Source organism: Mustela nivalis (assembly GCF_964662115.1).
Source record: "Mustela nivalis genome assembly, chromosome: 6".
Lineage (NCBI taxonomy): Eukaryota > Metazoa > Chordata > Mammalia > Carnivora > Mustelidae > Mustela > Mustela nivalis.
In genome coordinates, this window is record NC_139025.1 from 145,421,445 (window position 1) to 145,565,623 (window position 144,179).

A 144,179-nucleotide genomic window follows, 5' to 3' on the forward strand; every position below is an offset into this window, starting at 1 on the left:
AGCAGGAAGCCCGACGTGGGGCTCCATCCCAGGACCCTGGGATCATGACCTGAACCGAAGGCAGAGGCTTTAATCTGCTGAGCCACTCAGGTGCCCCAAGAGACTCTTAACTATAGAGAATGAACTGAGGGTTTCTGGAGGGGAGGTTAGTTGGAGGGGGTAGGGTAAATGAGTGATGGGCATTAGGGAGGGCACTTGTTATGATGAGCACTGAGTGTTATATGTAAGTGAAGGATTACTCAATTCTAAACCTGAAACCAATATTACACTATCTGTTAACTAACTAGAATTCAAATAAAAACTTGAAACAAATAAATAAATGGTAAGTAAATGAATTCATAGACATTCTTAGTCTCTAGGAAAAATGACCACAACTCAGGTGCTTCTCTGGTAAGTCAGTGTCTAACTTCTGCATACATCTGGAAAATCTACCCACAAGTTCTGAAGGAGGACCTTCCACTGGAGAGGGGTCCCCACCTCCTCCAGCTGCCTTGGCCCTGGACTTAAACCCTGGTTCTTCCCTTTGTCTTCTGAGAAATGAACACAAACATGGATCTGTTTTTAAAAACATCACCAAAGCTTGAAGGATTTATATTAAAGAAAATGAAACCCTAAAAGTGGTCCTGAGGTTTCACTTCCTCAAAGTGTGTCACCTCCAGGTCTCTGAGTTCCTGCCTCCAGCTCCCTCCCCTCCCCAGAGCAGTCTTTTTGCTAAGCCCCAGGCCTGTCCCCGGATTGTAAGTCCCCTCCTTCCACAATTGAATCAATCTGGTGTTATCACCTCAGTTCTGGAGCACCCCACACACCCCCCATGCCTGGCCAGGCCAGAGCTATTGTCAAAACGGTCTTTGGAAGGGGATCTCCTACCTTTGGTGAAATTCTCCTGTTAAGCTATTGCACCAGGAGACCCACATCCCAATCATAGCATTTGCTTCTGAGTTGTCAAGCACTCCCCGTTTCAGAACACTTACATGGGGACTTGTGTCAGCATCCTGGAAAACAGCCAATGAAATGGCTTTTCCCAACACCAGGCAGAGCCTGCCCCAAAGAATAACCACAACTTCTTCCCCCAAACCACTAGAAATGACTATTCGAGGTTTTGGCTTCTAGCTCTCTTAGTCCCAATCAAGATATTGGGGTTCAGTGTCAGGGACCCTGGTTTTGCAGGTCTCTTTGCCCATAAACTTGGATCAAGGTGATATTCTAAGACATTAAGGGACAGCGGGCTGGTCCAGAAAGACTCAGCTTATAGGGGCAGTAGGATTGCCCAGGGAGGCGTGGCTGGCACAGAAACGGCATGGTCTCTGTCCCCTGATGCTTAGAGGGGGGGAATCAGAGCATGTCCCCGTGCAGAACTGAGTAGGGAAGAAGGGAGGGTCCCAGAGTCAGTCCTAGGTGGTCATTACCCTTCCCACCCCTTCTCCTCACTCTGCAAATACAGGACAAAATCAGGGCTCACCGTGTCAGGTCCTAGAGATAGGGCTTTTCTGGGGGCAGGGGTAGCTGGGGCTATGCCTCTCTCCTCGGAGGAGTGGAGGGGATCTTGGAGGATCTGTCTGTGGGTCTGCCTGCCCAGGAAGAGGGGCAAGGAAACGGACTGGGGGTGAAGCTAGCAATTATGACACTGGAATTACCTGAATTCCCAAGCCATCAGCTTTCACTTTGTTCCAAACGCTGTGTGAAGGATTGCACACAAATGTTCTCATCCCATTCTTATAGGTAGCTGTGAGTTACTAAACAGAGAAATGAGTGACTCCACGAGACCCAGATCACACTGCTAGGTTGAGTCATGGTGAGACTTGACGTCTGGATGCCTTGATTCTGAAACCTGCCCTCTCAAGGGTTCTCACCACTCTCCCTTAGTGGGTGGAGAGAGAGGGCTCTCAAGAGGGTTTTTAAAAACTCACACCTGAGAGGAGGAGGCAGATAAATAAAAACGCCTTCACGGCAACAGCAGCTACAGTCTCAACATCCTGGGTCATTGGGAGGACCCCAGGAGTCTATGGGCACCCATCCTGAGCATCTGCTGTGTGTTGTGTTGGATGAATGAAGGTACTGGCTGTAAAGGTTCCAAGTTCCTTAGGGCTCACCCCATAAATGACCAGCTCTGAGGAAGGCCAGCTCCGTCTGCACAGGGACATCCTTTCCAGAACGACCCCACTGCCCATTATAGTTTACAACCTAGGTCGGAGGGAAAGAGTCCCCAGTTGTCCCCACCATGGCCCCAGGCAGCCCTGTCTCCCCTCCTTTTAGGCTTCTAAAGATGGTAGAAAACAGACCGTACCCCCACTTTCTGCTCGTGACCAGTTAGAGGGGGTCGTCCTATTTTTAAGAGATGTTAAGGTTTTGTTCTGTTGTTGTCACTTAATAATCCCTGTCTTTGCTGTCCCTACTCCACCACAAACCACAACAAGTCACCTCAAACTAAACAAAATCAGTGGGGCCCCATAGGCAACTCTGTACTAAGGGAGTCCAGAACCCCAGGCAGCGAGTGTGTTCATGGACACACGGAAGGTAGAAGCTGGAAGCGGGGTGACTACCCCTAGCCGCACCGACCCCACCCTGGGGCTGGGAAGAGCAAAATCATTCCTGGACCTTCTGCCAGGCATAGCAGCAGTGGAGAGCTGGCCTGAAGGGCATTGAGGAAAGGGACAAAGGAAACACCAGCCGATGTCTGAGTTGACAGTTGATGCTAAAAACCAGATTGCACCCCCCACACCTATGCTGTGACACCACAGAAGTCCTCAGGATTTGGGCACAGGCACAGGGAGGTGAGGACATTCTGAACCGAGTCAGAGTTGTGGAGTGATGGCTCGAAATAGAAATAAACCCGAGTTATAGACAGATAGGCAAGTCTCGTTACTTGCACACTGATTGGGAGGGGGCCATGTTGCAAGATTTAAAGGCTCTTTCTTCAGGAAGCAGAACTCCAGCCTTTTTTACAGACTGGATGTCTGAGGAATAACAGGGGGCCGGTCCTGAGTTAGGGGAGGGGGACACAGACTTGTATGGGTAGAGGCAGAGTGGGAATGGGGAGGGAGCGCTTGGTGGTGGTGGTGGGAAGGGAAATTTCGTGTTTTTATCCCAGGGCAGGGGTGAGGACACAGAGGCCAACGTCTCCGCATAATGTAGATTATCCAGGACATGGCTGCCGTAACGATTTTCTTGTAGAATCGGGATAAATCTCCAAGCCCGGCCAGTCAGGCCCCTTCCTGGGCCGCCAGCTCTGCTCTGCACCTCCTGGTCCACATGGCTTCTTTGCTTTCACAACTGGGCCCCTGGAATTCGCTTTCATTGGCACTTGCTGGGCCAGCCACTAACAGCTTCTCAGTGAATGCTCTGATGGGTGTGCTCTGTGACAAGGGAATCTGAAATAAATTTGCTAAGCCTCAGTCAAAATGAGGAAAGAGAAAGCACCAGAAAGAAAGAAAGGATAAAAGAAAGGAAGGGAGGGAGGAAGTCAGTCCATGATTTTCCAGCAAAGGAAATCCACGCTTTATTCTTCTAGAATGCATTCTTTTAGAATGGATACCGGAGAGCTAAATCTGTCTTTTACTTTCTTTATACCTTTTACTTCCATCTTGAAAACACCAGAAGACATAGGACAGGTGCAGCAGTTTCCATGACCTGCTTCCTATCAAGTAATGAGCAAGGCAGGATCGCCTTGTACATGCCGTGTGGCCTGCCACGGAGGGAAGGCTGCTCCTGATCAAAGGGTTCTACTAACACTCTCTCTTGGAAATGATTCAGGCGGGAACTCCCTTGAACTCCACTTTTTGTGATCGTCTAGGATGGTGTAGTTTGCTTAATGTGTGCAATTATGAAAATGGCTCTTGTTAACAGTAAGCCTGGCTGGTTTCCACAACAATTCTGTTTCCTTGCAAGAAGCCAGGAGATGTGTCCATGGCTGGTCTATCAGGATCCTTACAGCTAGAAGGTGAAAAAAAATGGGTCTAAAATGATTTCCAGCAGTGGTGCTTGGAACCTTTACAATCCTTAGAATCTTCAGAGTTTGTCCTTAAGAGGAGAAGGAAGGCAGGAAGCCCCTCACTCACCTCTTTCCAAATGGAGGGATTCTCTTTGCTGATTTGATTGGGAGGGAAAAGATCTGCGTTGCTGAAATAGGTTTGAAAGTCATGTGGCTAGGACAGCCCTGAGTGGACCATAAAGCACAAAGTCTTCACTCCACAGGGAAAGATGGAGTGTGAGGTTTTTGGTTAACTTTGGCCTTAATCCGAAGTGTCCTGATCTGAGTCACATAATATTGTTGAGGAAGCCAGTCCCATGGGTGGGGAATGATGCCATGGAAGTGATGTGCCTTCTTCTGCTGGTTCTTTTTTGACTCAGGGTCATGACTAGATAGAGTAGCCCTGGTTTGAGCCAGCTGGTACTTTAAGCAGGCTGGGCCGTCCCACTGAAAGAAACAGCAGCTTGGGGGGTGGTGGGTGCTCATAGGGGCAGCCAACCCACCTTTTCCTGTTTGATCCCAGCATAGGCTTTGGGGGCAGGAACACCAGTGTTCTTGGTCGGCCATTCATTGAGTGACTGTGGCCACTAACACTTTGAACAGCTTCTTCATCTGAAAAGTGGGGAGGACAGAGCTTACATTGTGAAGTTATTGTAAAATGCAATCAGATCATTCACATGTAATGTGCAGCATACTTTCTGGCACAAATTAGAGTCCCAATGAACCATCATCATCATCATCATCATCATCTCAAGAGTGGATGCCCTGTTGTTCATTGCCTGAGTGGTGGGGGGGCTGCAGTGAGCCCTTGGGGGATGTGAAATGTGACACATGGGAGCACGGTCCAGTTATTCAAGGATGAACTCCAAATTTTGTCTTGCTACTTCAGGAAGGGCAAGTTCTGCCCACTGGTCCCTTGATGGTAAGTGGCACTTGGACATTTGTTGGAGAGGCACGAACAAGATGACTCTATTAGGCATTTTTTTTTTAAATAAAACTGAGGTAAGGGGCACCTGGGTGGCTCAGTGGATTAAAGCCTCTGCCTTCGGCTCAGATCATGATCCCTGGGTCCTGGGATTGAGCCCCATATCGGCTCTCTGCTCAGTGGGGAGCCTGCTTCCCCCTTTCTCTTTGCCTGCCTCTCTGCCTACTTGTGATCTCTGTCAAATAAATAAATAAAATCTTTTAAAAAATTGAGGTAAAATTGGTATACAAGGTTCTATAAATTTCAGGTAGATGACATTATAATTTGATATCAGTATCCTACAGAGCGATCGCTCCTAAGAGGCTAGTTACTGTCCATACCCATAGCATTGGCACTCTGCACTTGTTTTACAAGCCCCCTCCCTTCTCCAACCCTCACGTCCCCCACTCCCACTGGTAACCACCAATCTGTTTTCTGTATCCACTGTATGAATGTTTTGGATATTAACCCCTTGTCAGATGTATGACTTGCGAAAATGTTCGCCCATTCAGTAGACTGCCTTTTCATTTTGACGATGGCTTTTATCCCCCCCAACTACACAAGAGATTTTTGTTTGGTAGAGCCCCATTTGTTTATTTTTGCTTTTATTTTCTTTCTGATTGGAGTCAGAGCTACAAAAATATCACCAATACAATAATGTTGAGGAGATTACTACCTATGTTTTCTTCTAGGAATTTTATGGTTTCAGGTCTTATATTCAAGTCTTTAATACAATTTTGACTCCATTTTTGTGTATATTATGAGATAGTGACCTAGTTTCACTCCTTTGCAGATAGGTATCCAGTTTTCCAAACACCATTTATTGAAAAGACTGTCCTTTCTCACTGGACAGCTATATGTAGAAGAATGAAAATCGACCATTCTCTTACACCGTACAAAAAGATAAACTCAAAATGGATAAAAGATCTCAACATGAGACAGGAATCCATTAGAATCCTAGAGGAGAATATAGGCAGTAACCTCTTCAATATCAGCCACAGCAACTTCTTTCAAGATATGTCTCCAAAGGCAAAGGAAACAAAAGCAAAAATGAACTTATGGGACTTCATCAAAATCGAAAGCTTCTGCACAGCAAAGGAAACAGTCGACAAAATAAAGAGGCAACCCATGGAATGGGAGAAAATATTTGCAAATGACAGTACAGACAAAAGGTTGATATCCATGATCTATAAAGAACTCCTCAAACTCAACACACATAAAACAGACAATCATATTAAAAATGGGCAGAAGATATGAACAGACACTTCTCCAATGAAGACATACAAATGGCTATCAGACACATGAAAAAATGTTCATCATCACTAGCAATTAAAGCCACACTGAGATACCACCTCACACCAGTTAGAATGGCCAAAATTAGCAAGACAGGAAATAACATGTGTTGGAGGGGATGTGGAGAAAGGGGAACCCTCTTACACTGTTGGTGGGAATGCAAGTTGGTGCAGCCACTTTGGAAAACAATGTGGAGATTCCTCAAGAAATTAAAAACAGAGCTTCCCTATGACCCTGCAACTGCACTACTGGGTATTTACCCCAAAGATACAGATGTAGTGAAAAGAAGGGCCATCTGTACCCCAATGTTTATAGCAGCAATGGCCACGGTCACCAAACTATGGAAAGAACCAAGATGCCCTTCAACGGACAAATGGATAAGGAAGATGGGGTCCATATACACTATGGAGTATTATCCCTCCATCAGAAAGGATGAATACTCAACTTTTGTAGCAACATGGACGGGACTGGAAGAGATTATGCTGAGTGAACTAAGTCAAGCAGAGAGAGTAAATTATCATATGGTTTCACTTATTTGTGGAGCATAACAAATAGATGGAGGACAAGGGGAGATGGAGAGGAGAAGGGAGTTGAGGGAAATTGGAAGGGGAGGTAAACTATGAGAGACTATGGACTCTGAAAAACAATCTGAGGGTTCTGAAGGGGCGGGGGGTGGGAGGCTGGGGGAACCAGGTGGTGGGTATCGGAGAGGGCACGTATTGCATGGAGCACTCGGTGTGGTGCAAAACCAATGAATATTGTTACACTAAAAATAAATTTAAAAAATTAAAAAAAAAAGACTGTCCTTTCTCCATTGTGTATTCTTGGGTCTTTGTCATAAATGAATTGTCCATTTACATGTGGGTTTAATTTTGGGGTCTTAATTTTGTTCTATCATTCTGTGTGTGTTTTGATTGTCATAGTTTTGTAATATTGTTTGAATCAGGAAGTATGATACCTCCAACTCTGTTCTTCTTTCTTAAGATTGCCTTAGCTCTTTGGGTTCTTTTATGGTTCCATGCAAATTTTAGAATTATTTGTTCTAGTTCTATGAAAAAAAATGTCATTGGAGTTTTGATGGAAATTACATTGAAACTGTATATTTCTTTGGGTAGTATGAACATTTTAACAGTAGTAATTCTTCCAATCCATGAGTATGAAATATCTTTCCATTTACTTGTGTCATCTTCAATTTCTTTCTCAGTGTTTTATAGTTTCAATGTAGATATCTTTCACCCTCTTTGTTAGATTTATTCCTAGGTATTTTATTCATTTTGATGGAATTGTAAATGGGATTATTTTTATAATTTCTCTTTATGATAATTTGTTATTAATGTACAAAAACACAACAGATTTCTGTATGTTGATTTGGTATCATGTTAATTTACTGAATTCATTTATTAGTTCTAACAGTTATTTTGATGGAGTCTCTGGGTTTTCTAGATATAATATGTCATGGGCAAATAGTGAGTTTTACTTCTTCCTTTATGATTTAGAAGATTTTTTTTTTCTTATTTCTATTTCTTTGTCTTGCCTAATTGCTGTGGCTAGGACTTCCAATACTGCATTGAGTGACAGTAGCAAGAGTGGGCATTCTTCTCTTGCTCTGATTTTAGAGGATGATCTTGAATGTCATATTAGCTCTGTGTTCATTATATATGGCCTTTATTATGTTTAGCTATGGTCCCTCTATAGGTTCCCTCAACAAAATGGGTACCTGGTTGAGAGTTTTTATCCTAAATGGATGTTGAATTTTGTCAAATGCTTTTTCTGCATCTATTGAAATGATTATGTGATTTTTATCCTACACCATTTTGTGGTGTACCATGTTGATTGATTTGCAGATGTTGTGCATTTTCTTGTTGTAAATTGGTGTCATTTCTTTTCAGTTTAGAGAAATCCCTTTAACATTTCTTATAAGGCTGGTTTAATGGTAATGAACCCCTTTAGCTTTTGCTTATTCGGAAAACTTAATAACCTCTCCTTCAATTCTGAATGATAATCTTCTTGGGTAGAGAATTCTTCATTGGAAGCTTTTACCTTTCAGTACACTCTCTTCTGGCCTACAAAGATTCTGCCTAGGGGCGGCTGGCTGCTCAGGCCATGATCCTGGGGTCCTGGGATCAAGCCCCTTGTTGGGCTCCCTGATCAGTAGGGAGTCTGCTTCTCCCTCTTCTTCTGCTCTGCCCCCCTCACCCTGCTTGTGCTCACTCTCTCTCTCCCTCCTGCTCTATCTCTGAAATAAATAAATAAAATCTTAAAAAAAAAGTCTGTTGATAGCTTTATGTAGTTTCCCTTGTATGTGATAAGTTGTTTTTTTCCTTCCTGCATTTAAGATTCTCTCTTTATCTTTAATTTTTACTCATTCAATTATATAGTGTCTTGGTGTGGCTCTCTTTACATTCCTCTTATATAGGACTCTCTGTGCTTCCCAAACCTGTATGTCTGTTTCCTTCTTCAAATTAGGAAAGTTTTCAGCCGTTTTTCTCGAATAAGCTTTCTGGTCCCTTCTCTCTCTCTTTTCTCCTTCTGGGATCCCTGAAGTGTAATGTTCTTTCATTTGATGTCATCTCAAAGTCCCCTTGAATTCTCTTCATTTTTAAAAATTCTTTTTTCTCTTTGTTTCTCTGTCTGGAGTTCTATTGCTTTGTCTTCCAACTTGCTGACCCAGTCTTAGGCTTCATCCAGTCTGCTGTTGAACCCTTTTAGGGTATTTGTCAGTTTAGTTACTATATTCTTCAGCTTCGTAACTTTTGTTTGGAACTTTCTTATATTTTATATCTCTTTATTGATGGTTATACTCTGTTAATTCTTCTCCCAAGTTCAGTGAGCATCTTTATAGCCATTATTTTGAGCCTTTTTCAGGTAGATTGCATATGTCCATTTTATTAATGTATTTTTCTGTTGTTTTGTCTTGGTCTTTCATTTGGAACATATTCCTATGTATCCTCATTTTGCCTTTCTGCATTTGTTTCTATGTGTTAGGCATATCAACTACCTTTCCCAGTCTTGAAGGAATGGTCTTGTGTAGAAGATGTCATATGGAGCCCAGAAGCACAATCACCTTTGACTACCAGAGCATCGCTCAAGGGATGTCCCCTATGTAGGCTGCATATGCCATCTGTCTGTGGCATAGGGGCCATGTCTATGGCATAGAGGTAGGCAAGACTGGCACCTGGCTTGACTGTAATGTGCAGTTGTGCTATGGTGTAGGGGCAGGCAGGGCTAGTGGCTGGCCCATCTGCGACCTGCTGTTGTGCTGCAGAGGTGGATAGTGTTCTCAGCTGGGTAAGCCCAACAGCTCTAGCATGTTAGAGAAATAGTTTCAAAATGGTGCCTACCATTGCCAACATTAGCAAAATAGAATGAGGTTGTAAATATGGTGTCCACCAATGTCTCTGTCCCTGGAGGAAGTCTGAATAGTTTCCTTCCTCTTTGGCAGGTGGTTTAAGGCTAATAAGTGGGTCTTTTTCACATACAGTGAACTAATGCCTAGAACTTTTGTTGAGTCCTAGGGTGAAAGAGTCTGTGCGCGAACCCTTGAAGACTGGTTTCTCTGTTCCCTACAGTTCTATGGTTTTCCTAGACATAATCCACAGTGTTTTTCAAAGCCTGGCATTTAGGGGGCCTGTTTCTCTGGTGAAGGATATAAAGGTTGAGTTACCTGATGTGGAACATAAACCTCTCCTCCTCAGGATGAAGTTCTGTGTTTTTGAGACCCCTCCCAATTGTGGATTGCCATGTTTGGGATGTGGTTTTTAAGTTTTTGTCTTTTTGGTGTGGTAGTGTCTTTATCTCCTACCTCTCTTAATACTGTCCTTTTTGGCCTTTGTTGTAGATGTTCTGTTCATTCAGTTTTCTGGTGTTTTTCAGAGGAAATTATTCCATATATAGTTGTTCATTAATTGTATCCATGGGAAAAAGTGAGTTCAGGGGGCCCCTGGGTGGCTCAGTGGGTTAAGCCTCTGCCTTCAGCTCAGGTCATGATCTCAGGGTCCTGGGATTGAGCCCCGCATCGGGCTCTCTGCTCAGCAGGGAGCCTGCTTCCCTCACCCCTCCTCTTTCTGCCTGTCTCTCTGCCTACTTCTGATCTCTGTCTATTGAATAAATAAATAAAATCCTAAAAAAAAAAGTGAGTTCAGGATTTTCCTACACTGCTGTCTTGAACTCAACTCCCCATTAGGCAGCTTTTAAAAGAGCATCTTTTGAATTGTCTCTCCCAACCTGGTCTTGGGGAGTTGAAACAGGATCAGCTGTGCCCAGTGTTGTGAACTTCATCAAATCTGGCCTATTATAGAAGCCAAAATGCTTAGTAGATTTCCTGGGGGGAAACAGCACAAAATAACAGAGAGTGGCTTGAGAGAAGATAAAAAAGGGATTTATTCCTTCGAGGAGAACATTGAACATTCAGTCCAAACACCCCCGTAACTAATTCATTACTTTACACCAAGCAGACATCTTTTAAATTAGGCGGAATACAAATGAGTCTTGTTTTGTGCCATTAATTTCAATGGCTTTACACAATATTTGAATCACTGGGTTTTCTTCTCCTTTGGAGGCAGACCAAATCAGGCTGAATCTACTCACATTAAAAGCCATTCATGGGACCCAGCCAGCCCCATCTTGCAGATGGAATGCCATATGTTTTGGCTTGCCCCCTCATATGGAACAGTAATATGCAATCCAAGAATAGAATGCACTATTTCTCCATGTCTGCATTGCCGGTCACCTCTAACCCGTAAGCACTTTCTATTCTGGACAGAGGTAGACAAGTTCATCTGGAAAAGATTCTGAAAGATGCTGAGAGTTTGAAGAGATGGTTTTTGTTTTCTTTGGCCCCTTCTAGACTCAAGACCTCAAATGAAATCAGTTAGAAGAGTTTAGTGCATCCGTAACATGGCACTTGGAAGTATTCCATTTTTACTTTTCTAGGAACATGTTAGACCTTTTAACTCGAAAGCATAACATTTGACTTTTTGTTAAGGTCTGGAGTATCTATAAATAATGAGTTAAATTGTTCTGGGATCGAAAAATGGAAAAGCAGAAGTAGAAAGGTAAATATGGCATATGAATCATATTTATGATTAGAATAAACTTTGAGTGTTTGGAAAGACTTGACAGGAGAAACAGAGAAAAGGTAGTAAGAGGGTAAGGGCTCATTTTTCTGTTTACCTAGGTTGAGGTTGTTGAAAGAACATTGAGTAAGAAGTCTGGTCTTTTCTTTGCTGTTGACTAACTGTGTGACTGGGAGCAAGTGCTAGGATTATGTTCTTCACCTATAAAGTAAGAGGACTAGGGAAACTTGGGTTGCTCAGTTGATTAAGTGTCTGCTTTCAGCTCAGGTCATGATCCCAGGATCCTGGGATCGAGCCCCACATCAGGCTTCCTCCTCAGCAGGAAGTCTGCTTCTCCCTCTCCCTCTGCTCCTCCCCCCGTCCCCTGCTCATTCTCTCTCTCTCAAATAAATAAAAATCTTTATAATAAAAAAAAAAACAGAATAAGGGAATTAGGTAGAATTGGCAATGGCAAGTAGATTTCATCTCTCATGCTCTTGCACTGCTGGGTATTGGATGAGGCTGGTCTTAGTGTGCACACTGGTGAGACCAATCAGATATTTGCTGTGGGCCTGGGATCTGAGAATGAGCATGGTCACCTTTTATTTGGTTCAGAATTGAATGTCTCTAAGGTCCTTTTCAGCAGTAAAATTTTGTAGCTATGTAACTATGATTCAGTTTGTTCCACAATTGACCTTAAGAAGACTTGGCACCATTTGGAAACCTCTCAGTGACTGAAGAAGTGTTCTTGAGCTTCAAACCATTCTCTAACATGTGGAGTGCCTACATACAAAGCCCTATGTCCATCCACCCATTGCTGTGAAGCTTTATTCCTGATCTAGGGAACAGTTCTAACAACAGACTGATGTCATGGAAACACAGATGCAGCTAATCTCGAATTCTGATTTTAATGAGATTGTAAATGAAAAGCAAAGGGCAGATACTGGAATCTTATTGTTTTCCAGATCACCAAGGTGTCGCCCGCATCTTCTTGCAGCTCTTTAGGTTTCAGTCAGGCATAATCATGGCCCTCAAATTACCAAATATCTATTTTCTGGGTTGTTAGAGATTGAAGTTTGAGATAGCTAGGCCTTTGAGATTGCTTGACCCTACCGGATGGGCTTTCAGACAAGGTACCTGAACCATTACTTGCATCAGTGTATTAAAATGCAACTTTCTGTCTCTCTTCCTCTCTCACTTTTTTCTTTAAAGATTTATTTATTTGTCTGAGAGAGAGAGAGCATGAGTGGAGGAAGGTCATTGGGAGAGACAGAATCTCAAGTAGACTCCCAGCTGAGCAAGGAGCCTGATGTGGGGATCAATCTCTCAATCCCGAGATTATGACTTGAGCTGATACTAAGAGTTGGATACTCAACCAACTGAGCCACCCAGGTGCCCCTGCCTCTCTTTTAGCTGAGATGCCACAGGCTAAGAACAAAACAAAAGCATCCATGTACTCTTTCTTTCCAAAGCCAGGAGCTATATATCCATGTAGGACTTGCAAAGGGGCTGACCTAAAACCAGGTCCTGATCCTTAGCCCATTACCCATCTCAAGGGTATAGAATTATTGAAAGTGGCAATTGCAAAGAGACAATATTTTAAGGGAGAGTTGTTGGTATATGATGTGACCTGCCCCATACCCTAATCCACATACATCAGGAGAGAGTAGGCAGAAGTGAGAGCAGCTTCTGGAGGACCACCTGGAAAGCTATTCTTCCCTGGAATTGAGGGACACAGTGGACTGTGCCCTGATCGACATCAGAGTTGTGGATTATGGAATTAAGATTAAGTTATAGGTTGAGGCACCAGAGCTGGGAGGATAGGGGCTGTTGGGAGGCAATGTTATGGATTTTCCATGAGTCCAATGGATGTGAAGAGGAGATTTGGTCTGGAGACTTTGCCCAGGAGCTACCATTGGAAGGATGATGGACCAGATGTCTGGTCATTCTAGAGTCCTTATATTTTAGCACTGCAAACCAAAACAGCATTTGAAAACTCATGCTTGTGTGTGTGTATGTATGTGTATGTGTATGTGTATGTGTATGTGTATGTGTATGTGTATGTGTATGTGTGTATGTGTGACTTTGTGTTAGTCATGAGAGACTATACTTATGCTTTTTTTAAAATTTGAAGATCTAATTAGCTTTATTAAGCAATTTATGAATTGGGCAGTATCCCATTTAGCAAATAGAGGGGAGCTCCTTTAGACTTATGTCTGGAAACAATCTCCAGCGCTCAGTGACTTAACACAACATACTCCATGAGATTGCTTTAGAACTTTGCTCCACACTCAGGGACCTGGGTTGATGAAGGGTCCATCATTCTCTAGTTGCTTCATCTGGGTCCTGTTGTCTCTCTGGGCACCCTAGGACAGGAATAGGTAGCCAGATGGTTGCGTGTGTGCTGGTTCTTGTATGTCTTATTCCAAAAGTAGTATGCCACTTCTGCCTATAGTCAACTGGCCAGATCTAGTTAGAGTTAGGTTCTGCCTCACTGCAAGTGGGTTGGAAAATGTGGCAGAGCAGATGGAATTCATTTTGACCATCTCTGCCTTTGCCACAAGCTTTTTGACTATGGGCTCCAGTGTATAGTGATCGGACTTGAGCTGGTCAGATTCCCAAAGAAGTCCTTCTAATCTCTTATTTATAGAGTGAATCCTTGTAGCTAATGCTCTGGGAGGAGAAAGAAGGCTAAAATGGGATGTGTATATTGGCGGAACCTCAGCATTTAATATGCATAGAGTCACTTAATACCTCTGTGCCTGGTATCCACAGTTCTTTGGATTTATTCTCTCCAGTGTTAGGTATGTGAGGAGCCATCACCCAGTTTCCCCAGAGGGGAGATGAAATCAGAGGGTTTAATCACTTCCTTAATATCTCTTAACCAGTTTTCCTGTTTTTAGCTGCATCTTCACCCCCACATTCATGGGCACCTGGTGCCACCTTTTCTGCTGCCAGCTTACAACATAGTTCACTCAGTTCCCATCCCATTCTTCCATCTGCTTTTCATTTTCCAAAATTTCTCTTTTTTTTTCTTCCATTATTTATGTGCCAGAAGATTTGTATCCTTTTTGAAAAATCATTTTAATAGGGCTTATAAACTAAGTTGAAGTACATGGGTGCTTTCAGTGCCCATCTTTAGGCAGAAGACCTATTCTCACAATCCTTATAAAACTCAATTTCTTTTTTTTAAAATATTTTTTCATTTATCATTTATTTGACAGACAGAGATCACAAGCAGGCAGAGAGGCAGCAGAGAGAGAGAAAGGAGGAAGCAGGCACCCCGCTGAGCAGAGAGCCCGATATGGGGCTCGATCCCAGGACCCTGGGACCACGACCCGAGCCGAAGGCAGAGGCCTTAACCCACCGAGCCACCCAGGTGCCCCAAACTCACTTTCTTGATACAAGATAACACCTACAGCCTTACATACATCTTACCATTTCAAGTTGTTTTCATTGGAACCTGGGGCACCTCTGTCCTACTCCCATTCAGGAAGCAGAACAGGGCCCTTTACTCGTCCTGTCTTCCTTCTCTTTAGTGAGGATGATAGGTAGGTGTCTTAGCTTTGGAGCATTTTTGTAGATGACCAGCTGTAGTGATTTCAAAGAAGCTTGGTAGAGCACAACTGAATGTGGAGAGGGAGTTTTCTATTTTACCACCTGGAACACAAATTCGCTTACTGCATATGCCCTCAAGCCCTGAAACTGTTGTGATGAGACTCTGGTATCATAAACCTTCAGGGTGTGAAGAGAAGCATATTGTGGCTTTATGATGGACTTTTTCAACTTGGAAGAGGCACAGCATCTCTTAATGTTTTAAGAGTTTATTTGATGGTTTATTGAAAGCCTGATGAGAGCCCACTTTGTTCTCTTTATAGGGAGTTATAAAAGACCTTATTTCCAGAAACGCATTGTAATTTATGTTTCTTTTTTTTTTCCTTGGGAGAATACGGCAGAATGAAAGGAGGTTTCCAGGGGATGTCTGTGGAACACAGGCATACTATATTGAAGGTAGAGCCTGGAATAGGCTCTCACAGGCCTTATTTTGTCTCCAGTAGAAGTGGGTGATTGTTTATGCTTTCCAAATGGAGGACAAACACATGCTTTGTGCTTGGGATTTGGCCTCTCAGGCCTGATCTAGTGTTTAAAAAAATTTTTTTTTGAATATTTTATTTATTTGACAGAGAGACACAGTGAACAGCGAGAGAGGGAACAGTAGCAGGGGAAGTGGGAGAGGGAGAAGCAGGCTTCCTGCTGAGCAAGGAGCCTGATGCGAGGTTTGATCCCAAGACCCTGGGATCATGACCTGAGCTGAAGGCAGTGGCTTAATGGCTGAGCCACCCAGGTGCCGCTGATCTAGCATTTAGAAGATGGTTGGGACTCCGTTAACTCTGCTTTTAAACATACTCTGGGCTCAGCCCCTATATACAGATTTGCATGTGAACATTTGATATGATCTGGTCCCCTGGTATACAGCTCAGGCCCTTCTGAGTTAAGCTCTGGTAGCAGCTGCCCTGTGTTAAGCACAGGAAACATGGGCTGGAATTATGAACTATCTAGGCCAGATTCCCATCTCTGCCACAGGCAGGAGGAAAAGTTTGATTCGAATCTAGTCTATGACTTAGTGTTTTCCTGGGAATCCTTATTGTAATTCCATAACGGAAGTCCCATTGTTTTAAAAATTCTCTTTCATGACTGGCAGGGACAATGCCTGAGTCAAAAGCAGACAAGACTCCTCTTTGTCTCCCAGGTCTTGAGAACAGCTAGACCCCCACATTGTGCATGCTGTTTTTCAAATTAATTGCTTGGTTACCAATCAATCAATCGATTGATTAATTTTAAGTAAACTCCACACCCAGTGTGGCACCCAGTGTGGGGGTTGAACTCATGACTCTGAGATCAAGACCTGAGCTGAGACCAAGAGTTGGATGCTTAACTGACTGAGCCACCCAGGTTCCCCATGCATGCTGTTTTTAAATAGGCTGAGTTCAAAGTCACCATCTGTTGCAGACAGAAGTGTAGCTCGTGTCTCCCTTTGGGAATGAAAGCAGGGATGAGCCCTGCTGGCACCTGCGTTGTTGGGTGTGAGGTCGTAAGCACCAGCTACATGCCACCACTTAGCCATATGTCTTTGTGTATTGATCTCACCTCGCTCCCTCTTTAGTCTTTTCACCAGTCTTAATGACTATCACGTCAGCTTATTATCTTAAATATTTTGGAAAATGTGCGGCGTTGTAGAGTGGACTTCTCTTCTGTCCTCTACCCTTACCTCCTGATATGATTCCGGGTAGATTGTCTTATTAGTTTCCCCTTCCTTTTTAACCAAAGGAAGCAAGCTGTGAGGTGCCCCACTATTTGCCATGCCCCATTTATTCCTGCCATCTTCCTCTTCCTCTTAGAGGTGGGGGAGCTCAGATTTAGGACCTTGTCACATATCCTTCATGCTCACAGCAGGGTAAGAGTAATGCCCTCATTTAGGATAAGACATCCTGTTTTCTTGAGATTCTGGTGAGCGCGGTGGGATCCCAACTGATGACATCATTAGGTGCTGAGGCTGTTTCTCATACGTAGGTCTTTTTTTTTTTTTTTTTCTTAAATCCAGGTATGAAGAAAAAGTGCAAGAGCCTGCTCACCCATGGAGCTGCCACGACGTTCATCCTTGGCTCCTTCCTTCTATCCACTTGACTTCCACTGATGAGAAGCAAGAGGCTTCCATCTTCCCTGAGAAAGATCACGAGAACACAAATGTCTGCCTCAATGGCCTGCATGGTTACAGGCACTCCTGGGAAGCTGAGGCATATCCTTGAGGACTGGGCCAGTGACTGGTATTACAGTGAGAAGAGCTGCAGACAGACTAAGGAGGCTGTTCATAGAAGGGGGACACTGAGGTCTTACCAACCACACCCTGGAAGAAGGTGAAGTAGAAAAAGGATGAGGGCATGAGGGGGGACTTGGAAACAAGCTGCCACTGCATGTCTTGGGCATTTTGGGTGAGCACCTGCCTGTCCATTCACCCCTGGCATGGTGGACCTAGTGCATTGCTGGGTCCCAGTGTGTCTCTGCCATGCCAGGAGGAAAAGGACAGAGCAAGGGTCTCATGCATCCAGGTAACCTCACCTAGGGGTGGTCTTTCGACCTGCCTGGACAGGTGGCAGCAGGGTTTATTCTCTTGGTGGCTTTTGTAAATTGGTGGGATCTGCAGCAGTGTGGCAGTCAACTACCTTGGACACTTTGCCCTCTGGAGTCAAAGCGGTGGGCCTTGACTTCCTTATCCATAAAATGGGGACAATACTATTGACCTCAGAGGGCAAAGTGCCCAAGGTAGAGGAAGTCAGCTCCCTGAACCTTCATCTCCTGTCCCTCGCTGCTGCTGAGGAGGGTAGAACCATCCCAGAGGGGATAGTCAAGAGAGTCAACATTCAACTATCAAAATCCTACTCATTCCTCAAGGCTCAGCTCTTCTATCATCTCCTCTGTGAAGTCTTCTCTGAATCCTCCCAGTGACTTGGGCTGGTGTTTCCCTTTTATTTCATTCTGCCATTGGTGGTGCATAATTGTTCCTCCCATCAGACCTGAGCTTCCAGGGGCAGGGACCGTGTCTCCCACAGTGCCTGAGGCAGAGCTAGTCCATTGCCAGCTCTCAGTGTGTCTGATACTGAACGAAGAGCTAGAAGCAGTCATGCTCTCTTTGTCCTGGTCCCGTTGGTGAGCCCAATGGTAGGGGATGTGTACTGTGTAGGTGGGCTATTACCCTACGACCTCTGAGCTGGAGGGTCACCAAGCATTGAGCGTATGGGGAAGAAGGGACCAGAGTGTCCCAGCCCTCACTCCCCTTGTGGTTCCTGAGTCTGTAGAAGAAAGGAGAGTCATCCTCACAGGCACATGGTCTCAGTCCTTTGGGCATGTTTCAAAATTCCACTGCTCCTCTGGAGTGAAAGGCATCAAAGGGAGAACAGACAAGCAGGAGAGGAAGGAGCTGACCTGGGTGGGCTGGAGACTTAGCAGCAAGGGGAACACTGACCAATGGTAAGAATTCAAATGCCTCCTCTTCCGGGAGCCACCCCTCCTGGGGTCCTTCTCCTTGGTGTGCCCTCCCGAAAACAGAGTTCCTCATTCTTTTCTCTCTCCCCTCCCTGGGCAATCTGCTGCTTCCCCTTACACCTGCCCTTACAGCGCTGTGCCCTATGTCTGTCCACCTTCTGCCACTCCCGTCACCAGACTGCGAGCCCTTCAGGAGTGAGGACAGGCTGCTCATGTGCCATGGTGGTTTGTTTGTTTCTTTTTTTTCCAACAGATTTTATTTACTTAATTGAGAGAGAGCACACGAAAAAGAGGGAGAAGCAGGCTCCTTACTGAGCAGGGAGCTTGATGTTGGGCTCAATCCTGGGATCCTGAGATTATGACCTGAGCCAAAGGCAGATGCTTAACCAACTGAGCCACCCAGGTGCCCCCCCACAGTGTTTCTTAAGTGGGTGAAGAGATGAATGAGTAAGGGGGGGCACGCATGCATGATTGAGCTCAGAAAGCTGCGTGGATTAGGTAGGGAGAGATTCCCAGAAGACATTCTCCCTCTGAGTGAGATCCCAGCTCTGCCATACTGGCCATCTGACAAGCGGTGGGTCTTGACGTCCTTATCCATAAAATGGGGATAATACTATTGACCCCAGAGGGCAAAATGCCCAAGGTAGGGCAGGCACACGATAGACACTCAACCAATGGCAGGTCCCAAGACTACCTGAGTCAGGGTCTTGTTGCAGGGACAATAAGCCACTTAGGAAAAGGCCTCTTCTGGCGGGCAATGGGGAGGGAGTCTAGGGGTGCTACTGGCCCTCAAAACCCCTAGTTATCTGCTGCTCTACTACGATCCCAGCTGTGACTCTCAGGGAGAGGAATGATGAGGAATGCACCTCTTTTTTTCAGGAATGAATACAAGGCTGGGAGCCCCTCTGCTGAGTAGATGGAAAGAAGCAGTTTCAGGAAACTGGGAAGCATTCGGTCTCTCAACAGATATTCATTCCTTATTAGGCACCTACTGCATGCCAGGCCCTGCCACTCACTTCTGCAACAGGTACGCAGCCAGGATGAGCCATAACTCATCAGGGACTGGTCTTTGCCCACTTGGCCTGAGCCACCCGGAGAAGGCAGCGAGTTGTCACGTGCGGCTGGCCTTCCAGAGGCGAAGGACTCAAGGCGCCTGGTCAGGCCTAATCACAGGAGCACCCGAGCAGGCAACTTCTCAGTTTGCCGATGGGGAGACAGAGATGGGAGGCGAAGTGGCTGGACCCAGGTTGCTCAGATAGGATGCGGTGGAGGAAAAGTTGGGACATGGGTCCTCCGGGGTCCCTCGGTTTCCTCCGTGCCCTCAGGGAGGCCTTGAGGCCCCTTCTCTGCTGTAACCCAGCCTCGTGTGACTGCGTGGTTTTGAGGCAGGCGGTTGGAGCAAGGGGCTTGACGAGGACAGCTGGTGACCCCTGGGAGAGTTCGCAGGAAAACTCCATGACCTTGCCCACACTCTCTCCATTCTGTGCCTGCTCTTAACCCATTCCCTTCCGTCCTCTGCTCGCTGTTACTTCTCCTTTCCAGGTTGGCCTCTGCCAGAGGGCGCTTCCACGTTTTCCTAGCAGCCTGTGGCTTGGCTGTCCCCCTTCTCATCCCCAGACACTGGGCCAAGTGGCCCAGCATGTGCAGAGGGTCATGTCCAGTCCCGGCTTCCTCGCCAAGTTCAAAAGGCAGCAGCTGCAGCCTCTTGGCAGCTGAGCCTGTCACCATCCCTGCACGAATGAGCGTTTCCACTCGGTGGGCCTGGTGGCGGCAGCTGGGGGTGAGGAGGGGCCGGGGGGCTGGGTCTGCATGGGCTGGGCCCCCATGGGAAGTGGCCATGTTACTGGGCAACAAGGCAAATGCAGCCCCCCCGGGGGGGTGGTGCCTACGGCGATCAAGGTGAAGTTGAGGGGCTTCCTGTACCACTTTGGAAAGTGTGGGCTTCAGTTCAAATCCCAGCTCCTCCATTGCCTAGCTCTTTGACCTTGGGCAAGTTAATAAACCCTTTGAGACTTACTTTCCGCATCTGCAAAGTGGGGATGATCATAACATCCACCCGCAGGGACCTCTGTGAGGATGAATGAGTCCAACCATGTAAAGCACTCAGTGAGTGTTCAGGGAACAAGCCTGCCTTTTTGGGTCCTCTGCCGCTCCCTCTGTCCCTGGCCCATCTCCCACTCTCCACTGTGCCTCACAGTCACTCTTCAAGGCAATCATTTCTAGTGACCACTCTTGGCTGATTGCCCTAAGATGCCTCTTCTGCTTCTTATGCCTCTCGATGCTTCCACAATTGAATTTACAATCTGTACTCACATGAGCTGGACATCTGCTCTGGGTCAAGGCTGTGTCCATGTCCATGGAAAACAATGGGGGAAAGCCAGCCACTTCTCCAGGCCTGGCTACCATGAACACACCAGTGAGACAAAGCTCTGGTGTCCTGCCCTTTGGTCCAGAGGCTCAAACTGCCCTCTTATCTGGAGGGTCTGGGAGCAGGAGATGATGGGTTAAATAGTTACAAACTCAGAGGGGTCCTGGCCAGTTAGCACAGACTCCGGTCATGGTGTCGGAGCACGGCACTCTTGGGGAGTCAGGGGCCTCAGCGCAGTAGCTCTGAACTGACTGGCAAGGAAGTATTTTTTTTTTTTAAAGATTTTATTTATTCATTTGACAGAGAGAAATCACAAGTAGATGGAGAGGCAGGCAGAGAGAGGAGGAAGCAGGCTCCCTGCTGAGCAGAGAGCCCGATGCGGGACTCGATCCCAGGACCCTGAGATCATGACCTGAGCCGAAGGCAGCGGCTTAACCCACTGAGCCACCCAGGCGCCCCGGCAAGGAAGTATTTTTAACAATTGACATTGTCACTCGAGTGTGTCCAGGGTCCATAGCAGCTCCGCCCATGGGAAGGGCCAATGACAGCAGCAGCCGGCGACCAGTCTGGATGGAAGGAGAACCAGTCTAGTCTGTTGTCCCTGTGCCCCCTGTATGCGAGCTCACCCTCTGACCAGATAGTAGAGGTTTGGGGGCTCGGTGCTAGGTGTTGGCTTTGGCATCAAGCCACCCACTCAGGACCTTTGACATCTTGAGCAAATTTTGAGCCTCTGAGAACCTGAGTGATCCGATCTATAAAATGCAGGCAATAAAACCCACAGGGCCATTGTAAGGATAAGTGTTCTAGTAAACACAGGGCCCAGAATGCAGGACCGAGCAGAGCACACGGGAGCAGCCCTGCCCCTCTTCAGGAGGGGTTCTTTCCATTAGATAGGAGTCCTCCCCACTCTGGAGGTCAGTGGGGTGCTTATCTCCCTTAAAGCACCCAGGCCCATACTTTCATTCAGGCAACAGGCGTTTATTAAGCACTGCTATGTGCCACACACAGTTCTAGCGGCTGGGGGTGCTTCAGCGAACCTGCCAGGCAGGGCCCAGTCCTCCCACAGCTTATATTTTGGAAAGAGAGACAGGAAGTGCCAGGCCTTTCCTCCTGCTGCAAGCACACAGAAAAAGCACAAATCCTGGAGGTGACGGACCCATCAGCAGCAACAACAGAACCCATCAGACAACATAGAGCCAAGCTCCAAATCAAAGGAGGAAAATTCCAGAAGCTGTAAACAAAGGAATGACCTCCAGCCTGAGGCCTGAGTGAAGCTGCCGTGGAAGGAAGAAGGGCGGGGATTCTGGAGCTGGGTCTGGGTCAGCCGGTCCCAGCTGGGGCTGCACATCCACCCTCCTAGGGGCTTCTAGATGCCCAGGCCACGTCTCAAACCAATTGCATCAGAGTCCCAAGGGGCAGGTCCAGGTACCAGTGGGTCTGAGACTCCCCCAGTGCCTGCTGTGGGGAGGGGCTGGGAATCTAACGGCTGCTCAGACCAGGCATGAGCCAGGATCCCAAGTAGGACAGGAGTCGTGAAGTTCTCTGAGTAGGTGAAAAGGGCACTGGATAAACTATACCCACGCGCTCACAGGGTAAAAGGCTGGCCATCTACCTGGGGCTGAAGGGGACAGTGTCACTTGGGAGAATTTAAAACTAGTCTGTGCCTCCTAAGAGTTCCAGGGAAGTGGTCACATTGCCAGCCCATTGCCAGAGCCCAGGACCAATGCATTGATTGTAACCTACTGCCCAGGACACAAGATACTGCTTTAAGAAATGAGTTCCTACTGAACATTCTAGAAGGGCAGGCAGACAATAAACAGTGGAGCAAACATGTCATTGTTTCTCAATCCTGGCTGTGCACCAGAATGAGATTTTTTTAAAAGATTTTATTTATTTTGGGGGCGCCTGGGTGGCTCAGTAGGTTAAAGCCTCCACCTTTGGCTCAGGTCAGGATCTCAGGGTCCTGGGATAGAGCCCTGCATTGGGCTCTCTGCTTGGCAGGGAGCCTGCTTCCCCCTCTCTCTCTCTGGCCGATGCTCTGCCTACTTGTGATCTCTCTCTGTCAAATAAATAAATAAAATATTTTTAAAAGATTTTGTTTATTTATTTGACAGACAGAGATCACAAGTAGGCAGAGAGGCAGGCAGAGACAAAGGGGAAAGCAGACTCCCTGCTGAGCAGAGAGCCCAATGTGGGGCTCCGTCCCAGGACCCTAGGATCATGACCTGAGCCAAAGGCAGAAGCTTTAACCCACTGAACCACTCAGGCGCCCTTAGAAGGAGATTTTAAAAAGTGCTGATGTCCCTGATCAGTTTCCAGGGATCTAGATTAAACTTACCCAGAGTGTGGCCTGGGCATCAGAATCTTTCCTGAAATTTCTCAGGGCTGAGAACTACAAAACAACTGAGATGATTCAGATGGTTTATATAGGCTAGCTAGCAGGATATAGGAAAGATAATAAAGAGTAATTAGTTCAGGGGCACCAGGGATGGACTTCCCAGAGGTGACATGCAATATGAAACTTGAAAGATGAGCAGAAGGCAGCTTGCAAGGACCAGGGGAAGCAGCTCTCCAGGCAGAGGGAAGAACACGTGCAAAGGCCCTGAGATTTGAATGAGGCTAAAAAGTTTTAGGGGAAACAAACCAGCCGGTGTGGCTGGAATGTAGTGAACCAGAGGGGAGGCATTTTCAAGACCGCGTAAGTCATGGAATTTTGCAGGCTTGCAGACATAAGCATTTTCTCCCAAGAGCAAAGGAAAGCCACTAACATGTTTCTCGGCGGGGCAGTGACATGGGGAGAATCCTGTAAAGTCACAGCTGTATGCGCTTGATCTGCTTTACGTCCCAGAACCTCCTCCCGGCCCAGCTTCTCTCTCTCCCTCGTTCTTTATTTGCATTATTCCCAGTGACTCCGTGGGGGAGGTAGGTAGGTGTCCTATCCGTGTTACAGGTGAGACAGCACCAACATAGACCGGCTTCCTTCGTGCGAGGCTGCTCCCGAGGGCAGGCTTCTGGATCATCTGGCGCCTGTCCCAGGGCTCCTGGGGGGAGACGGGTTGCCGCGCAGTACCAGCAACCACAGTTGTCACTACAGTGAGTTACATTCTTGCCACCCCTGGTTGGAAGGGAGACGCACAATGCTGGGTCTCCTTGAGCAAAACAGCTTGCCCCCGAGTGGTCTCCTTTGCAGCACCCAACTTCCACGAAGAGCGAATTGTTCTGATTGTTAGTTGTTCCTTCATAGACTATGACAACCTCATTTTAGGAAATGAAGGTGCTTTGAACCAAATCGAAAAGCCAAATCCGAGGTGCCTCACCTTAGTGTTTCGCAGTGGGATTCCCCACTGGTGAGTCCATGCAGGCTCTGGGCAGCTGCCCCACTGCTTGGCTGTGGGCTCTCATTTTCTATTAATTCCCCAAGGACTGGCTGCTCGCAGCTATTGCTGGGTCAGTTGTGGAGAAACCTCTTTAATATTAGAATATGCCGTCATGGTTGGAGCATATGGGTCTTTCTGACACAGCCCTTGGAACCCCAGGAGACCCATGGCACACCCCGGGTTCTAGGGAGGGGAAGGATGTTGGGAGGAAAACTGAGAAGGGCCACAAGTGACCTTTAGTGATCTCGCTGGGTGGTTTCGCGGGGCTGTGGTTGTACACAACTGGGATGATTCTGGAAACAGGATGACGCTGGGCTGGATGGCTTGATGCACAGTTTGTGGAAACTGGTTCCACCACCTGGATCACTAAGGCGAGATATGAAACTCCTACCCTCACCATGAAGCCCAAGGGCAACAAACACATTGCTTCTATGTAGTAACCATGGAAACCCTGGTACAGACCCCTGGTGTTTTTGCTTCCTGTAGAGATGGCACCGAGTGCTCCCCAACTCCTCCCTTTCCGCCGTCCCACTACTTTATCCCAGTAGGGGCTTAGGTTCCCAGGAAGAAGTCTCTCAGCTCACCAGGCTCCTGGTGGATGCCAAAGGGAAGAGCCCTGGGGAAGGAAAGCAGAAGGTTGGGAATGAAGACAGGAAGGAATGATGACATGCAGCAGTGCTGGTGAGAGACAGGCAGGCTAGGGCAGGCTGTTGATGTCACTGGGAATGCTATTAAGGGCATTCATGAGGCAGCACGCACGTCTGGAGTCCCATCTGACCGGCATCAACAAATGTCTCTGTTCCATTCATTCTGGAAGGGGAGCTTTAATTAGGCATGAAGAGATTTATCAAACAGCAGCCCCTTGGAGCTGTTGGTCTCTTTGCCATCTGGACGGATGGCTTCGTACCCTGTGACAACAGCAGTGGGAATGATTTATGAGGTCCCACAGCCCCACCCCCTGGGCCTGGTAAAACCTGAATGGCTTTTGTCCTCTCCCAAAAGGAGAGAGATTTTGCCTTTGTTGATGGGCACACAAGCTAGGGTTCATGTTGAGGTATGTTTGACTCTTTGAAGGTGATCCCAGACCCATGGCAGCCAAGACTGTGCTTGAGGTCGGTTTCCAGTGTGCAGTGAACCAGCCACAGGGATTAATAGAAGAGACCATGGAGTGGGGATAAGACTGGGGTGCAAATTCTGCCAGTGAACTATGGGGCTTCCGCAGTTTTTTTGGCCTCGATTTTATGACCCATCCAATAAGAATACGATTTCTACATCTGCCCACCACATGTGATTTTTTTTTTTTTTTGGAGAGTTTTATGACATTACAGATGCAAAATGACTTCATTAATTAAATAGCCCTCCACAAGCATTAAGGATTTAATCCAACAAACATTTATTGAGCAACTGCTGTGTGCTTTGCACCACTCCTGGTGCTGTAATGGACACAGATGATTAAAACACAGTCCCTGCCCTTGGCGAGCTTACAATCTAAGAACGGTCATAGGACAAGTGCACAATAACTATAATACAAGGCAGAATATGGTAAGTGCCATGAGAAAGGTACAAATAAAGTGCTACGGTGGTTCAGCGGAGGGAGAGATCCCAGTGGTTGGTAGATCAGGGAGGGCTTCATGGAAGATGTGGTTTCTGCACCGGCCTTGAAAGGAACAGAAGAGAGGGTCCCAGGAGATGAGAACAGCAAGACCAAAGGCACAGAGACAGGAAAACCAGGCACCCCTTCCAGCAATGACGATTCTCGATGGACCAGTGCAGGGAATAAAGAAGGAACAGGTCCTTATCTGGTGATCTGTAATAATGTCAGGGTGGTGACTTGTACCTTGTTTCGTGGGCCAGGGGAACTTTTAAAGGCTTCTGAATGGCTGGAGATAAGAATCACGATGCATCTGCAGGATGGGTGGCGGTGTGCAAGCATGCGCAGAGGGAAATGGGGGTGCAGGGAGGGGGAAGAGAGCGCTGCTAAAATTGTGCAAGCAAGGGAGAAGCCAGGGCAGCGCTGGTTGGAAGGGTGACAAGGGAATCCATGGAGAAGAGTCAAAGATGACTTTAGGGTCTCAGACTTGGGTGGTTGAGAGGCTCACGGGGCTTCTAGCAAGAAGAGGGGGGGGGATCGTGGAGGAAGGGGAAGCAGAGATGATAAGCTTGGCTTCGAGGTATGGAGTCTATGATGCCCCTGGAGCAGGGGGGGTGGGCACACAACGGAAGGCACCAATGTAGGGAGTGTCTGTGCAGTGGGGCAAGGTGGGAGGTGGGAAATAATGGCCTGACCCATCTCGGGTCCTTTTTAGAACAAGGGAAGGGTGGTAATAAATAAATCATAAATACATAAATAAATAAATACATAAATAAATGATGAAGAGACGTTGGGAAGGGAGAAGAAACACCGGGAGTACATGGTATCGTAGGCACGGAGGGGACGGGTGTCCTGCAGGGGTCGCTGTGGATCCCAGTGATGTGGGGAGCTCGGTGGTGATGAGGGGTCTTCCCATGAGGCAACATGGAGGGTGCTGAATCTCCCGTCCCCGGAGCATGGAGAACAGGCAGGTCGTGGGAGACGGCACTGCAAGCACTGGAGACCCCTTCCTGGGGCTGCTGGCAGGGAAGGGGAGGGAGGGAAGAGGATGCTGGAGCCTGGATGGGTGGGAGAGTGTGTGCTGGTGGAAGTGAGGACAGAGGTGGCAGAGGCGTGGCTGGGGTGTGTAGGAAAATGTCACTGCCCAGAGGACGGATGTCATGTCCTCAGAAATGCGCGGAAGGAGAGGCGTGTGGAGGAAAGGGATCAGGAGATCTGGGGGAGAGATGGTGTTTCTGGTGGCTTCCTCTCTTCAGCCAAGGAGGCAGCCGATGGAGGGGGTGGTCATTTGGGGGCTTGGCCAGCATGCAGGTCTCGGAGGCTCCAGGGTGGGTGAGGGTGGGGTGATTGGGGACGGCTTAACAGTCAACAAGAGGTGACCAAAGGGTCTTCTGCTCCCAGGATGGCTGTGACCACTGCAGTTACAAGGCGGTGGACCAGGGTGGCGGGGACAGGGTGCAGGCTGGGACTCCTTGGGGCCACCCAGGCTAGCTGGCTTGTGCATTTAGCTGCTCTCAACAGGCAGAGGGGACGGGCTGCCTCCTGACTGTGTGCCCCGGTGGAGGAGCAAGAGGAGGTGGGGGAAGCCCAGGTCCTGGAGCTCCTGCCATCAGGTGGCTGGTGCACTTGGGCAGTGCAAGACCTGTGACTTGGGGAACAGAGGGGTGCAGAGGGTCCTGGCTTCCCAGGGCAGGTTGTCAGGACTCCTTCTACTTCAACAGCCACTGGTGTCCGTTTAAGGAACCTAGACCAATATAGGACAGAAGGAAAACCAGCTCTTCCACGGAGCTCTGGCCTTAAACTGCCCCACAGGGTGGACTGGTGGCTGGTACACGAAGCGTGGGGCCAATCTAGGACCTGACGTCCCAGCTCCCCTCAGGACTCACCCCTGGAACGTTCTGAAGTCCAAAGCCCCTGTTAATCCACCGAGGCCCAGGAAATTCTACCTGCTCCCCAGGGCACTCCCAGCTTCAGACATTAAATGTCTTCCAGGGCCTTTGAGATCCTCCCGATGAAAGGTTCTGGAGAAGCGTAAAATATGATACTAATTATTTCCACTTCTTGCGAGGAAGTCCAAACCACGCAGTTCCCACAGAGACTGTTAGGGCTGTTGCTTTTTAAATATTCATTTTATAACGCAAATCCCAAATCTCAGACTTGAAGCATCCATGGCAAGGACAACAAGAGAAGAAACAGAGAAGCAGGGTGGCGGTTGCAGCCATGGCTTGGACACAGAGCACCCACGTGCAGGTGAATGGTTCTGAACATCCTCCCACCGCCTCCGTTTGCTGCCCACCAGCCATTAATTTAGAGCAAATGTCCTGGTCTGAATTGCTGCTGATTAATTATGTCCGGTCTCATGTGCTTGGGAGCAGATCTCGGTTACTTTTCTTAACTCCCTTCACCTTCCAGATAATGGTTTTTTACTTAGCTTTCAAATATGTTTTAAAACACTGTTATTTATCAGGCAAGGGAATACATCCAAACCGCCTAATGCTTGTCTATATGTGACCTCTGATTCCAGCCCCTAAGTGATTGGCATGGAGCCCAGATTTCCCTGGGAAGATTAGGCCATGTATATGGATACTGCATTTGGATTTGGGTTAAAAAAAAAAAAAAAAAGTCTTTACAATTAATCTTCATGGGGGCAAAAGGGATTTTGTGAATTTCTCAAATCATTGCCTCCATAGAGAGGATGGGTGGGTGGGGGTGGGCAGCGGAGCCTCTCCCTGCACGCTGGAGATGTTCAGTGTTGGAGCTCAATGCCGGCTAGTGTGACATCGGGAGAGGAAAATGACGAGAAAGTGACATGGATGCGGCGGTCTGGCTGCAGACGCCCCGTGAGCACACGATGCAGGAAGCAAACAGAGTGGTTACAGAGAAATGAAGCAAGGTGCTTAACATCCTTTTAGGTCTCACACTCTGGGGCTCTATGAGGCGCCCAGAAAGGCAATTATATGTATTTTAAAAAAGGATGACATTTATCTTGACGGTGCCCTTTCAAGCTTTGGCTGTGGCTTCCCTGGTGGAAGAAGGGGACAGGACGGTCCCTCATGTGACATTCTAATAGAGCAGGAAGGGGGCTGACCCAGCGGGTGACATCTCAGGTCCCTTCCTCCTTGGTGGACTCTAGACATTTTAAAGAACACCCACCAGACCACCACGTTCTAGACACTCTTCTGCCTTATTGTGGGGTGGAGTGCTGTCCCCAAGCGGGAGATCTCAATTTTTCCAAAACGCCAGGTGAACACCCCCTGTAGTCTTCAGGGTCATCTGCCTGGTCTGTCCAGGTTCTTGGTGGTTCTTGCAAAGCCAGAGTATGGACTGTCCTTGGTTTCTTCTCCAGCCGTCTCTCCATAGCTGTGGAAGCCTGTCTGGAACAGCTGGGTCCACCGTGAATCATCCCTCGGACAGTTTTACTCTAAGTTTGTGGAACAAGGCTCGCGGCCCTGAAGTGGCCTCTGCTTCTTGGTGTCCTTGTCCTCCTTTGCCAGGCTGAACCCTTCAACCTCCTTCTCCTCTGTGAACAGCACCATTTTAGACTTGGGTCCAGTTGTCCCCTCTGGGTCTTGGCTCACCCAGAATCCACGTGTCTCAGAGGCTCGGGGCAGCTGCCAAGAAGGGGCTCTCCATTCATCCATGAGCCCAAAGATCTCTCCAACCCAGATCATCCAAAGTCATGGGACTGGCTTCTTTTCATGTCAAGTCCTTCTGCCCCTAAAGATGGACTGAGTCTCAATCCGGTTTGGGTGGGTTCTCCACACCTTCTTCCTGTGGCTTATCTGCCTAATGCTAGATGAACACCACACAGTTATAAATACTCAGGTCAATATATATATGCAGGTATATATATATATATTCTGGTCACTGTTTTACACTTTAACAAAGAAAACCACTAGCCTGCTTGTTCTATAATTTGCGCCACCCCGACTCCCATCTGCCTGTGGTGTAGCTGGCAGGAAATGTGAGCCACTGAGTCCCACGGGGTGCCCACCTTACGTGGCCCCATCGCACTGGCCAACAGTCAGTTTCAAAGCCCCCTGCTCATGCAGGCTCTTGAGGGCCTTGAACTCCAAGGGCATGGTGTGGGGGCTGGCCTGGGAGGTGTAACCATACTTGAGGCTATCGTAATAGTGGTACTTGACGGGGTTCTGGTTCTGATCTAGTGGAAAGGGCCAGAAGCCGTAGAGGTAGATCTGGTTGCAGAAACGTGTGGCCAGGGTGTACATCAAGAGACCAGTGGTGGGTCTCTTGATGTGGACCTTGTTGGTTAGCCAGTACCTGAAAAAAAAAAAAAAGAAAGAAAAGAAAAGAAAAAGAAAGAAAAAAAAGAAGAGAAAAGAAACATGAGTTTGTGAATCATCCCTTCCAGGAAGAGGACAGTTTTAACCTGTCCAGCAGTCTCCCTCGTCTTCACCACTCCAGGAGCTGTGGAGACCACTGACCCCTGGTTCCTTTCACAGAGGACTGACTACCTACCTTTATTAAGAAACAGAACTCTTCCCTATGCTGTGAGCTTTCCCATATAGGATTTTTATGGAAACACGAGGAGCCCATTAGGAGGTACAGATGCAGAAATGAGGCACAGAGACAAAAGTGGCTTGCCCCATGCCACCTAGGTAGAAAGGGCAAGACCTTGACCTGGACTAAGGCCTGTTGGAATCTAAAGTGGGAACGGGCAAAGTTTTTCTATAAAGAGCCAGCTGGTGGATATTTTTGGCTTTGCAGTCACGCTCCTGGCCTCTGCTGTGGGAGCACGAGAGAGCCGGCCAAAGAGGACTCATGTGGGTGTGGCAGCTTGCTGCTTGGGCCGCTGCATGCAGACCCCCTATTAAGGGGCGGCTCTTGTACGGTGCCCCCCCATCTTCCCTTTGCGGAGGGTCCCATGTGCTTCCCTCTGCATGTCACCATTCCTGACTCCAGCAGAGACCTCCTTGTCTCTTGAGTGTCATAGGATTTCCTTCCATCCCTGCCTGCAGGACCTCCACCCTCTAACCATAGGTGGCTGCCTTGAGAGTTGAGGAGACACCAGAGGGTGCTCTGCCCGGTGAAACCAGGTTCAGCCATGCTCTCTTCTCAAGGCCTGTTGTGGCGCTTGGTGTATCTCCTTCTGAATTGGGAGTTCCGACTTCCTACCTAGGAATCTGGCAGGGATAGCGAGAGGAGCTATGGAGAATTGGGAAGAGCACGGCGTTAGGCTAATGGACGCTAGTGCTGGAGGAGGCACTGAGCTACCTCTGCCCATAGAAGGTGTCAGTTTACCTTAACCAAGACAGCATTGAGGAAGAACCCAGCTCTAATCCACAGACGAGGAGACAGAGGTCTGGGGAGCTACCAACTTTTTAGATCTGTGCTTCAAGTGACAGTTCTGTTAACAGCTACCTGCGTGCCTTTGGGCTGGTCACTTCTCCCTGCTGGACCTAATTTTTCACATCTTTGTGATAATGGGCCATAGACTAGGGGATCTCCAAGTTTCAACTCAATCTAGACCTTTCTCCAGAAGCAGGAAAATGTCCATTCTCTTTGCCGCCATTTTGGCTTTCCACTATGGTTCTTCCGCTTGGATTTAGAACTCATCGGGATGTGCGGTTTAACCTCTTTCTTTCTCATAAAAAGCTTCTGCTAACCCTACACTGGATACCTTTAAAGGCAATGCATATGCCTTGGTGGAAAGATGGAGTTCCTTACCATCAACTCCTCATTACTGTGTGTCCACACCAGACACTGGCCATGTTTTTCTGTCCTCAAACTCTGTGCGCCTCACCGCACCTGGTCCACCTGCCTCTGTGAAAAACATCCACTCCCCAACCCCAGCGTGGCTCCTGAGGACACCTCAGCCCTGTGGCAGGTGTGACTTTATAGTCAAACGCACCAATTAAACTCAAGCCAGAAGCAAACGTATGCCAGGCAAAACATTTACGTGTTGCTGAAAGTTGAAACGGTCTCATATTCTTCACAGTGCTTTTGGGGACAAATTGGTTGGGCAGGGGGTAGATTTTCTAGAAGCTCCAGCACGCCCTTCCTCTTACAAGTGGTTCTTTCTACCGACCCAAAAATGAAACACCAAGACATTCCAGAAAGTTCACCTTAAATCCTTTTTTTTTTCCGGAGGAGATTAACCTTTGAAACAGACAAAGGTTACAGATTCCTAGTAACCCATATAGTTTTAGTAAATAATGTAATATTTTATATAATGAAACACATTTCAAGGACCCCTCACCCCATCCTGTAAACATGATTCTCGGAGGCACTGTGCCGACCTCCAGGAGAGTCCCTAGACAGCCAGTCTTTTGTCGTAAGCTTGTCAGTTGAAGACCACTTTGCTTGCTTCTTTTCCTGTTTCATTCTGTCTGGGCCAAAAAACTTCCTTATGGGTGAATTTTTCAACCCAGAATCAGATGGAGGGGACAAAGGCAGAGAGCAAGACAATGGCTCCCTTAACCACAAACACAACTGGGAAGTAATAGGGAAAAGCTTGTGTGGACATCCCACAGACCTTCATCATTTCTTCCTTGAACTGCTGAGAGGCTTACTCCCAGCTAATATGCGGAAGGCATGGTGCTGGCTCAGGGGGGCATCCGTGGTTGATGCTCACGAGATAAGATGCTCTTCCTGAGATAACTTGCACATTGTAGGTTCAATGTGGCTGAACTGAGCTTGGGAAGGGTGCTGAGGGGCAAAGGCAGGGAAGTGGAAGGAGGAAAGAACCCCAGCAGAGTAGCAGCTGATATTTGCATCACCCCACACATCCTTGCAAAGTGCTCATCCACATTGGTTTAATTACTTATGATGATGGGGAGCTCACCCCTTCATAAAATTGCATTTTCAATTCTAACTCAATGCTTCTTGACCAAGACTGTACACTGAGTCACCTGGAGCTTTAAGAGGACAGATCCTGAGTACAACCTCCGGGTATAGGTTGGACACTGGGATTTTTAAAACCTTCCCCAGTCATTCAAATGTGCATCCAAGGTTAAGAAGCCCTGCTCTCATTGGTGGGTGGTTCTGCTAAGAATGAGGTATATTTAGAGAAAATATGGGCAAAGAGAAAGCCTCAGGAATAGTCATCAAGTTTTAAAGACGATTTGGCCGGGGGAACTTGTCAAGTCCTGTGGCCTGGCAGGAGATGTTAACTGGGAGCTGGGAGCTAGGAGCTGGGATGTGTGAAGGGAAAACCAGTGCCTGGCCTCAGGGTTGCCAAGACAACAGGGAGGGTCCCATGGTGCTGTGGCATTTAAAGGGGTTACCAGTTTTATTGTTGTCCAGTATAGTGGTGTCGAAGGGTGTATGAGAGAGCTGGATTTTTATGCCATTTCTCCAAATTTTTGAATGTTGGCAACTAATTAAAAAAAATTAGAAACATCATGTGAGGTCCTGTTGGGTGAGTCAGCAGACCATATGTGTGGGTGATCCATGGGCCTCCCAGATTGAACTTGTTCTCTTGTTTCAGGTTCCAGAAGGAAAACAGGAGAGTCCAGGGAGACAGGCCCGAGTAGAGGCACTCCTCGAGCTGCTGGTTAGACAAGGCTTAGAAAAAATGCGGCATAGACTCCCCACTCCTGGTTTTGGGCCTTTTCCACCCCATGGTGATTCCAGGAGGGTCGTGGCCTGACATGAGCCGGCTGTCGATCCTCCCGAGGGACGTGCAAGCCACTGCAGTGTCCCTCCTGAGAGCATAGCGCTATTTGCTCCCTGAGCAAATTTAAGCCCTAACACCGGTCACAAATGCCTTATTAGGGATTTGTGGTTTGTTTGTTTTCCTATTGTAAGGCCTTAGCCTGAGAAGGCGTTCAGAAATGAATTTCTTCTCAGGACATCGGTGCTGTGCTCAGAGACATGGAGGGAAGAGTTTGATCTGCAGGAGGTCTGAGGTTACTCGGACACATGCTGCGCCCTGCCTGCAGGTGGGACTTTCCTCTTCCTGTCCCCAAGGTCAACTGTCTTCCCCTCCCCACCAAAACTAAGCACATGCATTACATCTTCCTGGAAATGTTCCTTTTGTTCCACCCTCTTCTTCCTAGTTCATGCTGAGGTAATCACTTCCATGTATTATCATGAACTTGGCTTCTACTTCTGCTGTTGTGCTTGTCAATCTGGCCTGACCCTCCTACACAGAACAGTGCTGGCATCTCCCTGGGGACAGGGGTCATGCCTCACAGCCCTGGTAGGGGGTTCAGAGGCACCTGGCTCCCTGCATGGCACAATCAGTGCACTGTGGCCCGGACAGAAGCACTCAACAAACACTCCATGTGCCCTCCTACATCTCCCAGCATTCCTTGCAATGGGGCTGTGGTCACGTGACCAGTTCTGGCCAAGAAGCTGTGACAGGAAGTGTGTCCTTTGGGGGCCAACCTTCTCCTCTGCCTTAGGGACCCTCCAAGCCTCCCGTAAAGATGGTGTCAGCCTAACAAGGAAGAAGCCTAGATCCCTGGATCACTGACTGGAAGAGAGCCAGTGCCGACCTGCATCACACTTCCCATGAATGAGAAATCAGCTTGTCGGGCTAAGCCGCGAGGGGCTGGGATGTCGTTACTGCCACGCAGCCTAGAACCACTATCTATCATCCAGGGTTCCAGGTGCTCAGCAAATGTCTGACTCACATGGAACTGAAAAATAGGAAGAAGTCAAAAAAGAGGAAGAGGGAAGCCAGCATGGCACACAGGTTTGTACCTGTGGCTGGGAGGGACAGGGAGAGAGGGGCGCAGCCTCTCGTATCTGCTGCCAGCTTTCCCCCAAGAACCAATCACTGGGAGAGGCGTTAACAGCCCAGGAGGCTCCAGAATGAATGGGGAGCTCTGTGGCATGGAGGGGCTGACTTATTTCCCATCCCGGCACCACAGGTGAACAAGAACATTCCTGAGCCATGTCTGACTGGGACGCGGGGGCGCCATTTAATGAGCAGTTTGTAATAGCCGCTGACTGAGTTACGTGGGAACAAATCACTCTTGATTTCCTTTCTATCCCCCTCGGCCACTCTGGCCAGCTTAGAGACTGTGTGTGTGGCTGACTTGTAGACGATTTCCTTCCTCAGGATAACAGCTGGGTGTTAAAACACAAACTAATTAATTTTGCCTTCCCAAATGAGGTTAGCTGGGTGCATCCGAGACGTTGTATTGACAATGCACCTTTAATATTCCAGTCTTGAGATTTTAATTAGAAGGCAAAGTAATCATAAAGAAGGCAGTAATTATTTTCCAAATTGGTTATCCCAATTGCCAAGACGATTAAGCGCTGTATTTTATGAGCATGGACAGCTATAGACGAGGATCGCCAAAATCATCTCCAAAGCACATTTGTCCTTCTTTCTGAATTCCTGAGCTCGGTATGTGGCAAGCACAGTGGCTGCCACTGTGGGAAAAAGGGACCAAAACGGCCTTCTCTAAGATGCTAAAAGCACTTTGTGGAACATAGCTCATATTGTCCCTTAAGGAGCAGGAATGCCTTACAGGTGGTTGCCATGGCACACTTGGGGACACTTTGTGCGAGATGAGCAGCAAAGTTGGGGGCAGGACCCTCAGACCCCTGGTTTCCCATTATCCACACCAGCAGCCTGGGCTCTGGTCTGGGGGTCCATAGCCCATTGCTGTCTTTTCCTTGGGAAGACTGCCCAGGGCTCTTGTCTCCTGGGGGAATACCTCAGGATGAGGCTGCCCAGCTTTGTGAGCATGGAGAGCTGGGGGTTTTGTCTCAAGATTAGGGGCTGGAGTGCAGAGCTGACCCAGTCCTATTGATGCCTGAGGTCGATTCCTGGTCCCTAAGCCTCAGTGCCCACCCAAACCAGTATCCTTCACTCAAGTAAACAAGGTTGACTTGAAGGATGACCATGCCACCAGAATTTCTCCAGGGACTCTTGGAGTCCCGAGGACAATACCCAGTGGCCTTGGCCAGGCTTGGGAAGCCCTTGTGACCTGGGACTGAGATCCCTCCCACCACCTGGCCCTCAGAGCCACACGCTATAAGGACCTTCTTGATTCCTACCAAGACACCACCAACTCCCAGCTCTCCTGGCCAGCAACTCTGTCTTATGGTCTCAGCTTTGATGTCACTTCCCAGACCTCCCCATATGGGTCCATTTTACGATGTTCTTTTCCAATCACAACACTTAACCATACTATGCTATCATTATTTACTTGTCTTTCCCCTCCCCTACAATTTACAATTCTGTGAGCCAGTGGACTGACTTCCTACTCCTTATATAACCCCAGATCCTTATAGCTCATGTGTAAAGTGGGTGCACCACAAATCTCTAGTTTATGAAGCCAGGAGAGAAAATGAGCAAGCAGAGGCTAGTGTCCCCTTGGGGGGGGGGGCGCACTGGAAGAAACCAAGGAGGCTGGTTTTCCTGCAGACCCGCAGGTCTGTACATGGGAGAGGCAGGCTAGTCGTGCCTTAGACCATTTGTTGCCAAAAGAAAGGAGAAAAATCATGATGGCTGATAACTTCAGAGCTTCCTCCTCCTTCATGGGGGGCCCCTGCGGGTGTCGAGAGACACTCACAGGGATCACCTCTGGCCCAGCAGGGTTTCAGAAAGTCTACCTCTTGGGGGCTGAAAACTTGTGGCTGGTGTTGGATTCTGGAATCTAAACTGATGCCGCTCCAAACAGGAAAAAAAAATTATAATTAACCTCATTTATAATGAAAGGAATCCAATTCCACACAACAATCAGATGGCATTTTCCATTGGATTCGCAACGAGAACAAGTATTGGTGACCTACCATGCTGGTGAGCTGGTGAGGTTATGGGAAAGCAGGCATTTTCAATCACCGGAGGTGGGACTGTAACTTGGTACCTGCTTCTAGGGAGGGCAATTTGGTAACCTCTATAAAAACTAATGATGCTTACATGCATCTCTTTTTAGCAATGGCATGCCTAAAAGTGAGCCTCTAGATGTACATATGTGTGTAGATGCCGGTATAAGATGATCACTGTAGCACTGATTATACTAGCAAAAGATTGGAAAAACCTGCGATGCCCACCAATGACTTCTGCTCCCATAAATTATGGTCCAGACACTGTGAAGGAGAGCAAGGTGGTGTGCTTTGATGTGGAATAATTTCCAGAATTTAGCAAGGTACGATGTTTAAAACATGCTCCCTTATGTGTAAAAGTGGATATTTCTGGAAGAATACACACAGAAAACCAGTGTAACAGACTGCCTCTGTGGAGGAGGGCTCACTCGTTCTTCACTTTAAATCCTTTATACTGTTTGGATTTTTCTTTTTACTATGTGCATTGCTGTTTGAAAAAAAAAATTGAGACAATCTATGAAAAATGATGAAATGCCATCTGTGCCTTAAGACCACAGACCTCCTTCTTTTTCTCTATGTAACATTGTGATGGGATATATTTCTGCACTCTGTGTCCCCTGGAGGAGACCGGAACCCAGCTCCTGGACTGAATCTGGGGACATGCTCTTAGGACCATGCGATGGCCATGTCTGGGAGGAGGGTCCTCCAACCTGCGCTGGTCTCGGTTCTCATTCTCTGCGCCATGCTTACTCTCTTGCCTGTCCAGTGTGCAGGTTTCTGCTCCCCACTGCCAGACAGCAATGCCCACAATACTGATCTGCTGCTCCGGCCCTGGCAGGGATGCCCGCTGGACCACTGCCATCCTAGGGCTGACGTTCAGCATGTTTGGTGCCTAATTAAGCACCAATTCACAGGCTTCCTCTGCACCAGGCCTGTGGTCTGGGTGGCTAAATGGGCCAGGCAGCAGGCTGCTTTCCTGCCCGAGGGCCACCCTCTCCACGGGTCACAGCCTTCCCTATTGTCGTAATTGAATCAGAGCCATTCACTACCATCTGCAGACCAGAGTTTTCCCCTTCCTGCAGCCATATTCAACTGCCGGGGTGTCCTTCCCCTGGGCTGTTCGCTTCCCTTGCCAACAGCCAGCCAGGGCACTGTGCCACTCTTGCAGGCTGACACAACCGAAAGCCCCCTGGAAGTAAGATTCAAAGGGTAGGCTTTCTCTGCCCCACACTGCTCCCTCCCTGCAATGCCCAGGTCCCATAAAGGCCCCAAAATGTCAGGAATCTCCAGAGGAGCTGGTGGTTAGAGATTCTGCTGGCACAGGTGTGATGAATCAATGAATCTCTGAGTGGAAACTGTGGACCATCTAACCCAACCAATATGGGTTGAATGATATTCCCTCAGAATTCATCTGTGGAGGTCAACCTCCAGTACCTCAGAATGCGATCTTATTTAGAGATAAGGGTCTTTACAGAGGTAAGCAAGTTAAAATGAGGTTGTTAAGGGGACCCCTGTTCCAACCCAATTTTATAAGCAGGGGGCATTTGGAGATACACAGGCACACAGAAAGAATGATGGAGAAAGGTCCTCCACAAGAGAAAGAGGAAGGCCTGAGGGAGGGTCTTCCCTCAGTGCTCTGAGAAGGACTTCTAGCCTCCAGATCTGCAAGACAATAACTTTCTGTTGTCCATTTAGGCCACATGGCCTGTGGTCCTTTGTTACAGCAGCGCTGACAGACTCATACACTAATTCTGTAGGATGCGGAGTTCCCAAGTCATGGCCCAGCAAGGAGCATTCACTCCTGCCTGAACAAGAGGCAACCAAGCTCAGTTCAGAGAACCTTATTTGTTGGGATGCTCTTCTCAGCACCCAGATGAAGTCAGAATCCTCGTAGATCCCTTCTCAACCTTGGTTCTACATCTGGAGCCTTGCAGTCCAAATCTGTGAGCCGCTCAAGGGCAAAGGCCTTGTTTCATTGATTTTTGTGTTCCCCCAGCACAGGCCCGGGGCCTTCTAGGTTATAGCAAATAAATATTTGTTAATTGAAGAAAGATTGCTCCCACGCTCCTTGGAGACCTCTCTCCCCAAACCTTTCGACTTTCGAATTTCTCTGCCACTGGGGTGCCTCTCCAGCCTGGGTCCCGAAACTTCTCCAGGTCAGATTTGACCAAGGTCATTGCTGACCTCCTTGAGTCTCAAAACATTATACATCCATCGCTGTGATCTAAGATCATCTTATCCCTTTGAGAAACCACGTGCCTGCTGCTGATTGGTACTGTTCATCACACATGTACAATTGTTTAGAACCTAAGCACAGAATCTTGCATTTGTCTGTATTAAATTTCTCCCTCTTCGATTAGCTCATTGTTTCAGTCTATCAAAAGAAGTTTGGATTCAACTCTGAGGCCCCAATTATTAGGAATCCCCCCCCGAAAAGTTGTGTCTTCCGCAAACTGACTAAGGAGACCATTGATGCCTTCACTTAAGTTACTGGTAAAAATGGGGACAGTTGGGGCACCTGGGTGGCTCAGTGGGTTAAAGCCTCTGCCCTGACCAGTCACCAGAGGCTCTCTGAGTATCAGGCACTATGCAGGAGAGAGGAATGCAGCACAAAGTGGCAGTATCCTGGCCTCGAGGCACTGACAACTTAACAATTAATAATAAGAAGTAGGTTAATAACCACAAATGTGTAGGAGGAGACTGTTTAGCCAGGAGAATGGAAACTGTGTTCATGTGGTCCCTTCACATGAAGCCTGGCTCTACCACGTGCCAGCTTATAGTACTAGATGGACTTAATATGACCAGCACTGGGCTCTAAAGTGATTTAAGTAAATGATTTCATTTGGTCCTCATGACAAGCCCACTTGCTGTTAATAGAGCATCTCATGTTTTTTTTCCCCCCATGAAAGGATGGACTGGGGACACTAAACCAGTCTAAGGAGCACAGTGAGTTGTATGTGGACACGTTTGGGCATGTCAAGCCACCCAGCTGCATTCAGGGTGAGTGGACGCACAGCTGCTATGTGAGGATGGCTGCTTTCCTTTGGAAAGATGGCTTGGCTGTGAAGGAGCAGTCAAGCAAATGAGGGAGGCAAAGGCCAAGGCAACGTCAAGGGGCGAACAACACTGAGAGCCTCAATGGGGGGTTCCACAAGACTGTGTCAAGGCTCAGATTCCAGAGGGTGTTTGATGGGACCCTGAGGTGTTCTGACCTTTCAGCTTGTTCTGCCTGGTGGGAACACTGTCCCAGACTCAGAAGAACTGCCGTGCACCCAGGGAGACCTGATACACCGCTGTGTGGTCTCCTCACACCACTTCTCTGGTGTGACAGCACCTGCCCCACGGAGCTGATGGGGGCCCCAAATCCAGAACTGGCTGGATTTGAATTTGCTGCCTCTGGTGTCCTGGCTAGAGTGAGGTGCTATGCTTCAGTTCCTGGTTGTGCCCCTTCCTGGCTCGGTGGCTTCCTACTCATCACCCAACTCATCTGGGCATCAACTTCCTCCTTTGCAGAATGAACATATTAAGATGCCTCAAAGATGATTCCCACTTGACATTCCCACCAGCAGGCACAAGGGTTCCGATTTCCTCACATCTTCACCAACACGTGTTATTTCCCACGTTTTGATAGCGTCCATCCCAGCGGGTGGGAAGTGGTATCTCACTGCGGTTTTGATTTACAATTTCCCAATGATGAGTGATGTTGAGCATCTTTTCATGTGCTTATTGGCCATCTGTATATCTTCTCTGGAAAAAAAAGTCCATCCAAGTCCTCTGCCCTTGTAAAAATTAGGTTGTTTGATTATTTATGGTGTTGTTGAGTTGTACTCAACATATACTCCGGATATTAATCCCTTATCAGATACATGATTTGCAACTATTTACCCCCATTCTATGAGTAGGTCCCCACCCCCTGCCATACTAGATCGGCTTTTTGGTGCATGAAAAGTTTTAGTTTAATGAAGTCCCTTTTATCTCCTTTTTTTCTTTCATTTCCTGTGTTTTTGGTGTGATACTTAAGAAACCATTGCAAGACCCAAGATCATAAAGATTTTCTGCTACATTTTCCTCTAACAGCCAATTACTTCTAATCGAATGGCGCACTTGAAAGTGGTCAAGATGGGTTACTACCAAATCACAAGTTGGCAAAGATGTGGTGAAATGGAATAGCAGGTGTGGGGGAAAATGTGGAGAAACTGAATCCCTCGTGTGCTGCTGGTCGATCGCAACATGGTGCAGACACCATGGAAGGCGGGATGGATGTTCTTCAAAAAATTAAAAACAGGACGACTGTATGATCCAGCCATGGAAAGCAGAGTCTCGAAGAACTATCTGCTCACACGTGTTGACAGCAGCACTATTCACCACAGTCAAGAGGTGAAAGCAACCCAAATGTCCAGCTATGGACGGATGGACAAACAAAATCTGGCGCACACATACAACAGAATATTATCCAGTCTTCGAAAGAAAGGCTGTTCTGACACAGGCTCTGGCACGGATGGACCTTGAGGATGACACGTTAAGTGGAATCTGTCAGTCACAGAAAGGCAAGTGCAGTAGCAATCTCCTTGAATGAAGTATCTAAAGTAGCCAAATTCATGGAAACTGAAGTAGAAAGGTTACTGTATCAGGGGATGGAGGGAGGGAGGGTTGGGGAAAAGGGGACTTGTTATTTAATGCGTATAGAGTTTCAGATGTGCAAATGAAGTTCTGGAGATTTGTTTCACAACACGGGGTATATACTTAACTACTGAGCTGCACAGTTAACAATGGTTAAAGTAGTAAATTTTATGTTGTGTCTATTTTATCGCAATAAAAATGTTTATCTCCTCCACTTCATAAAGAGAGGGTTTATTGAACAATAGATTTTTAAGTATGGAAACAAGATTATTCTGTAAACTACAGTCTACGTTGGAACTCTGAGGTGAAGACATCCTGACAGGTGAATCTAACTTTTGTCCACTCTTCTACTACAGAATCCTTTATCCAATGGAGCCTAAATAAACCCTCCACCCTGTGGTTTCACCCTCCGGTCCTACTTCTACCTCTGAAGTCTATAGGGCAGGTCCAAACCCTTGCTGGGTGGTTGGTGGCCATAGGGATGACTGACTGACTGTGTCTCCCTTGGCCAGCTCAGACCACACATTCAGATGTAGGCAAGAGACAGAGAAAAGTGAGAGACAGACAAAAGCAGGGCTCAGGGAGGTAATGGACCTGTTTCACCACCTGAGTAATGGAGGTGGGATTTGAACCCAGGTGTCCCTAACTCCAAAGCCTATGGTTCTCATGCTAGACCAGGCTGCCTCTGGGCCAGTTTCCTCTTCAGCCATCTTTTCTACGAACCCTCAGTTTTTTCTCCCGTGGCTTTGTTCTGCCTCCCCCATCCCTTCAGCCCATTCTTCCTCTTGAGGCAAACCCCAGGGTAAGTTCCCGCCTCGTCTGGGCAAGCCCTCGCTCTCGCTACCGGCACTGCCCACCTTTCCTGTAATGTCTGACAGGACCCGACCCTGCAGAGGGAGAGGGCCATTGGCAGAAATCCATTCTGAGGCCCCTGAAGCCCTCTTCCCTGCCAGCTCCTCCCCTTGCTAAAAGCAGAAACCAGCCCCGTTCTCTCCTGCAATATTTCCTCCCGGGAGTTCCTGCAAGGGAAGATGTTGCCATCCCAGGATTAACAGCCTGTTTGTTTAAAGGGCTTATTACTGGTGCTTAATGCTATTTTGACAGATGAAAGTGAGTCAATTATAGCTGGAAATAGCTCTGGCTGTAAACGTTTCTTATAGGTAGTAGCCCATTCCCTGTCTGAGGGACTACTTCTTTTTACCATGAGCAAGTCCTTCCCCTTCTCGCATCTCCTCTGACCCCCAAACCTTTCCTCCTTCCAGGCAGAGACAACATATAAGGCATGGAGCCCAGACTCCATGAGATGGGGGGTTGCTGGGACAGGGAGGAGGTAGATGTGCAAGGAAGACCTCACAGGTTGACCTCCAGGGTAAGGAATGTGGCCCCAGTGAGCCCTCTGTCCATCAGGTGTCACTCTGCTCCATCAGCCACAAGCGTCGCCACCTCTTCCTGAATGTTTTGCTCGGTTTTTCTTGGGGGTAATGGGTTTCCGTGCTGGTAACACAGCCTAATCAGATCAGGGCCGGTCACAGGCTTGGGGGTCTCGGGGGTCACCTTTGTGAGGACAGCAAGAATCTATGTGGGTTGGACAGAGAGCTTTCTGGGGGCCACACTGAGTTATGCTTGGGCCCCAGGAAAGAGCATTTCAGTGTCAGCATGGGTCTGTATGATGCGCTCGCTTGTGCCACTGGAGCAGGATGGTGAAGTGCCACGTGTTTAGGTGAGGTGGGTACAGGGCTTGATCCCAAGCTGCAAGCTCAGGAGTGTGGACAGGCGTATTTGTAACAGCCATCTCAAACTTAATATGTCCAAACTTAATACCCCCAAACATGCCTGGGCTCTCCTCTCACAGAAAATGGCACCACGGTCCACCCATACTCTCAAGCTCTAATCCTTGTTTTGAAAGGTGGCTTTCAAAAAAGGATCCTTTTAAAAAAGGATCTTTTTTTTAAAGATCTTATTTATTTATTTGATAGAGAGAGATCACAAGTAGGCAGGGAGTCAGGCAGAGAGAGGGGGGCGAGCGGCTCCTGACCAGAGAGCCCCACACGGGGCTGGATCCCAAGACCCTAAAACCATGACCTAAGCCGAAGGCAGAGGTTTAACCCACTGAGCCACCCAGGCACCCCTCAAGCTCTAATCCTAACAGCCATTCTGGATTCTTCTCTTTCTCTCCCTCCTCGAGATCCTCAAATAGAATCCACCAACAAATCCTGCTGCCTCTACGCCAAAGTTTCCAGCTAATCTGAGCGACCTGTTGCCTATCTACTACCACGACCCCAGTCTTAGCCACAAGCAGTCCTGACGCAGACCATTGCAAGAGCTTCCAGCCTATTTTCCTCTTTCCATCCTTGCCCCTCATGGTTTACTCCCTACGCAGCCCCGATGGGAGGACCGTTCTCAACCCAGCTCTCCGGGCGGGCCCTATGGATTGGTCAAACCGGGCATGCTGGAAGAAACCCATTTAGCAGCCCCAGCTCCTTTCTCCAGGAAAGGATGTGCAGGAAGACCAGGCCGATGCCGAGGTCATAGAACTCACGCGTGGTAAGCTGGGATGCAAATGCGTCTGGGCGGGGAATATCGCCCACCAAGCCCTGCCCAGGCTCCGCGCCGACCCACTGCCCACCCCTGCCCACCCCGCGGAGAGGCCGCTCACCCGCGGACGGCGTGCAGCAGGCGCAGAGAGGGGTACGCAGTACGCACGTTGACGTGGTGCTTCAGGATAAGCTCGTTGACCCACTCAACACGCTCCTTGCCGCCCCTGGCCATGAAGGCGGGAATCCACAGGATGCTGCCGTTGAGACTGTGCAGCCGCTGGAGTAGCTTTTCCCGCCACGTGGCGTTGACCAAGTCCTCAAAGGCCCGTTGGATGACGGAAGGGTTCATGGTCACCAGGTCCGTCTTGAGCCCCACGTCCCGCGCGTACTCCTGCACCGGGGCCAGGTTGCACCTGCCAGAGAGAAAGTCGTCACGGTCCTTTGGGGAGAGATGAGACGCTGCTGCCTACAGTTCATTTCATCCAACCTTTACCTCCTGTCCCCTCTCCTCATCTTCCAGCACGGTCCCCCCGCTCCCGCCCCATCATCCCTCATTCCCATATTTACTAGGCTCTTACCACATACACGCTGGCCCCTGGGGCTGTGCAGTGTGTACCTTCTGGAGTTCCAGATCTAGTGGAGCAGGAAGGGGGCGAGTTAGCCAGCCCTCAGCCCACAAGATGGCCATGCTACAAGCAGGTGCAACCTGGCCATGATAGGTAACAGCGAGGGCTCTGAAGGCACACTCCCAGGTTCAGAATTCACTCTGCTACGTTCTACCTGTGTGATTCTAGTCAAACTCCTGAGCGTCCCAGGAGCTTCCCTACAGCTAAGGAATATGCACAGTGGTGTCTTTAGCTGTGATGGAGATCCCAAGAGCACCCCCTCCCAGGGATTAAAGGAGTCAGCACATACCCAGTACTCAGAACACTGCTGGACCACACTAAGATCTCAATGTGATCTAGTCTCACTTACTACGGGAAGGAGGAGCATTAGATGGTATTATCAGAGGTGGTGACCACTGAGGGACATCTGGACGGATGGAGGAGAACTAATCCATGGATGAGGCAATTAGAAGAGTGTTCCTCTAGCTTGTCACAGCAGAGCAATCACCTCAGGTGGTAGTTAAAAATACAGATTCACCGGGTCTCTCGCCTGGGGACCCAGATTCAGCAGGTGAGCAGAGAAACTGGTAGTTATTTTTATAAGCCCGTCAGGTGATTCTTATGACCAGGCAGTTTAGGGAACATTGCGTTTTGGCATTAGAGGCACAAGAAATGTATCTAAGGGTGTAGAGGGGCAAAACAGTACGGGGATTTAGGGGTAGGCAAATAATTCGCTCTGCCTGGGACATATTGTGTGGAGGAGACAAACCTAGAGAGATAAACAGCGTATATGTTGGGCATGTGGTTCCAAGAAGATTTCTTGAACAGGGGAGTAACATGACAAATTTGCATTTTAGGCAACAGGTAGGCAATAAGACGAAATTGTAGTACGTATTGGATTGGATAGAATTGGATCTGGGAGTACAAACTAAAAAGGCCATTGCAATCTTGTGCTGAACTAGCCAGGGACCCTGGGTGGGCAACTTCTGATATCTCACCAGAGGCCTCCTTTGTGGGGGGCCTTCCCACCTTCATGGGTCTAGCTTGGGTGTGCATACTGGGACTTCTTGCCTATGTTGCAGACCAATGGGCCTGGGCTGGCCACAGGGGAAGCCTGGCTGCTTACTGCACAGAGGATCTGATGGTGGAAGAGCCCTTTGACCAGTGGAATTAAGTCTGAGGAACTAGAGTAAGTGTTTGTAGAACAGAGGCTGGAGATATGAAGACCAGGGCCATAAGTCATTGCCAAACGATGAGACCCAGAGAGACACCACTCACCCTCCTTGCAAGCCAGGACTTTTCTTCCTTCAACATTTGAGGAGGAAAAGTAGGATGATCAGAAAGAAAATGAACATCCTTGTGCCCCTGGCGTGTGCCAGCCCCCGGTCCTTTAACACGGGTCAGCTCATTTTATTCTGACTCCGTGTTAATCACCCTCATTTTATAGATGGGGAGCCCAAGGCCAGAAAGTGCAATGTAATTTGCCCAGAGCGAGTAAGAGAAGCCCCAGGATTCCGTCTCTGATGTGTCTGATTCTAAGACCTGTTTGGTGCTCAGACTAGACCCCCTGAAATACCCACCGTCCTCATTCCCACCCTGGCCTTGCTATCTGTGACTGTGGCCACATACTGCAGGGTATAGAACTGGTTTGGGACACCTTCAGGAGCCCTTGCCTCGGACCTCAGAGGAATGGAGTGCCATTATCCCTATTGTCCTGAACCCCGCTGAGCCAGGTTTCCAAGACCTTCCTGAGAATCTGGGGCCTCCCCTAGGCCAACCTCCAGGTCCTGAGAATAGGGGGAAGGGAAGTGGATTCAATGCAGTTCACATCTGCTGAGTCTACCACGGGCCAGTGGGGGCTGGCTCCCGACAGGCTTCCAGGTTGGTCAAGGGACGGAAAACAGGTGCATGCACCCTCAGCTACAGTACTGGTCAGTTGGGGTGTCGCCCAAGTGCCCTGCTGGAGACTCTGGGGAGCTCTGGGGCTGCGAGCAGCCGGAGGTGGGCTCCCCACCTCATTCAACCTGGGACCCAGCTCATGGCAGGTGTTCCAGGCAGGGGAGGGCTCTGAGGGCCAGGCTAGGTCCGTGACCATGTTTCAGGGCCACTCCTTGAGTGAGGATGATGGAGGCAGCTCTGCCTTGCTGTACCCCTCCTTCACAGGGCAGTTTTCTTTATGGGGGTTATCGGGGGGATCAGGAGGGGAATAAGCTTGCTCTAACAGCAGGCCAACTCTCCCAAAGAAAATTCTAGGGGGGCTGCTGGTGGGCTACAGTGCTTTGATGGGCATGACTCTGGGCTGGAAAGGAGTCTGTCCCTTCCAGAAACAGGCATGTCCATAGGTCCAGGGGGAGAGGCAATCTGCTGGAGAGAGCAGCAGCTCATGCTTGGCTCTGAGCCATACTGCCTGGGCCCACAGCTGGAGCCTGGCCACCCAAGCATGCTATGGACCTGTGGCTCTCTGTACCTCAGTTTCCTTCCTGCAAAAGCCAGCCCCAAATGGAACATTCCTGATAGGGTTGTTGTGAGAATTGCATAAGTCAATTGACATGAAGTGCCTAGAATTACACTCGGTGCATGCGAAGTGCCCAATGACCATGACAGTGAGAGGGATGATTTGTCTGTGAGGGGGCATTCATCCATTAGGTTTTCTCTATTGAAGGTGAGTGTGTGTGTGTCTGTGTGGTCTCTCTGTGTGTGTGTGTGTGTGAGAGAGAGAGAGAGAGAGCGAGAGCGAGTGCATGCAATGAAGTTTTGATTCCCAAACATCTGGGAATTTATTCTGTACTAAATGACCCCGAGTTAAGCAAACCCCTCTGCCTGCCACTGCAGCCTCATGGGGACACCACAGGGACCAGCACTCCTGTCCGGCCCCAATTCCCAGCAGCACTTGAGGTGGGCAGCCCGTGCTCCGTCAAGCTCCAGCCTCTGCCATCCATGAATCTAGTCTCTCGCTTCCATGCCTTTCCTTTTGCTGCTTCCTCCTGCTCAACTTTTTCATTTGCTAACGTCTGCTTCTTCCAGAAGCCTGACCTGAACTCCCCTCAGGAATGCAGAACGTTTTGCAAGCTCATTGCATTTTGCATGCAGGCCTGTTCAGTGTGGAGCGTTCTGAGAGGCAGAAGGTCTTGGGGTCTCCCAAGCAGGGGAGGGGTCCCATTACCACAGAGCAAAGCAAAGTGATGGAAGACTGGTTGACAGAGACTGAGAACATCCCATCAGGACCCTCCTGGTGTCTGTTATCCCACAGAGCCTAGAGCCCGAGCTCAGAGTCCCCTGTCTGTGCCAGGCTCAGGCTTGGACTGGTGTCCAGAGATGGGCAGGAGCAGCTTGCTTTAGGGGAGCTCATGGTCAGCATGGGATGGGTGGGGTGGAGACACAGGGCTCCTGGAGAGTTCTCATTCAGAGAAGCAAATGCTACAGGAGAGGTGGTGTGGAATTGTGGGGTGGCCTCCCTCCCTGCACCTCAGGGGAAGGCAGGGCAGGGAATGAACTCTCAGTGTGCTCTATTGTGGGCGACACCGTCTAGACACACACATGCCAACTCAGGCTGTAGCCATAGCATTGCACCACATTTCCTCTTGGTGGGGGCTGTGGCCTATAGGATCCCCCAGAGGGAAAGAGGGTGGTCCCCCTAAGGAAGAAGAGCCCAGGGGGCCCCTGACGGTAGCCAGGCCTGCCACCTGGCATCATGAAGGTTCTGTATACAGTGTGCCTTTGTAATTTTGTCCTGAATTGCCAGGGCAGGGTTGGGTCGACCATGCAAATCTCACTGCTGAAGCTTGTGGCAAAGGAAGAAGCATGGCTTATGCGTGTGACCCCAAGTCAGGAAGGCCTGGTACCCCCTACTCACACTCTGCCCATACCTTTAAACCCCGCCACCCAACCCTCACCCTTGCCGCAGCTCCCATCAGACACCTGCCCTGCTTCCTTCTGCCTTGCATTCCCCCTCCGTCCCTAAGTCTGTAGACAGGAGGGCTTTGAGAATGGGGGCCAAGTCCCGGGCTACACCAGGCACAGGCATAATCTGGCAAACGCTACCAAGCTAAACCAAGTTTGGCTGCGAGGTGGCCGGGGTGCTTCTGTCACAGCAGATGCATGAGTCGACACAGCGTCTAATCCCACGGCCTGAGGTCGTTTCCCAAAGCCCCAGGACAAGGCTCTCTTTGCATCAGGACAGCCCCAGAGGAAACGTGAGATGCGGTATGCCCTCCTGCCAGGGCTGGGGCACTGTTTGGGACGAAACTCGAGGCTCTGTGTGCCCTACTTCTGACCAGGGGACAGCAAAGCCTTGTTCCCAGTCCATCTGGGTTGGGGGTCAGGTATCAAGGCCATGGGTAGCTGAGTCCAGTTGGGTCCCAGGAGACAGAACAATGAGAGCTGACATTTCAGGGAGAATGATGGTCAAGTCCAAGTTTCTCTGCCACCCCCTCTCTTCCCAGATTTTGACTACAGGATAATAGTCACTAGCAGAGCACCGCCTTCGAGAACACTTGTACGAGGTTTGCAAACTTGAACGGACAACTGGCTGGCCTAGGCTTTATCTGGGGGTCGGCAGACTTTTTGCATAAAAGGCTAGGTACTATTTTCAGATTCTGGCATATGCTTTCTCTGTTGCTACACTTCAACTCTGCCCAACTAATTTCGCTATTAAGGATATGAAAATGAATGGGCATGACTGTGTTCCAGTAAAACTTTATTGATAAAAACAGGCTGTTGGCCATAGTCTGCCTACCTCTGTGCCAGGTTAGGGATCTCAACCTTGACGGTACACCAGACCATTTGGGTTTCCTTGGCTATATCCTGCTGACCCCTCAGACTGACCTAATCAGTCTGGGGTGCACTTTGGACACTGGGACTTTTAAAGGCACCTCAAAAAATTCTAATGCACAAAGGTGAGAACGGAGACTAACCCAAGCATAGTCTCTCGTTTCAACCTCTTGGGACAACTGGCCATGCACCACTTAAACCTGCCTGTCACTTCAGGCCCAGAGCCCCTGCTGTGGTTACCTGATGACAAAGCTGTGCGTGTCGATCTCCTGCCCGCAGCCGCTGTTCAGCAAGACCCCCGAGTTGCCCACAATGGCACAAGTCCGGAAGTGTTTGTTCTTCAGGGGAGAGGTCCTGGGAAGGAGATCATAGAGGTTCTGGGACACGTTCATCGTGCTGTCACGGTCAAAGATGTAATGAATGATGTCTCCGGGCTTCAGGGTCCCCTTGAGGACAGAGATGTCCTTTTCAGCATCCAAAAACTTCAAGATTTGCTTCCTACAGGAACCAAACACACATGAGGAACAAGTTTCCCTGTGGCCAGCTGCCCTTTGTCAACCCAGATTTTCCTGTCCTCTGTCCCCCCGTGGCCTGATGCAGCCAACACACAGGCGAAGCCGAGTTCGGGTGCTCTCTGAGAACGCATTCTAGGTGGGGGGTATCAGAAATGGCCCAGAGGCAACTATGGCGAGGGCTGGTCTGGCTTTTGTGGTTATGGCCTCTTCCCATGAGAGGTGGTAACTGCCCAGGGAGAGGACTCTATTAGGACACAGTAAGAGCTCATCACAGAAGGCCCGGGGAGGAAGCGTGTCCCACCATTCTGGTTTGCCCAGGACAGCCTGCTTTTAGCATTGAAAATCCAATGTCCCAGGGAACGCTTGTTTTGGACACTTCCAGTATCCCCAGATATCACACTCCCTCTCAGTGGGATTCGGGGCCAGCATCTGACAGGGGGGTCCTGAGCCAGGATTAGGAAGCCAAGATGACACATGTCCCTCACTCCTCAGCGGTCTGTTTTCTTCCACAAAAATCTTCTCTAGGAGAGTGGATATCCCATGGTGTGAATGGGAGTGTAGATACTGTGAGGTGTGTCAACTCCTCTACCTTTGAGAGACTGAGAACGTGGCCTGCCATCCCTGAGTCGGTCCATTCCATGGACTGTGCTGTTCGGCCCCCACTGCTATCTAGTTCGAATTTATAAAAATTGATCCTCCTCTGGTCCCTCAGAGAAATTCCTTCATGCTGTTTCAGAACAAAGGTGAGCAAAGGACAGCTCCCTAGTCTCCTGGATGACTTGGATTTTGGCAGAATGTTCTAGAATCATCTAGCAAAGTACACAGCTGGAATGGGTGTGGTCAGAAAAAGGATAGGATCTTCTCAGAATCGCCTGGGGAGATTTACTTAAACCACTCAGACCTAGCTGGGGGATTCTAGCTGGGGTGGAGGTGTTTACTGTCTGAATCTCCTAAAACATCTTTAGAAGTGATTTAAGTCAAGAGAAAGAAATTTGGTCCCCACAGTAGCCCTACATGAACTTCATTTCCTGCTGCAAGCCCCTTTCGAACATAGATACAATGATGCCAGAACATAGATACAATGATGCCAATCTTCTTTTCCACAGAGCCCTGGCAGGACAAAACTTCTTCCTGCACTTTGCAAATGTCCGAATTTGCAAGACAGTTGCCGCACTGTGCAGATGGTAATGTGGATGCCTGAGAGCCTGTAGGACTGGAGATGTTGGCCACCAGCTGCGTGTCCCAGCAGGACGCCCATTCAAGCCCCCAGGGAACTATAAAGAATTCGGAAGTTTGGGGCTCACACCTGAGAAATCCTGACTTTGAGAGTGGCTCAGGCTCTGCGTGCTTCCTAATGCTCACCAGGGAACTTTAACATGTGGCTGGATTTGGGAGCCTCTGGGGTAGCCAAGGGGTGGCTAGAATGCTTGGCAGGGCACACTGGAAGGAAGTTCTTCTTCCACTAGTCTTATTAATGACCTGGATCTCTTGCCATCACACAAGGGAGACACTCCGGGCTGAATAATTTGTATCTCTTGATGGGAAAAGAGGCATTATATTTATTTACTGCCCTTTACCAAGGATTCTACAACTTGACAAACTGATACAGCATGGAGATTGCTAAAACCTCTGCAATCACTTACCCCAAAGTATTTAAAAGTAAAGAGAGTCCCTAGAAAGTCCATAAATAAATACCTCTGTGAGTGAATTGATTTATACCTAATTATGAGAAATTACTATCAATTATTAAACATCATTCCGAATCACTCACAGCATCTTTTATTAATAATAATTTGGGTGATTAATTGAAGGGAGTTGGAGGAAATTCCTTTTCCCCCTGGGTGAAGGCACATTGTTCCTGCCAGCATGGCTGTTTGTAGGCTGCCATGGTCTGGTCTCCTCTGAAAGTGTGTGTGTGTGTGTGTGTGTGTGTGTGTGTGTGTGTGTGTGTGTGTTAAGTGTCCATCAAGGCCAGGGGCATGCAGGTGGGCTTGTGCTGGTGGAAGGATTTCACTCCCATATGGTGTGGTGGGGTGCTCCCCCCACCAGATATATGTCTACTTCCTAACCCTCAGAACCTGTGATGTGGCTTTATTTGGAAATAGCACTTTTGAGGACATAATGAAACTAAGGCTCTTGAGATGGTCCTGGATTACCCGGTGGGCCCCAAAGCCAATGACACGTGTCCTTACAAGAGGCGGGAAAGGGAACCACCCGGACACGGAAGAGATGGGGACAGGGATTGGAGCCATGAGGCCACAGGGCTGAGGAAGGGCTGAAGCATCCCCCCTCCCCCCTGCACACCCCTTCCCCCACCACGCAGAGGGAGCACTTGGAACTCGGGCCCCAAAGCTGGAAGAAAATATGTTTCTGTTGTCCTAAGCCACCAAGGGGGTGGGAATTGGTTAAGAGCAACCCAACCCTGGGAGACTATTGTGCATGATCTCACGGACGGATCCACGAGTGCGAGTGATAAAGGCCTGTAGCTGGTCCACCAGGGGGCCTCAGAAGGGGCACTGGTGAGGGTGGCAGAACGGTGGTGCCAGGAGTCAGTTCCTTCAGGTGGCTTCTCAGCTGCTGGGTCCCGGGTCTCATATGTCTCTAGCTCCACCCCCACTCCCCCTCATGTCCCCAGTGAAGCCTTGGACTAGGGGTTGGGGCTTTTCCATTCTGACAGGGAGCCTCCCTGGAGAGGGCACCTCCCTGCTCCTTGTGGGGACACCTGGTAGCTCTGGGCCCCCTGCTCTCCCTCCCCAGGTGGAAGGCCAGCGAAGGTTGGCGGCCATAGTCCAGGCTTTCTCCATTTCTCCAGGCTACCTCGCCAACCTCCCTACCCACATTCCGTACCTCCTACTTCGTGCGCCGGCAGCACAGGGCACGGACACCGGATGCCAGGCTGTGTGCAAGTGGGACGAAGCTTGGCATACCTGTCAACCTCCTAATTACCTTTCTAATCCCGCTGCTCCTTTTCTGGCTCTGCTGTTTCATCCCCTTGTTCTCTCCTCAGCGTGATCTCTGTATTTCCACTGATTCATGCAATGCAACACCACTTAATGTGTGTGTCACATGGCGCTGTCCTGTCTTATATCTGTGTCTCCCCACTAGCATGTCTGCTTTAGCATCCCGGGCCCCCAGCACGATGCCAGGGTTCTACTGACCAAGCTTTGGTGGGTCAGTCATGGCTATGTCAATGTCAAGTACTCAAAATGTTGATGCTGTATCTCCTCTTTAGAGCTCTCCATCCCTGCCACCCAGCAGTGACTGCAGAGCTCTGAGACATCATCCTAGAAGCTCAGGACAAGAGCTCCTCTCTGGCTAAGCACACCTCTCCTCTTTATGTCAGCTCCTGGGTCACCCACAGACGGCGGCGCAAGTGCCAGAGGACTCTTGCTTTGGATCGCCTGGGAGAAGCCACCTGTGGTCTCCACCACTCAGGCTCCTGCTGTTGCTGACCCAAGAGCCTCACTCCTTCCAGAACGCAGGACCTCAGCAGGGAGCTCCTGCCACCTCCCCAGCCCTCGTCGCTGCACACACGTGTTGGGCTGCTGGGGTTGTCTCGGGTTTTTATTTCCAATTGATTGCTTACGGATGAAACCTGCCTCAGCGGGAGGTAAACATTTTATTTCTATCCTGACTTCTTTAGATGATGGAGAGCAGCAATTTGCCGGCTTGTGCCGAAGAAGGCCAAGGCTCTCTCTTGTCCTATAGGTAATTACCACTACCTGATCCTCAGAGAGAGCGTCTGGTTGTGCCTCCATTTGGCCGAGGCTGGCTGGATGTTGTGTTTAATGCTTTCATTACTTCTGTCAACAACAGCTGGCGACGAGGAGCCATTTATTACAACTTCAGCTCTGGAAGGAAAAAAAAAAAAAGAGGAAGAAGGTAGACATGATCTGTTAGCATGCCGATGACAAGTCTAATAGTTTTGTTTTTGCATGGGCTTGGATGTAAACTTCGGGAGAGCAAAATTGCAGTTATTACCTGAGAAGGGAAGGAAGTCTATTTATCTTCTAGAAGGCACAAACTATCTCCCTCAGATATACAGTACATACAGTTTGGAGACGGGGAAGGCGGTCTCTCTCTCTCTCTCTTTCTCTCCATCCCCCACCCCAATGTCTCCTCCCAGTGAAACCTCACGGTCAACCATTGGAATAGTAATACACCTTCAAGTTACTTTTGCAAAACTCTGCAGTTGCATTAGCAGCTAGGGGGCATCAGATGGTCTACAAAACTTAAAAAAGAGAAAACAAAAGCTCATGCCAGGGAAAAGCGAAGCAGCCTGTGGCTTTCCCCTCCTCCGTCTTATAGTATCGCTGCCCTGTTCGTACTCTCAGATGACACCTCACACCGCGTTCCACAGTTCTCGGTGCTCGGTCTCCCTCTCCCAATGTCTGTAAGCAGGGGAGCTCCCTCATTCATTTCTTTTTTTGTCTAAAGGTCTAACATAGGAGGTGCTCAGTAAATGTTTGTTGAACTTGAATTTCACCTTGGGGGAGCCTGGATGGGTGAAGGAGTTGGTTGGCCCTGCATGTCCGGGGCAAATCACAATTCTGGCTGCACAGCCTCTCTCTACCTGACTCAGGAACACTAAGCATTTGGGACCCGCTTGAATCCTGAGGTTTGAAATCTATGCTAGTAGGTTTCTAAGAAACTAGGTTACAATTACATCTCTAAAGGCAGCGTAGTCACCAGCCTGCCTTTATCAGATGCGTACAGATGCATGTGGGTCACGTCAGGTATTGCTTTTGTCTGTGCTGACAGGAGATTCTCCCACTTCGAGTGATAAGTGGATTTGTGATGCCAAATTTTGGAGCTCTAAAGAATTCAAACCAAACATCTATGTCCTCAGCATTTATCTGGAAACAGCTAAGTTAAAAGAGATGCAGTTCTTTTAATGAAGTCTATAGCCGATGCTCTACTTTGCTTTTTGTAGGTAGAAAAGAAATTCAGTTGGGGGTGCAAATTATCTCTGCACATTCTCCCCACACATCTCCATTGCTCAATATTCCTGACTCCTCTGGCTGATATCTCCTGTTTTGGATTCAAACATATGTAACTTTTGCAGAGGACTAGAAGAGGAAACAGAAGACCCTTGGAAATTTTGTTGTTTTCATAAAAGGAAGCAGAAGGTGTCATGGAAAGATTTTACAAGCTTTGTGACTGTGGGTAAACCATTTTACTTCTTGGAGATTCAGTTTCCCCATTTATAGAAAAAGGGAGATATCCAGCATTAAAGACCTAGAATTCTGTAAGGACCACGAGGTCTCCTGCACCTGTCCCTGACTGCCCTCTCATAAGGCTGCAGGAGGAGCTACTTGTGGTTAAAACCCATTGGCACTGCCTCCTTCTGCACAGGCCACAGGTAGGAGCAGTGACACTTGGGACCACAGATCTAGCTATTACACCTCAAGATCCCAAACTGATCATAACTGATCAGAACCTGGTATCTCATGGCTTAATGTGGATTCAGTCTTAAGGTGAAGCTTCCTAGAAACTGTGGCACATTGGTTGACCCCAGGCTCTCTCAGGCCAGACGGATCTGCAGAGGTACCTATCCTGGGTGCTTGCCCAGAGAATTTTCTTGGAAAACTCCAGAAGGAGTTTCTAGGCTTCTTTAGGACAGAGTGGTGGAGGGGAGGAAGGGAAAGAGATAAACGCTGGCATGACTAGTGGTAAAATTCCATTTCTGTCTCCACTTCCTAGTGATATCTTGGAGGAGACCTTATGCCTCTAGTTGTGGTCTTCCTGGAGTTAATCCTGGCTCTGTGGCTGTTGAGCTGGGGGACTTGGGACAGAGACTTGGGTCTCTGTCCTCTGCTTTCTTCTCTGTAACATCAGAGGGATGGATTAGGTGACCCAGGAGCCAACTCAAGTCTCTGGTTTTACATGCTCTCTGTTGCACAAACTCAGCTGGATTAGTGGGTCATTCCAATGCAATGAGGAAACAGGTTCAGATGGGAGAAATAATTTGCTCATGGCCCCAACTAATAAGCACGGGGAATGAATCCTGGTCTGCCTGGCTCCAAAGGCTTTTTCTTCCTGCTTCTCATACTTGATTTTGAGTAAGACTCTTCCTCCCTCAAGTTACCATGGAGCACAGCTGTGGCAAGATCATGGGTCAAGATCTTGTTTCTCCGAAAGGGGACATTTTTCCACAATAGAAAGAGAAGAACTTAGGGCCACGTGGTCTCCTTTTTTATTTCTGCATTTTACTAGGCATAGTGCAAGTTTCATTTGTCATTAGAGAGCCAGAAGCAATGATGTCAAGGAGAGAGGGGTCACTTTCCTGAATCAAGTGGGGTTAGGAATGGACATATTGAATAGGTCGGATATGGTCAAGAGACCTAAAAAAAAAAAAAAAAAAAAAATATCTATAGAAGGGCAAATAAGAGACCCTACTCCAAACCATTTGGATCTCTCATCCCCAGACTGACCACAGTAGGATATTTAGAAAGTAAGACAAGGACTTCATTTTCAGTAGTAACTGTGTCAAACAATGTGGCAATCTTTCTTCCTTCCAATGTTCCTTAAGCTATGGGCCAGTTGTCATCAGTGGACAATCGGACTCAAAAGCCTGGTCCAACCATAGTCAGTGGCAAGTATGGGTTTGTTAGCTTGCAAAGCATTTGCTCGCTTCTGTGTATCAAGCAGCCTCTGGCCAAGGATCATCACAGGAGAAAACTCGCTTTCAGAATTTAGATTGTGCATTCAACAGTCAAGATGAACATCACTGTGTTGACTTCCTAAATATTTTTAAGAGGTCTTTGTGAAGTTCCTGAATGTTTTATTTTCCATCTTAATCTCCCAGATAAGACATCTACTACAATGAAATTGAATGAGAGACCTGATTTTCTTTAGAGCTTCCACTGCTCAGCAAAAATGCAAGTTATGAATAAGCACATTCGTGGCTCAAGTGCTTCAAAATGTGTGGGCTCTTTTCCAGAAAGTAGCTCTTTCCCATCTGAGTTTTCCATCTCTATAGCCTCTAGACCTTGGGCCATTTCCTGGGCTCTTCTATCGACAGCTCCTCCCCAAAAGTGATTAGGGAAATGCAAAGCCAAAGTGAAACAAAACAGATCTATTTGCTAAGTAAGAAGGGCACATCCAGCAAAGAGGAGAAGCAGATTAATAGCTGCCTTACAGCAAAAACAAATGAACACAAAATCTAATTTACAAACCTATTAGATTTGCTATGTAAGCTGTTCACAGCTGATCTGATTGTACCTCTGCCTCCAGAATCCCTGCAAGACAAAGGAAATGCATTATTTATAAACCCAGCTCTTCTTCCCAAAGCCCTCTTCAATCACCAGGAGATCCTGCAGCCTGCCTGGAGGACCGTAGAGGGGGGATGAGATCTCACTCTGGCTTCTCCAGAGTGGGCAACATCCTGGCACAGTCACAGACCCAAGCATTTTACAGGGAAGTAGGCCTCTCAGATCCCCCCCACCCACTTGAACACTGTTTCAATTGGTAGGAGTGTTTCCACTTGAGATCATTTGAGTCTTGAGACTAACTTCTTTGAGATGAATCTCCCCTAGTTAATCCCTCAGCATGACTCAGCATGGCTCAACATCTGCTCTAGCATGACTCAGCATCTGCTCTAGGATGTCTTAGCATGACTTGGCCTTCACTCTAGCATGATTCAGCATCTGCCCCTGGTCTTCTGTTGCTCTCACTCACGTGTTAGGATGTTGTCCCTCACATTCTAAACCTGAGACACCAGAAGTTCAACAGAATCCTGAATATGGTAATGATTTGCTTTTTTGGTGGCAGGAAAAATAATAAGTGGTGTCACTTTGTTGTGGGCAAGGAGCAGGAGATTGGTGATTAATAGGGTCATTTGCTTCTTCCTCTAGAATATAGGTTTTTGGAGTAGAAACCTTCTAAGGCCCTTTCCAGCCCCACCACCTATTCATTTCTGGAAAATTCCATTCTGAAGGGGGCCTCTGGGGCCATGAAGTGTCACCCTGCTTTGCTATCACACAGGGCCAGGGAAGAGATGAATCCATCCACCCTCAGTACCCAGTCCACTCTGTGCCCTGTGGGTGTTTTTTAAAAGTTGTGAGACTAATTATTTTTATTAAATTGAATATTTTTTTCTCCCACTGGTTTATAGGATGTGTGGTGGAGGAGCTCTTCACACTTTTCTCATTTCTAAACTTCCATCTAGCTTTTCCGTCAGGGTGTTGGAGCACTCCGGAGAAACGATTAAATCACTGGCGAAACTGTATGTTTCAAGGGATCCTGTGATTTAATGAGAACTCTTTGGGGGAAGTGAATGCCTGTCTCTACACTGTTGAGTCTGGATTTTTCTGTCTGCTTTCTTTAGGGTTACCTTATCTGTAGTTATAACGCTGTGTGTGGGTTTTGTGTATGCATTTGTGTGAAAACATATATGCCTTTTCCTGATGGACTGAAACATCTTTTCAGCATTATTTGGCATCAGCCAACATTCTTCCACTTCACAGCCAGACAATCCGACAACAGGAAGTACGCTATGTCCTGCCCAGAGCCCCCTCCCTTAGGTCTTTCCTCAGGTCTCCAATTTCCATCCCTCCCAGTCTAGTTCTTGATTGCATGGAGTGTCATTGGTTCTTCACATTTAAAATCAATGCCTAGTATTTCCTTTTTGTCCCTCCTTGTTTCTCCCTGTGAAAACAGGGCTCCGCTCTGGCATTTTTAACTCAGGGGTCTGGGAATATCGGGCCAGCTCTGGACCTGTAACTACATCTACTCAGATCAAACCCCAAGGGCTTTCCTGGGTGTACTGCTGTCCACATGTCACTGACCTTGCACATCCCCCCATCCTGACCCCTGTCCTCAAAATCAGTACTCTTCACAGGGAAGGAAGACCTGTGGGGCCAGATACTCAGTCAAGTGCAGTAATTAAAAGTGTGGTAATAGCTCAAGACTAATGAAAGGTTAATGGAACAAAAAAGATCATCCAGAAAGACTTCATATAAGAATTGATATACGACTTTAAAAAATCATGATCAATGAGAAATTCAGTAAATGGTTTGGAGTAGTTGGTTAACAACCTGGAGGTGAGGCAGAGGGGAATCAGTTGAGTATTACTTTAGTCTATACATCAAAATGATCTCAAGTGATTTAACTAGTGTTTCCTAAATGCCAGCTATTCTCTTACCACCAGTTCACCATGTTTTATCACTCACACACAACATTACCTCCTTAAGTTTTAAAACTGACTCGTCTTTGAAAACTCCTGATCCTAAGCAATGCCATCTGTGAAAATATGTGTTTGATATAGGGATTAGATGGCATTTGAAAAGAACACAATGTCATTAATACAAAAATACTTATCACTGGAATTCCTAAAGCCATATTATTTCTGAGAATACTTCTAGAACCCTCTGAAAAAGACTAAATTGCAGAGGTACCCATTTAAGGAAGGGATCCCATAAGAAACCGGTGAGAAAATGGAAGAGAATATTTATCAAATCTTTGATGAGGTATGAAGAGTGTATGCAAAGGACTTTTTAAAATTCAGAAGGGAAAGAAGAAGTCATAAGAGAAAATATAAGACAGATTTGACTTTATAAAAACTTAAAACTTGGCTTATACAAAAAAAGCAATCCTCAACAAACCCCATGCATGGTGTCTTTCATGAAATCGAAGTGGGCATCAGGAGAGAGAGCACTGTCTCTGTGCAGCCCTCTGGTTTAATGTGACCAGGGGTTTGGAGAGAACCACCTGCCCAACAACAGCTGTCCCAGGTCTTTCTCTTCTGCCTCCAGACCAGGTCCTGAGTGGCACCAAGACCTATGGAGTTCAGCAGCATCTTGGCCTCCATCACTTTACGCCAACAGCAGCCCTTTCCCCACCCCCCAATTTATGACAACCAAAAATGTGTCACCAGACTCCCCAAATGTCCGCTGGGCAGGGGGGCAAAATTGTCTCCATTCAGAATTTCTGCTCTAACCCTTGTTTCTGCCCATTGCCCCCCGGGAAGAGGGATCTCCCACCAGCCAGCCTATCTGCTGTCACCTTCCTCAGCTGACCCCTGAGCCAACATCTGTGTTTCCCTTCCAAACCATCCCATTTTCATTTTTCCATCTTTTCCTTCTCCTCCCAGAGTATTCAATTGTCTTATAGCATCTGTGACTTCCGTGCCTATTTAATTATTTCAACGATTTCTTGAACTCACAGATGAGGGGGGGTGCTTTAAAGAAATCTCATGTGCATGGTCCAAACTCCTCCTCTTAGAATTGGAACCAGGGCCTGGAGATTTGGTCCCGGTTGCAGTTTCCTTGGCTGTTCACCGCACTAGAACATCAGTCCTTGGAGGGCATGCATTAACCAAGTCTTGTCTTTTCTGTATTCTGAAGCCTTGTGGACTCTGGAGAAACTGACCCTCCCAGGTTAGCCAATTCCTAGAGACAGTAAACAACTCATTTGGGAGTGTACCTTTCAAAGGCAAACCAACCAATCTAGCGCCCACACCACTGTTATCTTGTTATCTTCCTTACTGGGGTCTCACACTCTGTGCTACTATCCATCTGCCCTAATCACCCCAGAGCCAGGTACTGGACAGCTAGGGGCAGCCCCCATGTCTAGAGCTTGCTGGATTTATTCAACCAGCCTCAGCCTGCTTGCCCTGCCTCACTCTTCCTTCCTATGAGAATGACAATAAAGGCTCTTGCCCACAGTCTTCCTCATCTTTCTGCTTCCTGGGTGACCTGGGATCTGGAAGTATAATAAAATATCATTTTAGTGGCAATCATCCTCTGACCTGTTGGTCTGACCGTACCTAAATAATGATAAAACCTGTATTAAAAGAGGTGGGGACCCTGTCTTGTTCACCTTCACAGCCTTCCCCAACTGTGGCTTACTGAATCAAATCTAACTTCCAGGTTAGGTGGGACTTTTCTTCCAAAGTCTTCCCTTCCCAGTGAGCATGCCATGTTCCTGCATACGATTTACACCTGTACAAGACACAGTTCGCCCTCTCAGATAGCCATAGAATGGGGCACACCATCATTCCAAGAAACAGACTGCAGATGTTTGGCTGAACAAGAATCACATGAACCGACAAGGGATTTTCTTTTTTTTTTTCTGATTAGGATTTTGCCTTCAGTGTTATTAAAATAAGCTTGCCTTCCTTACAATGAAGGAATGCTGATACCTGCTTGACATAAGAAGATGATCAGGTGAGAAAAATTTGCTAAAGATAATTCACAGTGTGCTGAAGTCATAGAAATAAAGGCACTTGGATAATCCAAAGGAGAAGACATATAGAAAAGCACTTGCACACATAAAGAACTCTATAAAACAAGGTATATTTCTAGTAGTAACCACTGTGCATTTGACCCTGTTAAATATTCTTAGCCATAGTGATGATAGAAATTGATTACAGCCCTGCATTTTAGGACAGCGATCTTCTTTCCACCACTGACCTAATACTCCCTCTGAGTGTACTTGGTAAACTAAAACAATGCATAAAAATGATATGTTGAAAAAAAAAAAAGGCATCATGTACAGTTAGCTCTGTTCTAGTGAAAAGCAATTAGCAAATCTGAAAGCTGCATTTCTGTGTTGTCTCTTTGCCCAAGCCCAGTTGTTGATGGGTAAGGGAACATCCAGTGTGTTGGGGTCTTGTAGCTGTTTAGAATCTCCTGTGTTCTCTGTTTGTCACTGGAGAGAGAGGCTCAGTAAACAAACTGTCAGCTTTAATTAAGAGTCTAGACCCAACCTAAACAACTGACTAGTCTTGAGAATAAAAGATTAAACTAAAGCACAAATCATGAATTTGCAGATGGTTCTTCCTTCCTTCCTTCAGAGTTTTGGGAGGACACTGAATGGTTTTTTTGTTTTTTTCAAAAAATTTGAAAGATTTTATTTATTTGACAGTGAGAGAGGAAACATAAGCATGGGGAGTGGGAGAGGGAGAAACAGACTCCCCGCCAAGCAGGAAGCCCCATGTGGGGCTCGATCCCAGGACCCTGGGATCATGACCTGAGCTGAAGGCAGAGGCTTAAACAACTGAGCCACCCAGGAGCCCCTTTTCCTTCAATTTTTGCATAAAACCAGTTGGGGTTCCTTCCCGTTGTCTAAGGGACACACTATAAATATATGGCCCAGAAATGCATGGTGGGGAGGACTGGAAGAAAAGGGATCATTCATTTGGGGTCAGTCACACGGATAGAGCTAGGGCTTCTGGGTTCAGCGTTAGAGGATGGGTTTCTTTTTAATTGGGGAAAATATATTTAACATAAAATTCCCATTTTAACCCTTTTAAAGTGTACAGTTCAGTGGCATAAGTATATTCCCAATGTTGCGTAGGCACATTACCACTACGTAGCTCCAGAATTTTTTTTTAATTGCCCAAAGAGAAACTCTGCACCCATTAAACAATACCTCCCTCATCCCTTATTCTCCTACCCACTGGTAACCTCTATTCTACCCCCTAGCTTCATAAATTTTTCTATTCCATATTTTTAATATATATATTTATATATTATATAAATTAATATGAATTAATTATATAAATTAAATAAATAATATTACTTATATAAAATTATATATAATTTGTGTATATAAATTATATATATTATATATATATAAAAATGTAAGCAGACTCATATAATAGTTGACCTTTGTGTCTGGCTTCTTTCACTTAATGTAAATTTTTTTTTTGTAATTATGAAACTGTATTTAAATGACAAAGCATGTAATTATAACTTTAAAAATAATTTACAGTAACAGTTGAATCTGGGCTTGAATTTTAACAATACATCGAATAGAAATTCACTTAGTGTAATTTTTAAAAGATTCTTCCATGTAGTTGCATGCATTGGAAACCTAACTTCTGATGCGGCTGTTCTAAGGAGGCAGAACTTCAGAGTCAAGAGAGGGAAAGACCCTTCCCAAGTGTTTGTGTCTTGATCCTTGAGCCCCTGTGATTAGAACAGGAGCCGAGGGTCTACCAGCTGACCAGTGCTTAGATGGGTCAGGGGCTCTCTGGCCCAGGGCTTACTTGGTGAGGAGCTTCCTGAATTTGTTGCCAGAAAATTAAGCTTTGCTGTCCACCTCCTCCTTCATGGAGCTCATTGTACTTGGCCAAGTGCTCAGATGGGCAAGGGGCCCAGCCTTGTTGATCCAGTGCACAGCCACACTATGAGGTTGGCAAAAAAAGTATTTTCAGTTGCCCTAGCACAGTGGGAAACATGGCACCCCATCCTTTGGACCAGGCCAAATGCATTCCTGAAGACACTCTGTCACTGGTGTCTGATTCACTCTGAGCAGAAGGCAGTTACATGTGGTGTTGTCCATAGGCTTAGTCATTTGTTTTGGGTTGGTCACCGTGAGACGGCCCACAACACCTGCATTCGTGGGAACTTCTTCCCAGCATTCTAGCCATCCTGCTCTAGGGCATCTTTAGTAGATACCACTGGGTAGTCCTTGATGAAGGACTTGGACCCCGTCATCAGCTACTCAGGAGTGATGCAATGGCTGGGTTCATCAAGAGACCTGAATTTCGAGGTCATACTTTCCAAACTCTAAGAACTAGAGGCTACAGCACTCATGCCATTCGTCACCTTGTAAGGATAGCCAGCCTTTCTAGTCACATTCCATAGCAACTCCAACATTCCTATTCTGTGGGATATGAGTTAGCAAACTTTTCCTTTAAAGGGCCAGACAGCAAAATATTTTAGCCTTTGTGGACCAAGAGGAAAAATGGAAGGTTTTGCAATGAGAAGAATGCAGTTCCTTCTGGGGGGATTTTGGAGCTTGATTAATTGAGATTTGAAGTTAGTAGTCCTGTCATCATGATAGAAAGGTGGCATCATTCCTCTATAAAGTCTTCCCTCCCATGAACTCATCAAAATGTGTGTCTTGAGTCTCTCTTTTGGACTTCTACTTTATCTACACTTATGGGGTAGGAGAACATTTCATATGGGGATGCAAGTTAAGAACACAAGGCTCTATAATAAGACTCCCTGGGTCTGAGTTCTAGCTGAATTAATCGTTAGCTGTGTGATCTTTGACTATTATTTAACCTATCTAGAAGCTCCCATTTGTTTCCTGGTCTACAGAATGAGTAACCACTTCACAGGGTTTTAGTAAGGAGTGCATGAGCTAATGAGTTCCAGGCTTTAGAACACTGCAGGACAGATTATAAAGCACTTGATATTAGTGTTACACTTCCTTTGATTTTTTTTTTCTGCCAACCTTTAAAAAATGTCAAAACATTCTTGGCTTGAGGGCCACATGATAATAGGTGGCTGGTTGGATATGACCGATGAGTCACACTTTGCTGACCTCTGCTCTCAGGAGTTAAGAGCAAAATGCCTCTCATCCCCCATGTGAGAGGCATCTTTGCCATATTTCTTTTGGACGATGTCCTTCTGATCCAGCATAGGCTTCCTGAAGGCACAGCTCCAAAAAGGAGGACCATGAACTCCAGCACTGCCAGCTCTTTACCAGTGTTGACAACGACCATGGATCATACTGAAAGCTGGAACTGGTCGGTCACTTCTGGACCGCCAGACAGGACTCCTTGTGACTCTAAAGGTCACAGCAGCTTCAGTTTTATAAGCAGCAAGTGACGCTTCTGGCTTGGTAGTTCCATCAGATTTAGACTTATTCCCAGGGTCACCCATACTTGTCACCAGTTTGCCTCTTTCTTCTGGTTCCATGAACTCAGCTTCTCGCTCATCAGGTCAAGCTTGAAGCTCTCCTGATGTGCTCACCAGTCTCTGGGACACCCTTTCCTGGACAGTGAGTCTTATTGGACAGAAGCCCTTGAACCTCACAGATACTGAAACACACCAGGCACAGAGCTCAGAAGAGACCTCGGTAGGGTTCAACCCTGACAGTGGTGTTTCCATGACGATCGAGATCTCTGCTGTTGGTGTCAAGGACCAGGGTGAAGTCAGTGAGCTTACAGGTGTCTCTGTTATGCCCCTGAGCTCTCCTTGTCAACCGCCTAGCTCCTTTCTTGGCTGTCCTCCCTTCTTTCACTTTAAATATTAGTGTATTACTGAATTATTAAATATTACCCATTTGCTTTGATTTCAGCAAACTTTTGCTTGTGAATCAGCTTCCATCGGCGTACAAAAAAGAACCAGCTCACTCCTGGTTCTTCCCTTTGCTCAAGTTCAGAAAACACCCATGTGAACTTAGGGCTTTGATTATGTTCCAGGCAATTTCTCTAGTCTTCATATAAAAGCACAGATAGGGATCTACACATCCAAATTCAAGTAAATAAGGCACTTGGATGCCAAATATTTATACCCGGTTTATTGCTGATCCTTTCTCATTATGAAACTGTTACCTTTGATGGGGTGGGGAGAAGGGGACCATATGATTTCTCACTCAAACCTGAGTCTTTTTGGCATAAACTGAGGCACTGTTTACCAATCTAGGTGGGACTTTCTATCCTTAAACCCATACCCATTTTATAAAGGAGACAGACTTTATAATAGAAAGACTTCTGAGAGAATGCTGCGTTCCTAAACCCTGAAAACACTCAAAACCCCAGAAACCAAGGCCATTAAAACTCAGAGGTGAGACATATTTATTCTGTGGCTTGAGCTGGAGACAGTAAAGCTATCGGCCGAGAAGACTTCTGTAAATCATTCAAGGCTGTAGAGACTTTTCTGAGAGCCCCCTGACCCCATCCTGAAGTCCCTGCTTTACAGCAAGCCAGAGCGCTTGTCCTACTTCTGGGTCCTGGTCCTACCTGCACCAAGGTGCTCCCCACCACTGCAGTGTCACCTAGCACATGACTTCGCCAGACCGCAGCCAAGCATAGGACAGGGTCCTGCTCATCTCCGTGTTGCGGGGGGGGGGGGAGGGTGGTGTCTCTCTTGCACATCAAACATGCCCGGGAGAGGGCTGCTGAATGAGTAGATGAGTCAGGAAGACTGAAGGTGTCCCTCCACCTGTAGAGAAGAGGACTAAGCCTCCCAGAAGCATGACTTGGGGAGGAAGAAGGGAAATCCTAGCTTCACTGCGATCACTACTGCCCACCTACTCATGTCCCCCTAGGGGGTGCTCTAGCCTCAGCGTTCACGCACTGGCTGTTCCCCTTCCCTGGAACACTCTTCCTGTAAAACTCTCCATGACTCACTCCCTGTCCTTTCAAACATGGGCCCCGATGTCACTTTCTCAGAGAGACCATCTCTGACCACCCCATTTAAGATAGCATCTGCTCTGCTATTCTCCCCACCATGGCCCTCCCCGCTCCCATCTCCTTTTGTCTTCTTATCACCATATTCATGTATTAAACGCACTGTCTGACTCTGCCCCCGGAATGTAAGCTTCGTGACGGAAGCGCCGTGTCTGTCTTGCTGCGGCTGCACCCCCAGCGTTGGGCACAGTGCCTGGACATCATAAGGGCTCAGTGAATATTTGTAAACAGAAGACGTCTGCCTCCTCCCTTCCTTTGTTACAAGAGAAGAGCTAGCTGTTTTCTTATCCAGACCCAGGAGCCCTGTAGGAGCTAGCTGTTCTCTTATCCAGACCTGCCTGAGCTCTGAATCGCATCCCTTCCTGCCTTGGAGACTCTTGTTCTATCAACTACTTCTTCTCCCTTCCATATCTTCAACAACATCCCTCCAGCTCTGTCGTACTTCTGATATATATCTTGGGCCTCACAATAGCCCTGTGAGGTAGCACTGCTTACCTGTTCCACCTGACAAGACACTCAGGCACAGAGAAGGTGAAATACTTCCTAGGGCAGCACAGGGACTAAGTAGGGACACCAGGGCTTGGACCCAGGAGGTGGATTCAGGATCCCAGCTCCTGATTCCTCGGCCATACAACTGGCTCATACCCACTAGCATTTATATGTATGTTTGTTTTTCTCATTTTTTAAAAAAAAGATTTTATTTATTTATTGGATGGACAGAGATCACAAGTAGGAAGAGAGGCAGGTGGAGAGAGGGGAGGAAGCAGACTCCCCGCTGAGCAGAGAGCCCGATGCAGGGCTCGATCCCAGGACCCTGAGATCATGACCTGAGCTGAAGGCAGAGGCTTACCCCGCTGAGCCACCCAGGTGCCCCTGCTTTTCTCATCTTAAATAAACAATCCAACTTAATTCTATAAGGTTTCTGTACTTTCTCTATGTCTTGCCAGCACTTAGCAAACTTCCTAAGGAATCGTCTACACTAGTCATCTGTGTTCCTCATTCTACCCTCTCTTGGCGCCTCTCCAATCTGGTCTATGTCCCCCATCAAAAGAACTCTCGCAATGGATGCTACTCATTCCCCACCTTATTTGAACCCCATCCTTGTGTGATGATAGTGGCTGCTTCTTCCTTCTGTCCTTCTTGGATAAGTAAAGTCAGGGCTCCCTCAGTCTGGCCATGGGACAGATTTCCCTCTAGAGGAAATACGCTACTGGGAAGGGACATAATGAACAATCCCTACCCAAGAGATGGGTTAGAGTCCTCAGGGCATTGTTAAGATTCCTTCTGGCTCAGAAAACCCATTATTATATTAAATCATCTCCACTCAACCCTTGAAGGTTCCACGTACAATGAATAAAATCCCTTGAGTCTCACCGCTCCCCAGACAGAGGGTGCCCCCAATTAAAAGTCTTGATTTTTCTCTATTTTCACACCCAGCAAGATTTTGTTCAGCATTACTTTCTATAGTTTTTCTTACAGACTATTCATTTTATGAACTTTTCAAATACAAAATATACTAGAATATGGTTTTTGTTTTGTTTTGTTTTGTTTTCAAACGAATCAGCCTCTCTTTTCTCAGCAAAATTTACTCCCTAAATGTGATGCCTTCACCAACCCAGGTGAAAATCCCTGTCCCAGATGGACATGTTACTAGAACATATTTCCAGGAAGGGGATGCAGATTCCAAGAGATCAGTGAAAAATGTTAATGACCTCATTTGCTTGACCCCACGATGTGCGGGGCTCTGTAACAGGGACCTGTTAATTTTCACATTTTAGTTTTAAAAATAAAACATGCAGGCCCCAAAAGGTTAAGTGATTTGCCCAGTGAAAACATTGGCAGAGCAGGAACTGGGGTCTCCTGTGCTTGGAGAATGGGGCCACCCTGCCCTTCATCTGCTGCGGGTAAGGATTCAACATACTGTCAGGAAGATGCCAGGGAGTGAAAAAGAAGCAAAGGTTAATTCCACAAGTAGTTGTGAGATAGCTGGTGAGCGGGCTAGAGAGATAGTCAAGTTGGAATCTTCACCTGTACCACACCAGTAGGGAGGAATCGTGATCCAGGAGTGGGTTTATATGAAAAATCATTCAATCTTACTGTCTCTGTCCTTTTGGGCTGCTAGAGCATGATACCAGGGACTGGGTGGCTTATCAAAAATGTATTATTGCTGGGCGCCTGGGTGGCTCAGTGGGTTAAGCCGCTGCTTTCGGCTCGGGTCGTGATCTCAGGGTCCTGGGATCGAGTCCTGCATCGGGCTCTCTGCTCAGCAGGGAGCCTGCTTCCTCCTCTCTCTCTCTCTGCCTGTCTCTCTGCCTACTTGTGATCTCTCTCTGTCAAATAAATAATAAAATCTTAAAAAAAAATGTATTATTGCTCACAGTTCTGGAGGCTGGGAGTTTGAGATCAGGGAGGCATCATGGTCGGGGGAGCCCCCCCATATCCAACCCCATCTGGGTCTGATTTCTTGTTCTAACCTCCTGTGGTGGAGGAAGTGAGGGAGCTCTGGGGGCTCTCCGGGACAGGGCACTCCTCCCATCATGACGGCCCCGCCTGCACGACCGAATCACCTCCCAGAAGGCTCCACTCCCTAACAGCATCGCATTGAGGGTTAGGGTTCTGACATGTGAATCTGGGCTGGGGGTGGGGAACACCAGCATTCAGACCCTAGCACCTCCACTGGCCAGTGACTCAGTGTCCGTTTATCGCAGTGCCCGCGCCTCCTGCCGCAGATACAGTGGTAACCTCAGCTGTCATTCCCCGCATTGCATCGTTGCATTAGAAATAGACTCCTGCAAAACCCCTGAAGTGGGATCTTGGCAGCTCTGAAAGCCTCTCCTTTCATTCATGTGGCCTGCCATGGATAAATCTGTGCTCTTTAAAGGGAAGCAGAATGCCCAGCCACAGTGCCGCGCGCTTTGCTCTTGAACCTGCCTCCCCTCGGCAGCACTTGAAAGGGCTCTACCTTAAGCCGGCCTTTCTTCCCTCTCTTTTGTTCCCTTCTTGATGGAGCTGCATTCAGAAACAGCATCCATCCCCATTAATACCAGTGGCAGCCTTTCCCCCGAGGAAACCCCCCGAGGGCACCAACGTTGACTTTGAAGTCCTGTCTCTTCTGGGTGTCAGATGTGTCCCCACCCTGCCTTTCCAGCGGTCACCGTGCAGGGAGTGTGGGTGTCCTGCAGAAGGAGGATGGCCAGGACCATCAGTTAGGGGGTTGGGGTTCTGGGTCTTGATGGTTCTGGCTTTGCCGCTTTAGACTCTCTAGGACTTGATGTCCTTCCCGGTAAAGCGGGGACCTGTTGTGGGGCTGCAGTGAGCAGGACTGGACGGACAGGGACCTCAGTTTTTGTATTAAGGTGATGGCTGCCGCCCTCTGGATCAGAGAGAACCATTGCTGGGCAAGGACTGCCAAACCCCCGTGGAACAGCTTGTCCTCAGGGAAGCTGCCTTTCAGCAGTGCAGCCCTCAAGGGAGAAAGGAGGACCAGGACGCAGAAGAAAATGCGTGTGTTCCCCATGGCAGAGCTGTGGTACCTGCTGCCGTTGCTGTCACCGATGGTGTGCCAGAGACTAATCAGTGCATTTCCTTTTCTTCAACAAAGAAACTCTTAGCTAAACAGCAGGAAGCACCTCTAGAGGTCATGCTGTTGAGACCTAGGCTCAACTGGCTAGCAGGCTGTGCTGGACTGAGCTCCCAGGGGGACTCCTTGCGAAACTCCTGGAGTACAGACTGGTCCTTGAGTGAGTCTGACCACACGTTGGTTCTTTCTGCTCTGCCCCTGGACTGAGCAAGACCCAAAATATGCTGCGAGCCCCAGACACTGTCCTCCTCTGTCGACTGGCCTCACGTCTCCAAGTGTTCCCTGAACCTTTCCCACTACTTTCTCCCAGCTCCTCCCCACCTGCTGTCCTCCCCCTCAATGCTGGGGTAGCTCAGAGCCCTGCTGAGCATGGATCACTTGTCTAAACCCCAGCTTCATTGCTTGTCTAGATGCCGTGACTGACTGATTCCCAGCAGGCACGCCTCACTTCCAGAATCATGCACATCCTGGATACCTCCCTACACAACTCAAACCTGACCAGGATCCAGGTGGCATCTATATTCCCCACGTGCCCTCACCATGCTCCACCTTCCAAGACCACCCAGGCTTCGGATTGTACACTTGAGGGGAGCAGGTGCCGACCTTCATGGCCTCACCCTGGATCATGGCTTGGTCTCCATGTTCTCTCCCTCTCTGTCTTGGAGAGTCATTCTCTGCCGCCCCCTCCCACACTGGACCCAGCTTTCTGAGATGCAAATTGCAATCTGGTAGTCCCTCCTTGAAACTCTTCAGGGTTCCCTTACAGACCCACCCAGCTTTCAAAATAAAGAACAAAAATTAAGGAGCACAGCACAGGAGACACTTTCTGGGGTAGCCCTCTCTGTCTTCGTATTCCATTTTCCCACTTGCCACTTGCTAACTCCACCAAGGGAAGTTTCTGGAATGTGTGGGTTGGATCCAACCAAGCTTGTATCTTTGAACATCATGCTCTCCCTCAGGAATCATTATTCTATCTGCATTTACTAAATTCCAAGTTTATGAACTGCCAGCCCCAGGTCACATCTGGCCTCAATATGTGTCTGGGTGGAGGTGACTTGCATATTCTAAACATTTTAAAAATCAGAAGCCAATATTTTAAAGCTCAAGGGAATAGTTATTATAAAGCAGGCTAATTTCTGGATCCTTTTGAACAATCAGAAGATCTGGCCACACTGAGTCAGAGTGGTTGGTTGAGTTGAGTTGAGAAGGGGCTGTGCCTCAGGTTGGTGGGAGCAGGGGCGGGGGGCAGGTGGGAATATGCTACGTTTCGCCACGTCCTCACCATTCCCTCTTGTCTTACCCTGAGATGCCTCACTTATGTACGTGTCCTACCTGGACTCTGTAGCTTGAGATCCCTGGATTGACTCTTTGCTACTCACATAGCAGAAAATCACATGTCATCTTCTCCATTAACATCCCTGACTCAGAAGCCCCTCTTAAGCCAGTACAGCAAGCCTGCTGGACCTGAGGGTGTGCAGGGAGTGGCAGGGGGCACTAGCTTCTTGCTCCTTCTCAATGACAACTGACAAGGTGCTTATTGATAAATTCAACCATAAGCAGAAGAACACCCAGAGGCTAAGTCCTTTGCCCCCTGTAGAAGCAAAGCTGCTGGAAAGGAAATCTGGGAAGTTCCTTCTTCCTACCATACAGTGCAAGGCTACTGCCTGCCCAGGGCTCGCTGATTGAACTTCCAACTAACAGAACAGTAAGAGGAAACCAGCCCGAGCTCTGGAAGGATACTCAGCCCCCATGACTTCAGGTGTCAGCCATGGCCTCCAGTCCCACACCAACCCTTTGTTCTGGAGGAGTCTGGGGGCTCTGGGGAGGAATTGTGGAGGGGTTCTGCCCATTGTTTCCCGGTGAGCCAATTCCTGTTTGCCTTGGAGAAAAGCCCAGAGCTGGTGCTCAGGATGGAAAACGCAACCTCCTGCCATGTTGTTAGGGCATAGAAAATGACTTCACTCAACAAACAGCGAGTAGGTTGTAGTGGGTGGGGGTGGGGTTGGGATGGGCATAGAGAGGATGGTGGCACCCAAGCCTGTGTCAGGTTGATGCTAGAAGCAGGTGTCTGGGTGGGGACTTAAGAAGGACTTTGCTTGGATGGTAGAGCCCAGAGGAGTGACCATCTTGAGTTGCTACTGCCTGGGTACCTAGCATCTGGTGCCCACAGGCCACGCCCTCACTGTGGATTTTCTCCTTTTGTCTCTATCATAACCCTACGAGGTGAGCATTTTTAGTAATCCCATTCAGTTAGAGACGTTAAGCATTGAATCCAAGGGTTTACAGCAAGGAGGAGCTGGAGGCAGGATATGAACCTGGCTTTGTCTAACAGATTGTCTCTAAGCTGGGAACATGGGGCAAGGGGTTGGGGCAGGGGCAGTCAAAGCCTGAGTGGAGTCAAAACTGGGGCTTCGTGTAATTGGCGCAAATCCAGAAGAGAAGCCAGAGAGCAGGGCCAGACAGCAATTGTACTTGGGACCTACCCCTGACTCCAGACAGATGCCCAAGCTGTCCCCTGGCACAGCCAAGAGAAGGAAGCAGGGAGCCAAGTCCTCCAAGGGGTGTGTGCACAGGGACCTGGGGTTGTCTATCCCACTGGATTCCTACCTTCTCATTCTAGGAGGGTTTGGCCCTAATGTTTCAAATGTTTCTAGCAGCTTTTCAGGGAGCCTGCTTTCTGCTGCAAACACACAAAAGTGAGAGGTGCAAAGATGGACTGGATAAGTTCCCCTCCCTTGCTTTCCCCTTTGCTCTGAGCATCAGTCCGGACTTCCCGGGTGTGTGGGGGGCGTTCTGCCCGTCTGCCTCCAGGGTCTGGGCTGGTGGTTCTGCATGGTGCTCCGGGGACAGTGGCTCAAGGTAGCATTTCAGGCTTTGGATTGGGGCTGGCTTTGAGCTTTATCTCTTCTCCACTTCTCCTGCCACTGAATTCACCTAGAAAAGGCCAGGGAAGAAGCTCGGGGGAAGTGAGGCTTAGTCTGCCCCTCCTTGGACTTTAGAACAATCCAGAGGCAAAGAGAATTCTTCACCAGCTTACTTCTCCATGTGACCACAGTGGACTGGACAAATGGATGGGAAATTTAAAAGGCTCTTGTAAAACACCCTGGCATGTAAAGGGCTTTGCATGGGCATGTTCAGAATGGGGAGCAGAGGGGAGAGGCTGCCCAGAACCTCCCCACCTCCTGGAAGGGGGAAGGCAGGAAGGGATCTTGTCTCTCTGCATTTTTATTTTTATTTTTTTTTTGACAGAAATGCCTCTTGGATTCAATACTGTCAAAAAAAGAGCGACAGAAGAACACAGGCTTTGGTGAGCGAGCAGAGTATTTAAAGCTGAGCCTCCTCACTCCTTAAAGTGAGTAAACTTTGCAGAGTAAATGAGGTAATGAATATATACAAACAGCTTGGCAGATGCTATTTCAATTTTACTTCTATTATTGTTCTCATTAAAACTCTTCTGAGAAGAGAGACAGGTCATGGCTGGATTCCTTTGCCTTCCCATCATTTTCTTCCAATTAGCATGCACTTATTAGGCACCTACTATATGGCAGGCCCTAAGCTGAGCCCTGGGGTCACAATGGGGATAGACAGTAACCCGCCCCCCAGGTTTGAAAGTGCTTAAAATCTAAATTTGGAGGTACATCTGGGTGGCTCAGTGTCTGCCTTCAACTCAGGTCATGATCTCAGGGTCCTGGGATCGAGCCCCACATCTGCTGAGCAGGGAGGCTGCTTCTCCCTCTCCCTCTGCCTACTGCTCTTCCTGCTTGTGCTCTCTCTCTCTCTTTCAAATAAATAAATAAAATCCTTAAAATAAATCTAAATTTGGAAGCACACACACACCCATACGAGAAAGACAAATATCTCAACAAAGGAAGAGTCATAAACATGTACTTGGTGGCGCCAAGAGGAACGGAGGAGGACAGGGACGGGTGTGTAGGGACTGGGGGCAGGCTCCGCGGGAGACAAGGACGAGTTGCCGGAGGAGCCGGCACTCCATCAGCATCCTGGAATCTGAGCGAGAGCCAGCCTCACAAAAGGCTGTGGGAAGAGACCCAGGCAGAGGGATCTGCTTAGGCCAGAAGAGCCTGATGGGTTGGTGGATCCCAGATCTTCCTTCCTTTAAAATTCATGTTTCTGGAGCCTCCCAATCCAGAATATGGTCTCCAAGACTTCATCCCACTCTTCCTCTCCCCAACCCTGATTATTGGTCTTGTTTTTACCTCAACACGGTAGCTTTATCATATAGCCTCTCCTTTCCTTCTCCCGCTCCTTGTTTCTCTACCTTATTTTTATGAATGCGATCTTTCCTTCGTAGACTATTCTCCTCCTGCCTGCTCTTCACACCCCGGACCTGCTTCTCCCTCCTTCTCAAACCTTTGGTGCAGCCAGACGGTAAACACGACCTCTTTGATCAGGGACCTCTCTTTGAAATCTTCTTTCATCTCATCATTGTCCCAAATGTCACCAGACACCTGCTGATGGCTAAGTCCAGGGGCCCTTGAGCACCTTCAAGCCTGCCAGGAGCACTTCCCTCTCTTGCTCACTGCTTTGGTCTCTTGGTTCCCCTCTCATCTTTGTCCAACCTTCTCCATAGCCTTTGCTACCTTGGCTTCTCCTTTCCATCCTCTAAATGAGGGCAATGGCCAAGGCTTAATCCTGGGGTCTCTGTTTCTTTAGGGATTTTGTCTCCATTCATGGCCTCAACTAACATCTCCCTACAAATGGCTTCCAATCTCCATCTCCGTCTTCCACAACCTCCCTCCTAGATATTGTTCTCTTATGGCTTGATCCCAGTTGCCTGCCATGTACATGACCATGGACAACCTCTTCCCATCTTGAGCCTTTGTTGCCATACTTAAAGAATAAAGGAAAATGGGCCAGCTAGCCTTTTGTCCCAATGCTCTGATAATTGTTGGTTCAGGCAGTGATTTTTAAATGTCTTCATTCCCACATAGACAAACTCTATCCTTTTATAGTCACCATGTTTAAGGCCAAACCATTGTCCTAGCCACCACTGATGGTCCCCTGAGTGCTGTTACTTCTTCTCTGCACAATGAGGCCCTAACTCTCTCTTCCTTTCCATTGACACAACTGCAACCCTAACCCTCCACGCTCCTCCTGTGGATGACGTGAGTGGTTTCCCCAGCTCGTCCCCCTCTCAGCAGCTCACATATTCTCTGCACAATCCTGTTCAAAACCCTTCAAGGTTTCCTACTGTCCATAACATCTTCTCTTCAGCTTTATGGATCCCTTTGAGAATCCTTGAAAATATATGGATCCTTTGTCCAGAAAAATGCCTAGAATTTCAAGAGGTTCACTGATCTCCTGAGATCAATCGCAGACTGTTTAGAGGTCTTTGGACCCCAGCTTAATCCAAAGTAGCTCCTAAAAGAACCAAGTGTGATAGCATTAGCACTGACAGCTTGGCTCTGAGCCCTCTGTCCTGTCATATTTCCCTCCACCTCCAGGCACTCCTGAAGCCTCCACTGCAGCCCAGCTCCTTGCTGTCACTCACCCTTTCCTTGGCTTCGACCATTCTCCCCATCTGGATCACCACCTTCCTTCTCTTTCTGACTAAGTCCTTGGACCCATCCTTGGACGCAAGCCCCACCCTGATCCTGCCTCCTCTGCTAAATGTCTCTCTTGTCCTCAGCCCCCTTTGGAGCTCCTACAGTATGAATCATCAGTACCATCAGCACAACAATGTCACTTTCATTTTTATTGCAAGGCAGGGCTCACCGCTGAGGACAGGCACTGCCATTGCACACACGAGAGGTTTGTTGGTGGCAATGAACTTCCTGATAACCAAAGGGAGAAAGCTTCCAAAAATCCTCCAACTTAGCTATATTTGATAATAGCCTTTTATATTTTATTACACACACTTAGTGCTTTTCTAACACATGGAATATTGAGCATAATTTATCTGGAGCACCAATCCTGCTGTAATATAATGATTCTCCAAGTGGTACTGGAAGACAGGAAACAGTGATGTTACTGAACCTCTCGCAAGTTTATAAGGTGCTTCTTTGAGATGTGAGAATGTCTACTGCAGTGCCTGGCAGGTAACAGGTGCTCAGTATGTTAGTCTTCCTTCTCCGGTGGTGGCTGGTTTTTTTTTTTTTTTCTGTTTAATGTAGAGCAGCTGGTGGGTGAAAATAGACTAGCACCTATTTATTGCCCCCCTCTAAAATTTCAGGGCAAGGAATTCAGAGGCATAACAAAAGGATTTTCTATTTCCAGTGAGTCCGGACTCCATCCAACAGGGAAACCCATGGAGGGAGGCACCCAGCTGTGAGGCATTAGAGCTAGAGAAGACCTGTGGGCTCATCTCATGCTCATTCTACAGATGGGGAAACTAAGTCCCAGAGAGCTTTGGGCCTGCCTTTAAGGTGAATGGCCTGGGTGTGCCGAATCTGTAACCAAAGCCCTGATCCCCAAATTGTTGCTCACTCCAGACCCATCTGTCGTCAACCCCTAAGAAGTCTCTGACCTGTTAGACCACAAGTGCCTTGAGCCTTTTTTCCTGTACTGGGTTCAGATTTGCATGATGCCAGCCTCCAACACAGGGCTTGTGAGCACCTGTGGATGGTGAGTCGGATGGATTTGACTCGTACAGCTTTGTGGTAAGCACATGAAGCTCGCAGTAACGGTCACAGCATCTCGGCACCAGGGACGCTTTTGTCCGGGGGCACCTCGAGTGACTTGCAAGGCTGCAGTTTCTGCACCTCGCTAGGAGCACGTTCGGACAGTGGACTTCTCCATGGTAGGCAGCGTGTGCTGGTTACGCCGAAATGTGATGTTCGAGAAACCATTCCTGAGCATTTACCGCGCACCATGCACCGGGGACACGTTGGTGAACCGGGCGGAAATGGACTCTTCCCTCACAGAGATTGTCTTGCAGTGGATGAAAACAGTAAAATCAAAACTGAATAACCCCAACCACCTTATCCAGGCTGATGGTCTCAGTGACTAATCTCCGCCGATTTCCAAGACAGAAAATAAAAACAATGCCACACAATGGCACTCTGATGAAGACTAAAAAATCCCAAAGTCAACACATTTTACTTTATTTTCTCTCCATTGATCTCAACTCCCAAACGTTCCAGCTTCAAAAGGTAAGATTAGGTACCATTAAGCCAGCCAGACCAGCATTGATTTAAAACCCTCCTTCGTGCTATAGGATGGAGGAGGTTGCAGACCCTTATTAATCTCCGTGTTATCAGCTTGATCTCAGCCTGCCAGCGAATTCCTGATTCTGGCCACATCCCTCCAGTCCTCTGGCTTCTGTGTACCAGGCCACGAAGACTGTAGGGAACCTCGAGTTAACCTGTGAAGGATACTGGTCTTTCTCCATGGAACCAGCCAAAAGGAAAGTGGGCTTCATCTTTACGTAGGATGGCACTTAACGGACTTTGAATCAGACGGTTCTTTGGGGGGCTTTTAGTATATGTGTTGCCGAAGCGAGGACATGGGGGGCTTTTATAATTCACATTTTCTCTCCTTCGGCCATGGAGAGAAATGTAGACACGATCTCAGGATGTAGGCGGCAGGGGCCTTTCTGAGCCTCAAGGAAGGAATCCCCCCCTTTCCTGACCTCTCTCCTTTCCTGCCTTTGTTCTCCAAACCAGGGCTTAGTCTCTGCAAGGCCCATGCAAGGAGCTTGGAAGCACAAGGCAGCACAGGTCTGCTGTGGTGACCCCAGCCTCCTGTGGCTACCATCCCACAGGCAAGAAAAGGATCATGCAAGATACACGAAGCCTAAGCTACTGCGCAAACCAGAATTAGAGCGTGCCAGGAGACAGCGAGATGGGGGTCTAACCTTGTGGCATTGTCGGGGGTCCGGGGTCTCTCGGGCCTTAGTCACCCTTGCTTTTCAAAGCATTCAGAAGACTGTTTCATTGGCCAATTCCTTATTTGTACCCTGGGCAATTTCCCAGGTACCGTGAGCAAGTGTCTCTGTAACCAGGCACTTTCTAGGAAGATTAGCTCTCTTCCTCTACCTACAGAAGTTTTGCAAGGATTGTCACAGCTTTGCTACCAAAGGGGCAGATAACGATCCCGGGGAAGAAGTAAGGCTAGTGTATCATCACGGCACAGACGTCAATCTTTTCCTGGATCTTCCTTCAGGGGTTTTGCTAACTGCACTTTATTGACTTAATACTTTTCTTTACAAACTTAAATGAATTTATCATAAAAGGAATCTTTATATCAGTGCCATAAATAGAATACCAATATCCCTTGCCCTTAAATAGAAAATAATGGCAAGAATAAATATAATTAAATTCTTGGCTACCAGCCTGCCCAGAGGCTGTCTTTACCTGAAGGAGCAGGTTGGTTCTAATGGCTTTCTTTTACCTGCCTTTGATCACCCCCAGTGGCCTCCCCCACCTTAATTCCTCTGCTTTCTATAACAGAGCACAGTTTGGGATGAGACCGTAGTCTGGGTAGGCCACCAAAACCACCCAGAAAACCAGGAACCCCAGGGGTCTGTTACTGCAGATACCAGCTAGAAAAGGGGGGACTTTCCTGTGTGAATGACCACATCCCGGCCAAGTTCATGAGTGGGGCTTAATGATCCAGCCAAGGAGGGCCTCGCTGCCCAGCTTCTCCAGAAATTTCGATCCTGTGCTATAGCCCAGGGACGAGGTTGTTTCTGGTATAGACATACTGCAGTCTCCTTGAAGACTGATTTCATAGATCAATTCCACCCTTGGTTGGGATTTCTCCTTTTCTTGCCTCCTGTCTCGGGCCTCATCTGGGAGAGGGGCAGAGAGAGGGAAGCAGGCTAATCTCTGAAACTAAATCTCCAGCACCCGGAAAATGGCCAGCTAGACCTTGAGAAAATTCAGTTCTCTTTCTCTGTGTTTAGGAAGCAGTTACTTTACTGGAGTCCCAGTTTACCTCTCCAAAGTGGGTTTTGTTGGGGTTTTATAATAAATGTGTGAAATAATGTTTGAAAAGCTCCTGGTGCTTACACAGGCATCCGGCAAGTGGCTCTAAGAATAACTATTAGCAAGTTATTCTGACATCCATTCGAGGGTAACTCTAGGCCAACTCTGTGACAAGTAACAGAGATCCTACAAGTTTCCCCTGGTCTGATGGTCCGACCTCACTGACTTGGGCTGGGGCTCTGCAGAAGGCCAGGAAACCAGCTATACCTACCAGTGGAGCAAGTGTGCATGCAAATCACCTGGGGTCTTGGGTCTTGTAATGATGCAGATTCAATTTCATTAGGTCTGGTTCTGGGGTGAGGCCCAAGATTTTGCATTTTTACCAAAACTCCAGATGATGCCATGTGGCTGGACCAAAGACCACCCTTTGAGTGACAAGGCTCTAGCCCCATGGTTCTCCAAATGTGGTCCTTGGAGGGACCAATGGTAACAGATCACCTGGAACTTGTTTGAGATTTGGACTCTCAGACCGCACTCAGATCTGCGGAGTCAGAAACTCTGGCCTGGGGCTGGTACTGTATCTTACAGCCCTCATGGATGCTGACCCACAGCTTCCGCACTCCCTGCCCCTGCAATCCACGGCACTCCCTCATTCCTCCTGTGTTAGGGGAACTGTGTGGCCTGAGCCTAAAAGTGAGGGAGACAGCTGTATCCCAGCTTCCCTAGGCCAGAGAGAGCCAAATCTCTGCGGGTTAGCATTTGGGGCTCTCTTCTTTATTCAGATTCACCATTGACCCCCAAACACTAACCAAGGCTACCCGGATGCAGCTGGTAAGGCAAGGGGCAGCTAGGGAACTAGATGTGGCGGGAGGGTGGTTTGGGCTGTTTATCCCCTTCCCTGCCTACGCCTTCCACCATTCCCTGCTTTCCACGAGGCCTGGGCTGCTCCCACTGAACTTAGGCCGGCCAGCAGGCCAGCAGGTATTTACAGAATGCCACAAAGAAATTACGTGTTTCCACTTCCCACAATTCCAAATCCCAGATGCTGGGTGTTCGGCCCCTCCAGCAAGTGGTTTGTATTTCTGTAAGTCTAGCTCTGCAGTCCGCCTCCCCTTTCTCCCTTGACTTCCTCCCCACCATGCTTTTTCGTACTATATTATTTCTTGAATTGAAGAACACTCCCACGGATGTTGCTTGGTTAAGACCGTAACTGCCCACTTAAAATCAATCAATGTGTTTTGGCAGCTTGCATCTGTATGCGTGTTTTTAATTGTGGTTAAAGTACACGTCACATAAAACCTCCCACCTTAACCATTTTTAACTGTACAGTTCACTAGTGTTAAGTGCATTCAGGACGTTGTACAACCCATCTGTAGAGTTCTTCTCATCTCACAAAACTGAAACTCCGTATGCCTTAAATAGTCGCTCCCTCCTCCCTTAGCCCTGAGCAACCACCATTCAGCTTTTTTGTCTTGGGAATTTGATGGCTCTGGGCACCTCATGGAGGTAGAATCGTTCAGTATCTATCTTTCTGTTACTGGTTTCCTGCACTTAGCATAATGTCCTCAAGGTCCATCCATGTTGTAGCCTGTGTCAGAATGTCCCTCCTTTTTTTTTTTTTTTTAAAGATTTGTTTATTTATTTGACAGACAGAGATCACAAGTAGGCAGAGAGGCAGGCAGAGAGAGAGGGGGAAGCAGGCTCCCTGCCGAGCAGAGAGCCCGATGCGGGGCTCCATCCCAGGATGCTGAGATCATGACCTGAGCAGAAGGCAGAGGCTTTAACCCACTGAGCCACCCAGGTGCCCCCAGAATGTCCCTCCTTTTAACGGCTGAATAACATTCCCTCATACTATATGCCGTACATAACTTACCCTTTCATGTATCCTTGGACAACTTTTGGCTACTGCAAATACTACTGAACACAGGTGTACAAACACCTGCTCAAGCCCCTGCTTTCAATTCTTCTGGGCCCACACCCAGAAGTGGGATTGCTGGATCCTATGGTAATTCTACTTCCAATTTTTTGAAGAACCGTCATACTGATTCCCATCATGCGGCACAATTTTTCATTCCCATGATGTGTGTTTTATTTAACCCTCGGAACACTGTGAGTCGGATATTACTAACCCCGTTATTTAGATTAGCAAGCTGGGGCTCTGAGAGGTGATGTCACCTGCCTGAGGTCACACAGGTAGTAAGTGTTTCTCCAGACACGAGAGCCTCAATCTTCCCACTGTTACCCTTGCGCTGGCAGCTGGGAGAAATGAACAGTGAAGACCTAAGTGAGTTATTCTGACACCGGGGGAGGTTAGAGCTTTACTCTAATGCGGCACCAGACAGGGTGGGGAAGGGGCTCCAGAGGTTGGCTGGTTCCACGCTGGAGGCTGGCCTGCCGTGGTTCTGTCCTTGAATACAGCGGCCTAAGAGGTATCCCCCCCCCCCCGCGGGGGGGTTCCAACTTGCCCTTCTCTTTGCTTCTCCTTGTGGACCCCGGTACAGTCAGACGTCATACAGAGTCCTCTGAGTGTCAGTTCCCAAGTTTGGGAACCACGGAGGTGTGGTTGGAAGGGCTTTGCCGCTTCTCCTTCTTCTTCTTTATTTTAAAGCTTTTATTTATCTACTTGATAGAGCATGAGGGAGCGCACAAGCAAACGCAGAGGCAGGCGGAGGGAGAGGCAGAAGCAGGTTCCCGCAGAGGACTCGAACCCAGGACCCGGAGATCAGGACCGAGGCTGAAGGCAAATGCTTCACTGACTGAGCCCCCGGGGCACACCGGACAGGCTTTGCTTCTTCCGGGAGCAATTGAAAGTCCCCAGCCCTATCCATTTACCAGCTCATGTTCTCCGGAGACCGTATGCCTCCTCCCTTCATTATTTAAGCCATGCTGGCATTTACCGAGAGAGAAGGTGTGAATTAATCCTGGGTATCGCTCCTCCGAGCGCCGCCAACATTCTCGTTCTGGAAATCGGAGATGGGGAACTAACAGCACAAGCCCACGACTCCCTGGGCAGAGTCTGAGTGTGGCCGCCCCTTCCTCAGCATCCACTGAAATGGGGCACCCGAGGGCAGCGGACACCACTGTGTCTGGGGCGCTCCTCTGACCTGCCCTGAGCCTTCCCTGCAGTCTCAGGTGTCCCCAGCTTCCCTTTCCCTCTGTGTGGTACAGAGGATACAGAAGAGGCTTAGGGAGCTGTTGGAATAGGAGCAGCAGCCCCATAATTCCAGTTCCTGAAAGTAGCTAAGGCCTGCACAGGCCTGCCTAGGCAAACCTGCCTAGGAGTCCAGTGCCTCAGTTTCCCGCCTGTGTGACCTTAGCAAATCCTGGACCCTCTCCCGCCCTCATCTGCCCATAGGCAAACCGGGTGGCTGTGGGGGTTAAGGGAGTGAGCCATGGGGTCCCCAGCAGAATGGTGGGCACGTGTCTGTCTCTGGAAAACAGGGCTCCCTGGGCACATACTTCCTCCCTGCTCTAGCCTGTCCTGTCCCTGCCAGCTTGCTTCCTTCCTTCCTTCCTTCCTTCCTTCCTTCCTTCCTCAAAGGGCCCCTCCCAGCCCGAGGGAGCTGGAAGCACCAGCCCTTCTGCCTTTCCCCAGCAAGAAATTCCTCCTGGCCTTAATCACTTGTGTTGTCTTCCTCTTCCTTCAGTGTGTGTCATCTCTCTGGCAATGAGACGGTTGCATGAGGCCACGCTCCAGAGCCATTCTGAGGAGACTCGGTGAGGGCAAGCGGGGGCCTGGGGGAGGCACCATTGTGCAACAGGTGACTCGGAGCCGGCCGCCCTACGGGGCATTGGCCAACAGGCTGCCAGGATGCCACCCCAGCCTGGCGCTAGCACACGGCCCCGGAGCTCGCTCTCAGCACCGCTGCTCCCCACAGACCTTCATGTTTCCCAGCGTTAGCCTCCTGCAGATTTCCCCCACTGGATGCCATTCAGTACGTGGTTTCTGGATCATTCTCCTTGCTTCCCGCAGCCTGGGTTCACATCCCAGCTCTGCAGCTCACTAGCGGTGTGACCTTGGTCGTGTTCTTTAACTGCTCTGTGCCTCGGTTTCCTCCTCTGCGCAATGGAGGACAGAGTGGCACAGACCTCCAGGGACTGCTGACAGGGCAGGTGCGAAGAAGGCTAATGGGCTTCGAGTATCGTTCGGCGCAGAGCAGGCATCCCAGAGTGATACGTTATTCTCGGTGGCGTTGGCCTCTGAGAGGAAAGGATGTGTGAGGAGAGAAGCTGTGCTTCGGGGAGCGACCCCCTCTGCTTACCCTTCAAGGCAAACTCAGACCCCAGACTGTTAGATTTCAGGATTGGTAACATCGGTAGCATCGGGGAGTCACAGGGCCACCAACCTTTTCGGCCACGGAAGACCATCACTCTCTCTCAGGAAAGAGAGGACACCTTTCTACCCCACAGGAAAAAAGAACACCGCCTCACAATAAAGGAGAGTCAGTCTCAGGAAAGGCAGCCGGCAACCCCAACCAGCATAATCATCATGGGTACGTTGGGCTTTTACTTTTTCTTCTTTCTTTTCTTCCCCTGTTTGGATCCCTGGCCTTCTGCGGATCAGCATTGGGGACCACTGACCTCAGGGTCATTTTGATCCCCCAGCCGCTGACTAAGAGGCCAGAGGAGGAGGAAAATTTGTCACCTTGAGGCTCAAAAAGGGACTGGGAGGTACAGCTGAGGGGGAGTGCCTCTGGGTTCTCCCAGGAAGAACAAAAAAGGTGCTGGGGAAACTCTCCGACAAAGCATGAGCCTCCTTACAGAGCCATTTAGGAACACACACACACACACACACACACACACACACACACACACAGTCCGCAGAGCGGGACTCAGAGTGGAGAGCAGCGAATCAGGATTCCAAGTGGACAAGTGCCGGGAGGAGCAGCTCCTGGCGTGGAACACGGATACACGGCTGGTCACGGCCACTGCTCTCTCCCTGGATGGAGCGGTTCCCTTCGCCCCCGTGAAGTCTGTGACAGCTGAAGCTGAGAAAACGCTGGGACAAACAGGTCCCGTCAGGACACCGGGGCGGCTTCCTAGCCGAGTGACGGATTGCAGGCCACTGGGGAGAATTTAAAACCAGCCCAGCTGCCACCCAGGAGAGTGACTAATCTCAACACTTAAGGACAAGCCCCAGACCGGCAGTCATTCAGACACAGGAGATGGGTTTCCTGGACGCAGATGGCACCCAAGTGTCTCGCCCTGGGGCTTCTCTTGGAGAAATGCACCGACCCCACCCCTTGGCAGGAGACGGCCACCTGATGTGAAACGCCCCCCCCCCCTGCAACCCCAATGGCCTGACCTCCTGTTCCTTACTCTCTCAATGTGTCAAACACGCAACTTCCAGCATCCTTTCTGGGGACCAGCCCTTGGAAGGAAACAGTTGGCTCCCGGTTAAGTCTGCTCTTAAGGCCAGTATGAAAGCATGAAGGTGACAAAGACAGACAGAGCTGGCATTCTCTGTCCAATCAGAAGGACGGTGACTAGGGATAGAGGGCTGGAAAGGGTTCCCTGGAGAATAAGAGGCTGAACAGAGGCGTGGGGTGGGTCTTGACAGCTTTGGTTTTTATCTGAACTGGCAGTTGGAAACAGAACTGCTAAGTCCTCTACTTTTACAAACTAGGAAGGGCTTTTCCACTGGCCGGCCTCCGACATTCCAAGATGATGAACAACGCCCTTGCCCTTGACTGAGCTTGTGTGCTCCGTGTCGGATACAGAAGGCAGGCAAAGTGGAAAAGCAGGACCTTTCAAGTAAGCAGAGGGTGTTTACTTATTATTAGAATAGTATAGGGGCCCCTGAGTAGTTCACTCAGTGAAGCAACTGCCGTTGGTTCAGGTCATGATCCCAGAGTCTTGGGATCGCGCCCCACATCGGGTTCCCTGCGCAGTAGGCAGCTTGCTTCTCCCGCTCCCTCTCCCCCTGTTTGTGCTTGCATGTGCTCTCTCTCTGTCTCAAATACATAAATAAAAATCTTAAAAAAAAATAGTATAGGCCTTTGGGAGCAGAAAGACTGAAAGCTTATTTTGGCCACATCTAGTCCAGAAAAATATATTATGGCTTTCATGCACTAAGTCATATGCTCCTCACCAGGGGCTGGGGGCAGGGAGAAATAAAACAGAATTGCTGAGCCCATCTCCCTGGGTGTAGATGCTGCCATGACCACGTGCTAAGGGTAACACAGGAGGGATGGCCACCCCAGACTGTCCAAGGAGGGTCTGGGCCCTGGCAATGCTTTACAGAGGAAGTGCGACCAGACCTTAGCCTTGATGGTGGAGTCAGGGGAAGGTAGCAGAGCATGGGGTGGGAGTCGGGGGTAGGGGGGATAGGGTGTGCAAAGAGGTTTTTCCTGAAAGGAAGACAAATGTGTTCAAAAGCATGGAAGCATGGAGTCATGGCTCATTCCAGGAAACTGTGAGCAAAACAGAATGGCTAGAGTCCAGGGAGGCTGAAACAGGAGGCTGGGGCCAGATTATGTAATACCTTGCACACCGCGCTCAGAGCATGGGAGCCTTTCTAGAATTCTACTCTCTCTGAGAAGTATTTATAATTTGCAATTTACAACATCTCCAATTTGTAAAACCTAAACAATTTTAAAACCTAGCAACCCTGCTTTATAAGGGGGAAAGAGGCCCTGAGTGGTGAATTGGTTTCCAAGATGGATATCTATTTACAATTTAAATTTGATGCTAGGAACAGTTGGCAACAGGACTTGGGCAAGTGAGTTAAAAACCAGAGCCTTCTCTCCTATTTTATCCTCCAGTCATGTTTATACGAGAGGGAAGTACACCAGGATTGGGAAGAAGAATGAGCTTTTACCAAAAAAAAAAAAAAAAAAGGAAAAAAGAAAAAAGAAAAAAAGATTACAAATATGTATTCTTCTGACAAGGTCCCTGCACTTCAGGACTCAAAGACGAGCTCATTTTCTTTCACATCAGCCTGGACTCATCCAGGACCAAAAGGTGCACCTCACTCCTGGCGGATGGCCGCAGTGGCTGCCTCCTTGCAGACCTGGTCACAGCCAAAGACCAGAGCTTGCCTGCTCCTCTTCTTAATTCTCTGCAGTTGTGGTCTGATGTCTGCTTGGGGTGCACTGGGACTCCTGACCAGGGTGACTGGATGGCATCTGTCCTTGACCAGTCAGATGTCCATGCCAATAGGCCAGTGCTCACAGGAACCCACTGGGAAATATCTCTACTATCAAGCCTGCTCCAGGCCCCCAGATGCCCAATGATACATGGTGTGTAGACGTCAGAATTCTCTTTCAAGTGACATCTAAATCAGATTTGCAAATGGATAGGAGTTTTCCCTCCAGAAGATTCAGCCCAAGGTCCCACCTGTGAGTCTAGGATGCTCCTGCTTGTGGCCCATGACTTTGCCTGGCCAGCCAGGGGACAGATAGTGCCATCATCTGTCCTCTGGCATCACACTGAACTTGATGGGACCAAAGGGGCATTTCGGGGAGACGAGCCCTCTGTCCTTCCCACAGTCTCCTTCACTTACCTTCCCTTTTTGCAAGCTGCTGAGGCCAGACCATGGTCTTAGGAAAACTCTGGGCCTGTGCAACATCCCTGGGAAATGAGTGAAGTTCTGAGACTCGTTCTGCAGTATTACCGCAGGGTGAAAGAACCCAGAGGACAGGGCAGTCAACGAGGCTTCTTACAGAACTAGGGTCCCTTGCTTGATCACCAAACCTCTCTGAGTCTCAGTTTCCTCACTGACAATCTGCAGATAGCCACAGCACCTAGCTTAAAGAGATACAGTAGCATTGAGCAAAGTAGTACTTTAAAGCAATGAGCCCAGTGTCTGGCACACAGAGTTTGAGGAGTAGGAGGTCTTGTTGCCCCTGGGGAGGTGACCACTGTGGTGCCATGACAAAAAGGTGAGTTAATATCAATGAAGCACTTGGAATGGCTCTTGGCTCAGAGCCAGCACTCAATAAATCAATAAATGCTAATGACCATCATCACCTTCATCTTCACCATTATCGTGATTATTACTATTATTACTATTTATCTTCTTTGAAGTTAGAGACTATGCTCAGGGAACTCATTCAGGGATGAGGGCATTGGGTTGCAAATAAGGAGACCTGTGCAGGCCTGTCCTCTCTTTACCAGGTCAGGGTGTGATATTGGATAAGTGATATTGCTTCGCAGGGTCAAATTTACACTAACTTTAAAAAAAAAGGGAGGTTTCCTGGGGGGGGGGACCTCACACACCCTTCCCATCCTAAGGATCTGTGGGTGTCTGCTTTGCCCAAAGATGCTATATGTGCCCATCACTGGGCCAGTGCAATAGAAGTTTATTGAATGTCTCTGTGCACTGGATTTGGGGACATCTTGGTGGGCCTCTGTTGTAGGTTACCCTCAAGACTAAAGTTCAGGGGACAATCAGAAAGAAGCATTTTAGCTTACAACTTGGACTAAAAATTGGGGCACCGCATGAATTGTTGGGAGCTGTTTTATCAAAGCCCCACCCAATGACTGATGTAGAATTTGAATTCACTCTTTGTTCGAGTGCTTTGCTTAGAACTAATCTTTCTACCTTTCCTTTTCCCTCTTGGCCCCAGGGAGGCATTTCCACAAGCAAGCAAGTTAGAAGTTGAAAAGCATCATGGAGGAAAAGAAACGAGTCTCTCAGAAAAAGCTTCAGGAAGAAAAACCTGCCCCTCGTAACCCATTGTATTCCTTGTGCAGGACAGGACCTCTGAGACTACCGTACCAAAAGCTTCATTTTAGAAGAAAGGGATACAAGAGCTTTAAAAAAGTGTATCTCACTTGTGTTCCACCAGACAATGCAAGTGCAATTCTCTTCCCTCATTCGGCTTCATTCCTTAATCCTTGGCTATTTAGTCCAGAAAGAAATGCCTTCCTTCTTCCCTTCCTAATAACACCATGGGGTCTTCCCTTCCACAAACAGCCATCCCTGGAGCAGGTCGAGATCAAGATGGGGAAGCACGGGCACGGCTGGGGCAGTGGCACCATGGTATTGAATACGTGTCCAGGTCTCCCAGGAAGGAATAAGATGAGGAAGACAGAGCCCTGCTCCTGGCACCCATCACTGGCCACTGTGCCAGGGCCCTTAACCCACTGAGCCCTGGCTGACCACTCAAAGTTGGGGTGGTTCCAAGGATTAAAGTGACTGAGCTTGGAACCTAGCCTCTAAGCAGACATCACACCTGTTGGGATTCTGGTCCTCTGCCCGATACCCTTTCTCCTCCAGCCATGGCAAATCCCAGATATGCCTCCCCTCCCCTTAAACAGGTGTGGGACAGATTGGGAGTAGGGACTAGGGGAGGGAAGGAGTGGGGGAGATACTTCAAGCCTGGGTCAAAACGGGACTAGCTGGGGATCAGCCTGAGCACAGGGACACCAGGAAGGAGGGGTGATGCCCCAGAAGATTACACATTTGACCCGTCTGACAATTTTTCCCAGCGTCAGCCCAAACAGATACTCCCCTCCCCAATGAAACAGGTCCCGGGGCATAGTAGAGGAGCCCTGGGCTTTAAATATATAGGTAAAGGCCCTTCTTAGCTCTGGCCTAGGAGCTTATTCCTGGATACCCTGTTGAAATAACCTGATGTGGGGTGGTGTTGGGGGCGCTGGGGGTTCTGTAAAGCATTTGGCAGGAAAGTGAAGCATTATGTGCAAAGTGATTTCCTGATTGCATTTTAAAAATTAAAAGTCCCTGGCATGTAGAAGCTATTCAAAGTTCAGTGAGTGGATAAGCCAGGGATGCCTGAATGGGCTCCGCACTTCTTGTGTTTCTATAGCAGAACAATGGGCAGCTGCTGGTCCTTCCCTCTCACCTGTCAAGGTCAGCAAGTGGTCTGGGCCCATCAGAGCCCACAGCTGGGAGAAGGGAGGGAGAACCGAGAGGAAGGCCCTCCCCACCGGGCCATCCATCATCCAAGACTTGGCTTGCCCGCTTTCCTCTCCCACCCTATTTTTGGGGGCAAACAGCTATGGAAAGTAACGTATTTCTCTATTTCTGCGTGGGAGCACGTCACGTATTAACGGAACACTATTTGCGAAAGTTTTCGGAGCTCGTGGGGAAACCGAGGGTGAGGAAGAGGAGGAGGCTGGCAGAGGGGTTCATGAAAGGTCGTGGAGCTCACAGAAGGAATTCTTGGGCTTCTGAGATGGGGAAGGGGCCGGGAGAAAAGGAGAGGGCAGGAAGTGGCGCCTGCCCCAGGTTTGGGTCCTTAGGGCCTTGGGATCCTGTCATTTCCTTTTTGAGGGACCTGTCCGCTTAGCGGGCCCTCAACTCCAGCTGATAAAGAATGAAACAAATGGGACAAAGGAGGGGGCGCACGCGGCGCGGGCCTCGAGTAGGGCGCCAGGCTCGGCTCTTGCCCCAAGGAGAAGGGGACATTTTGCCCTCTCGGCGACCTCACCCTATCCCAGCCCTGGGCCAGGAAGCTCTCCTCAGGGCCCCTCAGAACCCTAGCTGCCTCCCTACCTGCCCGCCGCGGATTGGACGCTCTTTGTGGCGCTGAAGCAGAGAGACCCGGCAGAGCGTGCGGGGAGGCTGCCGGGCGGGGCGCGAGTCCCAGCCTCCCGGCCCGACAGCGGGTGCGTCCCGCGCCGCAAGTGAGCACTCCTGGAAGTCCCGCGCCAGGGCAGGGGCTCGCGGTCCCGCCCCACCTCTGGAGAGATCGGGAGAGAAGCTGGGGCGAGACCGCGCTCCTGGGGGCCCCCGAAGACGACCCCGCGGCAACAGACTTTCCCGAAAGGTCTCCGTCTCCGCGCTGAGAGCGCACGGGAACCCGTGGGCGCAGGGGGCGCCGTGGGGTTAGCTGAGCGTCCAAAGCCAGGCGAGGGAGAGAATCTCAGCCCAGCCCCGCGCGCTTCGCCTCTAGCGGTACCAGCCGGCGCCCCAAGGCCGGGCTCCCGGGCGGGCGGGAGGAGCGTGTGCCAGTCGGTAGGTACTGGGGACACTCCCCTTCCAGGGAGCCAGCGCAGAGCCCCCGCCCTCCGCTCCAACCCGGGGATCCCCTCCCCCAGCGCAGAGATCCCCGCGCGCCCCCTGCCCACTTTGCCAAGGCGAGAAAGCGGCCGAGCTGGAGACAAAGAAACTCCTGCCTCCTCCACTCTCGGCCCCTCCGCCCACCCCAGACACTCCCCGGCGCCCTCCCTCGACCCCGGCGACATCGTTCGCGGACACGCTAGGGAAGGGGGGTAGGGTAGGCGAGTCTGCTCCCTGACGCGGGCCAGCTGGAGGCTGCCCGTGCTCCCCGCTTGGGGACACCCCACGGCAGCCGCGCCCCCATGCTCCGCGCTCCAAACCGTCCCGGTCCCCCGGCACCGCCTCCCCGGGCCAAAACCTTCCCCCCACTTCTCCAGCTGAGCGTTAGGGGGGCGCGGCGCACACAAAGCGGGTGTGGGGGGCGGAGTACCGGGGTGGGAGAGATCCCGCCAGGGCTCTGCACGGGCCCGGGTGCAGCTATTTACCCGATTTCTTCTTCGATCTCCGAGATGTCTGCGAAGATGAGGAAGACTACGAGCAGCGTGAGCGCAGCCAGCATCCAGCTCCGGAACTGCAGCTGCATGGTGGGTTCGCGCCCGCCGGGACCGCGCGGGCCGGCGCGAGGAGCGGGGGCTGGAGGGCGCAGCGGCAGGCGCCGGAGCCTCCGCGCGCGGCGCGCAGCCGGGCAGACACCCTGCGCTCCGGGCGAGTGCGGGCCAGTGGCGGCGGCGGCGACAGCGGCAGACAGGGGTTGCTCAGGCGCGGCGAGCCCGCTCGCTCTCTCTTCGCTTTCGCCCGCCCCTCCTCTCCCCTCCCTCCTCTTCCCCTCCCCTTCCCTTCCCCTCCCTCCTCCGCCCCGCGCGGGGCTCCGAGTGCAGTTTGACAGCTTTGCTCCGCGCCTCTGCTCGCCTCCTCCCACCCTAGTCAACTCCTAGGTCCAGCCATCCGCCTTTGCTCCTCCCGCCTGGCTTCTTTCAGTCCCTGAGGGCGCTGGGATGTGGCCAGAACCCGCCACTCCCCGCCTAGGGAGGCTGGGCTCGGGGCACCGCGGGCGTCCGGGTACCGAGCAGAGCCCCGGGAAGAGTGCGCACCGCCCGGCGTCCCCAGCCGGCTGGCAAACGCCCTCCCGCGCTCGCTCTTTGTCCAGCGCCCTCGCTTTCTCGCAAAGTTTTGGCGACACAAAGACCTACACCTGGGGACAGTCCCCAGCGCTCGGCGAGGAGGCGGTTTCAACCAGGCAGATGTTTCAGCAGTTGACGAATTAGGAGGGGTGATGGGGGAAGGGGAGGAGAGAAGAGATATCCAAGATAGGCCAACTTCAGCGGAGATGCTGATTGCAATCTGTGGGCGAGGTGCTCAGGCCCCTAGAAACCACCCCCTCCGGGCGGTCATCTTGGTCACCATTGATAGAACAGAGAGACTGGATCCGGAGAGGCTCCCTGAGTTGCCTGAGGTCGCGCAGTCTTGGCTAGAACTCTGGGCTCCTGCTGGAGTGGTTGCTCTACCCACAATGGCAGACTCAGCGTCGGCCCTGCCCAGCCTCTGCCCTGGCCCTTCTGACTCCGGGCTGGGCTTCCCTCTCCAGCTTTTGCCCTCTCCCAGCAAAATCAGTACCCGCCCTCACCCCACCCCGGGGTCGGGGGAGGCTCCTGTCTTGATCTAAACGCCTGCTAGAAATTATGGCTCCCACAAGGGGTAGTGCCCCCCAAGCCGAATATTTTTCGCTTCCCCAGCCTTAGACAATTTAACTGAAATTACATTCTGCACCAACCATTAGCCTGGGAAGGGCCCCATTAAGTTTTACTGGAATTAGATAATTACCTTTTTTTTTCTTGCACTAATTGTAACAATCCTCAAATCAGGAAATGTAACTTCCCAGAACTGATCATCTGGTTTATGAAAGGGTCCTTGAGGTCGGAGTTTGGGGAAAAGGGTCCTGTTCAAGAAGTGATATGGGGTATCCTAGTGGCCTGAAAAGGACTGTGGAATGAAAGGGCCATGGTGCAGACTGGCTGTTTCCTCCAGGACCACCCACACAGAGCCAGTTCTCACCAGGGTTGAGGAGGGGGATGTCAGTGGCTAAGTCCCTTCAGGGGCACCTTGGGGAGGTAATAGGGCTGCCCGTGCCCAGGATCCTCCTGCCTCTTTGTGTGTAGGAAGGAGGACAGGAGGAAGTCTTCCAAGCTAGGGGAGCTGCTGGATGGCTCTTGTTGACCCTGGAAGCCAAGATAAGATCTTCCCTGTAGGAGGAGTTCCCTTTACCCTGCCTGGAGGGCAGGAGAGGGAAGCACTCCAGAGAAAGGGGGAAAGCTCTGGGCATGGGGTACAGATGTCTTTTCCCCAGAAGAGGGGTGTACCAATCCCATGACAGCACTTCATTTCTTTTCTAGCCCCTTGCAAAATCTGTGCACCTCCATGCCTACGGGGAGCTCCTCCAGAATACCACTTACTTTTTTTGGAGTGAGATTTTGTGAGGTTGAGTACTATCTCCCGGTCCATTAGAGGTGTTGGATGTCTGTCTCCCGGTCCATTAGAGGTGGTAACGGGCATCAAAGGAGGGTTTACCATCAATGTGGCTGGCCACATGGCTTAACCATCACATCTCCAAGTTTTCTGAGTGCCTTGATCTTTCCCTTGTCCTACTTCATGGGTGGTTAAGGAGTGGTAGAATTGTATTTGTTGTTTTTCTGAATGGTTGTGATATCTGAACAGAGAGAGGTTAAGAACAGGGTGCACCTGTTACACTGCTCCATATTTCAATCGTTCATTCATCGATTCCATTACTCAACATGTTTGTTGAGCACTTACCCTGTGCTAGACACTCTGTGCTTGGGGCTAGAGCTACAAAGAGAGGAGAGAGAGAGAGAGAGAGAGAGAGAGAGAGAGAGAGAGAGAGGAGGGGAGAGAGGGAAGGAGAGAAGCATTTCCTGCCCTCTAGTGGCTCATGGTTTAGAAGGAAGACACGTAATTATGGTACGGGATGTGAGCAAGCTACGGTACAGCTATGGTCTCCCGAATAGCTTATAATTGATTAATAAGACCACACAAGAGAGCAGCAAGAAACGAGCTGGCCTGTCTCTTTGCTGCTCTCTGCTTCTCTACCAGCTCTTACTGTGGCCATCACGGAGAGACTGCTCTCATCCTAAGCTCATCAAAATTGCTACTGTTATAACAGAGTGTATCCATCTCCTTTTAGGTGACTCAGTGGTCATCCCAGGCTCAGGGTCTCCCTTCTTTGGACTCACTTGAGAAGAGTCATTTTGAGTGGACAGGAAACGTGGAAGCTGTTGAACCCGTCCATCCCTTCTACAGAAATCCTTGTAACCAGACCCCCATAGAGCAAATCCATCAAGTACACCTGCTGGGAGAGAGTGAGCTTTGTAACATGTAATCCTTGCACTGAGAGCCACTGAGGTGGGCTTTTACTTGGAGAGTGGTAGGGACTCTCGTGAAAGTTGACCACAGGACACTGTCTGGAAACAGCACTTGCATCTGCTTCCACATGGGCCAGCTCCTTTTTATGGTGGTCTGTGCACGCCACTGACTCGAGGTTGTCTGTGAAAACCAAGTTTGTTCCTGGGGTCTGGAAAGAGGAAAGATGATTGAATTGGCAGCAAGTGTCACGTCTGCTGATGCTGTGTAAATGGACACGTGGACACACACTTGGCTCAGCCCCCCAGGTCCCTCCACTCTTCCTGTCCTTTCTATTCAAACAAGTCCCTTTTCCTGCGTTGGTCTTTCTAAGAAACAGTAATCGCTTCTTTAGGTTACATTATTGAGTATTTGGGTTAAAATACAAGAGTTATATGGGAGTGGCAGCAAATTACAAGTCATTACCACCCATTAACATTTTAACTCAAATTAATAGAGTAGATTAGCTATTCAGGCGACTGACATGGCTCTGGGAGGTTCATATGAATGGGGTGGGAGGAGCAGGGAACTCTGCAGGGCCCAGAATCAGGCAGCCCTTCCTTATCTCTGACTCTGACTAAAGGTGTGCTTCTCCTTCCAGCTGCTGACCTCAAGAGTGGGGACCCCCACCCAGAATTGAGATTCCTGAAAACCCCAAAACCATATGTATCATTTACACATCAACTAACCTCTCCACGCTTCTCACCCCAGATACGGAGTGTTTTCATCTGAACTGCTTCTTGGGGGGTAATAAAGACTTCTCTTGGCAATCCTTTACACAGGTACCATCATCTTCGTCTTACTATGGAGGAAACTGAGGCTCAGAAGGGTCTCCATTGCCCAAGATACCTCTGTGGGCAGAAAGGGAATTTTAAGGCAGGTGGCCCCCTCTGAGCCTTGGGGACTTCTGGGATTATGCGAATGCCAAGGTCCTCTCCAGCACAGTTCTAAATGGATTTGTAAATAGGCACCACCTTTGATTTTTACTGAATCCCTTTCATTCTGGTACGCCAAGATTAGGGAAACAAATTTATCTTCACTCACTGCCCACCCTCCACCATTGGTGAGACCGTAATCATGAATTTCAATTTTCATCTGTCCACACAGAAGAAACCAGTCCTTTTAAACCAGTCCTTTTAAATAAAAACCTCAACAATAAATAATAATTTTTTTTATCCAAAATTCTGAGACCCGGTACTGAACCACCCTTGAACTCGCTTGGAAAGCCATTTAGAGTGTTTGAGAAAAAACTAGAGTGGTAACAGTTTTGCTCTATCATCATCTCTGAAGGAGGAGCTGTGGATTCTTAGTGTTGGGGGTCTTCTGGGGGGTGTGTAAAGTCACAGAGATCTTAGTTGGAATAGACTAATAGGCTATTGTATTTCTGTACCTCCCATAACTGAGAGAACCAGCCTCCCTTTTGAAATTTACACTAAATTTGAATGTTCTCACAAATGCAACATTTCCCCCTTCAAAATCAGAATCCAACGATAACAATATGGGAAAATAAATGGGCACATTTGCATTCCATTTGTAGCTTTTGTAAATAGCAAAATTGTATATTAGCTGAAGAAAGAAAAGAAATATACCCAGGCAAGTGCTGTAAATGTTTCTGGGATTATCTGCAAGAGACCTTGGGAGGGACGTGGGCATGAGCTCCATGGGGAGCTGGAAGTGATAGCAGAGGGTAGGGGGTAGAGGTTCAATTTTTTGCTGGGATTTTTCCAAATTCTTCAGCCAGGATTAGAGATGGTTTTGAACCAAAGCATGAAGTCGAGGGTCAGATGGCAGAGATAAATGAAAAGGAACGTCTTCTCATGATTCTCAACAGTGCTTCAGCGAAATGACGACTGGGATCTCTGAATCAGCTCATTCAGTTTTGCCCAAATTCCAGCACGACCCTCCCCAAGACCATCTAAGGAAGCTGGCCCTGGTCAGCCTTCCCTGGCTCTCTGTCTTGTCTCGTGTCACTTTCTCTAGCCTCTGTTTGGATCATGGACCTCTGCATTCTCAGAGCTGGGGCATTGGGCAGAGAGGGTGCACCCCTGTCCCTTCACTCACTCAACCATGGCGTGTCTTGAATAAATCTAGGCACAGTTTCTGCCCTTATGGAGGTTGGAGTCCTGTGGACTTTTTACAGATGGAAAACCCTGGGACCCAGAGACCAAGAGACGGCCCACAGTTGCTAGTTTGAGAACCTAGTTTGAGAGTTTGCCAGTTTGAGAACCGAGAGCAGAATTCTGCCTCTCCTGTCTCCGAGCTGAGCTCTGTGCCAGGTTTCCCCTACCTACACTCTTTCATGTTATTTTCCATGACAGTTCAATGAAATTGAAAACTCCCAAGAGGTAGGGAGATTTATTCCTCCTCTGGTCCCACATTATTCAATGAATACATGTTCCCCCATGGTCAATTTCAAGCCACCACCATCATGTCACTGAAAGAAACACTGGGAAGCGTGTGCCCTAACCCACCATGACATGGATGTCTACCACATACGTACAACAGATGAATCATCTCAAGGGGACGGAAAAGGGTGAAAGGTAGAAAATAAAGTTAGGAAGTGAGGAGTTCTGAGCATGTTTGGCCTTTGTTTTCATAAACTTATGTTTTTGAAAGTTTGCAGGCTTTGATTTCTAATAATGGCTGTTTCACGATCAGCACAAGCTGCCTCCAGGGCAATACTGGTGACCACCGGCAACAAGAAGTTGGCATCGTCCCAATGAACTGGTGAGCGTGCTTGGCAAAATACCATTTCTAAATGAAACTCCAGATGGGAGAGTCTCCAAAGCCATGGCAGCATTCAACAGAACGTGAACGTGCCCGGATCCTGGCACAGCGCACTGGCCGGAAGAGAGTGGCCTGGGCCCCAAGTAGGCTCCTTGTGAAATGTCCCATTGGGAGTCCTCTTCTACATCTCCCTACCCCACATGGAGTCTTTGTGGTTGGTTATCCTCTCTTCCCAGTTCCCCGAGTCTGGTTTGACAAAGTAGACTGGAAAACCACAGAAAGATCAAGAGACAGTGAGCGTTTTTGGATTAGGTAAAGCAAGTAAACCCCAAAGGCCAATGGCTTCTTCAAAACAAGTTTGTTTCTCTCTCATGTGCAAATGCCCCCAGTAGGCAGCCTGGGCTGGTTTGGCCATGGAGCTCCCTAAAGTCTTTAGGATTCAGGTCCTTCCAGCTTTCCTGTGTGCCATCCCTTTGATGAGGCCCTTTCTCATAGCTCATCACCTCCAGATTCCCAGAGGTAGAATGGAGGAAGAGATAAAAAGAAAAGAAAGTTCCGGAAGCCTACGGCACAGGGCTTTGGCTCACTCCCCTTGGTCCAGAACACTGTCCTGCGGCTACACCTCGCAGCAGGGGGCTCTGGCCTTCGGTGCGCTCAACTGAGAAGCCCATTGTGGAAGAACAGGAGGGCAGATGTGAGGGGCAACGGGCGGGCTCTGCCACAATGGGGTCGGAAAAGACCACCGCAGGGTTTTTCTCTCTGCATTAGCTCTGCCTTAAGATGATTGTGTCTTGGGCAGAAATGCCGGGTACAAGACCTGTTAGTGCAGCCAAGTTTCATACTGTCATAGTTCTCTCTCTCTCTCCATTTCTTTCTTTCTTTCTTTCTTTTTTAAGATTTTATTTATTTATTTGACAGACAGAGATCACAAGTAGGCAGAGAGGCAGGCGCAGGGTTGCAGGGGCGGTGGAGGGGGAAGCAGGTCCCTGCTGAGCAGAGAGCCCAGTACTGGAGGGGGGGGGCGGCTCGCTCCCAGGACCTGGAGATCATCACCTGAGCGGAAGGCAGAGGCTTAACCCACTGAACCACCCAGGTGCCCCACTTCCCTGTTTCTTAGCGCCCTTTATTTTGCCACATTCTTTCCTTGTTATCACCCGAGGGAGGCATCCTAGGAGGCATGATTTGTACTAAGCAGATCTTTCTATTCTAATGCGCTGACATCTGGGCCTTCCCTGACCTTGGAAACTGCTCTCCCAGGGCTGATGAATCCCAGAGAGAGTGAGGGATTTGCCAGGGAGTGTGTCTTCCATATGCAAACCAAGCCAATCCAGACCCACACCCCACCCACTTCCTGTATGGGCTCTCACTCTCTGGGCCAGTAACCCCCTGCCCTAAATCACCCCAAGGCCCTACACCAGACAACCAGGGACATCCCCTGTGCCCCAGAGCCCACAGGAATTACACAGAGTAAATCCTAAACCTGTGTATCCCGACTCGCCTCTTCCTTCCCATGACCATCAACTAGAAGCCTCTTGCGCGTGTTTTCTTCCCTCTCCTCCGCCTGCTGAATGACCCAGGAGCCTCCCCGTGTGTTCCCGTGTGGCATGGCCTGTACAACAGATTATCTTTTCAACGGCCACGGCCTCCTGATCATGGGCTTCCCTTCCCCCCAGCTGAGTTATAACAACAGCTACATTTAAAAACAAGGTTTTTAGAGCTGAACTTCGCAAACTACTTGTGATATAGGACCGGGGTTTTTCTTTGTTTTTAAATCTCATCGACTGCAGAGTAACAGGTGTCTGACCACGTGACCAGCGTGCATGTCACATCATGGGCCCCTCACCACGTGCGTCGAGCACCTGCACACTCTTCATTGAGGGAGTCACTGATCACGCGGAGGCCACAACACGTGAACCTTCTATGAACGTTTCTAAAGGCTTGTCTTCAATGTCTAGACGCATCTCAGCGTGGACCAGGAACGTCCAGTTCACACATGGTCCCTGGACCACACTCCAAGTGGTTTTTGCTCTGAGCTGATTTTGAGACCATGCAGATGGCTGTTCGGAACTTAGCTTGTTGTGTGATCTCGACCTAGGTTCCAGTTTTCCCGATATTAAATGGAGAAGATAATAACACGTAGCTCATGAGTTTTGGTAAGAATGAACTAAGATCATATAACTCAAGTACTCAGGAGCATGCCGGCATAAAGGAACTGTTCATTATATATGGACTTCTGCTTATTATTTAGGATAATGCAAAAATAGAAAGGATATACATATGTATATATATATATAATGCAAAAGCAGTTATCTCCGGATGCTGAAATTTGGGTTGATCTTTATTTTTCTCCACACTTTTCTCCATTTTATCAATTTTCTATGATGACCATAAATTACTCTGTAATCAGGGAAAAAAGAAGTCATTACAATTTGTAGTGCCTATTTGCACTGCACTGAATTTTTTTTTTCTGCCAGACTTTAATATTCTTTCTTAATAACCCAAGAGAAACACACATATTTAGTAAAGAAAATTGGTTTTGCAAACAATTTCCAACCTTTCTTGGATGTTTTGTGAGCAGCTGCCCAATATTCCTGAGGAAGGAGAGCACGGTCTACAGAAATTTGCCCACTGGCGTTGGGAAGCCGCAGAGATGAGTCCCTCTCTTATGTTCTCATCTGATGTCACCCAATGGTCACCTAACGGGCTTCTCTGTTGATTGCTCTGCATCATGGGCAAGTCCCAGCTTTTGGAGCAAAGGGGTGACTCAGAGAGATGTGTGCAGGGACAGCAAGCAGTAGCTTCACACCCACATGGCACCCCGGTCTCCCCAGCTCCCAGCGCTGAAGGGACGGACTCTCCCCTTGACCTCACTGTGGCTCAAACTCTGCCACCCATGGTTTTGTGCAGGCAGTGGTACTGAGGATACATTAAAATGAGGGGCAGAGGGGCAGACCAACATGAGGGTCATAATCAAGGGTCATAATCCTTCCTCTTCAAGTCATTACATAAAGTCCTTTGCTTTATGTAATCATCAGGTCGCTTTACTGTGCAAAGCTCTCTTTGAGAAGAATGACCCTAACCTTGAAATCAGCTCTGTGACCACTTCATATTTTAGAATATCCACCCGCCTGGGGCGCCTGGGTGGCTCAGTGGGTTAAAGCCTCTGCCTTCGGCTCAGGTCATGATCCCAGGGTCCTGGGATCGAGGCCCGCATCGGGTTCTCTGCTCTTTGGGAAGCCTGCTTCCTCCTCTCTCTCTGCCTACTTGTGATCTCTGTCTGTCAAAAAAAAAATCATATTAAAAAATGGGCAGAAGATATGAACAGACACTTCTCCAATGAAGACATACAAATGGCTATCAGACACATGAAAAAAATGTTCATCATCACTAGCCATCAGGGAGATTCAATTTGAAACCACATTGAGATATCACCTTACACCAGTTAGAATGGCCAAAATTAACAAGACAAGAAACAAAATCTGTTGGAGGGGATGTGGAGAAAGGGGAACCCTCTTCCACTGTTGGTGGGAATGCAGGTTGGTGCAGCCTCTTTGGAGAACAGTGTGGAGATTCCTCAAGAAATTAAAAATAGAACTTCCATATGACCCTGCAATTGCACTCCTGGGTATTTATACCAAAAATACAGATGTAGTGACAAGAAGGGCCATCTGTACCCCAATGTTTATAGCAGCAATGGCCATGGTCGCCAAACTCTGGAAAGAACCAAGATGCCCTTCAACGGACGAATGGATAAGGAAGATGTGGTCCATATACACTATGGAGTATTATGCCTCCATCAGAAAGGATGAATACTCAACTTTTGTAGCAACATGGACGGGACTGGAAAAGATTATGCTGAGTGAAATAAGCCAAGCAGAGAGAGTAAATTATCATATGGTTTCACTTATTTGTGGAGCATAGCAAATAGCATGGAGGACATGGGGAGATGGAGAGGAGAAGGGAGTTGGGGGAAATTGGAAGGGGAGGTGAATCATGAGAGACTATGGACTTTGAAAAACAATCTGAGGGGTTTGAAGTGGGGGGGGTGGGAGGTTGGGGTATCAGGTGGTGGGTATTATAGAGGGCACGGATTGCATGGAGCACTGGGTGTGGTGAAAAAATAATGAATACTGTTATGCTGAAAATAAATAAATTTAATTAAAAAAAAAGAATATCCACCCCCCCTTTTTTTTTGGTGGGAGGAAATTTATTGAAATGAAAAAGAAGGTAATAATTTGTTTCCCTAGACAGTTTTTTTTTAAATCCAAACTATAAAATCCAAATTGTTTCAAACTCTTTCAGATTCTAAGAAGGCATTATTACTACCTAACATTTATCATAATTAACATTTTGAAGGGAGAAGGAGATAATCTTTATGGCCTAGCACCGTTGCATGTTTTTTATTTACAAATATTTTGGGGGGAGCATTGGGATCTTGCATGTAACTAAAGCTTAGGGGCGCCCGGGTGGCTCCGTCGGTCAAGTGTCAGGCTCTAGATTTCGGCTCAGGTCATGATCTCAGGGTCATGAGATTGAGCCCCGAGTCAGCCTCCACACTGGGTGTGGAACCTGCTTAAGATTCTCTCCCTCCCTCTCCCTCTCCCTACCTCCCCTTCCTTCTCTCCTCCTCTCTAAATAAAATAAAATAAAAATAAAAAATAACTAAAGCTCAGAGTAAATGTTTACCAACAGGGAGATAATGTTGACAATTCCCCATGATTATGGAGATTCATGGCTGCGTACTGGCCTTTGGATCAACATATTATTGGTAATAGCCATGATTTATTTGCTTCCAAGACCTAGATCAGTAACCGAACCCCAGTTATAGATTTGATCCAAGGGAGGAAACACCGTCCATTTTGCAGGTCTCTGGAAATTCACTGAGATGACAGATAAGTGCTGGGTCACCCTTTCGGTCGGAAAGCAGTTTTTTTTTTTTTTTTAAAGATTTTATTTATTTTGACAGATAGAAATCACAGGGAGGCAGAGAGGCAGAGAGAGAGGAAAGGAAGCAGGCTCCCTGCTGAGCAGAGAGCCCAATGCGGGGCTCGATCCCCAGATCCCGGGATCATGACCTGAGCCAAAGGCAGAGGCTTTAACCCACTGAGCCACCCAGGTGCCCCCAGAAAGCAGTTTAATAAATTTTCCTGAGTGGCCCTAGGAGCAGCCGTGGCCTCCAGTCATGTGACATCACGAGAGGTAGACAGGCCATATAACAGCAACCCCCCTGAGCATTTAAGTTACTCACATACTGAGTCAGAAAACCACTGTGTGATTTTCCCAATACAGCAGAGGGATTAGAAAGCTTGATCTTTCAGTTTTATTCCAAAAGGAAAATGCCAGGGTCTCAGATCCAGAAAGGCCCCATAGTGGGTTATTACACTTCTCTAAGTGCCCATAAGATCCTCGGCCAAATTTTACCGGAGGGACCCACTGGCTCCCGTGCACCGATTCAGCTGTGTGTATGGATCGTGGTTCTTGCGTCCGTAGGGAGGTCAAAAAGGCACGGTCGACAACAGGACTCTGAACACTGTCTTGACAATGTCCTTCCTTTCCTCTCAGTCTCTGTGTGAATAATCCCCAGTTTGGACCATTCAAGATGAGTCCTGTAGTACTTACTTTGTAATTTAAAAACTTGGAAGGTTTCTAAGGGACTTCATCTGGCTTGTTCTAGGGACCTCTCCCATTTCCAGTGCTGTCCTTCTCCCTTTCCACCTGAATTGCCCACTTCCTGACTCTCGGGCATTTCAGGAAGATTTTGCGTTCTGTAGCGAGGCTCATGTCAAAAGATAATATTCTCGGGGCGCCTGAGTGGCTCGGTGGGTTGAAGCCTCTGCCTTTGGCTCAGGTCATGATCCCAGGGTCCTGGGATGGAGCCCTGCATCAGGCTCTCTGCTCAGCAGGGAGCCTGCTTCCTCCTTTCTCTCTGCCTGCCTCTCCACCTACTTATAATCTCTGTCTGTCAAATAAAGAAATAAAATCTTTTTTAAAAAAAAGATAATATTCTCTTATGGTTCCAGGCCCCGTAAAGGGGAACACATATTCCCCTTCCCTTTCTTCCTTCCTATTCACCAGCCTCGGGGAGGGGTCAGTGCCCTTCCTGCAGGACGAGCGTCCCACCGCTCAGACTACAGCTGGACCCTGGCCGAGGTGTGCCCACAAACAAGGAACCAAAACAACACAGCATTTATTTCAAGATCCATTAGGGGCTCACATGGCATGAGGAAACAGAACGGGAAAGATGAAACTGGCAAGAAAAGAACTTCTATTCTCTGTTTCTAGAATGGAATTGACCACAAATAATGATGGGGTAGAAATCATTCAGCAGCATCTACTTTAAAGATGAACAAATTTAAAAATTACACCAAACACACATTTTTGTTGTCATTACCAAAGCGTACTTTAAAAAAGAAAAAAAAAAAAAAAAGAAAGGATAATTGCCACTTTGTTCTTTATTATTTTTCCTCACTGGCACATGACCTGCGGGGATCCAGGACTGGAGCGCCCAGCTAGCCATTGTGAGAGTCAGCACCCCCCCCCCCCAAAGCAGGAATTACCCTTCCAAGGTGGCTGCAGCCATTTGAACGGATAAACTCTTAAGTATCAATAATATTGATGATTCATCATGATTTGCTAGATAATAGAAAACCGTTTTACCGTCTCGCTTTCAGAAGCCAGTAAAGAGAAGGCTTCCATAGGGAGTGGTTAACCACTCAAAAGTGATCCTTGTCTGCTGACAAAATACAATAGAAAAGGTATTTTGAGAGCCGTGGAGAGGAGTATAGTTTTGATATTTGTAAAATAGTCTTCGCAGAATCAATCCTTCCTGTGCTTTCATACAACTTGGGAATTTGTGGGCCATTTCTCAAAAAGAGGAATCTTTCTCTCGCTTTCTGCATCATTTGATTTCTTGCAGGGGGTCGATATCGGGTATATTCAAGCCCACTACCCAGGTGGTGGTCTTCCCCTGGTTTTGTTGTCCTGTTGCAACACCGGAGACGGGCCACCAGGTGGCACTATGCTAGACGAGGGTCTCCAAAATGAAGCGCTATGACAAGGCTGAGCCTGTGCCCTGTAGACGCGGGGCCAGGGAGGGTGAGAGAGAAATAGAATGAGAACAGAGAAAGGACACAATCACCCAGAGGACGCAAATCTTGTATTTTGCTTATTGACCTGTGTTAGACCCATGGAAGCCAGCTCCCATCAGCCAGTTTCAAGCATGTAACTGGAGTTGAGATTAAGAAGTAGACACGCTCATGGTTCACCTCCCCTTCCAATTTCCCTCAACTCCCTTCTCCTCTCCATCTCCCCTTGTCCTCCATGTAATTTGTTATGCCCCACAAATAAGTGAAACCATATGATAATTGACTCCAGACTATAGACTCTGAAAAACAATCTGAGGGTTTGAAGGTTTTGAGGAGGTTTTTGAAGGGGAGGTTGGGGGAACCAAGTGGTGGGTATTAGGGAGGGCATGGATTGCATGGAGCACTGGGTGTGGTGCAAAAACAATGAATACTGCTATGCTGAAAAGAAATAATAATAAAAAAAAGAAGTAGACACACTCTTTCGGGGTGTTGAAAGCTATCAGTATTCAAAGCCAATGAAACGGAGGATGGACATGAATCACCAGAAACTGGTTGGATGATCCCGGTTATCTCTGCAGAGGGGTTCTTTTCTTAATGCCTCTTCTAGCCTTGGTGAAGAAAGGAAATTTGAGCAGTTCTTCAGATAATCAATAATGGAAATCAATGATAGATGGACACATTGCATGATCAGTGAAAATCAATAACTGATCAACAGCTTGCCCTGTCCCTGATTTGGGCACAACTACAGTCGATGTGCATTTCTAGCTGTTTAAATTGGTGAGAAAATATGAAGTGTTTCCACTTCCCCAGCTATCCTTACATATTAATTAGACCAAGAATCAGCCTTTCTCTCCCTGCCCCCCCCCCCCAGGGCAGGTATATAAAATAGAAAATCCACTTCCTTGGGGATGGAGGAAGAGCGTGATACTCGTACAGCATCTGTGTCCTCACAGCTCACGCAGGGGCCAGGAGGCACTATTCAGTACCTTCCCTTTAGGAGTCCAGCACTCTACCCAGTGCCCTGATAGGAAGAAATAGACGCTGGAGATTTTCCCCCAGAGTCTTTGGAAAAGATCCCTGATGCACGAATGAGGTGATGCTTGTCACATGTCGCACAGATACAGCTGCACCCAACCCCTCATTAACTTAATGGATTCATATAGTCAGTCCCCCAGGGATGTGGAGTTGAAGCGACTCCGATTCACGGCAAGTGTGGGAGTATTTAGAAGTGTATCTCTCCTACTGCTCCCAGGTTCTGAAAGCGGGTGAGCTCTGCTCCTGCAGCAGATAAGAAGGACATGAACACTGTACCCAAAAGCTGTCATCATTTGTTCATTCATTTATGCTTTTTATGACACCGAGTTTGCTTCCCAAGAAGAGAAAGCTTATTAATTTTTGTGCCCTTTGTCCATCTTGCAGTACCTACTGGCCCATTTTGTATGATACCTTTTTTTTTTTTTTTTTGTAGTAAAGATATATTGCTTTAGGGTCACCTGTATGAGGCAATTGACTTTGCTTATTAGGCAATGCTTTTTTCCCCCCTTGTTCAGAGATAATAACTGTTCTCCACTAACTTTCTCTCAAGTGTAAATCATGGATCATAAACTCACAGCTCAAGTTTAATCAGAGGCTCCCAAATATTTTCTTGGACCAGCAAAGTGTTTAAAAATATTTCTGATGGGTGTCTGAGTGGTTCAGTGGGTTAAGCCTCTGCCTTCGGCTCAGGTCATGATCTCAGGGTCCTGGGATCAAGCCCCACGTGGGGCTCTCTGCTCAGTAGGAAGCCTGCTTGCCCCCTCTCTCTGCCTCTCTGCCAACTTGTGATCTCTGTCTGTCAAATAAACAGATAAAACCTTTAACAAAAATTTTTTTTTAGTCTGGAAATCTTTAGGGGACCACAGACTCCCCAGCTCTCAACAGGCTTCACCACACATTTTCTATCTAGTCTGATTCATATACTTGTGATCCCTGCCTGGCTCTAAGGGCATCTTGGAACTGATTCCATGTGAAGCCCATACTATTGGGAAAAAGAACCCAGAATGTGCATACTTTACTGATGATGGGTCAGCCCCTTCTCATATAGTAGATTTTCAATAAGTGGGGAGATTCCCATATACTGTTCACAAGAGGGCAGATTGGAACAACTTCTCTGGAGGTCAGTTTAGAGATATACAGAAGCCCTGTCAGAGGAGACACTTGTTCTGTAAGGTGAATTAGTGGTCCATGAGAATAGAAGTATGCAGACCTGTGGAGGCCTGCTTCTGCACAGCCCTCATGCTCTGGGAGCCGTTAGTGGTATGAGTTACAGAGACGAATGGCGGCCTCTTGTTAGCCAAACGAGTCCATTAATTGCAGTTGGAAACATCTTATAAAGTAAGAGAAGTCTTTAAAAAGCACATGCCCTCAACCCAATAATTCTGCCCATCTTTGGAAATTTTTTCCTAAGGAAATACATAAATGAATGTGGACATGTCTGGATACAAAGGTGTTTATAACAAGGTCATTTATAGAAATGAAGTATTGAGAACAACCCAATGGCTAGCAGTAGGCTTTTGTGAAAAAAATCACGTGATAGCTATGCTGTGGAGTACCACGTGGTCATTAACCATCATAACTTGGTGCTATTTGTGTATGCAGAAATTGGTTTGCATGTTAGGAAGTTGGAGATTATAAAACAATATGATTCCACGTTGCAAACATTAACACGCACATATTTGCATGGTCCGGTGGGTGTCCTCCAAGATGGCGCCCAGGGACGTCTGCCTCCTCGAATTCACAGCCTTGTATAACCCTTCTGCAGTGAGTAACTTGTTTCAACCTGCAGAATCCAGCAACATTGAGGGGAGGTCAGTTCCATGATTAGGTCACAAAAGGTTGTGACTTTCATCTTGCTTTTGGGCTCTGTTGCTTTTCTGTCTTGTTCATGTTGATGAAGGCAACCAGTATGTCAGAAAGGCCCACCTGTCAGGGAAGGGCCCCTAGCTCCAGCCAGTGGAGAACTGAGGCCCTCAGTCCAATAGCCCACAGGGAACTGAATCTTGCCAACAACCATTGAGCAAACTAATCCTGTTGAGCTCCTTAGGTGAGACCCCACTCCGGACAACATTTTGATTGCAGCTTGTGGGAGACGCTAAAAAAAGAGCTGTGCCTAGATTCCTGACCCATAGAAACTGTGAGATAATAAATGCGTGTTGTTTTGAGCTGTTGCACTTGTCATAATTTGTTACGTAACAATAGATAGCTAATACCCAGGGCGGGATATCTGGAGGTATATACAGGAGAGTAGTGGATGTCAGGATGTCTGGATGGCATAAATGTAGCATTCTTAAAATGTTTGGGGACTACACATCACTTAGATGAAGTACTGGCAGGCTTTTATATTTTATTCTGATGAAAACGTTGAGATTTTGACACTGTCATTGAGTAAACAGAAGGGTGACTTAACAGTTTACAATTTATTTGGCTGATTTCATATACTTATGACAGAGCTATCATGTCTCTGAGACACACTCTGTATTTATGGTTGGGACTACAATTTGGGGTGACTTTAATTCATATTTCCCCCTTCTCTTTGCTGCAGGTTGGGTTCTCTGAAACAGAGTTTGGGTTGCAAGATGTTTATTAGGGATCAACACCTGTGAAAGGAGGAGGGGGAGAAGGATTGGGCAGAAAGTGATTTGAACTGCAGTGCAAGCCAATACTGCCTCATCTCACCAGGATGGTGCAGGGGTGGAGGGACTCTGGAGCAAATAACGTCTAGGAGATGTGTCTTGAATGGGGTTGAAATGGCAAAGCTTCTATAGCCCCACTTGCTGAGCTGTTGGATGCAGGGTGCCCCCAAGAGGGGGTGGCTTCTGCTTGGTGACTCTCTGCCCCTGACACAGACCTGGAAGGAGCTGTCACTGGAGGCTGCTGACTGCACCTTCCACACTGGACACCATGTCCTTCCTTGAATGGGATTCTGGGTAGCTCATTTGCCTGTGAACCACCATGGAAAAGAGGTAAAGGAAGCCAGGCTGGGCTGGTAGTAAGGGGCGGGGACTGCCATGTGGGCCTAACAAAAGCTTGGCCAACCACATGGAGAGCCCTTGGCCATATTTGGCCAATCAGAGTTTTTCCCCATTGAGTGGAAAATGCTGGATGTTTATACTCCCCACAGTGGGTCATTGGATGTGCTGCCCTAAGAAAGGCATGTTACTTTCTGCAGCTGAGAAAGCCTGGAGGAGCTGGTAACTAGAAATTGTCCTGTGACAGCACTTTCCGTAGCTGCAACAGGTCCTCTCTTTCAAAGGGACCTTGGAGGTGGCTCTGGGACCATGGTCCTCTCTTTGTATTACTCAGATCCACTTCTTCATGTACATTCTCAAGATCCCAGTGTGCTCCTCTTTTCCTGTGGGAAAAGTAGGAGAAGATTAGAAAGACCTGTAGCAGCTGGTCTTGGGGCCCACCTGGAGCTCATTGTTCTCTAGACTTCCTTCACCATCAGCGAGCACCTCTGCTAGTCTCGATGGCTTACCTACCACAGTGACCCAGAGGTCCGAGTCCTTCATCACAGTGCCTTCCTCAGGCCAGGGTCATGCACTTATCCTCTCACTTTCCCATTTGGAAGGGAGGGAGGACCGACTGAGAGGCACCAAGCAGATCACCTGGAGCTTTACCTCTCCGCACATTCAGGGACAGTTTTCTCTGTTGAGATGGTGATTCCTTGCTTCGGCAGGATGTTTCTGGATGGAAAGAGGTTGAAGCGCCCCTATGGTGACCACAGCTTATAAATCAATGAGTTTCTTGCTCTGGCTCCGGCAAAAGCGTGCCCCCCTCCTTAGGAAACCGTTCCTCTAACGCTGCGGAACCCAGTTATATGGAGGGAAAACACAAATCACAAATTTCTCCAGGGGGAGGGATGTTAAATAAGGTCATTCCTGCTTCCATCTTTTGGTTCTCAGACCCGTGCATTGTTTCCATTGGGCAGACAGTGCCATATACAGGTCTCTAATTCAAGGTGCATCCTGCATCCTGGAGAATGGTACCCCATCCTTGGGGAATATTGCATCCAAGGCTGTTTCAGTGGAAACTTCAGAAGCCATTCCATTGCTCTATAAGTCTGGCAGCTTCTGGGTGGGGCATTATGTGGTATAAGCCAACTTCCTCACCTCCTTTGCTGCAAAGTATGTCTCTTAGGATGCAATGTTATGTAAGATCTTACATTGGTGGATCAAACATTTTAAGCCTCTGGAAAGTGGCGCTGGCCAAGGCCAGATGGGCAGGAAAGGCAAATTCATATTTGAAATATATATCTATTCCTCCAAAAAGGAACCTCTAGCTCTTCCGGATGGGAAGAATTGAAGGGGCCAGCTGTATTCCTTAAAGTTTGCGGCCATATTAGGCACTCAGGGTTTTCTCTGTGTCTGGAAAATGGATTCTCAGAAACAGCCGTGGTTTACTAGCTTTGGTAAGTGGGATCCCATGCTGTTGGGACCGTGCATAGCATTCACCCCTCTCTCTGTGGCCACTCTATTCATGTGACCAATAACCTAGGGTGGATGATTCAAATGCCTGAGTCATTTTGTCCCGGTGGCTATTTTGTGCCTCATCCATTGTGGATGCTCACTGGTAGATATTAACATTTGATATAAAGATCTTCACACCTTATGCCCACTGCCATATGTCCATCCATATGCCACTACCCAAATCTCTCTGTTTTTAATCTCCAGATCTTCCTGTCCAGACTCCTGACTGTCCAGCCAGACTAGTCACATTAGCCATGAGCCATATATATATTCTCACCTTTGGTCATTTCTCCTTCCGTGCAAAGTAGACAATGAAGTGAAAGGCTGGACATGCCATCCAATTTTGGCTTGCACTCACATACCAAGCTGTCTTAACTCAGGCTATTACAACAAAATACTGTGAACTCTGTAGCTTAAACAATAGACACTTATTTTCTCATATATTCAGTTCTTGCTGAGGGCTCTCTTCCTGGCTTTTAGACAGCTGCCTTCACTCTCTATCCTCACTTGGCAGAGAGAGAGACTTTTGCTTCTTCCTCCCCTTAAGGACACTTATCCCATCACAATGGCCCTACCCTCATGACCCATCTAAACTCAATTACTTCCCAAAGACTCCTCCCACCCCAAACTATCACGCTGGGGGTTAAGGCTTCAACATATGCATTTTGAGGGAACACAAGCATGTAGCCCATAGAAGCAATCCATCTATAAGCCAAGGTTTGGCTTTTTCTTTCTTTAGCTAGCCATCCATGGTTCTGACATAGCTGTGGGCATGGGCTGAGGGAGAAATCATGGACATGTGGGCTCTCTGTTCACGTAGCTTGCTTGTGCCCCCCTGAACACATTGTTGTGCAGTAGTGTCCTTTTCCATTTTACGATGGATTGGTACTGGGCCCACCCAACCTTAGGATATGGCAGTTCTGACAGGCTTAGTCATAATGGAAAGTTCTGGACTCATGGTCACCTGTGATGTTTCCATGGTCAGGTGCTTTATCTCTGTTAGTAGCTGTTGTCAAAAGGTATACAGTTCTCCACTGTAGATACCAAAGCCTTGCCCAAATCCTAGGGATCTGAACTGTGGTTCTTTAACTGGAATATACCATCTGATTCACACAGTAACTTTCCCCGCCATCAATACCTCCGTATTACAGGTTCTTCTGGGTCATGTGGCAGAAATAGCAATGTGATTTCACTATAGACTAGCCCAGGCTCTGGGCTCCTCTCAAAGTATACAGTGTTCAATTTACCCAGTATATAGGCTGGAATAGTGCTACAAGATGTGGAATATGATACACCCAGAACTTGGTGAAGCTTACCAGGCACTGTGTTTCCTTCCTTCTTCAAGCCTGGAGATATAAAATGTAATCTTTTATCTTTGACTTGGAAGATATCTTGGCATATCCCTGAGCACTGTAACCCTACAAATTGTATTGATGTAGCAGGCCCTGCTTAGGCACAGTTTACCTTCCACTATTAGGACCATGTGTCATACCAACTCATCCAGTGTGCTAGCCAACTCTTTATTATCTGGCCCAATTATCACAATGTAATCAATGTAGAAGATAGATGTGGTGCTCTGTGGGATGTCCAAATCATCCATATCCCTTTTATCAAGAGGGTTCCTCTATCCCTGAAACAGAACTATGAATTTATATTGTTTCCCATTCCCTGTGAATGCAAACTGTTTCAGTTCCTCTTTTCACACCATGCACCTGAGGCCATGTTTATTTGCCCTAACCAAGACGGTACATCTGACATAACAGCTGCTATTAGGGCTATTTATTGATTGAGTTTGTGGTAGTTTATTGTCATTTTTCAGGATCCATTTGGTTTTTGCCAGAGGCCAGATTGATAAATTCATCTGAGGTATAATGGGTATTGCATTCCCTGCAATCCTAAAATGGGGACTTAGCAAAGCTTTAAAGCACCAAATAATAAATATTTTATGCTTTGTGGCCACATAATCTCTGTTATAACTGTTTAACACTATCGCTGTAGTACAAAAACAGCCACAGACAATGTATAAACACATGAGCGTGGCTGTGTTCCAATAAAACTTTATTGAGAGAAACACGTGGTGGGCGGGGTTTGGCCCGTGGGCTGTAATTTGCTAATCCCAGCTTCAGGTCTTTAAGAGTGTCACTAATTTCTGCCATCCTAAAGAAAGATTTGCTATCTTGTGTTGGAGAAGGAGGATGTGTCAAGTCATGCAGTCAAGCAGTTCCTAAAATTTGCTTTCTCCATTTTTATAAATTTGGTAAGAGAACAAGGAGGCATAAAGAATTTAGACAATCTATTAATCATGGCACAATATGTTTGCATAAATTACCATTATCCCCCAAGTTCCATGGGGGTGACGTGGGCTGGGCTTAGTGGTTGCTGTACACGCAGGTCTGGTCACAGCCAAGAAACACTGAGCTTAGGAGAGGCTAAATCTTATAATGGTTGCTGGCAAACATGCCCATCCCTCTCTCCAGAAAAAGATTAGACTTACTATCCTGGAAGGTAAGAAAATCCTCTCCTGGGAGGAGGGAGAACTTTATTATCCTGGAATGTTTCCTAGGATTTCTATCTTTAGGGAGACACTCTTTCTAGCTCTGAAGGCTGTCTGTTATAGAAACATTTTTTTTGCAGGGCCTTTGGCTCAAAGGATGAGCAGAAATGCCAGAATTATGGAGAATTACCTCCAAACAAGGATACTGTTCCAGAGGCTTCCGTTTGGTATTCCCCACTATGCTAGTTCTCACCCCATAGATCAAGAACCCAATATGGGGGTTGCGTCCATTCCTGAGTATGTAAACCCTAAATATGCATTTGGTTCCAGAAGTGACTACTACAAGGGCTCATGGACCCAGAGGATCTACCATAAGCCAGAACTCAGCCAGACCTCCACTTATTACCTGACCCTCATGTGCTCCCCATGCTAACAGAGCATGCGAGGTTAGTGATGTTTTAGGTTTATGAGTGTCAGTGCTAACTCAGTCCTCCAAACATTAGAGTATTCCCTCCCCCCTGGTGTTTAGCTGTGTAAGTTAATAGCTATAGGTCCCTTAGGAAGGACTGGAGTAGGTATACTATATAAATCCAGGAGAGTCAACAGATATTCTAAGGAAGTCTCAAAGAAGATACTATTTTCTAAGACCAATGGTGAGGGGGCACCAGCATCACTAGAAAGTTCAGTGGTGTCACTCCTCTATAAGCTGGGCTTGTGGTAAGGGGAGCTGTCAGTGAACTGGGCACACTGAGAGCAATGGGGATGATAGAGATGGGAATAATGGAGACCAGTTGGGGACATTTATCATGATGAGGACCAGTGCAGGAGTGGCATCCAAGAGGTTTGACCACAGAAAATTCTGAACTTTATGGAGACAGGTAATAGAACACAATGGCACTAGAGATGAAATATGTGGACTCCAAGCAGGATGATCCTAAGCCGTACAGCCAGAGGAATCCAAGGATGGATGAGCAGAAGGCTGGGGACCATCACCTCAATAAGATATTACACCTCCTTACTTATATTCTTGGTTTCATTGAGTTTCAGATTGAAGAGGTGCCCGAGTCCCAGGAGGAAGGACCCTACACCATGGCAAGCATACACAGTAGTGACACCCACAGGCAGCCCAATCCAGTCTTGTGTCTGGCTCCCTCGATCAAGCACCCATGAATATTCTCCTAGCTCCTGTATGTGCATGCTGGCTGGGGCTCACAGCCTCTTTGATAAGGAGATAATTTTAAAAACTTTATGGAACCCACTGTTGGCTTTCAGTTGCCTCTTTCAGTTGGCTCCTAAGTTGACTAAATCAAGTGCATTTTGTACCCACATAGGGTAAATTCAGATTTAATGGCCCATCTGATGGCCCAGAACCTGGGGAGGTAATGCCATCTGATGTCTTTAGGAAGACAGTGAGTGACAGGCAGATCATGACCCCATCCCAGTGTGGCACTGACTTGTCCACGTTGTGCTCATTTTTGGAGTCATCTTTTTTGGCAGGCGTGTATTCATGTGGCCATCAGAGCCAATCCATTTGCACAAATACTGGGTTATTAACCTGAAACAATCAAGAAGAAGGAGTGTGGATATTTCTTCTCCCTGTTATGTCTTTGAATGTTCCCCTTCTGTGAAAGTACTTGTAGGAGGAAATTAGTAGAAGGCCTTTGCTTTTGAAGATACAAAGACCTGCCTGGGGCCTCATTCCTGTTTCTGTCTAATAAAATCTCTTTTCTAATAAAAAAAAAAAGTTACTTCCTGACAAGAGGCTTTGAGGGCAACTAGGGAAGTTAGTTTTATTTCTCATAACTGTAAGAAAACAAACCCAGAGGAAACAACATACCGAAAATTTGTGGAGGATCTGTCTGGGCAGGGAAGACAGCGCAGGATTTGGTGATAGGTCAGCCTCAGGGGTAAATGATTTAAATGCCATGTATTTGTATGAAATTTTGGTCATTCTTGATACTTCTCTTTTCTTCAAGGGCATGGGCAAAGACACTGAATTTTAGAGAGTTTATATGACTTGGCCAAAATCTCATGCTAATAGGTGATATTTAAACCCATTTACCTCTAAGGCTGACTAGCAAATCCTATGCAATTTTCCCTTCCCATGATAGACCTGCCACAATTTTTTAATTGGGAAAATCAGTTTGTATCTGCATCTCTTTCTCCATGAAGACTGAGAAGGGGTCTCCAACTGAGAGAAGTTGGTGGTTTAAGAAGTCAGGTGTCCAAATGATGTCATCATCTAGAAAAGCAGGAAGTCATGAGACCAGGAAAAGAGTGGTATAATCTCTGAGCAGGATCTGGATTCCTGTTTAAGATTTGAGGGCATACCTAATGGGAATCCAGTCTGTACAGGCATGTGTTTTCTCCAGCCATGTTCATATGGCTGGAGTAGAACTGCTGAATTGGTAATCATAGACACTTTACATTTTAGTGGCCATTGCCAAAGAGCTATGCAAATATACTCTTCCTTCAAAATGTTTCTCCACACCTGTTAATATAGCGTTGTATCAAACTTGTTGATCTTTGCCATCTGCTGGGTGAAAAAAAAATTGGTATTTTGTTGTTTTAAATGCAAATTATTTCATTATATGTGAGAATGAACATCTTTTCTTATGTTTCTTCTGTGAATGGCTCTTTATGATGGAAACTACTTACAAACTTCAGGATAGTCAGATTAAAAGGAAAATACATTGTCTAAACTACTGAGCAAAAATACAAAACATTAAGGAGGAGGTCCTAATACCTTAGGGCTAGGTCTTTGCCTTGGCTAGAAACATTTTGGCTGGGGCCACAACTCTCCTCAGAAACATCCTCATCCCACCCAGCCAATGGGAGACTGGTATCCAGATTCCCAACTCCCACTGCTATAATCCCATATCTAACCACAGGCGAAATTTTGCCCATGACACAGTCCTAGGGAAACACTGAAAGGGAAGGGAAAGGAAGAATAAAATGAAAGGATAAAATAAATCCTCTTCCTTATAGGTTCAGTGGGAACTGTGAGTCAGAATTATGCATTCGACAGCATAGAAATGATACTAATGCAAAACTTATGAATCATACACTTTTTAACCTGCGGTACAACTCTTTAAGAGAAAAATAAGACTCCTAAATCTCTTAAGTTTGTCTACACTGAGAATCATGGTACATACACACACTGTGTTGTCCCCAATTTTTTAACCTGGAATGTGAAAGAAATAAATCTTTTGGATTCCTTTCCTTTCTTGTGGAGGGGGTAGTTTTAAACACAAGTTGAAAGGGGCTGAGAATCACTCTAAGTCCATTCTTGGAGAGGGAAGCATGGTACAGACATCAAAGAGAGGAGATAGGGCATTGGGTAAGATGGTGGTACAGAGAAAGACACCTGTCTGGAGGGTGTGGATGTGACCCCAGGAGTCCAGGCTTGCCTGAGTTATGACAGTGTCTTCACATGAATGTGCATTATATACTTAGGACCCCGGAACTGAAGGTGGGATCACCACCCAGCAGTTGTGGACTTGTGCCACATGAGCAGTTTTTAAATGATGTCCTCTGAAGTCCTGAGTCCTAGTGTTGCTTCCAGAAAGGAGTGATACCCAGATGGAAGGGCTGCCTTACTGTGAAAAAAGTATTCTGCACCAGTCACATATTTGGGATGAACTATGTGCCATGAACTATGTTGAGGTTTTCATTTAACTTGGAGAGCTGCCCAACTCTTCCAGCTTTGGAGGTGACAAAATTGAAACTCAGAAAGGTTACATAACCTGCCTAAGACCCCTTAGCCACTGAATGGTGAGCCTGAGTGTTATGGAACGAATGTTTTGTGTCTCCCCTCAAATTCATATGTTGAAGCCCCAATTCCCAATAAAATGGTATTTGGCAATGAGGCCATTGGGAGATAATTAGGTTAGGATGAAGCCATGAGGGTAGGGACTTTCATGATGGGCTTAGCACTCTTATAAGAAGTGACATCAGAAAGATTGCTCTTTCTTTCCTCCATGTGAGGACACAGTGAGAAGGTGTCTGTCTACAAATGAGGAAGAGTGTTCGAACCAGAACCCAATCATGCAGGCACCTTGATCTCGAACTTCCAGCCTTTAGCATTGTGAGAAAATAAGTATCTTTTGTGGAAGCAACCCAGTCTGTGGTTTCAGTCCTTCTGTACCTGACGTGAACACCCATATTCGTCCCAGTGGATCCTGCCACCTCTCCAGGATGATCCACGATTCCACTATGATGTTCTGCTAATGTATCACACCATAATGGTAAAATAACTCAGGACAAAACACATGCAAACTACCCTGAGAAATTTGTAATATTCTTGGGATAGTTTTTTTTTTTTTAAAGATTTTATTTATTTATTTGACAGAGAGAAATCACAAGTAGATGGTGAGGCAGGCAGAGAGAGAGAGGGAAGCAGGCTCTCCGCTGAGCAGAGAGCCCGATGCGGGACTTGATCCCAGGACTCTGAGATCATGACCTGAGCCGAGGGCAGCGGCTTAACCCACTGAGCCACCCAGGCGCCCGGGATAGTTTTTTTTTTGATCTTTAAACTTGTCATAAGGATGCTGTTCAAAGGGAGATATTTAATTCATTTCCTTTGAAAGAAAGGAATCTACAATCAATATTTCCTCCATCCACACAAATCCACCTATCGTACATGGTCCTAGGTCTTATAAAACTCTATTTCATAGTTTGGCTATTGTCGACATGTTGTTATGAACACTGAGGTGCATATGGCCATTCTTTTCACTACATCTATATTGTTGGGGTAAATGCCCTGTAATGCAATTACTGGGTCAAAGGGTAGCTCTATTTTTAACTTTTTGAGGAAACTTCACACTGTTTTCCAAAGTGGCTGCACCAACTTGCATTCCCACCAACAGTTGTAAGAGGGTTCCCCTTTCTCCACAACCTCCCCAACATTTGCTATTTCTTGCCTTGTCAATTTTTGCCATTCTAACTGGTGTCTGGTGGTATCACAGGGTGGTTTTGAATTTCCCTGATGGCTAATGACGTTGAACACTTTTTTCTTGTGTCTGTTAGCCATTTGTATGTCTTTGGAGAAGTGTCCATTCATGTCTTCTGCCCATATATTGACTTGATCATTTGTTTTTTAGGTGTTGAGTTTGAGAAGTTCTTTGTAGATCTTGGATACCAGCCCTTTATTTGTAGTGTCATTTGTGAATGTCTTCTCCCATTCTGTGGGTTGTCTGCTTGTTTTATTGATTGTTTCCTTTGTTATGCAGAAGCTTTTTATTTTGATGAAGTCCCAAAAAGTCATGTTTGCTTTTGATTCCCTTGTCTTTGGAGATGTGTTTTTTTTTTCAATTTTTTATTTTTTATAAACATATATTTTTATCCCCAGGGGTACAGGTCTGTGAAACACCAGGTTTACACACTTCACAGCACTCACCAAAGCACATACCCTCACCAATGTCCATAACCCCAACCCCCTTCTCCCAACCCCCCTCCCCCCAGCAACCCTCAGTTTGTTTTGTGAGATTAAGAGTCACTTATGGTTTGTCTCCCTCCCAATCCCATCTTGTTTCATTGATTCTTCTCCTACCCACTTCAGCCCCCATGTTGCATCACCACTTCCTCATATCAGGGAGATCATATGATAGTTGTCTTTCTCTGCTTGACTTATTTCGCTAAGCATGATATGCTCTAGTTCCATCCATGTTGTCGCAAATGGCAAGATTTCATTTCTTTTGATGGCTGCATAGTATTCCATTGTGTATATATACCACATCTTCTTGAACCATTCATCTGTTGATGGACATCTAGGTTCTTTCCATAGTTTGGCTATAGTGGACATTGCTGCTATAAACATTCGGGTGCACGTGCCCCTTTGGATCACTACGTTTGTATCTTTAGGGTAAATACCCAGTGGTGCAATTGCTGGGTCATAGGGCAGTTCTATTTTCAACATTTTGAGGAACCTCCATGCTGTTTTCCAGAGAGGTTGCACCAGCTTGCATTCCCACCAACAGTGTAGGAGGGTTCCCCTTTCTCCACATCCTCCCCAGCATCTGTCATTTCCTGACTTGTTGATTTTAGCCATTCTGACTGGTGTGAGGTGATATCTCATTGTGGTTTTGATTTGTATTTCCCTGAGGCCGAGTGATATGGAGCACTTTTTCATGTGTCTGTTGGCCATCTGGATGTCTTCTTTGCAGAAATGTCTGTTCATGTCCTTTGCCCATTTCTTGATTGGATTATTTGTTCTTTGGGTGTTGAGTTTGCTAAGTTCTTTATAGATTCTGGACACTAGTCCTTTATCTGATATGTTGTTTGCAAATATTTTCTCCCATTCTGTCAGTTGTCTTTTGATTTTGTTAACTGTTTCCTTTGCTGTGAAAAAGCTTTTGATCTTGATGAAATCCCAATAGTTCATTTTTGCCCTTGCTTCCCTTGCCTTTGGCATTGTTCCTAGGAAGATGTTGCTGTGGCTGAGGTTGAAGAGGTTGCTGCCTGTGTTCTCCTCAGGGATTTTGATGGATTCCTTTCGCACATTGAGGTCCTTCATCCATTTTGAGTCTATTTTTGTGTGTGGTGTAAGGAAATGGTCCAATTTCATTTTTCTGCATGTGGCTGTCCAATTTTCCCAGCACCATTTATTGAAGAGGCCGTCTTTTTTCCATTGGACATTCTTTCCTGCTTTGTCGAAGATTAGTTGACTGTAGAGTTGAGGGTCTATTTCTGGGCTCTCTATTCTGTTCCATTGATCTATGTGTCTGTTTTTGTGCCAGTACCATGCTGTCTTGATGATGACAGCTTTGTAATAGAGCTTGAAGTCCGGAATTGTGATGCCACCACCATTGGCTTTCTTTTTCAATATCCCTTTGGCTATTCGAGGTTTTTTCTGGTTCCATATAAATTTTAGAATTATTTGTTCCATTTCTTTGAAAAAGATGGATGGTACTTTGATAGGAATTGCATTAAATGTGTAGATTGCTTTAGGTAGCATAGACATTTTCACAATATTTATTCTTCCAATCCAGGAGCATGGAACATTTTTCCATTTCTTTGTGTCTTCCTCAATTTCTTTCATGAGTACCTTATAGTTTTTTGAGTATAGATTCTGTGCCTCTTTGGTTAGGTTTATTCCTAGGTATCTTATGGTTTTGGGTGCAATTGTAAATGCACCTTAATTTCTCTTTCTTCTGTCTTTCTGTTAGTGTAGAGAAATGCAACTGATTTCTGTGCATTGATTTTATATCCTGACACTTTACTGAATTCCTGTACAAGTTCTAGCAGATTTGGAGTGGAGTCTTTTGGGTTTTCCACATATAGTATCATATCATCTGCGAAGAGTGATAATTTGACTTCTTCTTTGCCGATTTGGATGCCTTTAATTTCCTTTTGTTGTCGGATTGCTGAGGCTAGGACCTCTAGTACTATGTTGAATAGCAGTGGTGATAATGGACATCCCTGCCGTGTTCCTGACCTTAGCGGAAAAGCTTTCAGTTTTTCTCCATTGAGAATGATATTTGTGGTAGGTTTTTCATAGATGGCTTTGATGATATTGAGGTATGTGCCCTCTATCCCTACACTTTGAAGAGTTTTGATCAGGAAGTGATGCTGTACTTTGTCAAATGCTTTTTCAGCATCTATTGAGAGTATCATATGGTTCTTGTTCTTTCTTTTATTGATATGTTGTATCACATTGACTGATTTGTGGATGTTGAACCAACCTTGCAGCCCTGGAATAAATCCCACTTGGTCGTGGTGAATAATCCTTTTAATGTACAGTTGAATCCTATTGGCTAGTATTTTGTTGAATATTTTCACATCTGTGTTCATCAAGGATATTGGTCTATAGCTCTCTTTTTTGATGGGATCCTTGTCTGGTTTGGGGATCAAGGTGATGCTGGCCTCATAAAATGAGTTTGGAAGTTTTCCTTCCATTTATATTTTTTGGAACAGTTTCAGGAGAATAGGAATTAGTTCTTCTTTAAATGTTTGGTAGAATTCCCCTGGGAAGCCGTCTGGCCCTGTGCTTTGTTTGTTTGGATATTTTTAATGACTGTTTCAATCTCCTTACTGGTTATGGGTCTGTTCAGGCTTTCTATTTCGTCCTGGTTCAGATGTGGTAGTTTATATGTTTCTAGGAATGCATCCATTTCTTCCAGATTGTCAAATTTGTTGGTGTAGAGTTGCTCATAGTATGTTCTTATAATAGTTTGTATTTCTTTGGTGTTAGTTGTGATCTCTCCTCTTTCATTCATGATTTTATTTATTTGGGTCCTTTCTCTTTTCTTTTTGATAAGTCTGGCCAGGGGTTTATCAATTTTATTAATTCTTTCAAAGAACCAGCTCCTACTTTCGTTGATTTGTTCTATTGGTTTTTTTTGTTTCTATTTCATTGATTTCTGCTCTGATCTTTATGATTTCTCTTCTCCTGCTGGTCTTAGGGTTTCTTTCTTGTTCTTTCTCCAGCTCCTTTAGGTGTAGGGTTAGGTTGTGTACCTGAGACCTTTCTTGTTTCTTGAGAAAGGCATGTACCGCAATATATTTTCCTCTCAGGACTGCCTTTGTTGTGTCCCACAGATTTTGAACCGTTGTATTTTCATTATCATTTGTTTCCATGATTTTTTTTTCAATTCTTCTTTAATTTCCCAGTTGACCCATTCATTCTTTAGAAGGATGCTGTTTAGTCTCCATGTATTTGGGTTCTTTCCAAACTTCCTTTTGTGGTTGAGTTCTAGCTTTAGAGCATTGTGGTCTGAAAATATGCAGGGAATGATCCCAATCTTTTGATACCGATTGAGTCCTGATTTAGGACCGAGGGTGTGATCTATTCTGGAGAATGTTCCATGTGCACTAGAGAAGAATGTGTATTCTGTTGCTTTGGGATGAAATGTTCTGAATATATCTGTGATGTCCATCTGGTCCAGTGTGTCGTTTAAGGCCTTTATTTCCTTGCTGATCTTTTGCTTGGATGATCTGTCCATTTCAGTGAGGGGAGTGTTAAAGTCCCCTACTATTATTGTATTATTATTTATTATGTGTTTCTTTGATTTTGTTATTAATTGGTTTATATAGTTGGCTGCTCCCACGTTGGGGGCATAGATATTTAAAATTGTTAAATCTTCTTGTTGGACAGATCTTTGAGTATGATATAGTGTCCTTCCTCATCTCTTATTATAGTCTTTGGCTTAAAATCGAATTGATCTGATATAAGGATTGCCACTCCTGCTTTCTTCTGATGTCCATTAGCATGGTAAATTCTTTTCCACCCCCTCACTTTAAATCTGGAGGTGTCTTTGGGCTTAAAATGAGTTTCTTGGAGGCAACATATAGATGGGTTTTGTTTTTTTATCCATTCTGATAACCTGTGTCTTTTGACAGGGGCATTTAGCCCATTCACATTCAGGGTAACTATTGAGAGATATGAATTTAGTGCCATTGTATTGCCTGTAAGGTGACTGTTACTGTATATGGTCTCTGTTCCTTTCTGATATACCACTTGTAGGCTCTCTCTTTGCTTAGAGGACCCCTTTCAATATTTCCTGTAGAGCTGGTTTGGTGTTTGCAAATTCTTTCAGTTTTTGTTTGTCCTGGAAGCTTTTAATCTCTCCTTGTATTTTCAATGATAGCCTAGCTGGATATAGTATTCTTGGCTGCATGTTTTTCTCATTTAGTGCTCTGAAAATATCATGCCAGCTCTTTCTGGCCTGCCAGGTCTCTGTGGATAAGTCAGCTGCCAATCTAATATTTTTACCATTGTATGTTACAGACTTCTTTTCTCGGGCTGCTTTCAGGATTTTCTCTTTGTCACTGAGACTTGTAAATTTTACTATTAGGTGACGGGGTGTGGGCCTATTCTTATTGATTTTGAGGGGCGTTCTCTGAACCTCCTGAATTTTGATGCTCGTTCCCTTTGCCATATTGGGGAAATTCTCCCCAATAATTCTCTCCAGTATACCTTCTGCTCCCCTCTCTCTTTCTTCTTCTTCTGGAATCCCAATTATTCTAATGTTGTTTCATCTTATGGTGTCACTTATCTCTCGAATTCTCCCCTCGTGGTCCAGTAGCTGTTTGTCCCTCTTTTGCTCAGCTTCTTTATTCTCTGTCATTTGGTCTTCTATATCACTAATTCTTTCTTCTGCCTCATTTATCCTAGCAGTGAGAGCCTCCATTTTTGATTGCACCTCATTAATAGCTTTTTTGATTTCAACGTGGTTAGATTTTAGTTCTTTTATTTCTCCAGAAAGGGCTTTTATATCTCTCAAGAGGGTTTCTCTAATATCTTCCATGCCTTTTTCGAGCCCAGCTAGAACCTTGAGAATTGTCATTCTGAACTCTAGATCTGACATATTACCAATGTCTGTATTGATTAGGTCCCTAGCCTTCGGTACTGCCTCTTGTTCTTTTTTTTGTGTTGAATTTTTCTGTCTTGTCATTTTGTCCAGATAAGAGTATATGAAGGAGCAAGTAAAATACTAAAAGGGTGGCAACAACCCCAGGAAAATATGCTTTAACCAAATTAGAAGAGATCCAAAATCGTGAGTGGGGAGAAAGGGGATAAAAAGAGGTTCAAAAAGGAAGAAAGAAAAAAAAAAAAAGAAAAAAGAGAAAAGTAAAGAAAAGAAAAGCATTTCAAAAAAAGAAAACAAATAAGAAAAATATAAAAAAGAAAAAATATATATATTAGATAAACTAGTTAAAAACGTTAAAAAAGAAAAAGGTAAAAGTTAAAAAAAATTTTACTAGAAGGCGAGAAAAAAACAAAAAATGAAAAAGAAAAAAAATAAAATTAACTGCAAGACTAAAAAAAAATCACAGGGAAAAAGCCATGAGTTCCGGGCTTTGCTTTCTCCTCCTCTGGAATTCTGCTGCTCTCCTTGGTATTGAAACCGCACTCCTTGGTAGGTGAACTTGGTCTCGGCTGGATTTCTTGTTGATCTTCTGGGGGAGGGGCCTGGTGTAGTGATTCTCAAGTGTCTTTGCCCCAGGCGGAATTGCACCACCCTTAGCAGGGGCCGGGGTGAGTAATCCCCTCTGGTTTGCTTTCAGGAGCTTTTGTTCCCTGAGCGCTTTCCGTAGAGTTCCGGAGGACGGGAATACAAATGGCGGCTCCTGGTCTCCAGCCTGGAGGAGCCGAGAGCCCGGGGCCCCACTCCTCAGTGCGCCCTCAGAGAACAGCGCCCAGTTACTCCCGTCTGCCTGACCTCCGGCCGCGCTCCGAGCTCACCGAGCCTGCGACCGGTTCAAGGTCACCCCGAGCTGCGAGCTTACTGTCAGCTCTGTCTCTGCAGCCGGCTTTCCCGTTCCAATACCTGCAAGCTCTGCGACACTCAGACACCCCCGATCCTTCTGTGACCCTGCGGGACCTGAGACCACGCTGACCCCACGTGGGCTTCGCCCCGGTTTAGCCTCTGGAGCGATGTCCCTCAGCGGAACAGACTTTTAAAAGTCCTGGTTTTGTGCGCCGTTGCTCAGTCGCTTGCCGGGGGCCGGCCCCTCCCCCCCCCGGGGTCTATCTTCCCGTCGCTTTGGATTCACTTCTCCGTCGGTCCTACCTTTCAGAAAGTGGTTGTTTTTCTGTTTCCAGAATTGCTGTTCTTCTTCTCTTCGATCTGCCGATGGATTTTCAGGTGTTTGCAATCTTTAGAGAAGCTATCTAGCTGATCTCCGGCTAGCTGAAGCAGTCTCAGCTTGCTACTTCTCCGCCATCTTGACTCCTCCTGGAGATGTGTTTTGATAGAAGTTGCTGCCCTTCAACAGATGAAAGGATAAAGAAGTTGTGGTACATATATACAACGGAATATTACTCAGCCACGAGAAAAGATGAATACCCAATATTTGCATCAACATGGATGGAACTGGAGGGAATTATGCTAAGTGAAATAAGTCAAGCAGAGAAAGACAATTACCATATGGTTTCACTTATATGTGGAACATAAGGAATAGCATGGAGGACATTAGGAGAAGGAAGGGAAAAATGAAGTGGAAAAATCAGAGAGGTAGACGAGCCATGAGAGTCTATGGACTCTGTAATCAAACTGAGGGTTTTTGGGGGAGGGGGTCAGGGGGATAGGTTAGCCCAGTGATGGGTGTTAAGGAAGGCATGGATTACACGGAGCACTGGGTGTTGTACACAAACAATGAATCATGGGACACTGCATCAAAAACTAGTGATGTACTGTATGGTAACTAACATAACATAATAAAAAATTATATAAAAACTCTATTTCATAGAAATTATTTAAAAATCTTAAATGATAAAATTTCCCCATACATAGAAGTCCTTCTTTCACTATTCTCCAATTTTTGCGTTTGAAAAGTAGACTGAGTTGAAAGTGCACACAAAACTTGTTCATGGTCGAACATACCTTTCATCAGGGCATCTTAAGGCTAAGCCATATTGAGAGCTTCTCAGGGAGCTCATCAGATCCAAAATACCTAAGACAAAAGGAAATCATGCTTGGTATTTTGTCCTGTGAATAAAAGGGGTGTTGGGCACCAAATTCATTCTTCACCTTTTTTCTGGAATGATTTTGGTTCAAGGCCCTTGCCCGCCAGTGGCCTAATCCTGGGACACTAAGTCAGGGTGGTTAGACCACAGGGGTCTTTGGCCCTTGTAAGTGAGACCCTGACTTCGTTTTGATGTCAACCAAACGCTGCCCATCCCCACCAACCTTTCTCTGTTATATGTCCAGCTTCTTGCTGAAAAACTGCTTTCATTCTCCAGGCTCCTCTTGCCTTCCAGCCACTGAAGAACCAAATGAAGTTACAGATCAGACATCTCCAGAGCTCTTCTCTCACCTTATCAAGGTAAACAGGTATTGGCAACTTTCCCTTTGAATAACTACATCAATTTTTTTTTAAATGTAAAAATACCACATATGTGGAAACTAAACACTACCTAAAAACCTGTTACTTAGCACAACCACTGTATTATTTTGGTTTAGATTAAAAAGTTTTCCTATGTACAATTTGAAAAAATGTAAATGTTAGGAAAGCATACTTACATGTTTGTACCCTATTTTTTTTTTTGTACCCTATTTTTTTAATGAAACATTACAACACGGTCTTTTGCAAGTTATTATGGAAACACCCTACTATAGTTTTAAGTTTCTGCATAGCTAGTGAAATAAGGGAGCAACTTAGTCTTGAGAGAAGACAAAAGTCTCTAGTGTCAGACACTTTTCTTCAAATATCTGCTGCCATTTACCAGTTGACGTGAATTACTTCCTCTCTCTGTTCCTTGGTTACCTCATTTCTAAAGTGAAGTAATGTCATCTAACTTTTATAGAGGTGTGAGGATGCAATGAGGAAAAATACCTTGCAGATTGGCACTTTATACCTGGCTGCCATGTTCATTGTGATTAAAGAGTAGATGTGTGATCCTGAGCAATTCTCTGATTCGTGGGCATACCATACCTCTCTTCTCTAATTTGTGCTTAGCAGGTCCCATGTTTCTCCATGAAATTTTGCTTCAGGTTTAAATAGCTAATGGAATTCTCTTTGCTGCCTGGGCTATTGCATCTCTGGGCAGCTTGTTCTGATGTTAAACAAGAAATCATGTGAGCAAAGGTCCAAGCTCCTGGGACTCAAGGACCAGTTGGCCTCCTAAAATGTTCCAGGAGAGTATGGTGTTCAAAGCAACACCCCCGGACTCCAGTCTGTAATTGGAGAAGAACAGACACCAATTCAGTATACCTAAAATCACTCTAACAGAAAATACTTACAGAATGCCCCCATGCGCCAGACTTCCTTCTAAATGGGGAATAAGACTAGCCCTCTCATCTCTAGATAGAAGGAGGACATAGAGAATAAGTAAATGTCAGCCAAGTTCAGCATATGGTAAGTGATAAAAAGTGAAAAGAGGGGTGACTGGGTGGCTTAGTTGGTTAAACATCTGACTTCTTTTTTTCTTTCTTTTTTTTTGTAAAGTGAGAGGGAAAAGCAGACTCCCTGGTGAGCAGGGAGCCTATGTGGGAGTTGAACCCAGGACCCTGGGATCAGGACCTGAGCCAAAGGCAGATGCACAACAAACTGAGCCACCCAGATGCCCCAAGCATCGGGTTCCATGCTGGGTGTGGAGCTGGCTTAAGATTGTCTCTCTCCCTTTCCCTTTGCCTCTCTACCCCCCGCATCCCCTGCTCACAATGCTCTCTCTCTCTCTAAAAAAAAAAAGAAAAGAAAAGAATTTGGGTGCACTGTTTCATAACAGTGGTCGATATTACATCGATAGAGATGTAACACTGGAGGGGCGCCTGGGTGTCTCAGTCGGTTAAGCGCTGGCTTTCGGCTCAGGTCATGATCCCAGGGTCCTGGGATCGAGCCCTGGATCAGTCTCCCTGCTTGGCAGGGAGTCTGCTTTTCCCTGTGACCCTCTCGCGCTTTCTCTCTCTCTGTCAAATTAAAAAAATAAAGAAATAAAATAAAATCTTTAAAAAAAAAAGATGTAACATTGGAGCAAGCCTGAATAGAAAGGAAAAGCCAACCCATGAATATTTAGGACAGTAGAGTGGTCAACTGTCCTATTTGCTCGAGACGGAGGCATTTCCTGGGAAGCGGGAACTTCTGTGCTTAAATCAGGGGAGTTTTATGCAAATCAGGGTGGTTGATGACCCTAGGAAGACAGTCCCAGGCAGAGGAAAGAGCAGATATATAAAGGCTGGTGAGAGGGGAAGAATGTGGGGTATTCTAGGGATGTCCAGGAGGTCAGTATGGTGGGCCCATGGTAAAGCATGTGGAGGGAGGAGACAGAGTAGGAGGCAGGGCCAGGCCACACAGACCTCGTTGGGTAGGGCAAAGGCAGTTGGATGCATGGTGTCCATGTCATTTTCTGAAGGCCACTCTTGTGCCTGCACAAGTCCGTACTCCAGGTTAAAGTAGAAAGGGCATGGCCATCTCCAGACACCCCTTTTTCCAGATGAGGAAACTGGGATGGAGAAGGGAGGAAGTGACTTGTCTAATGAAACTCAGGGAGTCGGAGGCAGAGCTGGTCGTAGACCCCAAAGGGAGGGCACTTGCCTGAGGAATTGGTCTTGACAGTGAGCCAGGGTTGCTGCACCTGAGCTGGGCCGGGGGGAGCTGCCCCCTCCCTGCTGGTCTTCCTTGAGCTGAATTAACAGGAATTTGGTCTCAAGATGTGGGAAGAGGCTAATTTATTCCTATATTAGACTGTAGTAGAAGCACTGTGGGGTATTGTGTGTGGGGGGTGACAGAGGGATCCAGGATTGAAGGGGTGCTCATATAACGTATAGAGTGCATTTGGAGAAGAGTGAGGTCAGATGGTGTGGGAAATTGAAATCATGGCATGTGGACAACAATCAGTAGAATAGGTCGCTAAAGCTCAGAGAAGCAGCTGGGGGTCGGCAGTGCAGAACCCTGGGTCCAAATCTACGAAGGGCTGACATAGACAAATAATGCACTTTGCTTGAGTTTTATTGTTTTCTCTATTATTAATAATTTTATTGTCACTCATGTATGTCTTTTATTCTAATTATATAGTCCTATAGTTTCTTCATGCAGGGTTAACTACTTATCTGTGGGTTGGCCTGGAACCTGAATCATGCTTTAGAAAGAAGAACCCAACCCCAGCTGCGCATTTTAGGGTATTTTTCATTGTTCTTACTCCACCCAGAAATTTTTATTTAATTGGTCTGGGATGGAGCCTTGTGGTAGTTTGGACCATTGAGCAGAATAATTTTTCCCATCCTATTGATATGGGGCTTGGCCATAGCACTTGCTTTGGCCAATGGAGTGTTACTAGACGTGAAATGAGCAGAAACCTTACAAATGCTTAGTTTGGCTTGTCTCTTATATACCAGTGATCTGTCATGAGAGCATAAGCTAGGTAGCTACTGGTCTAGAGAGAATGAAATATACTTTGAGCTGACCTGAATGCCACCTGTAGTCTGTGGGGTTTGCCCAACTGAGCCCAGCCTAGGTGAGTCGACTGCAGTCCAGCCCTAGACTTGCAAGGGAGAATCAAATGTTTCTTGTTTTGAGCCAGTGTGTTTTGAGATGTTTATTATATAGCATCATTTTTTAAAAAACGATTTTATTTATTTGATAGAGAGAGGGGGAGCACAAGAAGCGGGAGAGGGAGAAGCAGGCTCTCCTGCAGAGCAGGGAGCCTGACTCGGAATTCGAACCCTGGCCCCTGGCACCATGATCTGAGCTGAAGGCAGACGCTTAACGACTGAGCCACCCAGGCACCCCTATACAGCATTATTATAGCAATGTCTGACTAATACAAGGCCTCAGCCCTCAGAGATTCTGATTTAATTGGTTTGGGTTGAGGCCCAGGCATTAGTGTTTTTCAAAATGCTGCCCAGGTAGCTCTATTGTACAACCATGGTTGGTGACTGCCATGGTGACTGAATTTGGAGTATTGCTTTTTTCTTCTCAGGAATCACATGATGATATCATTGCTTGAACTGGAATGTCTTAAAACCTGGCTCTAGAACCACATGCATCAGAAATCCTGTGGTAGTAAGTAAGGCATCTCACATGATAAGAATGCAGATTCCTGGGACCCCTTCTCCGACTTACTGAGTGGGACTCTCTGCAGTGGGCTCAGGAGTTTTTGTTTTTAACACACTCCTCCTTGGGCAGTTTTCAAACACAATGATGTTCAGGAAAGGCTGAATAAGGGATTCTCTCCCATTTCCCACTATCCTGTAGTAACAGAGTTGATGACAACTGAAACTTTCTTATTAATATTCTAAGCCATTGTCCTTGTCTATGAACATCTGACTAGAGTTTAAGTCTTTATAATGGAGATCTTGGGGAAGAGAAGCAGGCTCTGATCTCATTCTGATGTAATGGAGGAGGTCAGACTACATTACTTTTTGGGGCTCTAACACTCTATTACTTTATGCCATTGTGTTGGTCATTACAATCTGTAGCAATGGCAGGAAGTGGTTCGACCCTTAGCTACCACAGGCAGAAAGGTGCCTAAGAGGTGTAAGTAAGAAATCACAGAGCCCATGGGTCCTGCCTCAGACATAAAGCCGTGTAGACCAACTGGGGCTCCAGACACCTTGGCCTCTGAGGCTGCACTTGGACCCCACCAGGCCATGGCTCTTGCAGAGGTCACCGTGGGTCCTTGTGGCTCTTGTCTGGTTGGCTTAAAAAAAAAAAAAAATACTGTGTTTCATTTCTGCCCCCACTTTAAACTCTTGGCTTTGCACCATGGACTCCAATCCTATTGTTGGCCCTTTGGACTTGAGGTCAAGTCTTACTCTCCCCTGAAGGTGAAGCTTGGCTCTTTCTTGTTGACTCAGATTTGGAGTTGGACTGCTCAGACTTGCAGCCCAGTGGTTCTCAGTTTCACCTGGGAAATTTGAAACAATGGATGCCCAGGCTGCCTCTTTTCCTATAATTCAGTTAAGGCCTCTGGGGTGGGACAGAGGCATCAGAATTTTCAGATGTGCTCCAGCAGACTGCAACATGGAGCTGGGATTGAGAGAAACATTCCCTGGCAGAAACCACACCTCTCCATGGCCTCCACCTTTACCTCATCCCCAGAGCTTTGGTTGAACCCCCGTTACCAGGGTGCTGCTTCCACGAGGAGTATTTTAACACAGTCACCACATTGCCATCCAAGGGAAGAGCTCTTTTCATGTCAGTCCCAAACTGGTAGTCACTTTCCCCACCCTCCAGGAGTAGAGTTTGAAATATGCCACGATCATCAGGTTGCAGGCGGAGCATGGAGGCAGCTGGCTAGAGAAAATACAGCGCTCAAATGAGAGAGACAGACAGAAAGCTTTGGGGCCATGCAAAATAGGAAGCGAAGCCATTCTCTATAATGAGTAACCGGCGGCAGGCGCTTTGCAGAGCAATACAGTTGATAAATACTCTGTACTTAAAGTGAACTTTGAACAAATGCATAAACAGAGATTGAGTGTTTTCCGCAAAGAGAAGCAAGCAAGGGCTTCACACAAAGAAGCGACGTCCCAGTACAGACGGAAGTGGGATAAGAAAGGAGTTGGAGACTCAGAGAAAGCTAGGCACCTGAGTAAATTTCAAAAACCCAGATGAATCAGATGGTAGGCAAGCTTCTCCTGATACTAAGGAGGGGTTGCCCTCGTTGCGTCGTGAAAAGATATCGGAAATTCATATCAGAATCTCACTGTGTGTTATTTATAGTTTGCTGTGTGCGCCCCCACTTAAACGGACTGTATAATAAGTGGATTATAATTTTTCATTCCATAGGGTGGGCTCATTGTTTTCAGTTAATTCTGTTGTCTTCACAAAGGCCAGAACTAAGGAGCCTCATCAAGATCTTTTGCAGAAACCCACCTGGACTGTGGGGTTTGGAGGGCCAGCTGGGGGGGACAGACTGGATAAGCAGTTAGCTCCAGACTGCTGTGAGTTACGGTCCACACCAGCAGCCCCCAGGAGAGGGAATGAGCACTGGCTGTGAGAAAGCAAGAATGGAAAGACCCTACGGATGATGCGGTTGGGACATTCTTCAGCGAGACGGGGAGCCAGAAAGCCCTGGAACGGGCGCTGATTATCAAACTGGAGAGGTTGAGGGAGTCAAGTGGAACATTTCGGAGCAGCGGTGCCTGGTTTAATTAAGATGGAGAACCAGATACGCCCTTTCCTCATGCAACACCATCCGACGAGCTGGTGAGAACGGGATCTGCCTTCCTCTTTTGCCAGGGCCGGATATTGAACTGAGATTCTGACATGGGGGGGAAAAAAGAGGCAGAATTTGCCTTTCTGTGATTTAAACGGATGTCAGTTAGAAAGAAACATCCGGGCTGAAGGTAGAGTCCTAGGAATGGACTTCTTTCTCCTTGCCCCCCTGGGGAGGCACCTCCTCCACTAGGGCTGATTCTCTTTGGAAGAGTTTCCAGAAGCTCTGTAGAGGAGATGTTAAACGACATGGCCATTGAAAACAGATTAGGAGCAGATGATTACTTGGGAGCTGAGTTGCAACTGAGCCCGGCTCTGGCAATATGCTCCTGATAACAGCATACAGCTATGTGGAAGGTCTCCTTGGATGTTCTCGGAAAAGGGCAGATTAAAAGCAAACAAAGGGATAAGAAACCCAAACCTTAAATAGCTAGACAGCAGCTGGGTGGTAGAACAGCCCTTGCCAGGTCCTGTCTCTTGGGGCCTTTGAGGCCAAATCCATTTCACACCAGATTTAATGGAGAATTCTTCTCAAAATCAAAATCAACCCGCTGTCTTTGAACATCTTCCTTTAAAATGGTGTCAATGAGCCGGACTTCTGGATCGGGAAGCCCCATTGCTGCCCCTTCAGGGCTGATACCTTCCCAGGCCCTACTATCCGAATTCTCTCATTTGGGGATCCAGCTTCTTCACGGATTTTTTTTTCTTTCTTTCTTTTTTTTTTTTTTTAATTCCTTTATCTGAGAAGAAAAGAATATTTAGACATTTAATTGGCATGTAACGAGATAACTATAACAAGTTAATTAGTTCTCAATTAAGTTGCATTTACCATACTTCCTGAATGTGTTCTTAGCAATTAGGGGCATCTAATGAACTTGCAGTAGTTGCCTGTTTGGGAAACAGCATACAGAGTGCTGGGAACATTTCTCCTCCTGTCGGAGGCAGCATGGCATTGTCTTTTGAAAAGCAGTGTCCCTGTATGCATCCAACCTGTCTTAGGATCAATTCAATGTAACAGCTGGTCAATCAGCGAAACAATAAGCTGGACAAGTTCTGTGAAAAGGGAAACAAAGGATCATGGATTTAGGGTGACGGTGATTGGGATCCAAGGGACATGAGGTCAGGTCTTGACTTTCTAGTGATGTGGCATTGGGCAGGTATCCTCCAGATCTCTAAGCCTCAGTTTCCCCATTATATGCTGAGTGTAACAAAGAGGGAGCTCACTAAGGTTGCTGGATAGATTGGTGAGAAAGTGTAGGTAAAGCAGTATAGGTCCCGTGTTTAGTGGACATTGCTATTAGTTTGTAGATGTTTCTCTGTGATTCTGAAGATGTGGGGGCAAAAAGTTTACTTGGTTACTTGGCTAAGCACTTGGGAGGTCAGCTGTCGTTTTAAGTCATCGCAGAGCCCCAAGTCAAGTTTCATTGTGCTGTTAGTGGAGGAAGATCCCTGAAAGCGTTACCAAAATATTATAGGACAGCCAGGGAAATGTAGGTGGATAAGGTTAATTATTCATTTTATCGTGGTGTTTCCCTTAAGATAACATTATTCAGTAAGCTTGAGATCAGAAAATTGATTGCGTTTATCAGTCCAGCACAGGGGGACAGTGAGGATGAAACCAGTCCCCTCTGGGGAACAAATGGGGTGATGGAGGGGTGACGAGGTGGGTGAGGCTCTCAGAGAATCCTTCATCTTACAGCGGTGAGAGGGGGTCCCGAGTTTTGACTCTCCCTCCCTATTCCTTCCTAGCTACAGGTTCACCTCCCCTTCAGCGCTAGCTATGATTAAAAAGCCGTGTAGAGGAATCATCAGAAGGAGGGGGAAAAAAATTTACAAACTAATTTGCATTTTAATGAATTTTTAATTGAACCAAAATCTGTTGTTTCTGTTTAAAGATGCAGTGCTGACTTTGTGGTCTCTGCTGCTGAGGGCCAAGTGGGAACTTAATGTGATAAAAACAATGATAATGCTAAGCTTAATTAGGTTTGAAAGCTCGTCTGGAAAGGCTGCAAGGAGTGTGGGAATGGCGAGCAATTTGCTAGCAGCCGGCTAAGAAGCTGGATCGGGGGGGTGGAGGCTTTCTTTCTAAAACCACCAAGAATGCAGCCCATATCAGCCCGTTGATTTGGCCCCACCGATGCTGGACCAGTGCATTATCAAACTAACCTTCCGTCTTTGTGTTTTGGGTTTTCTAGGCACGGGTGACAGATGAGCTCAGCTAGTGGGAGGTAGACAGTAGATTTCTAGCATGGCTTTAGCTTTTATGATCATCAATGCCTTTTCCTTTTCTTTATGTCACTTAGTAGGATCTTACTGTGGGGGGTGTCACACTAAGACACATAGATGGTGGCCAGGAGGAATGTCTCAGTGGGCTCAATGGCAGTGTGTGCAGTAGGTTTGTTTCTTTCCTGGAAGGTATTTGTTGAAATTACTGCCCAGGGTGTCCTTGTTTTTGAGTATCTGGGTGGGGAAAATTCTGGGATAAGTCTGATAAGTCCCCCTACATTCTGCATTTCCCCATTTGCTCCTCAAGATCTTTTTGCTGTTTCCACCTTTCCTCACCTGCCCTTTGCCCCTCAGCCCCAGAAAACAGATGTAAGCTCACTTTAGTCCTGCAAGGTGATGACCATAGCAGAGCCAGAGGAAAAGAGGAAAAGACAACATGTGATTGGTTTTAAAGATTAAGGAGCCACGGCCCAAGAGTGTGGTGGAAGAATTCTGGAAGATTGTTTGCCAGGCAGCTCTTTCTCTTCTGTAAATGCGGACTTATAACAATTCTATAGGCTGGGGGTGGGTGGGGGAGAATAGTCAGAGAGGAAGGAAGACAGTAGGCCCTTGTGAGCTCCTCCTTCAGGCAGAGTGGGCCAATGCCTACTTGATAGAACCCCTAGATAAGGGTGTCTGGGTGGCTCAGTGCGTTAAGCCTCTGCCTGCGGCTCAGGTCATGATCCCAGGGTCCTGAGATCGAGTCCCGCTTCCTCTTCTCCCTCTCTGCCTGCCTCTCTGCCTACTTGTGATCTCTGTCTGTCAGATAAATATTAAGATCTTAAAAAAAAAAGAACCCCTAGATCAATTTAAGGACTAACTACTAGGGGAGAAAAATGTCCTGGAAAATGTGCTAGAGAGAACCTGAGAAATCCACAGGTTCTTACAGTGTGTGCAAAAACAGCCGTATTTTCCCTATGCCCTAAACCCAGCTTCTGCAGGATACCTGTTCTTCAGGGTTAACATAGATTTCAGTACATCCTGTGAGTGCCAGCTTTTCCATTCTCTCTCTCTTATTACATCTATCTTCCCTTCCCAACTGCCTGTCCTGAGGACCAAGTGCAGGATCAGATGAGAAGACAATGGCCTACAGGGACATACACTGCGTTAGACCAAATTCTTGCTGTAGCAGACCTATCCACTTATCTACCCACCCATCCATCCACCCACCCATCCATCCATCCATCCATCCATCCATCCATCCACCCACCCACCCATCCATCTGTCCATCCATCCATCCATCCACCCACCCACCCATCCACCCACCCATTCATCCATCTGTCCATCCATCCATCCATCCACCCACCCACCCATCCCATCTGTCCATCCATCCACCCATCCACCCACCCACCCAGCCACCCAAGTGCTTCTGTTTCTCTGTGATTTCTAAAGGTCACTCTCATTACACATACAGTTGACCCCTGAAACTATAAAGGGGGTAGGAGTGCTGACCTCCCACGATGTTGAAAGCTTGCATGCAAGTGTTTACTCCCCCCAAACACAATTACAAATAGCCTATTGTTGATCTGAAACCTTATCAATAACAAATAGTTGATTAACCCTTAGCTTATATATGTTACATATATATCATATTCTTATAATCAAGTAAGCTAGAGAAAAGAAAATGTTATTAAGAAAATCATATGGAAGAGAAAATACATTTTTAATATGGGGGTGTATTTATTGAAAAAAAAATGCCTGTGTAAGTGGACCCATGCAGTTCAAGGGTCAACCGTAGAAAGAAGCATCTAGAAAGAGGTGGTCTTGTGAGCATGGGGAGGAGGGAACACTTTCAAGAAGCTTGTCTGTATACCCTTCAATCCCTGAATTCTTACCTACCCCAAATCCTTTGGATGCCTACATTTCCTCACCCTGTAGAAACTAAGATGGAAGAGGGACACCAGGACACTTTTACCGTTGTGTTGACTAGAGGGCAGGCCCATGTCAGGGTCTCCTCTGTATGGGGAGCAGGAACTTGTCTTAGGCAGGGAAGGCTGGGCAGCCTTTCTCATCTGAAGACTCTTCAAATGCATCTCTCACAATAGTGAATCCAATCAAAGAATGTGATTCACATCAAACCTGATTCTTTCAGCATCTGTCTTTTTATAAGGTGAAAGAGCAAACCTTTGTAATTTTTCAGTGGCCAGTTGGGAATTCTCAAAAATAGGTCTAGGAAATCCCCTAAGCATTTTATTTTATTTTTTCTAAATTAGGATCCAATCTAGGGAAGGCAGAATCTAATGAGTTACCAGAGAAGAAGTGGATACTTAGATAGGATCATTGGATGCCTGAAAAGTAATGATTGGCTACCTATTTCTCAAAGCAAGTATTACATATTTTAAAATAACAGACCTATAAAGCATTTAGCTATTTCACAAGTCACGAACCTTTGTTTTTTAATAATTGAGGACATAATGAAGTAGACCTAAAACACAGACAGAAGCATAAAAAATGATTCTGATAAGATAAATTACCTTTGCTATCTAGGCAGATTGCACAGATGTAAAGAATATTCTTTTTTATTGTGGATAATGACATTGGTCAATAAACAAAGTTAACCTTTCAAAACAAGAGGAAGTTTGCCAAAATGTTAACATTTTCATGGCTTCTCTTCAGATTTAGGTATTATATAAGCCCAGGCAAATAGAATTCGCTTTACAAGTTTTGTCCTTCACTTACCCTCTTTCATATTCTGGAATAGATTGTTTGAAAAATGAAAGCGCAGAGACACTTCTCACTATGGCCTCTAATATAGTCTCAACTGTCCATATTAATTAGGACTTGTAACTAAAGTAACTAACTTCTATTTTACAGAGAAAATTGGGGTGTAGATAATTGAGAATTGTCTGTCATATATGAACATTTAGCAGACTAACAAAGCTTGTGATACATATAATACAATTTTATTTAGCCACAGACATCGCTTTTACACATTAAGATGAATATTTTTATTAACATGACCTGAATATATAACTATATAACATATAAAAATAAGCAAAAATACATAAATTTTGTTATACGTTGTCATTAATGTTTCAATATTCTATTTTAGAAAATATCTAGCCATCTAAGAACTATCCATTAATTAGCTCAATTTGATATTTTTCTAAAGTTTCAATTCACCTAAAGATGTTGGAAATTATGTCCAAACTGGCTCAATATAAAATATAATTACTGTTGATATGAAAATTTTGTCAGATAATGACTAAATTTAGTTAAACACAAATTTACCTTTTTTATAATCTTAAACATCATTGGGTCAGTTTATTTGGTTAGCAACGCTGTATAAATTTAGGGGACTTAAGACTTTTTTCTTGCAAAAACAAACCAAAGTAAGTTGAAATATACTATTGTATTATATACTTAACACTGCTAAATCGAAGAAGAGACATAGCTGTTTTTTTACTTATAGTAATGTGATTTGCCAAAACTTATCATAATGTGAGCTTAGATCCTCAGAGTGTTTCTGAGCTAACAACTTGTGTAAGAAGGATTTTTTTTTATTTGTAGCATATTAAAGTATCAGAAATTCAGTGTTTTAATTTTGTGGGATTTTTAGGAGTATTCCAATTGTATGATTATTTATGTTTATACACAAGTCAGAAGAGTGCTCCTTTAAATGAAGAAATACAATTTAATTTATCAATATTCTCCAGAAGTCAGATACTACTTCACATTCTTACAGTGAGATATCAAGGCCTTTCTCAGTTATAGACAGTCATACAGAGAGGGTTTGTAGCTTCAGTCCTACAACTCCTGCCAGAAATTAAAAGTAAATACAAAACACAAGACTTTGCTGGCCCAGATTTCAAAGAGTTGATCTCATTCCTTATGGACATGAAGTTCTTCACTGACCAGAACTTAAGATTAGTCTAACAGACCAACAAATCAATCTGTCATCTCTCACCCATTAGTGACTAGATTTCTACCATTCCTCTGTAGCATTAACTATGTGGTGAAACCATAAAACAAAAATCCTAATCAGTATTGTCATCACAGGGGATAAATATACTGGCTCTGAGGGAACCAGAAACAAGACGGAGGCACTACATCAGTACAGAGAAGAAATCTTATTTTTTCTTTCCTTCTTGACTTCCCAGCATGTTCAGAGAAAGCTTCCTGCTGCTGTGACCCACAACACACAGGCAGATCTGGTGGTCCAGCATGGTCCTTTGTGATGGAAGGCAACACAGCTGATCTGATGTTCTCAGTGTGATGCTCCTAGAGTGATACAGCAAATGCCACACTGGGAGGTAATTAACACATACCTGGGACTGAAGCATTAGAAAGAGAGGCCACAGTTTTCCCATGACTTTAGAGTTCATAGTTGGTAGGGAGTTTTGTTATCTTCCCATCCAATATTCTCACTTGCTGAAGGGGAAACTGAGTCCCTCAGAGGGCAAGATTCTGTTGCTCAGGGTCCCATACCAACTTATGAGTAGAGCCAGGACCACAAAATGTAGGCTTTCATTACCAGCGATGTTCATAGTAAGTTATGTCTTATAGCGGAGTTGTATTTCTGGTGCTGAAAACTACTAAGTCTTCATATGTATTCAGTAACCTGGGCAGTTATTTCATTGCGTGTGTTATGATCAGGGCTCTAAAACTTCTAGAAGTTTTAAAGGAAAGCCAGATAGATACTATGTGCTCAGAAATGGCCTCACTCTTTTTTGGACAAAGCAAGGTAAATTAGAGACTAGGTAAGAAGGTATGACCATCAATGTTGATTTAAAAGATACTATCAATTTATCAAGGCTGCTTGACCAGTCAGTTTACTATTCTTTATGTCCCTAACATGTGCTGGTTTATGTATATAATTGCATGATGGGGGCAAGGTAAATATTGAGAGGAGGGAACATGAGTTAATGCTAGCACTAGATACTTGATGTGATGTCTCCCTAAGTCCTTGTAGCAATCCTCATCAGAATACTCATTCCAGTTTGTAGATAGGGAACACACTTATCCAATGTCACAGGGCCACCCTTCTGGGGGAAGTTCAAGGTGTTCTGGCTACAAAGCTTAAGCCCATTTTACGGCATCACAAGGTAGGCATGGATTTAAAGCCACTCTGGTTGGGAGGATTAAGTGCCCTCAGAGATACAGAAGCTAGGTGTGGTGAAAGGAATGAAAAAGACCCCTACTAATTCACACAGCAGGGAAGCTGAATATGTGATTGCCATTTGCCTGTGCTATGAATAACAGGAAGGAGTTTTGATTCATGGGAATGGAGAAGAGAGAGAAGCTTCCATGTGGAAGGTGCTTAGAAGTTTGGACACTCCAGGGCTATATTTGGAAAAAGGCAAGTAGATTGGTTGGAGTGAGTCACAGCATATTGGCAAAGGGACTTTATAGGACCATCATAACAATAGAAATGCCATTAATTGAGTTCTTTTCTATAGACTAGATATTCGACCATGGGCTTTTCACTGATGCTTTCATCTCAGTCCTCTATATAACCCTTCTAGGTAGGCATCGTTATAGATAAAGATCCTGTGACACAGAGTAGAGGAGTAATTAAAGCCAAGGTCACATGCAATTAAATGCCAGCATTGTAATCTGAACCGGGATCTGTCTGATTCATGGCCCTGAACTCTTACCACTTGGAAAAGAATATTGGGTCAAAATTCCGAAAAGTTCTGAACATCAAGTTAAAGAGTCTGGATGTTATCTTTCAGGCAGACCTTTTCTAAAGCTTGTTCTACAAGATGTAGTCCAAGATTTTAGCAGATATTTAAAGAGGGCTAAGCATATTTCTGTAGTCCAACTTTTTGAGAAGACCAAAAAACACAGGAAAATGTCTCTCTTCCCTTTAATAGACCACTGTGCCTTGTGAAACACAGAGAGGTCTGGTTTGGAGCACTTCCTCAAACTTATTGGCCACATTTCCATGTTCAGAACATCATCCATCTGTGGACAGATTACAGCCGGCAGCAGCATGCTGCAAACATAGATCTGTATTTATGAAATGCATCTTAGGAAGTGGATTCAAGGATGGATACAGTGGTCCAGCTTGGAGACAGGGAGACCAGTTGGAAAGCAGCTAATTCTAGTGAGGGAGAAAGAAAAGGAAAAGGAATCTCATTCTTTCATCGGATCATGAGAAGACTAGACTCCAGTGACCTGGATTAACAGAATGTCTTCAAAATCCTCACCCAATTAAAAAACCACCCTGTCTGAGAAAGCACTCTGAAAACAAAGAGGCAAACACACACACATAGGCACACATTAGCAAAGGCTGGATAATAGAGGTGCTGTGTGAACATAAAGAGACTCCAGGCTATAATTCCTCTGGTATGTGCCCCTCAGCCCACCCTCTCTGTGTTGATGTTGGTTGAAAACATGCACAGTCCGGGATGTGTGTTCCTGCTGCATTGATCCGGTCACCAGCCTCACCGTGGACATTGAGCTGCCTTATTGCTCACAGCTCCCTTCCATGCCAAGGCCAACCCTTCTTGTCCAGGTCTGCCATCAATGGGCAGAGCATATCCTTGGCACCAAACAATTCTCCACCCACGGTGGAAGCACTTGAGGCAGTGAGAGGGCTTTGGTTATCCCTTGTCTTACAAGCCCATACCTTCTTTCCTTGTTTCCCTTGGCAGCTGTGGGTGTGGGTGCTCTGTTCGTTGCATCTCATTACGCTTTGTTCCCATCATCACAGACCTTGCTGGCCTCTCTGGGTTGTGGGTGGATTCCATTAAAAACATGCCCAATTTGGAATATGTGAATATTTGGATCATTACTTTTGTAATCTCCTTGTAAAAAGTCTGTTAAAACAAACCACACCAGTGGGGGATGCCTGGGTGTGTGGTGGAGGGCTCAGACTAACTGCCTTAGAAGAAGACAGTGTTGGTAGGATTTTTGACTCTATGTCTTGAAACCTGTGTGACTTTGGAAAAGTTACCAATGGTTTCTAAACTTCAGTTTCCAACATCAGAAAATGGGAATGCTGTCAGTCTTTCTATAGTGGATGTGAGGATTCAAAGAGGACAAACCTCTCAGTAAATGTGAGTGTCCAATATTCGTCCGCATGGAGGACTTGGTGGGAGTACACTGGCTTGTGCTGTTGGCAACAAATCTCCTCCCTCTTTCACTTTGCTTTTGCCTATCAGCTAGTGCCCATTCGGGTCCAGCAGTTCTGATGGCCAGACAATTGCTTTAATTCTAGCCATATCTGATTCATGTCTCCACTTGAGGGACATAAATGAAAATGCTCTACTGTTGCCTCTTAAAAGAATGTGTCAGTTCTATCAACTCTGGGAATTGCTGGGCTCCAAACTCTCCCTCAAGGGAGCTGTTTAGCAACATAACTTAGATTATAGTGGAGTTAATGTTTAGTGAACACCTGCTATGTGGTAGGCAGTACGCTCTGCGCTTTCACATAAGTTGTCTCACTAATGTTATAGAAAATGACTATCATTTTATGGAACCATCCGTAGCTCAAGGTAGCATTTATACACGTATGTCCAATCCTGGTAGGGTGAAACTTTTCTTTTCCCCTTCTAGGGGCGATATCCAATACATTTATCCCTGAGTATGGTTTGGATACCAACCAACTAGCATGAGGCATTGGAGGACAGTGATTACAGGCTTTGAGGATGGCAGCTATTTACCAGTTGGAATAGAAATATTTTAACAATTCTGTTTTCCATGTTTTGATAATTGGTATGACTGATCTGGGGTAACCTGGAGGATTATCAACCCAGGCCTCTCTCCCAATGGTTCAGCCCCTGGAGAGAGGGTAAACCAGTCCTTTCCATCCTCCAGTTGCTGTTAGGGGGAAATGCTGAAGAAGTTAACTTTGGGGCACCAGAAGCACAGAGTAAAAACTAGGCCCGTGTCTTCTGGGATTTGGAGACAGATAGAATCTGGGTGGGCTAGGCAAGGCAGGACAGCCTAGTGAAGACTACGGGCTCTGGATCAGATGGACCCGGGTTGAGGCCCCCGTCCCTCACTTACTCGCTGTGTGAGACTGGGCATGTTATTAGGCTTGCCCAGCCTCAGTCTTCCCATCTGTGGAATGGTGATAACAAAACTCTCTTGCAGGCTCTCCATGCCACTTTATGAAACAATATAAGTAAATTATTAATACAAGTGGAATCATACTTTTAAAGTACTGCTCAAAGTTCTCTCTCTTCTTAGTAACCCAGTTTTTTTTTTTTCTTTGACATTTCTGCCCTCATTGCCTGAGGATGGGAAGAACAAAGATGCAAATGAGGAAAGATTTGTCGGAGGAAGAGCTTGTACTAGACAGAAAGAGGAAGTAGAAGGCCCCTCCGTTGCTGGGAAGGCAGAGAAATGGGAAAGCATGCAAAGGGCAAGAAGTCAGACAACTGTCCTTGCTCCTCCCCAACTCCTCTGGGAGGCTGAGCCGGATTTGTAGAAACATCCAGACCGTTTTGATGAAGTTTTAGAATGTAGGTGAGGTTCAGTGGGGTGGAGCCCAGAGCTGATGACCAAGAAAGAGTTCTTGAGACATCTTTGGTGCAAAATGGTGGTGTATTAAAGCATGAGGGCAGGACCGGCTGGCAGAAAGAGCTGCCCCGGGGTTCTGAAGGGCAGCAGGTTCTCTATGTGGGGTTGGTGCAGGTAAGGAAAAATGGAGGTTTCAGTAGGACTTTTATATGCTAAAGAAGGTCTACAGGGTATTGGATACCAGAGGCCTTGCCATTGTCAAGGTCATTTCCCCCTTGGGAAATGGTATTAACATTAAGATAGTTGGGTGATTCCTAAAGATTGTCACATATGTCCCACCCAGGAGTGGGGGTAGGGGAAGGTTCCTGGGTGTCAGCCTTTTGCTTTGTCCTCAGCCAGCTTTCTGTTCCCTCATCAATTTGAGTGAGTCCTAGACCAAGAGGGTTTGCTCCTTGTTTCCCAGAGTGTCCCCCAGGAAAACCACAGGTCTCTCAGAAAAGGCCTGCTCCCAGGTAGGCATTCGTGCATAGGGTGTGGCACTGGTGGGGATGTTTGTCCCTGAGATAATACCCAGTTGCCCGTGCTCACCCACAGGTTGGTGCAACCTCAGAAATTTCTGCATGCACCAGTGCGGTACACAAAATACCAGGAAGTGGCCCAGCATCTCGGAGCCTCCTAAGTGAAGGCAGGGGGACTTCAGACCACTCTGGACCTCAGCAAGATCCCTAAGAAACAGTAGCAGTTCCCTGTCAGCAAACACTGGCACAAAAACCCAGTGAGGAGGTGAAAAGAGGGTCTGCCTAGCAGAGGGCACAGGGACCCAGAGGACAGTGGGTAGCCAGAAGTCCTGCTTCTCCCTGCTGTGAGGCTATGTTGGCTTTCCTCCCAGCTGAGCACCAGCTTGGGAAGGAGAAAGAGGTGAGGAAACCCCTTGGAAGGGAATAAAGGGCCAGATAGGGAGTGGGGAATGAGAGTGGAGGAAGAACAGAGAAATTGCTGCCTCTAATAGATGATGATACATTTTCTTTCTCCCCACACCCCACCACTGTCTCCAAAATGTGGGCTCAGATGAGGCCAGTTACAGACATTGACTTCATGGTATGTACTACTATCAGGAAAAGCAACAACAATAAAGCTAGCTTGGCTTCATTAGCCTCCAACACCACATCTGGCAGGAGTCATGTGCAAGGCAAGAACAGCCCAGCACCATGGGGCCTTGATACTTCCCACCCAAGAGGGGTCTCTCTAGCACCACACCGCACCCCTCTGAGCTCATTTACCACATCCTAGCTCCTCTGGATGGCCCTGACCAGACACTTCCTCTGAGTGTAACTCCAGTCGGCTTCCATTAGAATCACAACCCCATCCCCATCTTGGCCCACATTTGTCACCTGTTACAGTCTTCGTCGTCCCCTGACATTTGGCCTATCTATGTTCCTTGTACCTCAGAGCTCCATCCTTCCTGCCTGCCCTGTCTAGCTTCCGGTCCAGGATTCACCCATGTTATCAGCCACTCTCTGGATAGCATCCTCAATGCAAATCCTTCCCCCTCACCCTTCCGACAAAAGCTGAACCCTGTCCCACTTCCACTCCTAGCCCTTTCTGCTGAGCATTCTGGAAAAAAAAAAAGATAATCACATAAGCCTGCAAACTGAGGCCATGATGAATTTCCAACATTTAGCTCTACGTGGAACTAAGGCATGGCCCAGAACTAGTGCTATTCTCTCCAGCTGGCTCTCTGTCCCATTGTATCCCATTGTATGCCATGGCCTTTACTGAGCCCTCCAACCCCCAACTTGTCTCAGCAGGTGACCTTAAGCACTACCTCCAGAGAAAAGCTACACCATAGGCAAACGTCCTCAAGCTTCTGCAAACCTGCAGAAGGATTTACCCCTGAATATAACTTTCTCCTTTTCCTTTGCATTCAGGGCCAACGTACTTTGGGCATCGTTCCCTCCTGCCTCCTCAGCACCAGGGCTCTTTTTGCCCTTTTACCCTGTATCTTCAACTTCTTCTCCAATCCTGCCTCCTTTTGCTCCATGTTCAAAGATTCTGAAGTCATCCCCACCCTGAAAAATAAAAATAAATGGAAAACAATCTCCTTTGTATCTGTGTCTCCTCAGTCCTACCCTTCCACTCCCACGCCTCATCAATATTCCATTAATGGTACTTTCTTACTCTTTGTTTCTACATCCTCATTTTCACCCACTCCTGGGTCTCTGCAATCCATCATAGTTCCACTGTCCCACTGACAGTGCGCTTGATGAAGTTCTAGAACCTAGGTGAGGTTTGGTGGGCTGAGGTCCGGAGCCGATGACCAAGAAAGAATTCTTGAGACATCAAGAATAAACCACATCAAAATGGTGGTTTATTAAAGCACGGGGACAGGACCTGTGGGCAGGAAGAGCTGCTGCCCCAGGTTGTGGGGATGGCAGGTTATATACCCTGCAGGTTGGGGGAAGGTGAGGGAAAGGGAGGTTTCAATGGAGTTTTCATATGCTAAAGAGGGCCTACAAGGTGCCAGGATGTCTGAGGCCTACCTGAGGCCTTGCCCTTGTGGCTTGGTCAATGTTGTCTTTAGACCAGCCATTAAGATTAAGATAGTTGGGAGACTTTTTGGTGGGGTGTCATAATCCTGCTATCAATCATCTTTGTTAGTGAGATTTAGGACATTTGTAAGCCAAGGGAGACTCCTGTCTAGCAGGATTGTGATCTCTGCAAGTTAACTATTTGCTTATTGTTCATGGCAGTCAGGGCTGCCTGAGGGATGCTTCACATAGGACTGATGTTGGTTTCCCCTGATTGGCTGGAGGATAGCTCACATCTATTCTAAGACCTGCATCTGGTTCCCACGCTCCCCATTCAAAGTCCTCGAGCAGGGTCAGACCCTATAAAATCCATAACCATTAACCCACACAACCTTGTACCTATAAGATTCAAACTGTATGCTCCTGGTATCTCCCTGCTGGCTGCCTTTCCACACACTAACTACTACGTGCAGGCATGGATCGGGGGCAGAGGGCAGACGGTCTTTGATATCAAGTGAATCTAGTTACAGGCAATTAGAGAACCATCAGACCACCTCACTGATACAGCATAAGGCGATCATGCAGATAAAAAGCCCTGGGCATAGTCGAGTCCCAGATGCTCTCACCTCTTGCTCAGCTGAACTTATTTTTTCCCATCCATTGCCTCCTTGCAGATCTTTCAACTTAAACTCCTGTTCCCAGCTCCTTGCCCTCTGCACTGAACTCAGAGTTTAGGATTTATCTTCTGCTGCTTCTTCTTTTTTTTTTTTCTTTTTTAAAGATTTTATTTATTTATTTGACAGACAAAGATCACAAGTAGGCAGAGAGGCAGACAGAGAGAGAGAGGGGGAAAGCAGGTTCCCTGCCAAGCAGAGATCCCAGAACCCTGGGATCATGACCCAAGCCAAAGGCAGAGGCTTTAACCCACTGAGCCACCCAGGCGCCCCTTATCTTCTGCTTCTTGCCGGCCTGGTTATGGTATCAAGCACGCAGCACCTAGAGCTTCATCATCCTACCAGCCTGCCCCTCTCTAGTCCTGCAAAATGAAGATGGGGTGTGTGCGGTGTGACAGAGCTGTTTAATGATTTTTTCTTCTTGCTTGTTGGGCTGCAAGACTTCTCTCATTTGCCCACTCCTGCGTCCAGGACTGTTGGTATATAGACCTTTCTTATCTCTCGACTTCCCTGGTCCATTGCCCTATGTGTTCCTCCACCCATACCATGTTTTAGGACTCTGTGCTTGTCCTGTGCTGTTCCTGTTCCTGGCATGATATTCCCATCTTCTCTGCCTTGCAAATTCCTGCCCATCCATCAGGAACCAGCCCCAATGCCACTTCCCTTCTGAAGCTTCTACTTTCCACAAGGCAGAGCTAGACATTCCTTTATGTACTCCTGACACCCCAAACCAATCTCTATTAGAGCATTTGCCATATTGCATGGCCATGCTCCATTTACAGGTCTCTCCCCCTGACTAAAATGTGAGCTCGTTCACTGGGTCTCATTCATCTCTGGATTGTCTATGCCCAACCCATAATTGGTTCTCTGCATTTGTTACAATAATGTGTGGACTGAGAGAAGTCCCCATCCAGCAAGCCTTGCTCAGCCTCAGGCAAGTGGGGTAAGTGGCCCTTGGAGACTCAGTGACAGTGCCTTCCCTCCCCAGTCATCCTCTGGCTGCTCCCACTTCTTTTGTGATTTAATTGGTATTTGGCGCTTCAGACTCTTGGCTGGGCCCTTTAGAAGGAGAGTCATCAATGGTGAAAGCTCTCCACATCGACTCACACCTACAGGGCTTGCTGAAATGATGTCCCTGCCCCTCCTAGCCTCTCCAGCACCTAAGCAAGCTGCCCAGGGACCCCACTATGGGTTAGATTGGCGCGCAAAGTGGTTTCGAGAAGTCCTTGCACCTGGCAGGGCATTATCTAAGCTACGCTGGAGCTTAGAAAATTAATGAAAAAGGGAGGGAAGTCATTGGGATTTTAGACTTGCAATCAGGGGCTCTGCGACCCCTGAAGCTGGCAGTATTAAGGGAGCTAATGTGCCGACGGTGGGAGCTCAGCTGGTCTCCGTTTGCTGATCTCCTTGTCGCAGGGGGAGCTGGGCACTCTTTCCT

At 47.2% G+C, this 144,179-nt stretch overlaps 1 protein-coding gene and 1 long non-coding RNA gene across 2 annotated transcripts; one reads left to right on the top strand and one right to left on the bottom strand.

Moving 5' to 3' along the window:
- Positions 1-25,433: 25,433 nt before the first annotated feature.
- On the bottom strand, positions 25,434-90,253 carry ST8SIA2 (ST8 alpha-N-acetyl-neuraminide alpha-2,8-sialyltransferase 2). The gene is made up of 6 exons (XM_082736522.1): positions 89,527-90,253; positions 56,630-56,692; positions 53,174-53,302; positions 49,177-49,434; positions 43,681-43,974; positions 25,434-29,936 (listed from the first exon to the last, which is right to left on the bottom strand). The coding sequence occupies exons 1-6, from the start codon at positions 89,622-89,624 to the stop codon at positions 29,651-29,653; spliced, it is 1,128 nt and encodes a 375-aa protein (XP_082592648.1). The 5' UTR covers positions 89,625-90,253; the 3' UTR covers positions 25,434-29,650.
- Positions 88,618-96,152, top strand: LOC309867569. Its single transcript, XR_014313247.1, has 4 exons — positions 88,618-88,996; positions 89,551-89,625; positions 93,054-93,234; positions 95,111-96,152. It is a non-coding gene; the product is annotated as an uncharacterized lncRNA (long non-coding RNA).
- Positions 96,153-144,179: the final 48,027 nt, after the last annotated feature.

Excerpts from the sequence above, each read along its gene's own strand:
- ST8SIA2 (XM_082736522.1), bottom strand. The coding sequence starts at position 89,624 with ATGCAGCTGCAGTTCCGGAGCTGGATGCTGGCTGCGCTCACGCTGCTC. Across the intron at positions 56,693-89,526 it reads GAGATCGAAGAAGAAATCGG|GGATTCTGGAGGCAGAGGTA; the intron begins GTAAATAGCTGC and ends TTTGTCTTGCAG. Across the intron at positions 43,975-49,176 it reads ACGCACAGCTTTGTCATCAG|GTGCAACCTGGCCCCGGTGC; the intron begins GTAACCACAGCA and ends TCTCTCTGGCAG.